The sequence below is a fragment of the Mirounga leonina genome, unplaced genomic scaffold (genome assembly GCF_011800145.1).
Source record: "Mirounga leonina isolate KUSES-001 unplaced genomic scaffold, KU_Mleo_1.0 Mir_125, whole genome shotgun sequence".
Taxonomy (NCBI): domain Eukaryota; kingdom Metazoa; phylum Chordata; class Mammalia; order Carnivora; family Phocidae; genus Mirounga; species Mirounga leonina.
The window spans coordinates 15,890,581-16,034,241 of record NW_023270305.1 but is presented as its reverse complement, the minus strand read 5'-3'; the positions used below and the strand labels follow the sequence as shown (position 1 = coordinate 16,034,241).

Sequence of the window (143,661 nt, the reverse complement as noted above, 5' to 3'; positions counted from 1 at the left end):
GTAAGCCCGGCTGCCTGCCTCAGATCCCTGTCCTCAAATGCATCCTCCTCCACTGCATGGCCGTAGTGACCTTTCTACGCCCTTTAGGCCAGTGCCCTGTTCCCACCATTGGTGGCTTCATGCTGACTGTAGGTTACCATCTAAACAACTTATCAGGTCAGGCAAAACCTTAATTTGTTTCCAGTGTAGGTCGATTTTTTCATATTATCTGCCAGGCACTGGGCCAGGTCCTGTGATAGCAGTGTTCTGCTCTGATGGGGCTTACATTCCAGTGTGGATGACCCAAATGGAGCACAGACTTGAGAATCTGGTGAGTGTTTGAAAGAGTGCGGATTTCAGGAATAGAAACTACAGTTTCAATACTTCAACACTTCTCAAATGTGCGCTATAATCAAGAAAACAGCTCTGGCCTCACTATAAAGGAGAGACTGCATCCTTGGATTTAATCCTGCAACAAGATAAAATGGTCAGTTGTAAACCCACTAACGTTTGTATGGTGTTTTTTTATAACCAAATCCGATCACGTAAATTATCTCATTTGATTCGCACATCAAGAAAAAGCTTATGAATAAAACAGATAAAAATCCATGCCAAGAGTATATACTGTAGTATAAGAGACAATAACCAACTAAACAAGTAAAATATTACTATCGTTTCTGGTTTACCAATTAGGGAAATTCAGTAAGGAAAGGTTAATGACTCCTTCAAAGTCATTTACAGGATTCCTGGCAGAAGGGACATCTGAAGCCATGTCTAGGACCCGCTACATTCAGCCTTTCTCCTACTTAGGGCTATCCTTCCTTCAAACACGGTATCTCTCTTCTTTGTTCCCTAACCAAAAAAACTTAGATGTTACGAGAGAGTTTCCAGACTGTAATCTTCTTTGAATATAATGAATCGAGATTCTTTTGCTGAGAAAATTCTTTTCCTTGTCTTCTCTGCTGATAATGATCTTCAAACGCTCCATTTGGATGAAAGAATGAGGTTTTTAAAACACACTTAGTTTGTGAGTGCGTCACAGTTTTTATTTTAAAATTCACAATTTTATTTTAGAATGGTCCTAAGTAAAAACATGGCAGGGAGACATGTTATCAAATTTCTGGGATAGTGATGGGACTGTTTTAAAGAATTTCAGATTTCAAAGAAAATATACAAAATATAATAAAGGTATGTATAGCACTAATATGTACTCTTGATAAAAAGAGGGGGGATTTTTTTTTTAAACCTTGTACTGGTAAGTTGTAAGCTATATTGACAAGGACTCTTTTTTTTTTTATTTTATTATGTTATGTTAATTACCATCATTAGTTTTTGATGCAGTGTTCCATGATTCATTGTTTGCATATAACACTCAGTGCTCCATTCAATACATACCCTCCTTAATACCCATCACCCGGCTAACCCGACCCCCCACTCCCTCCCCTCTAGAACTCTCAGTTTGTTTCTCAGAGTCCATAGTCAAGGACTCTTTTACTTTAAATTTTTAAGTCCTCACCTTTCTAGAGTAAGTCACACACTTATGTTAATTCCTACAGAATGTGGCAACTAAAACTTCTGTTAAAATAATAATAATAACAGGGGCCCCTGGGTGGCTCAGTCCTTAAGAGTCTGCCTTCCACTCAGGTCACGATCTCAGGGTCCTGGGATCGAGCCCCGCATTGAGCTCTCTGCTCAGCAGGGAGTCTGCTCCTCCCACTGCCCGGTGCTCTCCCTGCTTGTACTCACACTCTCGCTCTCCCTCTCTCTCCCTCTCTGACAAATAAGTAAATAAAATCTTAAAAAAAAATAGTCTCTCCACTGAGGAGGTTTTGTCAACAGTCATACTAGGAAAAGCAAAAACATATCACCTTCACATTCCAGCCAAATTGGGGGATCATCTCCAAGCCCTGGTGAATGCTACTCTCCTCTCTGCCTAAAAGGCTTTTCGCACCTCCTTTGTCTAACTGGTTAGTTCTTAACTATGTTTAAGTGCTCAGTGTCACCTTTGCCCTTGTCTGTGACCCATGGCACTCTGTGCCCACCCCCACATTGTAACCCACTGAATGCCAACACACTACAGCAAAATTACTTGTCCATCCTCCCCTCTAGACTATATTCTCTTTGGCGACAATGACTTTTATTTATTGTTTTCTCCCCGTGCCCAAGAAACAATAGGAAAGGAGGGAGGGGGAGACTGGGGAAGGGAAGAGGGGAGAAGGGTTAATTAACTAATGATGGGGTAAAATAGAAAGAAGAGTGGTAGAAAGAAGCAGGGAGGAGAGGGGAAACTAGAAAACGGGGAGGGGGAGAGGAAAAGGGGAAGGGAAGAGGCTTTTTCAAACACTGCCCTCCCCTGTCCCTTCAAAGGAAGGCCCAGACCCAATTAAGAATCCCTGCCAGAGCAAGTCACTGTTATTCATATTAAGGAAAAGAACAGTGAGAGCCACTCAGTAAAAACAGTAAAATACCAGGAGACTTGAAGATTATGAAATTCAATCCTATGTGTTAACTTTGTAAATTTACTAATTTACATAATTACCACAAAAAAATTCATTTTTCCTTTAATTTTTAAAGGTTTACTGCACTCCTAAACGTACATTTTAAAAAATGGACAGGGAAAGAAACAACAAATGTTGGAGAGGTTGTGGAGAAAGGGGAACACTCTTACACTGTTGGTGGGAATGCAAGTTGGTACAGCACTTTGGAAAACAGTGTGGAGGTGCCTCAAAAATTTAAAAATAGAGCCACTGTGTGACCCAGCAATTGCACTCCTGGGTATTTACCCCAAAGACACAGATGTAGTGGAAAGAAGGGCCATATGCACCCCAATGTGCATAGCAGCCATGTCCGCAATAGCCAAACTGTGGAAAGAGCCCAGATGTCCATTGACAGATGAATGGATAAAGAAGATGTGGTCCATATATACAATGGAATATTACTCAGCCATCAGAAAAGATGAATACCCAACTTTTACATTAACATGGATGGGACTGGAGGAGATTATGCTAAGTGAAATAAGTCAAGCAGAGAAAGTCAATTATCATATGGTTTCACTTATTTGTGGAACATAAGGAATAACATGGAGGACATTAGGAGAAGGAAGGGAAAAATGGGCGGGGGGAATTGGAGGGAGAGATGAACCACGAGAGACTATGGACCTGAGAAACAAACAGGGTTCTAGAGGGGAGGGGGGAGGGGGGATTGGTTAGCCTGGTGATGGGTATTAAGGAGGGCACGTACTGCATGGAGCACTGGGTGTTATATGAAAACAATGGATTGTGGATGACTACACCAAAAACTAATGGTACTGTATGGTGACTAACATAATATAATAAAATTAAAAACTACAAAAAAAAAAAAAAAAGAAGGTAGTAGGAAGGGAAAATGAAGGGGGGGAAATCAGAGGGGGAGATGAACCATGAGAGACTATGGACTCTGAGAAACAAACTGAGGGTTCTAGAGGGGAGGGGGGTGGGGGGATGGGTTAGCCTGGTGATGGGTATTAAAGAGGGCACGTATTGAATGGAGCACTGGGTGTTACACGCAAACAATGAATCATGGAACACTACATCAAAAACTAATGATGTTAATGTATGGTGATTACATAACATAATTTTAAAAAAATGAATGAAAAAAAAATTTTTCTGAAAAAAAAAAAAAGATCCTGTCACCTGCAAAAAAAAAAAAAATTTCTGGAATAAAATTTCTTTCCAAAAGAATTTAAAATATGATTTAATATAGAAATATCACTTTAACATACACATTTTAATTTGATAGTTAACTTTTTATAAATATATCAAAAAACTAAATGAAAGACACTTAAACTCAAAGATGATGACACACTACAGAACATTTTACTTCACTGAATGAAAGGAAATTTTATAGAGATTATCAATATAAGGGGACTGAAATTCACTGCTATGCATTATATTTATTTGCGATAAAGCTGATCACCATTATTCTTTATATGCAGCACAAAAATATAAATTCCTTCCTCATGAGTTCCATAACAACATCCAGATTCAACTCTTTACTGGAAGATAATGTAGACATTTTAACTCTTTTATAATATTTTTCACTTTTAGTAACCTCTTACCCTAAATGCAGGATTTGCTCCATGCTCCAATAAGCATCTCACAGTACTTGCACACAAATTATAAGCAGCAATATGCAGAGCTGTTCCAAAATTAAAGTCACTGCAAGTGGCATCTACATCTGCAATTAAACACCGCAAGTATATCAGCTAAGAATTTAAATTTAGCTATTATAATATAAAAGGAGACAGGTAGGCTTTTTTTTTTTCTGGCTGGGGGTGGGGAGGGAGAACTTTATTAAGCCATTTTGAGACTTAAACCCCAGCCACTAGAAGCACCATTTCACGATGGAACCAAATCTTCATACTACAATCTGGTTAACCAATTATTTTCTCAGTACCATAAAATTTCATTATAACATGGACTGGCATTATCATAGATTTTCCAACTATCACAAACTAAACTATATAAACTATATTTAAAAGAAATTAATGGCAATAATTATCATTTGTAAAAGTAATGATTTTAACACAATCTCTCATTAACCTCTTGCATATATGTCATACAGCTACGATGAGGGATTAGGTTTAGGTCAGGAACCAGCCCACGGGCAAACACAACCCACCATCCATTGTTATAAATGGAGTTTTACCGGAACAAGCCACAAATACTTATTTACATATTCTCTATGGCTAGCTTCCTGCCATAAGTGCAATATCAAGTAGCTGCAGTGGTCCACGAAGCCTACAGTATTTCCTATCTGGTCCTTCACATAAAAAGTAGTAGGTAGAACAATGCAGAATTTTCAAACAGGGAATAAGTTAAAGACTAATTAAACATATAAATGCTTACAAATCATATTCATTCATAATACTTTAGTCAACAAATGAATTTGGACTTCATGGTAGGAAAAAAGAATCTTGTAATTCTAAGGACATTGTAATAACTTTCAATAAATCACCATGATGCTATACTTAGACACACGAAATCTTCCAGATTTGGGAATCCCATTTTGCATGTCTTCTGTAACAAGGGTTTAATACATTTGGTTCTACTAATTCTACCTTAATCTAAACCACACCACCCCACGTCCTACCTACAATTGCAAACAACTATGACATGCTCAGGACAAACTTTCCTGAGTTATTAAAGACACTGTACTATCAAAAGAGGTTTTCTTAACATCAATCAAAAATTAAAAGGTAAAAGTTAAAGATAAAATGGACGACTATACAAAGCGGAGTGAGAAACAGTCGGAAATTTAGCTACTGAATCTCTAAAACAAGTCTTCTATGAATGGGGAAAACACCGTACACCGCTCACCTTTAATTTAGGGTAATACTATTGCATTTGCTCTCATATTTTTCTCAACAGAAAATTGACCCACTGAGAGGACCAGAGAGAAAGTCAAAATACCAGCACTGTAATATAGACAGTCTGATATTCAATTTTAGGATATCACTATCAAAATAGAAAGGGGAAAAAAAAACACCTGAATTTGTATCCTTCTTTAATCAGAGAATTTCAGAACCAAATGCCATCTAAAATACTCTTTATGATTTCAATGCTTAGCACTGAAAGCTTTATTGTTCTATTTCTGGCTACTCAAGACAAAAGAATTATACAGCACATAGATTCAATTACACTTTATAAAATCCATGTTATACTGGGGAATTTGCAGAGATATAAAAACCCAGAGAACACCATTTTACTTTGTATCTCTGTACTAAGCCTTTTGTTTAATGACAGCAGTTAATCTTCAATAAAGAAATATTAAACTATTCCTGAAGAAAAAAATGGGATAAGAGGTCATATGGAACAAGATGGATTACAAGCAGAAATCTCTTTGAATTTTAATTTTTATGCCACTAATAAAGTGTTCAACTAATAACATCTCATGGTGATCTTATAGTACTTGCCTTTTGGTTTAGATGTCTTCAAAATCACTTTTATAAGCTCAGGGACATCAAAATAAGCAGCATAATGCAAAGCATTCATATTTGTCCAGCGACTCCGTAAACTAACATCTGCTCCCAGATCAATAAGCTGAGTTGCAAATTTTACAGCTGTATCAACATCACCTAGAGAAAGTTTTCTAAATTATTTTCCTTCAGTACAACCTGAAGTTCCAATGGATGTCTATCTACTAACTTATTTAAAAAGCCAAAGCAAATAGCATACTGAATCTACATATACACCTCAAAAATTTCACTTACAAGGAATTTGTTCTAAAAAAAACAATCCTACTCAGAGATATGGATAAACACTTAGTTGTAAAGATGTTCATCACAGCACTTTTTATTATGAATAAAATTTTGAAACTAAACTACTTTATAAATAAATAAACATAAACTATTTTATTCTAAAAGAACAATAATATGATATTGGTTAAATAAATCATAAGTCATCCACATACTAGGATACTATAAAGCCATTAAAAGCAATGCCCTAGACCAGTACTACTCAGTGTGTTCTGTGGACCACTACCAGCCCCGAACTCATTTCTCTGTCCTTTTGATAAGCCTTTTCTTTTTCCCAAAGCAATAATTTCTTCAGATATATATTAATTGAAATGTAATTTTATGCCTTTTGAAAAACTGGGCTTGTATTTTATGTCTTTATTTTATTTTTCTATTATAATTTCATTTGTTTGGTTTTTTTTTTACAATCAGTCCATGATGGATTATAAGAAAAAAAAAGTCCTTCACCATCAACAGCTTAAGAGGCATATATCAGACTACTGAAACGGAGAGATGTTCACAGTATACAGTTAAGTAACAGAGGCAGGTTTATACAATGGTAAAGCACAGAACGCCAATCTGGGAAAATATGCGTGTATGTTATGTATACAGGAATACTCCTTAGGTCTAAAGACTAGGGTCTGTGAGGATTGGGATGCTTGGAAAACAGCTTAGATTGTCTAACCTTGCTGTAAACTCTCAGGAATGTTCTAGGGTGCTATCAGTTACTCTCACCTAGTGAGAATGCAGCTATGAAGCCTGCTCTAGAAAAGTTGGGAGGTATCAGGAGACTATAAAGACCCCCACCCCTGAGAAAAGGAGGGGGAAGGGAACAAGGTTTTCGGGAGGACCCAACTGAATGCTTGCCTGTTCAGGGGACATTATCATCATCAGCTAGGTGCCCTCCCAGGGACTCTGGTTGCATAACATAGCTTATACAAACACAAATACAGATGTCTTAAGCCACCAGCAGATTTGCCACACTTACCAATACCATGAGCTCCAGATTTGCAAGTGTAATGTAAAAGAGTCATATCTGTCAATCCATCTCTGTCATTCACATTGCAGCCTCTCTTAAGAATCTGAGGAAACCAAGGAAGATATGACAACATGATGACTGAAAACTGATTTCAAACCCACGCTGAGAACCAAGTTAGTCCATCCTATCAGAATTAGTTCTCAATAAAATGAGTAGCTAGAACTGGCTTCTCTTAAGGATAAATTTTAAATTCTGCATCCAATAGCAATAATGAAAATAATTTGTCACCAGACTGAAGGAAATTCTTAAAGACTATTCCAAGGTAATCTGGCACTCCAAATATGTCTCTTAGCCTCTCAAAGGATAAGCAGAATTTTCTTTCTAATGGTTATAATGGTATTTGAAAAACTATATAAGCTCTCTCTTCTTAACCACATGACGATATGCAGGTCAAAAAACCCAGTTATTCTTTCTTCCCTCCTTCAAAAAATCAAATACTTTTGAAAACTATATTTAAGCCTACATCTTTACCAGACCACCCCAAAGTATGGATAAAACATGTTGGTAATCAAATTTCCTCATGAAATGTATTTTTTAAAGTCTACAAAATTAATGTGTACAAAGAAAGGAAGTATGGAAAATGCCACTGTCACCGAGTCTCTAACATCAGAACTCCAGGCATAAGCAAGTGAGGAGCATGAGGGAACAATGGAAAGAATGTACAATACTAACTCAGCTGCCCCACGCAAAGCCTGGAGATACAAAGAACAAACACCAGAATCTTTAAAAGGTTTTTCATTTATCACCACCTTTCCATTCAGATGGTGGGGTTTGCTGGGGGGGGGGCATCTATACAATTAACAATCCTAACAATGCAAAATGTAAAATGGAAGAATTCCTTACCTCATTTCCAATAATGTCAATGTTTTGCTGGACCTGAGGAACCCACTGTCTTAAAATGGCAAATAATTCTGATACAGAAGTTTTAGGATCAAAGAGAATTTCCTGGCATGATGTATCATTAGGATCAAAGAAAGAAAACTCTGTTTGAAATTAAAAAAAAAAAAAAGTGTAAATTAAACTTATTAAAAGTGCCAAATAAATATATTGAAAATAATAAACAATAAGACCAGGGCTCAAATGATACAGATATTTTTAGATGCTAGGAGAAGTAGGTTTACATTAAACAATTTTCATAGCCCAAGTCAAGAGAGCCAAAAAGTATGCAGCATTCCTGAATTGTTGTGGGAACAAGGTTTCTGTGCATCATACCACATTTTATTACAGACAGAACAAAAAATGTGAGGGCACCCATCTCAAACCTTGAACTTTCCAACAACTACTTCTAAGGCACAGAAAATCTATCAAATTTTATCAATATTTTCAGCTCTCACAGCATAAATATATCATGAACAGCAGATTCACATCTATAATTAAAACACACATAAAAGGGGGAAAATGCCAAAATATCAACTGGTGTGCAATTTTATATATTCTTTTTACTTCTCTGTATTTACCTAATTTTCTGTAAGAGACAGGCATTACTCTCTACCCGCTGAAGAGGCATGAAAACTGCCATGCCAACGATAAGGGACCAATATCTGGCGATGCAGAAGTGAAACCTTGTACCAGAGTGACTGGGTGATTTGGGAATATGTATTAGTAAAAACATGGAATACTAGCAAAATTGAACATGATCTAAATATCTCTTAAAATTTCTCTAAGATTCATGGAAAACTTTGGTCAGCCTATGGCTAGAGAAGAGAATGGAAGAAAATCAGATTCTACTATCTCAAACAATCCCACAAAAGGGGGGGGGGGACAAAGAATAGAAAAAACCAGAAACATCTAAAGGAAAGCATTAGAGAACCAACATTTGCAGAGTACTTACAACTAACCAAACACCTTACAAGTCCTCACAAACACCCTACTTGGGGGTACTATTATTCTCATTTTGCAGGTAAAGAAACCAAAGCTCAGACTAAATAATACTTGTTCCAAGTCACACAGCTAGTAAGTAAGGCACATCTGGGGTAGAAAACCAGATCTGTATCCAAAGTCGATCTTCCTTCCTCTATTGTGCTGCCTCTGTAAAAGAATTCACTATTGAAGTCAGCTTTTAACAGCATACACGAGTAGCAGGATTCATGGTTTTTTTAATGCCCTCTGCATTTTTATATATTTTCCAAAATTATACTATGTACACATAATTCATATTTTTAGAATCAGGATAACTAAAAGGTGAGTGGGAAAGCACAAAACCAAGGATGTGTATAAAAGGAGAGCAGCAGTCCATTAGGAGAGAATCAAAAAAACTAAAACTAGAATGAGATACTATCTAAAATCTTAGACAACAGAATGGCCCTCTAGGTTCAGAAAGGAAGACTCAGAAAAGAACTGGTATCCAACGGAGAGAAGCACCTTGCATGGTTTCCTGAACATAGATTTGGGTAAGTTTCCTATAGGTAGCAGTTGACTAGATAGGGTGGGGGTGTCTAACTGATTACCTATTCAATAAATATTTATGGATCAGTTCTTTTTTTAAGCATTGGGCATTGATAGTGGAGGAATTTCTAAATATATACCTAGAGACTCATCTGCATGGGTCCACAGGAGACATGTTCAAGAATTCTTATTCTAACATTAATTATAATGGCAAAACAGCTGGGCTGAAACATCTCTCCATAAAGAAGTGGACAGAATTGGCATATTCTATTTTTTCCTTTTTAACAACTAAAGAAATGAATTAGATATCTAAATCGTGAGTTGATAAGGCTAGGTCTCAAAAAACATACTGATTGATAAATTAAGCTGCAGAATAATATGCAATTTCTATCATTTACATAAAACTACAAATACACAAAACACTACTACATATTATTTAAGTATGCTCATTTATATAGTAAATATATGATAATATGGTCTGGAATATTCATACTAAATATCAGATAATGGTTGCCTCTGGAGAGCAAGGGGAATAGGACCAAAAGAAAACAGAAGGAATTTCAACTTTAAGGTTTTCTTGTAACCAAAAAACAAGAGCTAAAGGGAAAATGACAAAATGCTAATATTTATTCTTTCTGACAGTAGATATGTGTGATCATATATGTTTGCTACTACTATATTTTGTGCATTTTTATATGATTTCCTATTTTAAAAAAATGAAAAACAATGGGAAAAGCATCCAAAACACAGTATCAATAAAAGTAAGAAACATGCCAATGAATGTGTGAGGCTTATTTATAGAAAACTGGGGGGCACCTGGGTGGCTCAGATGGTTAAGCATCTGCCTTCGGCTCAGGTCATGATCCCAGGGTCCTGGAATCGAGCCCCACATCAGGCTCCCTGCTTGGCGGGGAGCCTGCTTCTCCCTCTCCCTCTACTGTTCCCCCTGCTTGTGCTCTCTCACTCTCTCTATCAAATAAATAAATAAAATCTTAAGGAAAAAAAAGAAAGAAAGAAAACTGGAAGAGGAGAGTGACTTAAATGGAGTGAGATACATCATGTCGCAGAACTAAAAAATATCTAAAGCCGCCAATTTTACCAAAAATAATTATTTAAAATAATTTCAATTCTAATCAAAAATCTCACCAGGATTTTTTTGTGAGAGGAGATACAGATTTACTCTATGGTTCATCAGTAGCAGAGCTTCTCAAACCTTAACGTAGATAGAAATCACCTAGGGATCTTGGTACAATGTTAATTCTGAGCCAGTAAATCTCAGGAGGGGCCTGGAACTGAGCTTCTTCTTCTTCTTCTTCTTCTTCTTTTTTTTTTTAAGATTTTATTTATTTGAGAGAGAGTAAGAGTGAAAGAGATCACAGAGGCAGAGGGAGAAGGAGAAGCAGGCTCCATGCTGAGCAAGGAGTCCAATGTGGGGCTTGATCCCAGGACCCTGAAATCATGACCTGAGCCAAAGTCAGACACTTAACTGACTGAGCCACCCAGGAGCCCTGGAATTGCGTTTCTAACAGGCTCCCAGTGATGCCAATGCTACCAGACTAAGGATCACACTTTGAGTAGCAAAGATCTAGAAAGTAAATATAAGATAAATAAGCAAGAACACTTGAACTAAAAAAAAACAACAATGATCTGTGTAGGGAGAGGGGGCAGTAGCCCAATAAATAATAAAGCATATAACAAGGCTTCCGTAATTATATACTGAGGTGATGGCAAACAGCAAACAGCTCATTTAAATAATAATGACAATATGTTACACTTACTAAGTACTTAATAGATACCAGGGACTGTTCCATGCACTTTATTGCCTAGTTTAATCCTCATAATGACCATATGAGGTAGGTACTATTATTGTTCTCATTTTATCATAGAGGAAATAGAGGGAACAGAGAAGGGACAGAGAAAATAAATAATTTTCTTAAAATCATGCAACTGGTAAGTGGTTGAGTTAGGACTGAAAACCAGACTGATCTGTAATCTTAATCTTGATGCTATACTACATATTAACAAATCTAACTAAATCCAAAGTTTAAGCTTCTATACAGGGGGGGAAAAAAAGCTTTAATCAAAAGAAAGCAGGGGGGGTTGGGGAGGAACTGTCCCACTTCATGTCAGGATGGAGTAATGAGGACCAGATTTGCCCCTCCACCTGAAACAAAAAGAACAAAGAAAATAGATGAAATGCAGTTTTCAAGGACACTGAACATCAAGGCAATGAAAGACAGTGATCATAACAGGATACAAATAAGGTGAGTCTTACAATTGCCTCAGATATCTGCCTTGACAGTTTCCAGGTCTCAGTGCAGAGAGAGGGAAACCAAGAGAAGCACAGACGACTCCCTGAGTTGAGGAGACAACACTGAGAGCCAAGGAAATCCAGGGAGCTAGAGTTCACAGGAAAGAGTATCAGAGAGGAGAGAGATAACCACAGCAAGAGAATCCCAAAGATCTATGAAGGGTCTTCTTATTTTATATATGCTTGTGAGGAAAACTTGAGGTAAGAGAAAGAACCATCGTAAAGGATTAAAAAGATTAGAGCCCAGTGCTCGTAAAGGGCCTAAAATAGTACCTGTTCAGATGAATGGATAAAGAAGATGTGGCATGCATACACATACACACATACACACACACACACATACACACAATATGGACTATTACTCAGCCGTGAAAAAGAATGAAATCTTGCCATTTGCAATGACGTGGATGGAACTAGATGGTATTATGCTAAGTGAATTAAGTCATATCATATGACTTCACTCATATGTACAATTTAATAAACAAAATAGATGAACATAGGGGAAGGGAAGGAAAAACAAGACAAAAAAAGAGAGGGAGGGGCGCCTGGGTGGCTCAGTCATTAAGCATCTGCCTTCAGCTCAGGTCATGATCCTAGTGTCCTGGGATCAAGCCCCGCATGAGGCTCCCTGCGGAGACTGCTTCTCCCTCTCCACTCCCCCTGCCTGTGTTCCCTCTCTCGCTGTGTCTTTCTCTGTCAAATAAGTAAATAAAATCTTTAAAAAAAAAAAAAAAAACAGAGAGGGAGACAAACCGTAAGAGAGACTCTTTACTATAGGAAACAAACTGAGGGTTGCTGGAGGGGAGATGAGTGGGAGGATGGGGTTACTGGGTGATGGGCTTTAAGGAGGGCACCTAATGGAATGAACAATGGGTGTTATATGTAAGTGATGAATCACTAAATTCTACCTCTGAAACTAATAATACACTATATGTTAACTAAATTGAATTTAAATTAAAAATAAATAAATAAAATAAAAAAGAAATAAAATAGTGCCTGTTCCCACCAAAAAGACTAGGAAAAAAATTCACAGGGCACTGGGTAGAATACTGAATAGTAAGGAATAATTAGCCCCAGATTAGCACTGCTCCAGAACCACCTAATAAATAATAAAACAAGACCTGAAAGGGCCAAACTATTTCCAAGGAACTTAACTGCATCCCATAACAAAATTCAAGAATACTTACAGGAATAGAAAAATATCCAGCACCCAACAGGTAAATTCACGATGTCTGGCATCCAATCACAGATTGCCAGGAATGCAAAGAAAGGGGAAAACATGACCCATAATCAGGGATAATCAACTGAAACAGACCTAGAGTTGACATAAAATTATAATTAACAGAAAAGAACATTAAAACAGCCATTATAACTGTATTTCAAATGTTCAAAAGGTTAAGTAGAGACATGGATGATATGAAAAAGACCCAAATTGAACTTGAGAGATGAAAACAATAGCTGCAATGAAAACTACATTGGATGAGATCATCAGCTGATCAGACATCGCAGATGAAAAGATTAATGATCTTGAAGACACAGCTACAGAAACTATCCAAGATAAAACACAAAAGAATTTTTTAAATATGAAGAAAGCATCAGCGAGCTGTGGGACAACTTCTAGGAACTGGAGTGTCTGAAAGGGCCAAGGGGCAGAAAAAAATATTTGAAGATATAATGATCTCCCAAACTCGATGAAAACTGAAACCAACAGGTCCAAGAAGCTTCACAGACCCCACGCAGAAGAATATAAAGAAAATTACACCAAGACACATCATAGGAAAATTGCTCAAAACCAATGATAAAGAGAAAATCTTAAAAGCAGCCGAGGTGGGAGGTGGGGGGAGAGGCATTACATTCAGGGAAACAATCACAGCACTTTTCCTATCAGAAACAATGCAAGTAAAAAGACAATGGAGCAATATCTTTAAGCACTGAAAGAAAAAAACTGTTAACCTAGAATTCTATACTCAGCAAACCTATTTCTCAAAAGAGAAGGCAACATAAAGATGTTCCTAGACATCTAAAAGTTGCAGGCATTCCTCACCAGCAGATCTGTACCACATGAAATGTTCAAGGAAGCCCTTCGGGCAGAAGGAAAATGGTATTGACTGGACATCCAGACCTGCACAACAGAATAAAGAACACTGGAAATGGTAACTACTTGGGCAAATAAGATATGTTACTATTACTTAAATCCCTTTAAGAGGTAACTCATTCTTTAAGGAAAAATAGTAATGCATCGTGGGGTTTATAACATATGTGATATGCATTCTGTGTACACTGGATTCCAAAAATCTTTATATTGCCTTGCAGGGTAACCACCTGGAGAATCAACACTGACCTGCATGTCTAAGCTCTGGTTTGTGCAGTTGGTTTTTCTTTGTTTCTTTTTTTAATCTCATTCTCAGTCTCACATTCAATGGCTCTCATTACACTCTGCATAAAATACAAATTCCTTACCAAGGCCTAAATGATCCCGCGTGATCTGCCCCCTGCCTTTCTCTCCAACATCCTCTCCTGTCATTCTGCCCCTCAACCACTTTGCTTCTCATCCACAATGGCCTTCCTTTAATTCTTAGGATGTACCAAAGTTTTGTCCCCAACTCTGTGTCTTTAACTTCCTATTCTTCTGCCTGGAATACTTCTCTCCAGGCTCTTCTTGTGACCAGCTTCTTCTGACTCCGGATGACCACCCCATCTACAATAAACACTCTGCCCCATTATCCTGTCACAGCACCCTGTTTCTTTTCTCCACAAAATTCATTATAATCTATAATATTTATGTTTTGTTTATTAATTTGTTTATTGTCTTTCCCCATTAGAATGTCTATCTCAGTCACTGTGCTATCCCCAGCAACTAGGACAGTATCTGGCACATAACAGGCCCTCAGTAAATAATAAATACAATTCAGGATGCCACTTTTCAAGGGGACACTGACTACACTGTACAAAGAAAGAAACAACTAGAATGAAAAGGGTCTAGAAATCCTAACACTGAGGGACTGATGAAGAAACCAGAAACATGTAGCCTAAGGAACTAGAGGCTAAATAAAAATATTCAAATTATCTCCAAATATTTGAAGGCTATCATATAAAGAAGTATGTTCCACACATCAAAAACTAGTATCGGTTGGCCAAAGTTTCAAGGAGACATATTTTGAGTCTATATACAAAAATAACTTTATCACAACTAAAACTTTTTAACCATGAAATGGACTGTTCCACTAGTTTCCCACTACTGAAGTTATCCAAATGGCTGAGTGGTTATTCATCAGAGATCCTGAAAATAGAATTTCTATACTAAGAAGAGAGTAGGGAAAGTTGACCTACAGGTCCATTCAGATTCTAAGAATGTATAATTCTAAGCATATAGGAAGTGTTTAATTTCAGTTATACAAAGGGGTCAATGGCCATTATCACCTTACATTCAATGTATTTATTCAACAAACACTGACTGAGCAACTAATCAACAAATCACTAGCCCTACATTAGCCCTGAGAAGATAAACAAAAACAAAGCATGGTTGTTACTCCATCCCAAAGAGCTATAGCCTAGGAAAGGAAATAAGACAATTATGACTCAGGATAGAATGAAGGAAGTGCCATAAGCAAGGCACAAAGTGCTTTAGTTAAGGTTTTTCCCACATAATTGATTTTGTTATATCTGAAAATAAACCCAGCCCACGTTTTATAAAAGCTGCAAATAACTCCCAGGATCCAAGCACAGGTTTTATGGAATATTTCTGATCACTGCAAGGCAAGCTGCTCTAGAATCTGAACTTGGAGCTGAGTAATTATTAGAATGGATATGACTAAAGAGATAAATTCCCCACCTAACAATTTCATATCTACTAATATTTAAAAATTGCATTTCTGAAGAAAAAATAATAAAAAATAATAGAAATTGCATGATCTCTGCCTCCGAAGACAATTTGAAATGATGACCCAATACTTTACTTGAAAAATTCTAACTAAACTAGAAATGTAATAAATCTGTTAAATTCATCTCCTGGTTTTCTTTTATTCTTTTAGCAATGGTCTGATAAAATATAGTTCTGTAGAAATAAGTCTAAATAGGTAAAAACTAGAATATATATAAATTTACATTTTACAAAGGAGATTTAAGTGAACTGATTTAAATATGAACCAGTCCCACTTCACATTCCAGGGAAAGGTCTCACACTCTCTACCTAAGTACATGGCCTTTTTTTTTTTTTTTTTTTTAAGTTTTACTATATTTGTGTATACATAATTACAATGGAAGACAACTGAGAGAGGATCCAAATTAGGCTTGCTTATGTACTGAAACACATAACTTGTTACATTGTCCCCCAAATTTGGATCATTTCAGTAGTGATTATTTGGTGAATTAGATCCTAGCACTTCAGAGACAGCAGGGCCCTTAGAGATGGGTAGCTCATAATATTTTGTTTTGTCTTAATACATGGCTTTTTAAGCAAGTCAGTATATTTAACCAAAATAAATACATCAATAGCAAAAGAATGCTAGATGTCTAAGCACCACTGCATTCTAAAAATAAGATCCTCTAAATCCATCATGGTGCTTAAAATGAACATTTTTACATAATAAAAATGCTGACAGCAAAATAAAGCATTTAGCTTAAGAGGCAGGAAAAAAGCAATAAGCAATTGTATTTTTGAAAAAGGAAAACTAGCGATTTTATGAAAATCATGGCAAAGGGTTTTAGGAAAAATTATGAATGCAAAAAGGGCATAAGACAGAAGTCAAGTCTCCAGGCCTTTATCAGCTACTCGACGTACCGCAGTCCGAAGGCATTGGTGCCGCAGAAATGGAAAAAACAACGGGTGTCTCAGAACCTGGAAATAAAAACGGGTATCTTCCAATCAAACAATTTCCTTCTACTGGAAAATCTGGAAGGTCCTCTATGGTCATCTTCTAGAAAGCCACCTTTAATGAGAGGGAGAAAAAAGCATATCTATTATATTTGTATGCAGCTTAGAATGATCGCCTTCAATCACAATAAAAAAGCCTATTTTCTTTTAATATATAACCTACTGACATTTTTTTTAAGATTTTATGTTTTAAAGTAATTTCTACACCCAACATGGGACTCAAACTTACAACCCCGAGATCAACTGTTTCATGTTCCTCCGACTGAGCCAGCCAGGCACCCCAACCCACTGACATTGTAAACTTCAACCTTCAAGAATCTCTTTTAGAGAGGAAGAGGAAAATAAAACTTCCTTTTAGCAAACTGTTGTTGAAGAATGTATGTTGCTTCATAAGTCTCTTACAGACATGTAATCTTTTTAGACAAAGTCCGGGAGTAATAACAAGCTATGTATTTCCCAATAGGTGAAAATTTTTTAAAATGCTGAGTTAATCTAAATGGGTGATCTTCTCTTTACTCACAGTAACAAAGGGACATAATATCTCTTATGGATATATCTCTATCTATCATAGGATCTGACACAGGTTATATTATCTATCATCCAGTAATAGCTCACGTCATATGCTCATCACATGAAAATCATATACTTTAGAATGTTATTATTTTCTGAAATCCCCGAACACTTTACTGAAAATCAATCACATCATTTATACAAATATGGATCTAAGAGCTTATTGGCGTTCACTTCTTATCAACGTACAAGACCTATTCAGTCTATCCTAGCAGAAGTTGGAAGGCCATGCCTTGTAAACCACGTCACTTATATTACCTCTTTTTCCCAGAAAACATGAGAGCTTAGAATAAATGTGCTATAAACTGGACTGCTAATGCAGCCTAGCTCATTTGGAAATGGCATAGAAGGCAGAGAAAATGTTAGTAAAACTGAACTATAAAGGTAAAAAAGCATCCAGTTTCTTTTGTATCAAATCTTTAAAGTCTGAAATATTATGAATCTCTATATCTGTTTTAAATATAAGCAAAAAACTATATTAAAAACTAAATAAAAATGATTTTTGACCATTTTAATAGAAAGAATAAATCAAGATAGTTAACTGATAGCTTACTCTACCAGGTCATAGTAGAGTAAGGATATTACTCAATGTGTGTTCTATTATACTTCGTTAACCAGTCCTATATCTAACTTACCCATCTTTACTCCACCATCATCATCCTGCTCCAAAGAAACAGTCACCCCTCTGAGCTAACTGGTTCCTCTCCAACTTGATTCATATGTTTTCTGAAGACTAGCAGGAACTGGTAAAGAGTAAGGTGATTTCTTTTTTTTTTTTTTTTTCATAAAGTGCATGCTTATATGGATGTGTGGATATTCTATATTAAAGAACCTAATCCAGTGTTAACTATATTAAAGGTATTCAAGTTTCTTGGATGCTAAAGTTACTTGCCACCCAATACTTTGAATCATTTTGACAGTAACTCTGCCACATAAACAGGAAAATAACAAGGAACGGGTATCACACAGCAAGGTGATCTTCCTCAAATACTTCAATTCCAAAAAGTAACACACACCCTAGAGTTTCTCATCCAAAAATGTTTTTTGAAAGTGATCCTGAGACCACCTGTCATCTCCTTGCAGGTTGTGGAGATCCTTAAAGAACTGTACCTTATACAACTATCACTTACCACAGGAGCTAGATTAGCATCTTACACATATTTTTTATTCAAATCCTAGATTCAGGGTGGAAAGATGATTCACTTAACAAGATGTAATAAACGTTGTCATTTCACATGCTAGATACTTCAAGCCCAGAGAAGCTACAATATTACTTGATCAATGTACTGAACATTCTTTGTATTTTGTGTCTTCATTGCATTGTTCCCTAGTCCCATTTCCTTTCCTTTATGAAAAACTCAACATTCTACCTTTTGCCCCATTTAAGAAAACTGCACACCTCTATAAACTGGTCAAGTTTTAGAATCCTTCCTGAAAGCAATCTCTGGATCTAAAGATCTATGACACCTGGGATCTTGATCAAACTTGGTCAAAGTAGAATCAAATTCTCCAAATTTTGATTTATGCAGGAATCCCATCCTACACCATTACCCCAAATCAGCTCTGAGAAAATGCAACTTGTTTTAAAAGTAGTTGGTTTTTTAAGATTTTATTTATTTATTTGACAGAGAGAAACACAGCAAGAGAGGGAACACAAGCAGGGGGAGTGGGAGAGGGAGAAGCAGGCTTCCTGCGGAGCAGGGAGCCCAATGCGCGGCTCGATCCCAGGACCCTGGGATCATGACCCGAGCTGAAGGCAGACGCTTAACGACTGAGCCACCCAGGCACCCCAGAAAATGCAACTTGTAACATGGCTCTAGTATCTAATGATTTTTCAAGGATTCCTGGCCATGCCCTAAAACAGAATGGTGGTGAGTGGAGATGTCCACTAACTTCTTCAAAGTGGTTCAGGGCTGGTAGGCCTCACTAAGGAACCTCACTGAGGTCAAGAGACTCTCTTGGTTTTATTTGGAATATGGTTCAAGGGCGGCATCTTTGAGCTACTCAACTAACAGGACATCTAAGCTGTATCCACACAAGTTGGAATCATGAGGCCCTTCCATTCAATTTCATACTGTAGCATGCCATGAGTCTTTATATTCATTAGACTCCCAGGAAAGTATTATAACCAAAATAAGCATTTAAACCATATCTCTAAGTATCCTTTAAAAATTAAAAATAGGGGCGCCTGGGTGGCCCAGTCGGTTAAGGGTCTGCCTTCGGCTCAGGTCATGATGGAATCAAGCCCCACATCTAGCTCGCTGCTCGGCGGGAAGCCTGCTTCTCCCACTCCCACTCCCCTTGCTTGTGTTCCTGCTCTCACTATCTCTCTGTCAAATAAATAAAATCTTTAAAAAAAATTAAAAACAGAATTACTATATGATCTGGTGATTCCACTACTAGGTATTTAATCAAAGAAAATGAAAACACTAAACCAAAAAAATATATGCACCCTATGTTTACTGCAGCATTATGTACAACAGCCAAGATATGGAAACAACCCAAGGGTCCATCCATAGATGAACGGATGGAGACAATGTGGGTGTGGGGTTTGTGTGAGTGTGTGTGTGTGCGGAATATTACTTAGTCATAAAAAAGACTATCTTGCCATTTGCAACAATATGGATGCACCTAGAGGGTATAATGCTAAGTGAAATAAGTCAGACAGAGAAAGACAAATACCATATGATTTCAATCATATGTGGAATTTAAGAAACAAAACAAAGGAACAAAAAAGGAAGGAAGGAAGGAAAGCAGGGAGGGAGGGAGGGCAGACTCAAATACAGGGAACAAACCAGTGGTTGCTAGAGGGGAGGTAGGTGGGGGGTGAGTGAAAAGGATAAAGAATATTAAGAATACACTTATCATGATGAGCACTGAGTAATATAGCAATTGTTGAGTCATTTTACTGTATACCTAAAACTAATATAACACTATGTGTTAATTATACTTTAATAAAAGATGGTAACAAAAAATTTTCTAATGTAACATCTCCAGTTACCCACTTATTTGTTACATACATGCATCTGTTCAATCACTAAACAAGTATTTACAGTTTTTAATACTTAGTAGGCTCTGGGCCCTACAAAGATTATAAAAGACACCTGCCCTCAAGAATTTCACTTAGTCACTCAACAAACATTTGCTGAGTGTTTCTAAGTCCTAGGCTAGGTAGCAAAGGGAAAGAAAATAGGTATGCCCTTGTCCTCACATAGATTAGAGTCTCATACAAGATTCCTATAAGAAAGCTGTAGGTACTATATAGTTGTAACAAGTGCTGGATTCAAGAGAGCCAGTGGAAGCTTCCTGAAGGACTAAATTTATAGCTGCAGTGTCCAAACAGGTGGCTACTAGCCACATGTGGCTATTTACATTAAATTAAAAAATCAGTTCCTCCATTGCTCTAGCCCCATACAAGTACTCAAAAGCCACACGTGGCCAGTGGCTAACCTGTTGAAACAGTGCAGAAACACTTCCCGCCTTGCAGAAAGTTCTACTGAATATCACTGAAGCAAAACAATGCTGCTCAAACTCCAGATGAGAAAATAATAAACAGCAAGAAACAAATAAAGGTTAACAAACAAAGCAAGCCAATAGCATCACAGTTAATTATACATAATTAACAAGGGAACTAGGCCTAAAAGTAACCAGATATTTGTAGGGGTTCTTTTAAGATTTTATTTATTCATTTGAGACACACAGAGAGAGAGAGAGAGAGAGAGAGAGAGAGAGAAAGCATGAGCAGGGGGAGAAGTAGAGGGAGAGGGAGAAGCAAGCTCCCCGCTGAGCCAGGAGCCCGATGCAGGGCTCGATCCCAGGACCCCAGGACCATGACCTGAGCCAAAGGCAGACACTCAACCATCTGAGCCACCCAGGCGCCCCTATTTGTAGGTTTAAACAATGAGAGTTGAGGGGCATCTGGGTGGCTCAGTCATTGAGCGTCTGCCTTCAGCTCAGGTCATGATCTCAGGGTCCTGGAATCAAACCCCGCATCAGGCTCCCTGCTCCACAGGAAGCCTGCTTCTCCCTCTCCCACTCCCCCTGCTTGTGTTCCCTCTCTCACTGTGTCTGTCTCTGTCAAATAAATAAATAAAATCTTTAAAAAAAATTTAAAAAATAAACAGAGTTGATTCTGTAACATAAAAATCACTAGTACATGTTTCAAAATTAGGGGCGTTATAAACAATAAAAGACACCATATAAATATCACTTTTTTAAAAGGCCCTGCTGGTGGAAACTGTATCTGGTAAATCTGAAATATCTGTAATAAATACGACAAATAATATACCACTTGCTAAATCGTCTATAAAATCGAAATAAAAATATTCATTCCATTTCGAGATCTAATCTTACAGCCCTGGTAGTCCATTATCAAACGAAAGCATTAAAAATGCATATTAATGTTAGCAAAATAAGATAGAACCGGGATGGTTCTGCATAATAAAAACAGAGAAAGCTAGACTTCTGCCATTTTCAATTCCCTGCTTTTCGTCCATCGTTGCTACATGTCCCGCACCGCCTGATCTTCTGCCATTTAGACGACTTACTTTAAATTTTGCAGAAGATTCATAAATGCCAATGTGAAAATGAAGTACAAGTATTTGGGGGATGTTTCCGAAGAGGGCGTTTCCTGGTTGAAATATTTCAAAGGCGCCGATTTTTACTATGATATTGCTATAATACGAACCACAGTCTAGCTGGGAGCATAGAGTAAGTTCCTATCCCAGGAGAACATCATCCTCTGATACGTATCAAAACATTGTCTCAGAGTTTAAATCCAAACTGCCTCTTTAGTCTCTGGGTGAATGCACAACCTGACATCTCAAAGAAAGCTGACATTACAAGCCCATCAATCTAACCTACAAGGATGAGGTCTAGCCCACGTCTCTGTTTAGGGCAGGTCTCGATGCAAGTGCTGCTCCCCCCAACTTCCCTTCCCAATTCCCACGATTTAGAATTAAGGGATCGCAGGACAGCCAAAGACCGGAAGCAAAGTCATCTGGTTTCGCGTCGCATTCCCACTGGCAAAAGGTTTCTTAAACAATTTAAGAAGCCAAGGGAGGCACGAGAGACGTGAGGAGGCCCGCCGCGGGGAAAAGACGGACGGCGGCGCGGCGCACGCAGCACCTCGGCGCGCGGGCGGCACTCCCAGGGCGCCCGGGCGGCCGCGGCGGCAGGGCGGGGGGGCCGCAACCGCACACCGCGCCGCACCTCCTCCGAAAGTTAAAGCGCCCGCCAGGAGCGCAGAGGAGAAACCCACCTCCCCGAAGGTGGGCCGCGCCGCCCCCGCCCCGGCGCCGCCCCAGGGAGGCCTGCGGGAGCCCGCGACACCAGCGCCGCTGGACGCGGCCGCAGGTCTCCCCGCGCCTCCGCGCCGCCCTCTCCGAGCCGCCAACCGCCCCTCGGGCCCCGGCGCCCCCGCCCTGCCGGCCCGGGCCCCCCGCCCCCCGCCGCGCGCTCCCGCCCCACCTGCTCCTCGGGTCCTGTCGGGGCGGCCGGCTGCGAACGCGGAGGCGCGGAGGCAAGGCCGAGAGGCGCGCTCCTCCGTCCGGCGCCCGTCTCCAGGGGCCCGCCGCGCAGCCCCCCGCCGCTCCGCTGCCCGACCTCGGCCGGCCCCTCCCGCCTGCCGCCTCCGCGCGCGCCGAGCCGGGCCCCACGCGGGGTCGGCGCGCGCGCAGTGCAGGCGTCCGGGCCGCGCGCAGGCCTCGGCCCCAGCCCCGCGCACGCGCCGGGGCCCGGGGGAGGGGGCGGGAGCGCGCCCCTGTGCTCGCGCGCCTCCTGCCTGCGCCCCGGCGGCCCCCCAGCCGAGGCAAGGTTGGGCCTCCAGGTCAGCACTGTCTGGGGTTAAGCTTGCGTGGAGGTGGTGCTGCTGTGACATTTCCACCGCAGCTCGAGGGCGGCTCTCGGAGGAACCCCGCGGGTCCCAGGGCAGTGAGCGGGGGAAGCAGCCCTGCGCGCGCTGTATTCCTCCATTAAAGCCCTTAGCTAGCCCCTGGGGCTAGGAGCGCCCCCCTGACTTCACAAGGGCAGCGAGGGCGTCTTACCTGTTTGGGGGCTCCCCTGTGTCTAACCCTGTGCATGGTCCAGAGTAGGTCCATCAGCCAGTTACCTGTTTGCAGGTCTTACCGTAAAAAGCCTAGTCAACAGTATGCCCAGGTTGAATAATTACACGCAAAGGTGTCCGTGTAGACAGTGTAAACAGTACTCATCCCAGAACTTTATTTCCCCTACTGCTTTGCTCATTTCTTACCTTCTTCTCTCTTGGTCCCAGTCCCCATCCCCCAAGAGCCAGAAGGTGGTGAAACTGTGACAACTAACAGACAGAAATACTGACATCCTGGTTCTCCATCATCCAGTGAAGGAAAGGTGTTACTTGACACTTAATGAGTCCCCTTAATGAAGGCACTTAATGAGTCCATTGTTTCCCCATGACTGAGGTTTATAACACTGAATCACTAGTGTTACACCATAACAACTCTCTCTGAGGCCTTTTTGTTCTGGTTTTGCTATACAGATTACTGCAATGTGCTTCTGTGTTCACCACGCGTAGTGCCCAGGAATAGCAGATGGTGAATGAACGAATGTCTATGTCTCTGCACGAGCAGAGGTAAGTGCTGGGGCATACCAGAGCATCTTTTCCTGTTAGAATCATCCATTCCAGGGATTAGAAAAGGCCCCCTTCCAGTTGCTCGAGTCTCCCTTATGACATCCTTTCACCAAATGGCCATAGTTGAATGCCTTCAGTAACCAGGAACTCATGGAACACTACATCAAAAACTAATGACGTAACGTACGGTGATTAACATAACATAATTAAAAAAATGTAAAAAAAAAAATAACCAGGAACTCACTTCCCTTTGAAAACAGCCATTTTATCATAGGTCAACCTTGTTGACAAGGCCTTCCTGCCTTGAGCCAAATCCAGCTCCCTGCATCTCCTCCTTACTGGGTTTCTACCCTGGGGATTTCCAGATCATGTCTCACTCCAATTCAAGGAATCCAGGACAAGCATTCCCCATCCCTTAGGCTGCTCCTTATAAGACATGGTCAAGATCCCACTCACCAGCATGTTAAAGGACTCTTTACGATGCACCCCAGCTTGTCTAGAGCTCATGAACGAACAGTAGTGTCCTGTTGCATGCAGAGAGGATAGAAACCCTCACCTCTTTCTAGGTCCTATGCTTCTATTAGCATAGCTCATGATATCAAAAGAGTTGTTTGCAGCAGTCACATTACATTGTTAAATCGGGTGGAACATACTGTCAACTGAAATCCGTAGAACTTATGTAATATTTAAACACCATGACCATCCCACAGTCCCCGGTTAGCTGCCAGTTTCTTTGTCCCTGCAAGTTCAGCATCTTCATGCACTCTTAGGGATGATAATGTGACACAGAGGCTTCCTCCCTTTGGGGCTTCCACCTCCCTCACCCTGATCTCATCTTACCCTGTTTTCGTCTCACCCCGCCCACCTCTTTAACTGGTTAAAAGAAGAAAGGCAATCTGCCTTCGGTTGGCTTTCAGCAACTGTAAATGAGTCCTATGGTCAGTAAGCCACAAAAACTCAGAAAGATTTGTGTGTAACAGAAGTTTCCAGAGGTATACAATTCACTTTTATTGCTGATTTAAATTATCCCTCTGAGATACCACTATTAGTAGGTGACAGGGTGTGGCTAGCTGAGTTGTTTTTAACTGTAATGAAACTTTCTGTTCAAACCAGCCAGGTTACTGACTTTTTCTGCTACACCCAAATACAAAATGGTTGAGAGGCAATTTCCCAGGATACCAAGCCATTAGGGAGAGACTCTCCTACTCACTTGGTTGCCTTTGTCCAAAAAATTGAGTTTACACCATAAACCATCATCAAGGTAGTTTATGGGGTCATACTTCCTAGAACACCCCATGGGTCATACAAGTATGACCAGGTATTGCCTGTTTAACAAGAGTTGGACTGGGCAGTGATATGGGACCAGAACTTGGAACTTGAACCATCTACTGCGATGAGAAGGTACATGGGGATATGGTCCAGCTGCACCTGCTAAGATGCAATTATGTCTAAGGCACAGCAAGGTTCCTGGACAACGAAGCATAAACCACAGTCCCAGGAGGTGATCAGCACCAGGGTGGAGAAGGGGCATTACTGACTGACTACTATATGGCCCTTACCAATGGGATTTCACTTGCCTTCACTTTACAAATGAAGAAACAGACTCCAGGAGGTTGTGGGACTTGCTCAGTATACCTTGGGGCAGAAAAAGATTCAAACCTAAGTCTATCTGATATAAAGTCCTGTGTTGATCCGCTATTTTGTATTACCTACACAGGGTGCCCTTTTGTGCATTCAGGACTCAGAAATGCTGTGTCAAACAGCATGGATCATTCAGAAATTCAGACAGACAGAAAATCAGCATCAACTACTAGAGATTTACCCCAAAGATACAAATGTAGTGATCTGAAGGGGCACCTGCACCCCAGTGTTTATAGCAGGAACGTCCACAATAGCCAAACTATGGAAAGAGCCCAGATGTCCATCAGCAGATGAATGGATAAAGATGTGGTATATGTATATATACCATTGTGTGTGTGTGTATATACATATATATATATATATATACATAATTGCATCTTAGCAGGTGCACACAATGGAATATTAGCCATCAAAAAAATGAAATCTTGGGCGCCTGGGTGGCTCAGTTGGTTGGGCGACTGCCTTCAGCTCAGGTCATGATCCTGGAGTCCCAGGATCAAGTCCTGCATCAGGCTCCCTGCTCAGCAGGGAGTCTGCTTCTCCCTCTGACTCTCCCCCCTCTCATGTGCTCTCTTTCTCTCATTCTCTCTCTCAAATAAATAAATAAAATCTTAAAAAAAATGAAATCTTGCCATTTGCTACGACATGGATGAAACTAGAGGGTATTATGCTAAGTGAAATAAGTCAATCAGAGAAAGAATTACATGATATCACTCATATGTGGAATTTAAGAAACAAAACAGAGAAGCATAGAGGAAGGGAGGGAAAAATAAAAGAAGACGAAATCCAAGAGGGAGACAAACCAAAAGAGACTCTATTTTTTTAAATTTTTATTTATTTGAGAGAGAAAGAGAGCATGAGCAGGGAGAGGGGCAGAGGGAGAGGGAGGAAGAGAAGCAGACTCCCTGCTGAGCAGGGAGCCCCATGCAGAGCTCAATCCCAGAACCCTGGGATCATGATCTGAGCCGAAGGCAGACACTTAACTGACTGAGCCTCGCAGGTGCCCCCCCAAAAGAGACTCTTAGCCATTGGAAACAAACTGAGGGTTGCTGGAGGGGAGCGGGGTAGGGGGATGGGCATTAAGGAGGGCACATGATGTAATGAACACTGGGTGTTATATACAACTGATGAATCACTGAACTCTACCTCTGAAAGTAATAGTACACTGTATGTTAATTAACTGAATGTAAATTAAGTTTCATTTAACTTAAAAAAATAAAGTCAGCATGAAAAAGGTCTCTCAGCAGCTAACAGGACCCAAACCATGAGAAAAGGATGAAAGACATCGGCAGAAGAAGACCAAGTCACTGCTCTTATGGGGACTGAGATATTGGGCAGGATATCATATCGTTCACAGGGGAAGAACACAAGGACTCAGTTTCCAGAATCTGGTTGTACAGAGCATTAGGACCACAAGAGACATTCAGCTCTCAGAACTGGGATGTCAGATTGTCACTAGCACCAACTATGGGAAGTGGTTAAATGCAAAATATCAGAGCACTGGATAGAGCCCCTAAAATCCTTATATTTGCAGATGATATGATCATCAGCGTAGAAAAGCTAACAAAATCAACAATTAGAAGTAATAAGTAAGTCCAATAAGTTTGCCAAGTACAAGATCAAATGCTAAAAGTAGTTTCTTCTACATCGGCAGTAAGCAACCAGGAAATATAATAGACAATAAGATTCACAATAGCAATAAAACTCTAAAGCGTAATATCCAGGAATTAACCTAACAACTTGCAAGAGCTTTATGGAGAAAATGTCAAAATTCTATTTAAGGACATAAGGGAAGATTGAATAAGTGAAGATATGCCACGGATAGGACGTCTGGACATTGTAAAAATCCATTTAATTTCTAAATTCAATGTTATACCAACCAAAATTCCAGCAGGAACTCAAATCTTAAGAAATTATATAAATTTATAAAATATGTAAGGAAAAATAAAATGTTTAATGGTTAAGTCAGTTTTGAAAAGCAAGAACAAAGAGATGAAAACTGCCTTGCCAAATATTGTTATTACCACAGTGATAAAAAATAGTGTGGTCCTAGTATGGGAACAGATAGAACAGTAAAACAGAATAGAAGACTCAGAAACAGACTGATGAGGCCTCAATATATATAAAGGTGATACCACAAATCAATGAGAAAAATATACATTATTTAGAAGATGTTGTTGGGGAAACTGGCTTAGTTATATGTCTACCATATACAAAGGTGAACTCCAGGTGAATTAAGGACCTACAATTTGAAAGGTAGAAAAGAAAATGTAGGAAAATATCTTTATGAATGTGGGGTAGGGATTTACTTCATAAAACAAGACTGCAAAGACACAAACCTTAAAACAAAAGGCTGGGAGATTTGACTACATCACAATTAAGGCTTTTCTCCAATGGAGAAACCATAGAAAAAGTTGACAGCAGGACGCCTGCCTAGCTCAGTTGGTTAAGTGTCTGCCTTCGCTTGGGTCATGATCCAAGGGTCCTGGGATCAAGTCCCACGTTGGGCTCCCTGGTCCCCCTCTACCTGCCGCTCCCCCTGCTTGTACTCTCTCCCTCTCCCTCTCTCTGACAAATAAATAAATAAAATCTTTAAAAAAAAAAAAGAAAGAAAGAAAAAGATAACAGCAGCTGACAAATTGGGAGAAGATATATGATATGTTCAAAAGCAGCTAGGGATTAATACCTAAAATATGTAAGGAACTTCTGCAAGTCAACAAAAAGAAGTTAGGAAATCCAATATAAAAATGAGAAAAGGACAGAAATAGGCAGTTCACTGAAGGAAGAGCCAGAATGGCAAGCATAGGAGAGATGCTCAAACCCATTAGTGAAAGAATAGAAATGCAAACAATAAGGTACTACGTACACGTATAGTCACCGGTATGCTGGCGTATTAAAAAAACAGCTCTCGGGGGGGGGGGGGGGGGGGGGGGGCGTCCTACTTTTTCAGGTTTGCCAACTTCCATGGTGCAAATACTCTCACCCCTGCTGATTTCATGCTACCAGCATGAGGTCACTGAACAAGGAGTTCAGAAGAAATGTGTTCAATCTGCTCTCATGAGCCAGTTCCAACACACCATTGCTTCATCCATCCACTTAGCAAAAATTAGTCAAATGGTCCGAAATATTGGCAAAGATATGGGGAAATGGAATCCTCATGCACTGTTGATGGCAATTTAAACTGGTAAATACATTCCATAGAGCAATCTGGTGGTATTTAGTGAAAAAAGAATCAGCATGCTTTATGACTCAGCAGTCACCCTCCTAGACATGCCTCTGAGAAACTGTAACCCTTTTTTTTCCCCCAAGATTTATTTATTTTAGAGAGAGAGAGAAAGCTCAAGCAGGGGGAGGGGCAGAGGGAGAGGGAGAAGCAGACTTTCCACTGAGCAATGAGCCCGACACAATGCAGGGCTCAGTCTCAGAACCCTGAGATCATGACCTGAGCTGAAACCAAGAGTGAGACACTTAACCAGCTGAGCCACCCAGGCTCCCCTGTTTGTAACCTTCTTCATGTGGCTTCCAGGAAGCCATTCTCTCATTTACTAGATGATCTCATCCAATCTGTGGCTTTAAATGCCATCTCTATTTTCATGATTCTGAAGTTTCTATCTCTAGCCCTGAACTTCAGACATACATCCAACTGCCTACTCCACATCTAATCTGTAGTGTATTGTAAGCATCTCAAATATAGCATGTTCAGAATAGAACCCTTCCCCGCGACCTTCCCATGTTGGTAAATGACAGCTGGATTCTTCTGTCTGCTAACTGGAATCATCCTTCCTTTCCTTCATAGTTCTGGATTTCCCAAACCAAAGTCCCATTCCCCATTTTTTAAAAAAGCTCATGACATCAATTTTTAAAGATATTTGTTTATTATTTATTTGAGAGAGCATGAGAGAGCACAAGCAGGGGGAGCTGCAGAGGGAGAGGGAGAGGCAGGCTCCCCACAGGACCCCGGGATCATGACCTGAGCCGAAGGCAGACGCTTAACTGACTGAGCCACCCAGACGCCCCTACCCATGACATCATTTTTTGATGAAGAAATTTATCAATATCACTGAAATCCTTACAAATCAATAGTCACCAGAGACCCAGAAACTTCCTAGTGCTGTCACCCCAGGTTGCTTTCCTCTAACCCATCTCCTTTTCTTTCTCAAGGCTTCAGGTGGGGACCTGTCGACTGAAGTGGACCACAAACTGAAGACCCCCACAAGCCTCATTATCTGAATCCATGATTCTCATTCTTGGTTGCCTGCTGGAATCTCCTGAATATCATTCACAAAATATACGCTAGAGACTCCCTCAAATATTCTAACTCAACTGGCCTAATTTAAAGTCATGCTATTCTAAAAGTTTATCATCTCTTTTGTTAGTCTAAGTCCCCAAAAGACACTAACAAATGAAGTTTTCAAACCCAACTCGTTCCTGTGTGGGGAACTGCTTCCCAGGTCCTCCGGTAGGTGCCACTCCCAAACACCATATGACACAACCATTTTTAAAAGTCTTCTTTATGGGCCAACACAAAGGAAGAAGGAACAAAGGGAATGTTTCACAGCATCAGGATTAAAACTGACAGTCCAAGAACTAAATTTTTCACACTGGCTGCTCAAAGTTTTGGCCACCCAGATACTTCCAGAAACATCTCTGGCACACAGTAATGGCATCAAGACAGTTTCCACTAGGATGTTCATTCCAATGTCCCCACCCCCCTTTGAAACATACCTTAACCAAGCCTCTAGATATATCATGCATAGAAAATGTGAAGCATAAAGGAATACCATAAACACCATCGTGAGGATGCAATAAGCCAAATCCAAAATGTGGGAACTTCTAGAGGGCAGATAACCTAATTCCTACAATCAGAAAGTAACTAAAGGAAACTGGTATAGATCAAAAGAGACATAAGAGCTCTATCCACAACCTATAATTGGCAGAGCATTTGAATCTGGATGCAAAGAAATGTAAAAAAATTATTGAGAGTTGAGGGAAATTTAACCTGAATTAGACATTAAATTACACCAAGAAATTTTTGTTGAGATGCCTGGGTGGCTCAGTCGTTGAGTGTCTGCCTTCAGTGCAGGTCATGATCCCAGGGTCCTGGGATCAAGCCCCACATCAGGCTCCCTGCTCTGCAGGAAGCCTGCTTCTCCCTCTCCCACCCTACCCCCCGCTTGTGTTCCCTCTTTCTCTGTGTCTCTCTCTGTCAAATAAATAAGTAAATAATCCTCTTTAAAAAAGGAATTTTTGTTAATTTCCTTTTTTAATTTTTTAAGACTTTATTTATTTATTTATTTGATAGAGACAGACAGAGAGAGAGAGCAAGCCTGGGGAGCAACAGAGGGAGAAGGAGAAGCTGGCTCTCTGGTGGGCAGGGAGCCTGACGCGGGGCTCAATCCCAGGACCCTGGGATCATGACCTGAGCTGAAGGCAGATGTTTAACCGACTGAGTCACCCAGGTGTCCCTTTTTGTTAATTTCTTTAGGTATGAGAATAACATTGTGATTATGTTTTTATTAAAAAGTCCTTATCTGTTAGAGATTCATTCTGAAGTATTTATAATAAAATGTTTAATGTCCAGGATTTGCTTTAAAGTGGTCCATTAAAAATAAGTGTGTGATGGGAATGTAAATTAGTCCAACCACTATGGAAAACAATATGGAGTTTCCTCAAAAAATTTAAAATAGGTTTACTGTACAATCCAGCAATTCCACTTCTGGGTTTATACCCAAACATAATGAAAACAGGAGTTCATCAAGATATCTGCACTTCCATGTTTATTGTAGCATTATTCACAATAGCCATGATATGGAGACAACCCAAATGCCCATCAATGGATGAATGGATAAAAAAGATGTGATACATATATACAATGGAATATTATACAGCCACGAGGAAGGATATCCTCCCATTTGCAACAACATGGATGGACTTTGAGCAATTACACAAAGTCAGTCAAACAGAGAAAGACAAGTACCGTATGATATCACTTTTATGTAGAAGCTAAAAAAATTAAAACTGTAAAAATTAGAGATTACCAGGGGATGGAGTTAGGGAGGTTAAGAGTGATGGTGTTTAAAGACACAAACTTATAATGAATAATAAATAAGTCTTAGAGATGTAATGAATCTAGACAATAATGTACTGTAATTAGGCAATGTAATAAATATCACTACATTGGTAATCATATTACAATATATAAATGTATCAAAATAACACACTATACACCTTAAACCAACACAATGTTACATGTCAAATTTATTCAATTAAAAAAATGTGTATATGATGGGAGGGATAGATGAAACAAGAATGACAAAATATGGATCATTATTAAAACTGAATGATGGGCATATTATTCTTTCTTTTTTGCATAAATTTGAAATTTTTTCCATAATAAAATCTTCAAAGAGAAAGCTCCAGAGGGCAGGGATTTTAGTCTATTTCTGTCCGTGCTGTATCCTCTGTACCTAGGACAGTACTTGGCACATAATACGAATTCAATAAATAGTTGTTGATAGAAGGGCCCAGTTCTTTAAGATTTCAGTCTCAGTAAAGATATAACTATTATGTCCAAGGAGTTTAGAAATCACAGAAGTTGCCTTGTATCACATGCATGCACACACTCTAAAATGGGAAGCATTCATACCTCACTAAGGCTCTATCAAGTTGTCTTTCCAGCAGCTGCTTGCAAAACCAATACAGTTTCATCCCTGTTCGCTGTAAGCCATCAGCTGCTTAATAGCATCTTGATTAGGGGTTGAAAGAATTCCAGACCCATTGGAGCTTCCCCCGTGGGTAGAGAGCAGTTTGCATCTTGTCAACAATGTATCAAATGACTCACCTAACAAAGAAAGCCATTGACAGACCAATTAGCTGGTACTGAGTCATGAGGAAGTCTCCGTTGTGACAAAACCTGCATTGATAATGCGATGGGTTCTGACATTTCTCATCTAACCATATTTGTAACAGCAGGGAATAGTTAAGGCAAAAATAAATGTGAATTGCGTTTTTAGATTCACATGGGGTTCAACCAAAAAGAATAAGTTACAGGTTATCTTGTTAAGGCCCATCAAAAAATCCCATGCAATCTCTTTATCACCATCAAAATAATCACAAGCATAAGCACTGAATGACACTTAGAAAAGCAACCAAATTGCATACTGGTCCATCAAATCACCAGAAATAAACTGAATGCCTCCCAGCTGAAGGGAAGTATGGACTCTAACGCAGTATAAGATTCACCCCGAGTTTTTTAGGATAAAAGGAAGAGGGTTGGGGCTACAATTATGTGCGACCTGAGCTGGAACCCCAGAACCATCTTTCCCTAGCTCTGTAAACCGAGCAAATCACTTAACTTCACTGAGCTTTAGTTTGCTTTGTTGTAAAATGAGATCATGAATACCTGACTCTAGGGCACCTGGGTGGCTCAGTCGGTTAAGCATCCCACTCTTGATTTCAGCTCAGGTCATAGTCTCAGGGTCGTCTGCTTGAGATGCTCTCCCTCTCCCCCTCCCTCTCTCTCTGCCCCTCCCCCGACTCACGCACTCTCTCGCGCATGTGCTCTCTCTCTCTCTAAAATAAATAAGGGGCACCTGGGTGGCTCAGTCGTTAAGCATCTGCCTTCAGCTCAGGTCATGATTTCAGGGTCCTGGGATCGAGCCCTGCATCAGGCTCCCTGCTCCACAGGAGGTCTGCTTCTCCCTCTCCCACTCCCCCTGCTTGTATTCCCTCTCTCACTGTGTGTCTCTCTGTGTCAAATTAAATAAATAAATAAATAAAATAAAATAAAATAAAATCTTTTTAAAAAAATACCTGACTCCAAGTGGGTGCTCAGTAAATACCTGGATGACAACTATAGCATGTGGTCATGAAACATGAGCATGAGAAAAGAATACCAACAACCTGCCGAAGAAACAGTGTTAGTCCTAGGGATTTCCCAAGAGGGAGAGCACATTGCAGGATGGGGTGATCAGGAAGGCCTTCAAGGAAGAGATATACTTAGAGTTAAGTGGGGAGGATAATGAGTTACATAAATGAGGAGCTAGCATTTACTGAGGGTTTAGTATGTGCTATGCATTGTTCTAAGCATTTTCATGGATTATTTTACTCCTGAAGGAGAAATATCATTTAGTTTCATCTTTCAGCTGGAGAAATAAAGGCACAGAGTAGTTAGGCAACTTGCTCTAGATCATACAGTGGGGGCACCTGGGTGGCACAGTGGGTTAAGCGTCCTACTCTTGGTTTCCATTCAGGTCATGATCTCAGGGACCTGATCTCAGGGTTTCGAGACTGAGCCCCACATGGGACTCTGCGCTGAGCATGGAGTCTGCTTAAGTTTCTCTCTCCTCCCCCTCTGCCCCTCCCCCTCAAATAAACAAATGAATCTTAAAAAAAACACACACACACAGTAAATAGCAGAATCAGGATTTGAATCCAGGCAGTCTAGTTCAAGAGATTAAACTCTTAACCACGATGCTTTGCAAGAGAGAGGATTGGAAGCAGAAAAGCTGACCATATGTTTGAAGGATGTAAAGAGTCTAGCTAGCACAGAGCCTGTGGTATAGACTGGTAGAAGATGAGCTGGAAAGGGAGTTTGAGGCTAGATCAAGAATGGCCTCGAACGTCACACAAGGAGGCTAAGAGACTCTTGCGGGGATGAAGAAAATCCACCATAGAATCTGTCAGCAATGTTCAAAATAGAAACTCCTACCTCATCTTTATGCCCCATATCTGTTATGCTCTCTTAATAAAAAACCTGAAACAAAAGCATACTTAAAAATTCAGGCATTTTGAAGTGAAATTTAGCAACTAAAAATAAAGTTGCCTTAAGAGTGTTAGCCTTTATCAATTCAATTTAACTAGTTCTTTTAAATAGCAAATTATTTTCACAAACGATTCCTCCACAGACAGCTTAATTTAACTTAGTGTAACATGCACAGTAATGACCTGCATTCAAAATGAAGCTGAGACAAGTTATACAGATGTCCGTGGGGGATGGAAATCTATTGTTTCTGCCTTTCCCATTGCCCCCTATTAACCACTTTGAAGCATAACAATGACACCTACATATCACCATTTTCACCACTCAGTTATTATATAATAATGTAATAACGTAATAACATAATAATCTTTCGGATATGTGTGCATTGCACAAAAGCACAAGCCCAGGGAAAAAACACCAGCCACTTTGCTTCCTTGGGTGCTGTCCATCCAGCAAGGTGCAACGGACTTGCTTCCCACCTTATTGCACTCCACTTTTCTTGGCACCATGATTTCTGTTTCTCCAGCCTCACCCAAGCCCTAACTCAGACTTCAAAGCAGGGAGTCTCTCAAAGTTCAACTTGTCAAGTGAGGCACCACACACCTACCAAGGAGCTGCATTTTCACTAATTTAGAGGCATTGTTGCTAGTAACAATAGCCAGGCATCTTTGTAAGCAATGGCCAGTGACATCAGGGTCCCTTTTGTGACTCAATTGCAAAGGCCACTGGCCATGCTCAGGTCTCAGCTGCGTCTAAGATTAGCCACCGTCAAGCATGGTCCACACATTGCTCAGCTCCTACAATCTAGAGGCTCAAGAAAAGAGGTGCGGCCTTGGAGGGGAGCGTCTGGTCTTCATTTGTCAAGCACTTACTAAATAATTCTTAGTATCAGTAAATACCATTAGATATCACCCTGTCTTTGGGGACTTTCTAACCTGAGAGGGAAAAAAATAAAATTAAAAAAAAAATGGGAAGCAGGATAGAATCCCAGACTTTGAAGTCAGACATATGGGTTTACCTGGAACTGAAAGGATTTCTGGGATGTGGCACTTTCAGTTTTAAAAACCAGGACATTGCCAGAGATACCAGAACAAGCTGACCACCCTACAGACAGATCAAAGTTCAAATTTAATTAGCTTTGGGACCTTGAACAAATAAAATAACCTCTCAAAGACTCAGCTTCCTCATTTATAAAATTGGTATCATAGTGATGTGGGAAACAAAGGTAGAAGAAAAATTATTAAATTTCCTTACTACCTACAGCATATGGACAAGTCCTTGAAACAGGCAGAGTGACATTCCTCTAGGGACTCAACTGACTGGATATTGACATTTTGCTACGGGCAAAAGGCAATCCTAGCCTGATGCTCACCTCCCTCCCATCCCCCCCACTCCCGCAGGATCCTGTAAACCAACTTTAACATAAAAAATTCTTTTGGAAATTTCCTTTATCTCTAACCGTCCCCCCCCCACCAAGATACGTGTTGGCAATCATCCCCCAAGCATATGACCCACCAATATACACCTGAAGGGTCTCATGATTAAGGTTTTATTAGACAGTAATAAATGACCTTTTCCCAACAATAGCTAGTCCCCTCAAGGTCCTGGAAACCTTGCTTCCAAATTCCTTACAGACTTATGCTATCCCTAATCCCCTCCCAAGTTGAAAGTCTATAACGGGCCACTCCTCATGACCCCAGTACAGCTCCTTCTGCCCACAGGCCCTGTCCCAGTGCTTTAATAAAACCAACTTTTTCCTGGGATCGAGCTCTGCATCAGGCTCCCTGTTCAGCGGTGAGTCTGCTTCTCCTTCTTCCTTTGTGATCTCTCTCACTCTCACTCTCTCAAATAAATAAATAAAAATAATTAAAATTAAATTTTAAATTTTAATTTAAAAAATTAATTTTTTAAAAAAATTAAAATTTTAAATTTTAAATAAAATTAACCTTTTTGCACCAAAGACATCTCAAGAATTCTTTCTTGGCCATCGGCTTCGAACCCTAATGTCTTTCCTACATCGATAGTAGGAACTACTTTATCATGTATTTCTTGTAAGAATTCAATAAGCTATTGTATAAAAAGAACTAAGCACAGTGACTGATGCTGAATAGTTGCTCCGTAAATGTTAATACTGCATATGTAATCAATAATTATAAGATAACATACAATGAAAGTCTCAATTAGGTATTTTAGCAACTAAAAAAAATCACATCTGGAAGAATTGGATCATAAGAAAAGTTTCTGGAGTGGTAGGGTTGACACATAAAATATAGACTGCCTGATTAAATTTGAATTTCAGATACAAGTAATTTTTTAGTATAAGTATGTACCAAATTATGTTTTTAAATTATTGTCTTTCTGAAATTCAAATTTAGCTGGACATGTCTGGATATTTTATTTGCTTAAAATGGCAAGAGAGAAGAGAAAAATGCCAGGCAGAGGGATGAACGTGAGTGGCAGTGGACCCAAGACAGGAGCAACTCATGGGATAGTCTTGTAAGTTTTTAGAGGAAACACCTTATGATCCAGGCCAAAGAGCCTGGATTTGATGCAGAATACCTGGGAGAGTTGGAGGTAAAGTGCTGGAGTCCTGGGATAAGGTGGGGATCAAAAGGAAGGGATGCTTCAGAGAAAGAATGAATGAGCCTTTGTGAAGGAAAAGAATAGATCTGAGATTTTGACCCCAAGGCACTATGAGAGGGACTCTATCGTCAAAGAGATCTGGTATGTGGCTGTCCTTATAGTCAGGTGGGTGGCCTGAACTCAGGATGGGGGTGGAAAAAGAATTGGATGCCAAGAGGTGTTGTGAAGGAAGGTAAGGTCTGTGAAGAAGGCATGACTGGAGTCCTGAATATGAATGTGTCCTTTCACTATGAAAACTTCCTTGAATCCCTACAGTCTCATTACTGGTAAACTGAATAAGCAATTACATGTAACTCTAGAGAGGCCTCATGAGGTAAGTTAACTCAGACAAAGAAAAAAAAAAAAATAGGGCATTTAATGCCCTCTTTGCCCTTCCCTTAGTTGTAAGAAGAGATTAAAGCTTGGAATTCATACAGTCCCCTCATTGCTTTCCTTCCTCCTGAGAGACCCCACAGGGTTCTCCTGCCCCCCAGTAATGACTGAGTTCTTCAAAGAGAATGAGTTTAATGCAGCCAGCCAGCCAGGGGCCTGGGGAACTCAGGGAAACTCCCTTGGTACCTGCATCACTATTTCTGACCTCCCAAGTAGGTTGCTTTTTTCCTGATGTGCGTATGCGAAATTCTACTCTTCGGGCAAATGAAAAATCAACAGCCCCATTTGGTTGTTTTTCCCCAGAAGGGCAGTGTTTCTCTTTAGAAACACTTCCTGGTGTGAACCTGTAATTCTGATTCAAAGAAGCAAAGGGTTCAGAATATATGCCTTGAGGTATATGTGAAACCAAAAACCAATGGTCCTAAAAGAACCAGACCCAAAGGATCTGCTTAGAAACTCAACCTGAAACACTTTACCAGTTCTGATGACTCACACTGACATTCTTCAAGGTCATACCCCACCTCTTGCCCAATGTGATAAAGCTGCCCCTTCAACATTTCCACCTCTGCGTCCTTGTATGGGCCATTCCTCTGCTTAGACTTTGCCTGCAATCTACCTCCACCTATCCAAATCCTCCTACCCTTCCAGACTCTTCCTACATCTCACCTCATCTATGGAGAGCTAGGTCTCTAATTTCTCCCTTTCACTAAAGAAGGACACCTTTTAAAACCCAATTATACGCTATTTTGGATACTAGTCACTCATACGGACCAAAGAAGATGGCAGGCAAACCATGTGAAAAGATGCTCAACATCATATGCTATCAGGGAACTGCAAATTAAAACAATGAGCTACACTACACATCTATTAGAATGGCTAAAATCCTAAACACTGACAACACCAAATTTGGGCAAGAATGTGGAGCAAAAGGAACTCTCATTCATTGCTGGTGGGAATGAAAAATGGTACAGCCACTTTGAAAGACAGTTTGGTAGTGTCTTATAAAGCTCTAAGTACTGTAGAATCTTATCTTATGATGCAGCCGTCTCACTCCTAGATATTTACCTAAGTGATTTGAAAATTTGTCTCCAAAAGCCTGCACATGAATGTTTATAGCAGAGTTCTTCATAATTAACCCCAAATTGCAAATAACCAACCCATCCTTCAGTAAGGGAATGGATAAACAAATAGTGGTACATCTATACAATGGAATATTGAAAGTGATAAAAAGAAATGAGTTATCAAGCAATGAAAAGATTTGGAGGATACCTAAACACATATTGGCAAATGAAAGAAGGCAGTCTGAAAAGGCTACATACTATGTGATTCTAACTGTATGACATTCTAGAAAAGGCAAAAGAAGAGAGACAGTAAAAAGATCAGTGGTTGCCAGGGGCTGGGGAGGGAGGAAGAAAAGGATGAACAGGTAGAGCACAAGGGATTTTTAAGGGCAGTGAAACCATTGTGTATGGTGCAGTCATGGTGGGTACCTGATGTTACGCATTTGTCAAAAGCCATAGAATATACGCCACAAAGAGTGAACTGTCATGTAAATTATGAACTCCAGTTAACGGTAACGTATCAATATTGGCTCATCGATTGTAAAAAATTAAAAAAAAAAAAGGAGTGGACTGTGAAGCATTTTTAATACTTCATTCAGGTTCTCAGCACTGAAATGCCTTTTTGACTTTTTGGTGTTATTACGTAGGAAAGGATTACACGTCTGTAAAATGTGTCTAAATGGCCTCGCAGCAAATGTCCAACTACCGAAACCCATGTTAATTTATCTAAAACAATAGCATGCTTTGTTCAGGCTGCTCACCTGGCCTGAGCACAAATGAGGTTTCATCAGAGGCCTGGGTGGGCATGAGATTCATGTGATAATGAAACTTACCCAATCATGACACTGTCCTCTCAATGTCACCCAGGAAAAAAAAAAAAAAGTCAATTTCTCATGGGTCTTCCTCAGCAAGAGTACCAATTGTTTAGAGTGTTGGTTGGGAGTCTATGAAAATAGGCGTTTAAAAAAAAAGAAAAAAAAAGAAAAAAAAAAAAAAAGAAAATAGGCGTTTTCCTAATGGGCCCCCTCAGGCCCATATGCAGATTTCAATTACAGAAAGCCAGGATGGTGGTGGCTTTGACTTGACTCCCTGTGGTGGAGGCCTCCCCTGAGTGCACCAGCCCGCTTTTCTACGGGCAGCAGATACATAATAATGACATTGCTTGTGATGCTATGGATACCAGATTTAAAGGGCCGGAGAGCAGAGTTATGACCTTGAACCTAGCTCTGAGGTTGCTGGAAGCAGTGGTGAAGGAAGAAGCATGGCTAACAGGGTCCGGCCCGGAAGAAGCCTGGGCGCTGAGAAGACTCTCCCGAAGGGGAGACTGGGGAATCAATACCCAGACTCACTTGTCCCTCCTCCAAGTCCTGGGCGGCGCCTCTCTAGGGCTGGAGCGCCAGGGACCCGCCTCCCAGGGTGCTGGCAAGGGCGCAGGGGCGCAGAGAGTGCATCTGGAAGGGGCAGACAGAAAATCCCAGCACCACCTGCGTCAGCTGGCTACAACCTGGACTTGGGCCTCCTCAGAACTCCAAAAACTGTTCTTTTTTCCACCAAGTGTTAGCTCAGTTCTCTGCTATAAAGAGAACAATTTGAACAGGACTTTGAATGGATTTTGTCAGGATTTCTAATGAGAAGACATCATGTTGACCTTTTGAGCTATGGCAACAGATGAGGTAATAACTTGGACAAGCAGCCTATAGATTCCGTGGTCTATTCTTGAGATTTTGCTGACACCTGGCTGCCTGTAATTATCGGAGCCAGCACAGATTTCACAGTCACTGACTCGAGCGTGCAAAAAGGTCATTTTCTCTATTCTTCTATAATTGAGGGTAATTTCTGCCTTGAGCCTCCATTCTGCCTCAAAGCAGAGAAAATTCAACCTAGTCACTCTCAGATAAACTCATTCAAATTCAGTCATTTCTTAGACAATTCAAGTTTATAATTCAGTCACAATTAGGTTTAAAACTCTCTCTCTCTCTTTCTCCCTCTGCTTCTCCTCCCTGGAACTAATCTCAACTCTCAAGGGCTTATCCGAGGAGCCCCCCCTACGTGGTCTTAATCTGTCCTGTCCAGCAGATAAATGTGTTCCCTTGGGAGGTGACCTGGCTGGTCTATGGGACATAAGGGGGTTCCTGTTAGTTCTCTCCATTGAAAGGGCAGGTCCATCCTCACCGGGTTCCCAGCCTCATCCTGGGCTGGCTGACCCCCTGGCTTTCTCTCTTTCTCTGATAGATTTGTTCCACATGGAAGCCTTCAGGACATTGTAGGTTTCCTCTTATGCCAGTCTGACCCGTGGGAGACTGGGGTGGGCAAATCTCCCATTCTTTCGTACCTAGACATGCCACACCAACCTTCCTATTCTGCCACTTCAGGGTGATATGAGGCACTTCTCCTCAAGGCTTGCTGGCTTGCTATCTCCCAGCGTCAGGCTATGGCCCAGGAAGGGGGCACGAGAACCTGTTCTCTCAGGACCCTCCAGATGAGGCCTTGCGATCAGAAGCGGGCACAGAAGTCCCACACTCACACATAACCCTGTGGCTTCTCTCCCAACTCTTTCCCATTCCTAGCTCAGGAGGTATTCTTTAACTATTGGAAAGGGAGGGGGGGCATTTTCTGTCTCCTCCAATCCCTTTGTAGATCTTTTCTGTCCTATCCCTGAGTGGAGCCTTTGAACTTCGATGTCAGTGATTCATTGACTTGCTCTCTGGTGCTTCACTGAAGGGCTCCCCCCACCCCACATTGCCCTGAGGAAAGGGGTCTGAGATACACTGAAAAGATCTGATGAGTATAAGGAGAGACAAAAGCACATCAATTGACATTCCGCATCTCAGTTTGCCACAGCATGGTCTGCTTTGTTTCCATGTTCTGTTTTACCTTGTGAGGCACAACTAACCTTAATTAGACTAATTTTATTTCATGACTGATGTTGGCTCAGAAGAAAATTCTAAACGAGACTATTCTAAAAATTTGGGGGCTTTGGAAATAGCTACTTGTGGAAATACATGTTTCTGGCCACCCCTACCACCCCACCACCCCCAAGACCCCAAATCCCCATTTCTGACTACCTTTTTGGATATGCAAATTACTGAAGGATGGTGATCGAATTCGCCTCTTAAGAATCACATTTCTTCTCATCGTATTCTTTAAAGCTCATCTCTCACCTAAGTGCTCACTTAACACATTTTCAAGTCACCCCATTAGTTTGCCATTTTGTGGCCCCAAAGAACTTAGTATCACGTCAGCCAGTTCACTACCATTTTAAGAATTCTTTAATACATTAAAACCAGTCCCAGAAATTCTCAAGAGGCCATGATTTACTGTTATCCATCTTGACATATGTCCAGTTCAAATGTGTCCTTGAAATGTTTTAACTGTTCCAAAGTTCAATCTAGCTGGGCCATGTTCCCCCCCCGCCCATTTCATGGGAACCCAACATTTAAAAATAATAACTTCTTAAAATAATAATACTAATAACTTCCCAAATGTAAATTTGTTCAGGTATCTTACAAAGTATAAATTTAACCTTTCTAAACATGACAACAAAGTTAAAAATTATAAAGAAAAAGACCGAAGAGTTGATCATGTGAAATGAAAACGTCCATGCTCCAAAAAATATCATAAATAAAATTAAAAAGAAAAAGGAAAACTTAAAAAAAAAATACTGGCGGGGCGCCTGGGTGGCTCAGATGGTTGGGCGTCTGCCTTCGGCTCAGGTCATGATCCCAGGGTTCTGGGATCAAGCCCCGCAATGGGCTCCCTGCCCAGCGGGGGGCCTGCTTCTCCTCCTCCCTCTACTTCTCCCCCTGCTCATATTCTCTCCCTCTCTCTGTATCTCTGTGTCTCGAATGAATAAACAAAAAAAACTTAAAAAAAAAAAAAATACTGGCAACATGGCAACATATATGACCAAATGAAATACCAATATACTAAAGATTAACAAAACAAAGTTAAATACCCCAATATCTAAAAATGAGCAAAGGATGTACAAGTAATCCCTGAAAGAACATATGCAAGCGGCCAACAGAGCATATAGTTTTTAAAATACACAAACTCTCCAATAAATTCATGAATGCAAATAGAAATGAGATGCCATTTTCCCTCTTTAAAATCCACAGATTTTTTTTAAGGACAATATCCAATGCCGGCAAGTTTGCAATAAAGTAGATACATATGCACATTTCTGCTGGGAATGTAGACTGGTATAATCTTTCTTCCTGGAGAGTAAGTAATTCCACAACTTGTACCAAAAGCCTTAGAAATATTTATATTCAGGGGGAGCATAACTCACCACTCCCTAAGTGTGGCTTCCCGTCATACTTCCAAAGAGTATAGTAGAGAAAGAGGATGGGGAAATAACTTCACAGCTGAGCAGTCTCACACACACCACATCAGCCTGGTGATCAAGGTCAACATCAGCAGTTGTAAATCATGTTGATAGTATGTACTCTTGATATGATGTAATAAAAATGGCACATTACCTCTATGATCTTCCTCTCAAAAACCCATAACTCCTATCTAATCATGAGAAAAACATCAGACAAATCCCCATTGAGAGACAGCCAACAATTTGACTGGTACTTCCCAAAACTGTCAAGGTCATCAAAAACAAGGCAAGTTTGAGACTGTCATAGTCAAGAGGAGCCTAAGAAGACATGAGGACTAAATGTAATGTGTTCTGGATGGGATTCTGAAACAGAAAGAAGACATTGGGTAAAAACTAAGGAATTCTGAATAAAGTATGGGCTTTAGCTAATAATTATGAATTGGTTTAATAATTGTAATAAATACACCATACTAATGTAAGATGTTATTATGGGGAAACTGTGTTGAGAGGGAGTATATGGGAACTCTCTGCTCAATTTTTCTGTAAGCTTAAAACTATTCTAGAAAAATTAAGTCAATTAAATTATTTTAATATTATATTCTTTGGCTAAGCAATTCATATCCAGAAACTATTCTTAGGAAATAATCACAAATGTGGTCAAAGATTTACCTACAAGGATATTTCGTATTATTTAAAATAGAGATAACCTAAATACAGAAAGAACAGGAGCCTGAGAGTCAGCCAGATGTGAGGTTTAAGTCCCCACCTCACTATTATCAAGATGTTCATCTTTGCTAGGCATGGGCTTCTCAGACACATCTGGTACATCTGGTCACCTTCTCTCTTCTCCAATCCACCTACGCCACAGAAGAGGTATGCGCGGTTATGTCTATATGCATTTCTGTGAAGGTCTTCTCCCTGAGAAACATCTGCATAGGGGAAGAAGAGTTAACAAATTCACAAATCGTACTTTGATTTATACGTACGGACTCTGCTATTTATCTTTTTATTAAAGTGAAAGATTGTTGACTGGATTGTATACAACAGGGGTTTTCCCTTAAGTATTTTGAAACTGTATCATGGAAAATGTTTATAATGTGTTTTTAGTGAACAAGGATAATATAATGGCATGTACAATATGATTAACAGCTATGCAGAATATATATACAAGTAGAAGAAAAGAGTGGAAGGTAATAAGCAAAAATAAAATTACAATGCTTGTGAAATGCAAGCATGTTTATGAAATGCAAACATTTTTGCTGAAATCAACATCTCTTACTTTAAAATACCTCTCTGAATAGAAGTCCAATCTTCGTCTTCCTCTGTTAGTGACTTTATTCAGTAGTTAATATGAAGCTATTTTACATATTTAATTCCCTGGCCCCAACCACCACTCTGGCTAGCTAGCATCCTAGGAGGTGAACCAGTTGAGGGCCAGAGACCTGGAATCTGGGCTGAGAAGTCAGAGGTACCAGAGCATGGGACTACCTTTGGGATCTAGAATTTAGAGCTAGAGGTTATCTGAAAGTCCCCATCCAGGGACAAAATAAAAATCAATGACCATCCAGCCAAGTCATCATTAGTCAGACACAGAGAAGGTTTAAAAGGGCAACCTGGAGGTCTTCTTTGGGTTGCAGAGCAAATCTGAAGTTACTTCTCATGGACTCCTGCAAGCTTCCTCCTGGTGGGGCCAGAATCCGAGTTCGTGGCTGAAAAGTCCAACAGGAGATGAACCATCAATCCTAAGTGAAGCTTGAAATGCAGATATCTTATCCAAAAAATGTCATAGGAATAACACCAGCTTTGGAATCTGAGAGTCCGGGCTCCAAATCCCACATCAGCTATATGCTAGTTATATGACCTGAGCAAATTATCTGAAACTGTTCAGACTCTGTCCTCATCTGGATATATGGGTGTGGCAGAGGAGACTCCTTGGCCACCAAAATTTGGGGCTCCCCTTCCATGGTATAGAGATGTTGCTGGAAAGTGGTTGTCCTGCCAGGGACTGATGACATTTCCCAGCCCATCTGCATCTAAGTGAGGCCATGGAATAAGTCCTAGACATTAAAATGTGAGCAGCAATGATGGGTGTCAACTCTGAGCAAAGATAGTTGAGTATATGGCATGCCTTCCCCACACTCTTCCCCTTCTGCCTTGGAGGTCATGTATTGAAACTGTTGACATGGGGCACCTGGGTGGCTCAGTTGGTTAAGTATCCACCTGTGGCTCAGGTCATGATCCCAGGGTCCTGGGATGGAGTCCTGTGTAGGGCTCCCTGCTCAGCAGGGAGTCTGCCTCTCCCCCTCCATCTGCCGCTCCCCTCTGCTCATGCTCTCTCTCTCTCTTTCTCTCTCAAATAAATAAATAAATTCTTTTAAAAAAAGAAAGAAAGAAACTGCTGATGTTTCCCCGTGGAAGGGCCCGGATTTCCACCTGAAGGAGAGTTATTTAAGACAGCAACTCAACTAAGAACTTCTACGTTAGCATTCTGTGGGCAGCAATAACTCTCCATGTGCTGTCACTGAGATTTGGGCATTGTTTGTTATAGATAAGAATTAAGTCTTTGCAGTAAAACAGCTTCTCTTATCATGTAAAAAAAAAATTGGATGAATTTTTGCCAAATTTGGAAGGTACATTTAGGATACTTTGATTTCAAATATAGGCTACATAGTATAGATGAAATTTATTTTGGTGGATCCTCAGAGACATCTCAGAGTTAAGCAATCCACCTCCAGAGATACCATAAAATGTCTGTGGCTACTGACTAAGACAATAAGCCATACATATGAAGATGGGGTAAAAATAGGGTTTCTAATGTGATCACTAAAAGAGAAGCCACTTAGGACAGACACTTGAAGGTCACATAGTGATTTCTGATAGAATTGCTTATCACATGGGGGGCACGTGGGGGGCACAGTCCATTAAGCGTCTGACTCTTGGTTTCAGCTCAGGTCATGATCTCAGAGTTGTGAGATTGAGCCCCATGTTGGACTTTCTCTCCCTCTGCCCCTGCCCCTCTAAGTAAATAAATAAATCTTAAAAAAAATTGCTTATCACATAAGCAACTCTGGGTGGGTTGCACTGACATATATAACAATAACCAGGTTAATTTTTTAATGATGGGTAATGATTCTCCTCAGCAAAGCAGGAGAGGTGAGCTAGTGAAATGATATATGTAAAGTTCCTAACACCACACCTGGAACACAAACATTAGCTCCTTTTTCCTGATAGCTCACTACAACAGTTACGTGTTGTCTGTTTATCCCACATCTGGATCAGGGAATTGTGTGCAAAGATCATCCCTTCAGATCTGAAGGACCAGATACACCCAAGGCCTTGGGTAGTAGGAAATGTTTCTTAGCTTTTAAGGTTCAGGAATGCTCACTAGTGACACTGACAGAACTTGAGAAATAAGACATCTTATCAGATTGTTGAAATGCCCTACAGTAGTGGCTCAAAACTGATGCCACAATAGAACCTTCTTTGACTGATCAATTAGTTTAAAGCCATATAATTTTAAAAATGGGGTAGAATTTATTTAACATGCTGAAGGGCAAAGATGAGCCTTTAGTAAGTTAATATTTACTATATATAGTTATCTTTTGGATGTCACAGTTTGACATATGAATGATATGTCCAGATTTTTAAATTTTTGGTGACCTTTTGAATGTGAAGCCTAATTTCTCTGTTGAGCCTGAAATGTACTTAGAGACTGTCTTCCAAAGAATAATATGTGGAGAAAGTGAAAGCATATGCCTTCTGAGATGAGAATAGAGTGACCTCCTTCTTGCTCTCTCTTGGACAGCTCACTCTAGGGAAAGCCAGCTGCCATGTTGTGAGGACATTTAAGCAGGACTGTGGAGAGGTCCACACGATGAGGAACTGATGACTCCTAAAGACATCAAGCAAAGAATTGAGACTTTCTGTCAATAGTCATGTGAATGATCTATTACCTTGGCAGCAAGTCAACCAGCCCCAGTCAAGCCCTCAGATGACTGCAACCCTGGTTAATGTCTTGACTGCAACCTCATAAAAGACCCTTAGCCAGAACCACCCTGTGAGTTGCTCCCAGATTCCCAACCCACAGAAACATAGTGTTTCATAATGAGACAATGTTTGCTGTATTAAGCTGCTAAATTTTGAGGTAATTTGTTATGCAACAATAAGCAACTAATACAGGGACCCTTTTCCAAGATCAAGAGCATTTTAGCTGGGACTCTTTTAGGTACAAAGTAGAGCATACAGTACTGCATTTTAGTTGTGTGTGTGTGTGTGTGTGTGTGTGTGTTAACATACCTAAAGTACACAACTTAAGTGTACAACTCAAGGAATTTGTACATATATATGTAACCACTACCCAGGTCAAGATATAGAACATTTCCATCACTCTAAGAAATTCCCTCATGCCCATATCCAGTTAATAATTCTTCCCAGCAGTAGCCACTTTTCTGAGTTCTATAACTATAGATTGTTGTGCATGTTACTGAAATTTATATAAATGGAATTATTCCATATGTTCTCCTTTATGCCTGGCTTCTTTCACTCAGCATAATAATTTTAAAATTTATATTGTTACATGTTTCGGTAGATTCTTCCTTTTATTTGTGGGAAGTATTCCATTGTACAATTATGCCAAATTTATTTATTTCCCTGTTGTCAGACATTTGGATTATTTCCAATTTGAGGGTATTATGAATAAAGCTAGTAGGAATTTTCTTGTACTAGTCCCTTTGAGGACCTATGTATTCAATACTCTTGGGTAAATTCTTAGTAGTGGAATTGATGGGTCATAAGATGGGTGCTTGCTTAACTGTCAACAAGTTTCTCAAGTAGTTGGGTCATCTTACATTTCCACTCAAAGTAATTCTTTTTTTCATTTGAGGCAAACTCAGTTTGAAAAGAAAGAAAAACAAAAGTTAGTCTTGATGAAAAATGAGTGGCAATGAATAAAGAGCTTCTTAAATTATTTGGAGTAGTCAAGAAAACCATTCTACAAGGCACAGAGCTACCTGACAGCTGATCCTCCAGGCAAATACTTTTATTTTGATCATTGGTTTGTGCATAATTTTAGCCACTTAAATCAAAGTTTTTCATAAAGATGATTTGACCAGGGCCCCAAATCCCGAGAGGAGAAGAATTTACATAAAGAACCCTTCAGATGAGCTTTCCGCTCTGTTAAATGGAAGAAAGAAGCATCTTCCCACATGGCACACTTGTTTACTGAGCCAGCCTAGCACCATGACAAATGAAACAACTTCTTGATGCCTAACACAGCTTGCCCCCAGGCACTGAGTCAGCTTTGTGTTTCCCATGAGTTCGGCCTCAAATAAACAGATCAGATAACTTTATTAATTATGCACTCTGGGGCATAGGGCTGTAATAGGCTCAGGCTCTGCACACAGCCCCAGTAGCCCGTCTCCAGCTTGCTCACGGCGCAGGAGGTGTCCCTCCGTCCTTTCTGGTTCTGAAACCATCCAGACACCCACAGGATTATTTTCCTCAGTTGTACAGGGCTCTGGAAGAGAAAATGAAAGCTGTAAAGCCCAAATATCAAGTCCAATCTCAGCACCTTCAGGAGATGCTCAATACGATCTTTTTTTTCTATTAGGAAAATTAGAAATTAGCAACCAGCAAAAATGAGAAATGGTTCAGTAAAAGTCCCTCTTCCTGGTGCAGATGACAGGGATTGTGTGTTTAAGAGCAGAGGAATGACACGGTGAGGAAATCCTGAGGCAACAGTGTGCTGAGCAAAGGTCATTCTGCACGCACAAAAGGGCCAAAACCCAGATCCAGGGCTGCATTATTTCCAGATAATTCAGGAAAGGATGGGGGCTTGGTCCTGGGCTAATTCATGAATTTTCTTATGACTTGTATTATTATAAGTGGCTTAGATGCCAGGGGGAAAGGAATAAGGAATTCCTTTTCTTCCTTTTCTTTTTCTTTCTTTCTTTCCTTTCTTCCTTTCTCTCTTTCTTTTTTAATTTATCATTGGCCAGGCACTGCACCAAGCACTTACCAAGCATGAATCAACTTAATTCCCACAACGGCTCCGTGAAGTAGGTACCATTATCCCCATTCCAAAGATGGGCTTACCTCAAGGTAGGTAGATGACTTTGGAAGCTCCTCCAACTAAAAGGAGAAGGAGCAGGATTTGAACCCAAGTCTCTCTACTCCTTGCTCTAGACTTGTGGCACTTTTTACAAGTTTAAAAGGAGTTTTAAAATGGGCAGCCTCTACCCTTCACTATGGACAAGAGCTCCACGCTCAGATTGTGTAGAAGCTGTGCTTGAAAAGGAAAATACATTTTTCCCCAATGTTCTACTCCTAATGACCAAACAGCTCCCCACTTCCTAAGGTTGGCTTATTTTCCTATGAGAAAGATTTAATTAAAAGCCTCTTTCTTTAAGAGCATTGCCTCCCTGAGCCCCTCTGCTCCGCAGGGACCAGCCTTGAGCTTTATATGGCAGTGAGTTTACTCTGCTTTCCCCTCCAAACCAGGGAAGACGTCCTCCCTGCTGTCAACTCACTTTTCTAGTGTAAAGGAAAGCCACCTTGCCTTCTTTATTCCCTGTCTTATTTAGAGAAGTTCTCTAGCACTAGAGCCGTAGAGTTTGTATAAGCCACACAAACAACAACGTATTGCTTCAATTACTGTTTACTGTGTGTTTTGGGGTCTCCTTGATAATTGCAGGTTGGAGTACACTTGGCTGGGTTGCCCTTATTAAACTGTGAAGGTCGCTTCTCTGCCGGGATCTGTAGCCTGCGAGCCCTCCCTTCTCTTCCACAAATGTGTCTCTTCCAGAGCTTTTTGCAATTATGGCTCATTTCTCTAGGTTTCATGCGGCAGGCGTCTGAACAGAATTAAAAGCATAAGCACGTGCAAAAATAATCCGTTTCCCAAGATAGTAAATGCTGAGAAGCTCTATATTAGAACACACTGTGAGTGCTGACTGGCTAGTGCATGATTAACCTAATAGGCTTAAAGTTCCACTTGCCATCCACATCTGTCAGGACTCGAGCAGAACGCAGGCGCGTAGTGCACGAGACTGAGGTCCTTTAGAATTGCCCCATTGCTCTCTCACAGCGGAGGGTTCGAGACATAGAGCAACAAGACCACAAGCACCACTGTCTCTACACCGTGGGGCCAAGGAAGTAAAGAAAGCTGGTTCCGAGGACCCGGCGCCATGGACTTCAGAGCATTCTGGCCTGGAAATTGCCTGGACCGACTGGTAAGGCTGCCTTTGGTTCCTATTTCAAGGATGATTCTCTGAAAATTGTGAAGACTATGGGTGGGAGATAACTACAAGCTGGCATCATGGGGTGTACACCTTCCCACAATGACGTTGTTAATAGCGTTGCTAAGAGTGGCATCCAGTTTTTTAAAAAGCCCAAAGCAATTTTGCCGGGACGTCAAGGGGGCGGTGGAAGATGCTCTATCCCTTTGCTACTTCCAAACTCCACCTGCTATGACTCTGGGGGAGACCCGACCCAGGGACAGAGGCTGACAGAGGAGCAGCCGAGGGCCAGGTGGACCCAAAGCCCAGCTGAAGGTCTCTATCAGCTCACAAGAGATCCCACTGCAGGCAAAGGGAAAGATATGGAAGGACTGCCCCCAGAAACCAGAATCTCCGCATCCCAGCGGGACAAATCACAAAGCCACATGGCTCGGGACCTTCCATCCAAGACACAGAGCTCCCACGGGTCACAGGGGACAGTCTCTTCTGGGGAAGAGAGTGAAGAAAGGAATACCCAGCAAAGGAAGCTGAGATGCCACACGTGTGGCCAACAGGGCCACTGCTGCCAGACCATCCTTCCTGCTCATGAGCCTGAAGGCAAAGTGGATTTCCCTGAGCCCCTGGTGAAGGCCCACCAGCACGCCTACACCTACCTCCACACCTGCATCTCCAAATATGAAGCAATCCTGTCCATCACCCATCAGGCCACCCAGACCCAAGAGCTGCTGCAGCCCATGGTCAGCTTCCTGCTGCTGTGCTTTGATGAGGTCAACCGGCTCTTGGGGGAGATCTCCAAGGAGGGAGAAATGCTCCTCCAGGAAGTTCGGGACGATCTGGCTTGGCCGTTGAGGAAAGGAGAGCCTCAGGACCAGCCAGATCTCCTGCAACAGCTTCTGCAGTACACAGTCAGCAAGCTGCTGGTGCTCAGTGGCACGGTGGCCTCGATCACTGGCCGCTTCCTGGAGGGCTCCAGCAGTTACCACCATGACACCGCGAGCCACTTGGGAAAGAAGCTGAGCACAAAGAGGGGTGTGGATGAATGCCTCCTGCGGGCTCTGGGGCAACTGGAGAACTTGGCGAGCGGCCACGGGGACCCTGGGATGCAGGGTGCGCCCTTGTGCTCTGAGGACAGTGGCATTGGTGGGGACAACGACTCTGTGCAGCTGGTGGACAAGCTGGGCAAGCAAGCCAGCTGGGACTCGGTGTCGGAGCCCGCAGAACGGAAGCTGGTGCTTTCATCCACGGTGGAAGCCAGGCTGTCAGGACAGGCCTGGCAGCAAAGTCCTTTCCAGATGGGTTCAGACACACCCCAGGACTGCCCCCTCTGGAGGCCTCCGTCGGCGAAGGTTCGGCCCGCGGCACAGGGTGGTGCAGGGGGCCCTTGCCCCTCGAGCACAGGCCCAGAAACTACGACCGCCAGGCCTTTGGGGATGGGCAAAAGCACTCGGTGTGATTCCCTTGGGATTGGGATCCCCACAGAAGCACATTTTCCTAAAGGCTCCCGCTTGGTGGACACTCCTTCCGTCACTGAAGGGGAGGACAGTAGCCCAGAGGAGGAGGAGGACCAGGTGAGTGGCATGAGTCTGGGTCCACAGCAGGAAAGCTCTTTCCCTCCAAGGCCGCGCTCTTCGCCTGGTGGCCCGGAAGGCCTATTTCAGCCACACCCCAGGAAGCTCAGGAAGCCCCAAGCCCAGGAAATGATTCTGAAGATGAAGGAAGCAATCAGCGAAAGGATCAAGTTTGTCCCTGTGCCTTCTGGGCCCCAGGACTGGGCCGAGGAGGACGAGAGGAGGACAGCGGTGCCCCCGAGACCCAGCACAGCCAGCGGCAGCAGCAGGGCCCCTCTGAGGCAGAGGAGGTCCCAGTCAGAGGGGTGTCTGAAGAGCCAAGTGGAGGACTCCACCCTCCAGGAGCTGCAGAGGGTCCAGAGAGACCTGAGCCGGAGGCTGGAGGCATTTTACGCCCTGGGTGCGCGACAGCAGGGGCAGAGCCCGGAGCAGGTTGCGCAGCCCCGCGCCGTGGCTCGGAGGTCCGACACCTGCGGGAGCGTGCCGAGCATCACCAGCAGCAAGCTGAAGGCATCCCTCACCAAGAACTTCGTCATTTTACCGAGTCAGGACAAGAGCATCGTGCAGAAATGCAGTCCCCGCCCTGAGAGGGAACAGCCCCGGCAGGGGGAGCCTAAGGGGCTGCCAGTCGTCATCCCATCGGGTGAGAAGACCAGTGAGGCTCGGGGGGCCGAGGACTGGAATGTCAGGGGCTGTCCCACCAGAACATCGGTCAGGAAACTCATTGAAACTTTTAGTCCCACTGAGAGTCTGAGGACGCTGGGAGATTCCAAGGACGCCAGGCCAAGCCCCTGCCTCAGGAAGTGGGGGGTCCCCCTCATGCCCCCCAGATTTCCCATTTATAGGGGGCTTGCCCCTTTGTATCCAAAGCCCCGAATTTCTCCAGCAGCGAGTGGAGAATCTCTCAAGCTGGGCCCAGCCTGGAGGCCCTTAGCTCCTATTTCCCCCCCTCTGCTGACAGCAGGAGCGTCCAAGAGGGAGGACCTCAATTTCAACTATGAAACAGAAGAGGACCCAGAGCATCTGCCTCCACCGCCTCTGGAAATCCTGATGGACAAATCGTTCACCTCTCTGGAGCCCCCAGAGAGCAGCAAGCCAGCAGGAAGCTCCTCCAACGGGACCCATGCACCAGGGCCGGGAGGGGCTGACCCTGCCCTGAGAACGTGGGCTTCCCCAAAGCTCAGAGCCTCCATGAGCCCCACTGACCTGCTACCCAGCAAGAGCACGACTGCCCCCACCAGGCCCCACAGCACAGGGCCAGGGGGCAGCAAGAGTGGCTGCAGTACCAGAAAGCTCACCTTGGACCTGAGCCACCCACCAGCAACCAGCAGAAACCCAGAGGTGGAGGGCAGAGGGGCTCAGAGTCAGGCACCCGCAGACAGGGCCACCAGCCTGTCCAAGCATCCCCAGAAGGCCATCCCCTGGCACCCGTCCAGCCACACATCTGGGCCGAACAGCACCTTGGAACCCAGCCTGGCCAGGCCAACACGAGGGCCACATTCTCCCGAGGCCCCCAGGCAGAGCCAGGAGAGAAGCCCCTCGCTGGTCAGGAAGGCCTCTGCCGCAAGGGGACACTGGACAGCCCGAGCGGACAGGAGGCAGCTCCCCTCTCACAGATCTGCCCAGCCAAGCGTCCCCTCCGTGCACGGCTCCCCCAGCCCACCCATCAGCCCTCCGGTAAGCCCCACGGTGCTCAGCCCCCCAGGGACGAAGGAAGGAGCCTCCCCCCCACCCTGGCACAAGCCACCCAGCACTCCCCCCGCGAGCCCACCCGCACAGCACAAGGCCTCCAGCCCCCCTACCCGGCACACAGAAGCGAGTTCCCCTTCCTCTGGCCCCTCCCCGTCCCCCCCAGTGTCCCCTGCTCAGGGGCCCCAGCAAACAGGAGACCCTGAGGACAGTCGGGCAGCCACAGCTAAGGCATGCGGGAACACGTGCTCCATATTCTGCCCGGCCACCTCCTCTCTGTTTGAAGCTGCCCCGCCCCCCTCAGCAGCCCACCCACGCACCCCAGCCTCGCTGGCCCCTGAAGCCGGCGGCCCTCGGGGGACCCCCGCAGGAGGCTGGAGGAGCTCGGGGCCACGGCTGAGGGCGGGCTCCCAGCGGGGCCCGGCTCTGTGTGCCCTCAACCCTCAGCCTTTCATCAGAAGGACGGCTTCTGACCGCCGGCCGAGTATCCGCCTCGGGCTGCCTGTCCCCGGTGCCACCTGCGACGCTTGGGAATCTGCACTCAGCAGGAGCAGGTAAGGAGGATCCTCGGGCCACCGCCTTGCGCTAATCCAATAGAGCCCAGAGGCCCTTGGGGTCCAAGGGAAGAGGCAGAGGAAAAGGGGGCTGAGGGATATCCAGCCTCCCGCCATGGGACCCATCCTCGAGCAGCTGTGCTTTCATCTGTCACTCATTTCAGGTTCCCGAGAAAGATTTTAATTGAAAGAAGCTCTGCTGTGTTAAAAAACGGAGTTTAAAACAATCACATTAATCCAAGCACAGCCTCCCCTTTATTTTACACCTGAGGAAAAAGAGATGACGTGACTACCCACCCCCTCCACCCCATGCTGAGTCACTGTCACACGGTCTGGAACCAGCAGCCGGATTTCTGTTCTCTCTGGTTTACTGAGGTTCTCAAACTTTCTGGCCCCAGGACCCCTTTAAAACTCTTCAGAATTATGGAGAACCCAAAAGAACCTTTGTGCAGGTGGGTTCTATCTATCACTTTTTACTGTATTATACATTAAAATTGAGAAATATTTAAAATACTTATTAGTTTTTCTCAATGACCCCATTATACATTATCATTAAAAGTAGGTATATTTTCCACAACAAAAACATTTAGTGGAAAGAGTGGCATTGTCTTATATTTTTGCAAATTCCTTTCATGTCTGGCTTCCAGGAAAGATGGTGGCCTTCTCAGACCTGCTTCGGTAGTGCATCTGGTGGGACATCACACAAGACGTAGACTGGGAAAGTCCACTCTACATTCATGAAAGAATGAGTGGAAAAGGCAAATAACATCTTGACAGTATTTTGGAAATAGTTTTGACTTCATAGATCCCCCTCAAAAGTGTCTCGGGGACACCCAGGGGACATACCTTGAGACGACTGGTCCTAGAGGTATGGACTATAAATGTTTAGCTTTCCCACACCCCCAAAGACCTGCCTCCACTTCTCTTCCATTCTAGCCTCACCTCCATCTACCCGATTGGAGGTGTGTAGAGCAAGAACAAGACCCTTCATGGGCACCGAGTACCAGAATCAGGTGGAAGGATGGCCATCAATACCCTTGGCAGACCGAGTTCCAAGTGCGCCTTTCTCGAGAGGGCAGCTGACTTACAGGTCATTGGCCCAGCCATGTAGGCAGGCTTGGGCATGAGATGGCAACAGGTCAGGAGGCATGGTAGAGCCATTGCCTGAACATGGAAAGAAAGACACATATGCCCAAGTGGGTAGAACACATGGGGAAATGCATCTTCTCCAGGATGCAGCATGGGCAGAAAACTGTCTATCTGAGACCCTGTTGGAGAAGAGCTCTTATCAATGTGTCTTGATACCAGATGGGACAAAGCTAACCAGCACAGTCCTTGCTGTCTTCGAAATGCCCACTGTTGAGTCAATCAGCAGTTTATTTCGGCCAGAGTGATACATGTTACAGACTTCACAATCTGTGGAGGCATAAATGGTAATTTTTTACAAAGTACTCGGCAGTCGATTTTAAATAAAATTATCTAGGGAAAGTTGTGCATTATTATAGTTATATAAACTTCCCCAGCCACTTGAAAGAAATGAAGTATTGATTATTTTTGCAAGAATCTTAATGTAATGTTGCTCTTTTCTTAAATCTAAAATGAGTTGCCTACAGCACAGTGCTTTTCATCTAAGAACCTCGATAAATGTTAATGCATTACCCCTCACGCTAGCCACTTATTCTCTTATTACATTTCTAAAACTGTGCCCTTCAGGAGAAGAGCTTGGGAGAACAGGGACAATAAAATGGCATTAATTAAAAACACTAACATTTTAAAACAGCAGGAGCAATAATAAAGTAACATAAAATTGTTCAAGAGGAAAATAATGCCCTTCTCTCAGGCTTCTCCACGGAATAGGGCAGCCTAAAAGGTTGTTTTATGTCCTGAATCTCAATACTTAGGGAGATGGGCTGGGGGGGTGGGGAAAAGTGCTTGTAGCTTGAAAGAAAGGAGGATTCATAAACGGGAGACTTCCCAAGGTTGCGTGGAAGGTCGCAATAATGGCTCACACTCCTTTCCCTGCCTCCTGGTAAGACCACACCTCCGAGCCACTCGGAACTGAAACTGTGAGCATGTGCTGGATGTGATGGGAAAATGCTCATCCCCCATTCCCTCCACCCCTCCACCCCTGTAAAGCTGACATCTAAGAGCAGAAGCATGCCAGCTAGAAAAGCACTGTTTCCCCACCCTGTTCCCTGCCCTCCTGCATACGGGAAACCAGACCAAGGAAGTAGGCAGGATTTGCCTGAGATCATGCAACTAGCCAACAAGCCAGTGCCAGAGAGCCGGAAAGACTCAGAACGGGCTGTTTCCCCAAGCAGGGACTTGCAGGGATGCAACCCACCGCATGGTATGTAGCGGCAGAGACAGGATGACCTGGCCTAACCTGGCATTGACCTACTTCTCGTCATCCCATGCCAGGCACAAGCCCCTTTTATAGAAAAAATGATGATGTTTATATCCTCCCGATCTTGGGGCCCAGGGGATTGGGGACGGTCCTTGGAGGCTCACCTAGGAAGCTCAGTTACAACAATCTCAATTACAGCTTCACCTGTTATTTATGTTTTGAATCCCCTGGCAGAGGTGCCGTCTCTAGGTCTTAGCACGCTGGGGCGCTGTGAACATTCAAGAAGGGCCCAGATTTTCTCCCCTAAATACAGTGCTTTTAGTCTTTGCTTAGACTGGACCACCCAGGCAGGGGCTCTCTGCCGCCCAATCCCCCAACCCTATTTCCCAGATCAGGGTCCCAACCGACCAGCGGGGCAGCGCCTGGCCAGCCTGCCTCCCCAGCCATTCTGGGATCAGGCGGAACCACGGCCACATCGTGGCAACCAGGAAAATCTCCCTCCTAGCCTGAGCCTCACACAGGTGTGGAACCTGGTTGGGGTCGGGGAAGACACGGTTCTAGGACAAAATCGTTTTCACCTCCACTGACACCGCACGCCAGGCATGCCCCTCCCTTTCCTGCTAGCTACTCCAGTCGGGGAGCAGCAAAGGGTCCCAGGGGAGGTGCATCCTGCACATGCCTTTCCCTGCTCTAAAAGGGGCACAGGGAGAAGAAGCAAGGAAGGTGGGAGCTGGTCCTGCGCACAAAATCACACTTGATCACTCAGGGCCTGGGAACTGGGCCCGAGGCCCGAGGCCAGCATGGGTGAGGCTGGCTCAAAGGAACACAGTACGATTCTCACAGCCTAAAAATCACGTGTATGCCCATCTTAGTTCCTCACTTAGTTCCGCACCTCACCCCACATTCCGGCCACCTTCATCTGAGTGGGATCCAGACTCAAACTTGCCCTCCACCGGTTCAACATCTCACGGAAGCCTAACCACTGAGCCGAGCACGCTGCGGAATAAAGCTCAGGGCATGGTTAAGAACCTGCTGTCAGAGGCAGAGAGAAGGACCTTCTGGGTCTCTGCACATGGGAGCTGGGTCCAGTCCTGGACCTGAGGTGACTGATGGCGAGGCTTGACCCTCAGGTGCCTACCTGTCATGTGACAGGGTGGTCCCTAGTTTCCTTTCCAGGCATGACTTCCTGTTCATGCTACGAAGCAGGACCAGCATGACAGCTGGTCGTTTACTGAGTGCTTATCATGTGCTGGTTCGTATGCGAAGAGTTTACTTTGCACGCCTCACCCAGTATTGATACCTTCGAGCGCCCTGTGAGATGCGTGCTATCATCATCTCCGTTCTACAAAGAAGGGAACTGGGAATCAGAGAGATTAATGAATGTGCTACAGGACACACAGCTAGTTAGCGCAGGACTCGAACCCAGACAGCCGGATTCCCACGTCCAGGCAGTAAGGATGAGGCCAGCCCGCCAGCACACAGCCCGTGTGGCTTCCGGAGCTGGTCCCCCTTCTGGCCTGAGCTTCCTCCACGCTTGTGATCCTCCTCCATTCTGCACCCCCAATGCACACTGGGTGTCCCTCTCCCCTCAAAGGCCCTCTCGCTGGGTCACTCAGCAGCTGGGAGGCTCTGTTCTAGCCAAATGCCAGGCTTGGGCCAAGCACTTGGCATTTTACTCTGTTCAGGAAAAGGGTGGCTGCTGAGCAAAGCAGGGTGTGGTGGGGTTTTGTTTTTTGGGGTTTTTTTAGGCTAGCTAAGCCTAGCCCTTTATTAAACAAGAAGTGCTTTAAAAACAAAAATAAAATAAAGGCCCAGCTCCCAGAGTTCCTGAGGGAGCTGCTTTGTTCAGAGCAGCGGGATCCTGGGCATGAGGAGGAGAACAGGACTCAACCTGTCGGCACAAACACCGGGGGCTCGGCTCCCACAGTGCCTGACCAGAGCAGGCAAGCATGAGCACGGCACCAGCCCGGCAATCCTGGTGAGGAAGGGCAGAGGCCTGGCACGGGGGTCCACGGGCCTGTGGGTGAGACAGACCGTGGGGACTGAGAGAGGTAGGATGGATGGGGGCGGAGGGGAGCGGGGACGGGGGGGGCAGAAGGAACAACTGAGGAGTGTTTGATCTGCATCTGTCCTTTTTCTCTGCAGCAGCAGTGAGGAGAGCCCCAAGAAGAACACAGAGCCATGGAACAGCCCCTGTGCCCCAGAACTGAGGGGCGGTGGCAGGGCTGCCTCTCCCCCAGAACTCTGCGTGTTGGGCCACAGGCTGCAACGGGAGGCCAGAACCAGCCGTGCCCAGGACAAGCCTCAACAGAAGGAAGTAGCCTGACAGGCCAACCAACAGGGTCACACGGATGCCAGTCACCCCAGAAGGCGATGGGTGACAGCCAAGCACCAGACTGTCCCATAGAGGGTGGGTCAACCAAACTCCTACTCCTAGAAAGATCCGGAAGGTGCACTGCCCCGAGAGTCTGCTAAATTCTAAACCTTTGCCATTTTCAGCCCCAGAGTCTGGTTTGCCTTGGGGTACAAAGGCTAACTATAACTTTGGACCCCACAGTGACACTCTTTAATCCTTCGAGTACTGGCCTTAATTTAGGGGAAAATGCATTTGTCGAATGCTTGATGAGCTGGGGGGTTTTACCTGGGTTAGTTTCCTGGACTCAATTAATCCGCACAACGAAGAATGAAGCAGATAGCATTCTCTGGGTTTTGCCGATAAGAAAACCAAAGTGCCCCTTCCCCCAAGCCCGAAAGAGTCTTGCCTGAGGTCACACAGCTAGGAAGAGAACAGAGCAAAAATTCCAACAGGTGTGGCTGGCCCCAGAATCCCTTGTTTCTCGTTCCAGTCTCGCTCCATCTGCCTAAAGCAAACCTAGTCTACAAATGGTTGGAAAGCCTTGTGGTTTTTTTTAAGGTTAAATAGTGTCACTGCATTCAAGTCACCATTGAGAGCTTTGTTTAGAAGCTGACTGCTCCAGAGATGGGAAGACTGAGGTGGAATTAAGACACACACCCTCCTTCCTCTCCTCCCTCCCAAGCACAGACCCAAAGCCCTCAACACCAAGCTTCCAGCCCACTCCTGCGGCTGAGCGGCCTCGGACTGTGTCTCAGAGGCAGGCGTGTCTCGGATGCTCTGCCCCACGCATCCACATGCCTCTCAAACTGGGTGGGTGCAACCAAGCCTTGCAAACAAGCAGCCTATTATCCACGCCCCGCGGGGGCTGGAGCTCAGGAGGATGTGCACACACGCACGTACACCCAGGCACACAAACACTGGTGCGCCTGCCAGTCTCCCCCAGGGGCTTCTCGGCCAACTTTATTCCCAAGTCATCCGCACAACTTCTGCCGAGGTTAAAATGGAAGTGAAGAACTACCGTGCATGCCAATGCGCTAGATATTAGCTGCAGATCTTGGAATGTTTCCATGGGTGGCTGCGGAGTGCTTTCTATTTAGAAATGAATTTGCAATAATTGGGTGATTCAGTGCCGGCTCAGTGGGTTGTCAAAAGACAAGAATTCTCACCCACGGGGTACAGCTAGGGGGGTCATTCTGCAGATCTGCTGCAAAGCTGATTTTTTTTTAAGTTTGGGAAAATTATGACTTCAAGTCCTTTCTTGTTGAAATAGACCATGGCTCAAGGACGTGTTATGCTGGGTCCTGGGGATTACAGCTACCTGTAAATGAATTCACCTTGACTTGTCCAGTTATTAAAATAGGGGTGACCAGGCTGATCTCTTCAAAGGCACCCAAGGAATAGTTGGTTAAACTACCAGGAGGGGCCACATGGCACCCCTCGGTTGGGAAATGTCTGTCCACACCCACACGGTTGCTGTGGGGTTGCGCTGTCAGAGCAGAGCTCGGGCACAGCAGGGTGGGTTCTGGGCCGAGCCCCATGCAGGGGTGAGTGGGTGGACCTGGGAGAACCGCCTGGGCCCCAGGAAGTGGGAGGAAGTCCAGCTCCCGGGGTAGGGCAGGGCTGAGGTAAGTGCGTGAGAACAGCCAGGTTTAGGAAACTTGCTCGCTACAGAACTGGCCAGTCTGCCTACCTGGGCAGGCCAGCTGCCGAAGGGTGACGAGGGTGTGGGCAGGCTGGGCACCGAGCCGAGGGGAAGCAAGCAGGCCAGGAGAGGCGGCTCATGGCTGAGCAGCTTCAGGGAAGGCTGTCGGAAAGCAGACAGGGTTTAGGGGCAGACTTCCTGAGGTCTGAAGCTGAGACCCGGGCTAGGGTGTAGGGGCCCTGGGCTAGGGTTTAGGGGCAGACTTCCAGAGGTTGGAAGAAACACAGCAGAAACAGAGAAACAATGGGAGGCTGGACAGGGCCACCATTCATGAAATAGTGAGACAACATGGGGATGTAACCACAGAGACAATAAAAGGTCTAGTTCTGGGAACCAGGATAGGAAGTGGGAGCCAGATCTGTAGGAGGCAGAAGTGAGGCCAAGCTCCCCGTTAAAGGGCCCCCTCTTAGAGGTTTGGGGCTAGTGTGAGTCTGTAGGTGGGGGCCAAGTGCACCCCGTTGCAGCAACGAAAGCTCGGTGTGGGTGGCTGGGAGCCAGGCAGCCTATTACCTCCCAGAAGGGTCAGCATCAGAGAGAATGCCCTGGAAGAGTCTGGAACGAGCCTCCCTGAGGGTGCCTGGCAGGAAGCTCTCTTGAGAGCAGAAGTCACCCCCTCCCCCGAGCTAGGCCTCTAAGCAGCAGTGGGCACCCACCGTCCCCACGCTGCAGACAGCAGTGGATGAACACAGGGCTTCCAGGGTCCCTGCGTCAGCCCCGGGGCAGCTCAGGGCTCCTCCTCATCCCTCTGCATTTACTGAGCACCTGCTTGTGCCAGGAGAGTGCTGGGCTCTGCCACAGAGCCCTGTACATGATGCAGTAAGAGACCTCTAGGCCCAAGCAGCCAGGACAATGAGCTGATAGAGACTATCATGTTGGCCAAGGACCCCACTGCTCCAAGAGCCCCAAGTCGGCTTCCCCTGGGGAAGGGGTCGCCAGAGCCAAGGGGCTGGGAGGCAGTAAAGGTCACAGGTGAAGCAGGGCCCAGCCAGCCCTGGAGCAGATGGTGCACAGACGTGGTTTCCTGGCTACCATCCCAACCACGAGACTTAGCCCAAATCACGGGTGGTTGGACATTGGACAAAAGAAATTAAATGTACTACAACAGGCAACTTGTGTGGCTTCCACTCGGTTTCACCCCTCCTTGAGACCAGGCCTTTACTGGAACCCACGTCTCTGGTTCTGCCTCGGAAAGCACACTGCTGGTGGTCACGAGGGACAAGCCCAGTCCCACAACTTCTCAGATGGGTCACTCTCACCCACCCACCTTCCCTCCACCCAAGAACTTGTCCTTGCTGAGCCCAATCCACTTCCTGGGCTCCAAGGAGAGGGGAGAGCAGGGCTTCAGTTTTGTCTTGTCTTTTTAAAATAATGACACCAATAGATGCAACCCACTAAGGACTCAGGAGTCTGCACTTTTCCTCCCCAAAGTTAGAAACCAAGAAGGAATGTTGGGTATAAAGGCACAAGAGAGCTCACCCCAGAAAAGGAGACCAATTTCAGAGGTGCGTATTCTACCCATATTCCTGTTTGGGCCAACTCTTTTCCAGGGGTGTCCAGCCATTGTCAACACCCACGGAGACCCCCAGAGCTGAGGAGAGGGAGGTGCTCCAGCTCTTTATCTAACACATTAGTGACGTAGCATATAGCTGTGCCCCAAGGGAAAAACACAATTTTGCGGTTCCATCAAAAGGATTCATGGAGGAAGAACGCAGATGTAATATTCTGGTGGAACAGTGATAGCTTTTTGCAAGGATAAATACAATCTTCAAGACGAAATATAACTTCTGTCCACAGCCTGGATCTGTGTGGCTGTTCACTCTGAGCAGCATCTAATTCTTTCCTTACATCATGTACCCAGTTCAGAACCTGAAATAATCCATGTTGATAGAAAATGCAGGGCAGACGAAGAGACTTTTCTTTCACTGTGAAAAGCTTTTGTTTGATAAGACTTGTCTCATCAACACTGCAACATAAATGAAAGGGGTTTTGAGAAATACATTCTTTTTTCTGAAATAAACCAGTGTTTTGCATGTATCAGGGGAGTTGATGCAGTAAATTTTAAGTGTCAACATGTTTGTCAATTGATCATTTGGTTGACTGCTTACAGGCTGCCCACACCCACTGCATGTTCCCAAGGAAAGCTTTGCAAAGGTAATATATTTTTAAGTAGCCTCACGTCAGAGATTCTGTTGAACTGCCATAAAGTAAATGTGTTCTGGGCCTATATTAACAGAACATGTTATACTGCACTGTGGTTTACTCCCTGTGCCTACCTGAAGTTTAAATAAACTTCCATCAATCCATCCTGACATTTTTATGAAATGTAATTAAAGATGAGTTGCACACACAGAGGAGCAAGCGGTTAATTCACTCCACAGTCTAATTCACTCTTATGGAGGACCCTGAAAACTGCTGGCTTGATTACTCTCATGGGCTTCAGAAAGTAACTTGACCGATAGCCTGTGGGCCCTGTGACTACAGAATTCCACCCATGTCATAGCCCGGGTCCTGAATGCTGTAATTCCAGACACCCTTGACGTCTCGCACACAAGTCAACAACCTGTTTTGGCTGGAATGGCAGCCCCAGCAGGAATCAGGTAATGCCCCGAGACAAGACTGGTGGGCCTGAGTCCGAGGAAGATGATGAATGGAGAAACAAGGAGAAGGAAGAGAAAGAAGGAGGGTGTGGTGAATGTGTCGGTCACCCTGGGGAGCTGGAGTCTATCCCACTCCCGATGGTTGGGACCCAGAAGCCTAAGCCCCACACCTCCATCACCCCCGCCCTGCGACCTGGCTTCTAGGGGCCTGTTCCTTCATCTGGAAAGCTGCAATGGCAATGCCAACCTCCATACCCTGCCATCTACAAGACACAGGCAAACTCGCTTCTTCCAAACCATCTTTTTTGAGCTCTCTGGAAGAACTGAACTGATGATCCCTCTCCCACTTTTGTTTGTAACGTTCATCTCTGCCATCTCTGCACTTCAACATTCTGATTAAGAAAAGAAAGTAGGATATCCCCCTCCTTCCAGATCTGTGCTTTGATTCTTGGAGAAAATTAAGAATAGCTGTCAAACTCAGCGAGAATTGACTTCCTTCTCCATAGGATTCCATATCTTTCAAAGTGAAAAGACTTTAAAACATTTTGCTTGCCATCATGACTACAAATGTCAACTATTCCAAACGGGGGGGAAAAAATTAAGCTTCAGAATCTCCCACTTATTCCCATGCTGAGTCGTGGGTGATCTGTCAGTCAGATGCCAGGAATGACTTCAGTGCCTCCTGAACGGCAGGTCTTATTGGGTTGAGGCTGGAGTTTATAATAATTATACCTTTTCTTTGTGTGTAACACTCTACATTTTCAAAATATGATTATCTACAGTGTTTTATTAGGTTTTTTTTTTTTTAATTGCATGAGATGAAAAGTAAGTCTTTTTTTCAACACCTTTGACAAATGAAAAAAAGGAGGCTGGGGTATGTCAAAGACACTTGACCAGCAAGTGGGGCTCCCCAGCTCCTGCCCAGCCTTGGTTCTAACACTGACTGCCAGCAGGAGTGAGGTTATTCCAAAGGACACCACAACCTTCCATGGAAGAAATGCTCAGTTTTCTCCAACATTGACAAATAGAAAATTGTTTTTCAGATCCAGCCAAAGGCCAGCTGTAATTTTAGCCATTTTTCTGCAACTAGCTTGGATGGAAATTCAAAACAAAATTTCCAAGAGAATAATTTTCTATAATCACCTCTACGCACCTCTGCCACTCCCCGTCCCTCCCCTGCACACACATATAAAACTGCCCCTGGCATTAAGAAAAAAAAGAAATCTTTTCCAAAAAAAAGTCTTTGTTCCTTGTTGCCATGAACCCCAAAGTGGGCTTCCAGGTGAACCCACCCCCCCACCGCAGGCTGGAACAGACAGCACTCCAGGAGACAGCTCTCTCACTTTATTGCCAGTGCCCCAAAGTAGTAAAAACCAGCAGATGAGACAGAAAGGAAATATAGACCCTGGGAAACAAATTGCCTTCATGAAAATTATTTATTTATTTATTTTTTTTTTTTCTCCTTTGGAAGGGGACAGGATTGGCTGTGTTTACAAAATCCCACCCCAGGGCCTTGGGAGGGTGGGGGCCTGACTGGCTGCACCGGGAGACATAGGCAAGATGAAAAAGTGGCTTTCTCAGCCAGGGGTACCCATGAACTTGGAAATAAGTGAGTTGATTTGGGGCTCCCCAGCCTGCTCTGGGCCATCCTCCTCAGGAGAGGCTCACAACAGTGATGTGGAACTGATATTATACCTAGGAGTGGGCGACAGTGGAGGGGGTCCACTGGTGGGGTCTGCCAGAAAACTTGCTGGCAGGGTGCTGGGGTCTGAGGGCCTGAGCCATGTGGATCTGCCCCAGAGCGTTGCTATGGGTCTGGCTGTGTTCCTTGGCTGGGACCAGGCCGCTGCCCCTCAGCCTTCACCTTCCCCGTGTGTTTGAGGTCATGATCCGAGCTCTAATTCTTCCTGGTCACACCGTTGTCAACTTAACTGGCCCCAGACAAGGCAAAGCCACTCCTACTGTGTCCAGAGCCGCAGCCCCAGACCTCCCTCTCTTCCCGCAGGACCCCATTTCTCCTGCTGCTGCATCCGTGGGCAACACCTTCTCTCAGCTTGCTCGTGTTCTGGCACATGCTGCATCCAGTGCACCCCTCCAGCTTCGCGACCCAGCCTAAGTGTGTGGGGGGGGCAGCTGTGCAATTTCAGAGTTCCCACATGACCCCTGCACGTCCACCACGTGCTTTCATGGATGGTATTTCAAGTGTGAAGCATCATCTAGTCCTCTGTAGAACTAGCCAGAATGTCGGCTTCCAGGGAAGGCTTTCAGGATTGCAAATGTCAAACTCTCCCTCGGAAGATTTTGTTAAGGCAGAAGCAGGATAACCCCAGAGAGAGTTGTTCTACTCACCTCGAATCAGCCTTTTAACAACTGAACTGGATTTGAATGGCCAACTCAGGGTCTCTGGGTTGCGGAGGGCTGCCTAGCCTCTCACAGATGGGGGGCTGTGCCCAGACACGGTCTACACCATGTGGGTTTGTGCTACACTCTTCCTCCCTGACTCTTCATCCCTGTACCATCTGCAGCTGGTCTTGTGTTGTCTTGTGTCCTTTGTGACAACCCTAGTTATTAAAAAATTCTCAGGTTAAAAAAGTACAAGACCTTAGAAAAATAAGTACTTCTTTTATTTCTACTTCAAAATATACTATGTACATCTGGAACTCTAAGAGAAAGTAGACCTGGAGATGACTCCATCATAAAAATAAAATAAAGTAAGAAATAACGACTGCCCGCTTCAGGTCTGTCTCTCAGCCGGTTGAAAGGGGTGTGAGCTGCCCGTTGTCTTGCTGTCCGATGCCATCCCTCTGTCGGTGACGTTGGTTGGGGCTGCCTCACGGGGACGCTGCGTCTAGGAGGTCCTGGAGCATTCTGAGGACCTGCCGTGGCTGGCCAGCAGCCAGGTCCTGCAGCCGGGAGCCCATGTGCTCCTGGAGGCTTCTGGACAGCCGACGCGCCACTGTGCGGACGTTCCCGCCGTGCCCGGGCAGGACACTGTTCCCAGTCATGTTGCCCAGGAAACACCAGAGGACTGGAAGGACATGGCGCTCCACAGCCTGGGGCCTCTGGGGGTACACGGAGGCCACCAGCGCTGTTGGACAGAAAACGGGGAGACTGACTTTAGGCAGGCACTCTCTCCCTCTCTTGCTGCCCTCTCTTGGGACAACAACTCTATCCCCCGCAAAGGGCAGGCCGCCCAGAAGGGCCAACTAGTCCATTAGATGCACCAGCTAAGGCTCAGGACACATTTAGGGGCCCATGAAAATGGCTTGATTCCTTTTAAAATCAAAAGAAAAAAATATGAAGATATCCAACCTCATTTATATTCATGTTTATACCAGCCAGTTATAAAATACAATTTTTAACTTTTTTTTTAATGGAGGAATGAGTATGCAAAGGCAAAAGTACTCAGAGCCTATGATGGTCGTAATTGGTCCCTGCAGCCCCGGGGAGAGGAAAGACGCAGATACACCTGGACTGCAATCTAGTATTACTTTAATCCACATTCCCACCTCTCTGAGTTCATACAACAGAGAAAAACCATACCAGGGAGAAAAGTCAACACTCTCTCAAATGAAGTATTCTGAAAAATAAAGCAGCCAGCAGGAGATAAGACCAGTGTGGCCTCCCCAGTGTCTGGATGCCAAACCCCACAACAAGACCAGCAGTGATCCAGGAGGCGTCAATGTGCTTTGTCAACCATCAAGCTCTGCACAGACCCTTGATTCAGTGATGAACCCCCCACATCTGGTTCTCCAAGGCCCTCTACTTTCTTTTGTCCCCAAAAAACACATAAGCAGGCTACCCCTGCCAGCAAACCTTCCATTCCAGAGTAAATGCCGGGGTCAAAGCCACCTCAAGAGCACCCTAAGTCACTTCACAGGGGCCCCTCCAGCCTTCAGCCGAGGCCACATTACCCTGAGGGCATCCATGTTAACAATGCTTTTTCTATACAATCAGTGAAGTCTGCCTGTCCTCCTGCCAAAGGAAAAGTGCTGGTGAGAGCAAAGGACTTCACTTGTTGATGGAGCAAAGAAACTGGAACGTTCCCTGGGCTGAGACACACCTGGGAAACTAACACTGTCCGAGTCCAGAGTCTGGGGCTCAGAGTTCTGCAGCGTGACTCCATTGTCCTCATAGTGCTTTGAGAAGCAGGATACCGGCCCATCTCGCAGAGGGGGAAGCCAGCACTCGGGCCAAGGAGCTTGCCCCAGCCCACACAGCTAACGAGGGCAAGAGCCTGCCTCGACTCCAAAGCTCACGCTGTGCACCCCTCGATGACCCCAAGTCTCTAGGGGTTCCACATGTCAGGGGCTGGTGTGGAGTTTTATTTTTAATCTCCAATTTGTCCTTCCTTCACCAGCGTAACATCATCCAACCCCTCAGGTGTTTCCCACAGGGCCCCTCGGACTCCAGGGCCAGAGCCTGGGACAATAGGGGGTCAGAGATGAGCTGGACCCCCCTCAGCAAAGCCTGCCACTGGAGCAGTGTCATTTCCCATGGAGCGTGTATGCTGGCTTTCAAGCCACACCCTCAGGGTTCCTGCACCCCACCCTGTGGGGCCTCCCTGGGGGCTCCCCAGTGTCACCGAAGCCTCAGAAGTAAAGGTGGCCCTTGTTCCCGGGGAAGGCAGGACTGCACCTAGTGAGTCAGCCCAGCCATGTTGGCTGGTGAGCAGCTTCATAAAGTGGGAAAGAGGCGGGATCTGCTAGAAACGCTGAAGCTGGAGACAGGCTCAGAGGAGGGCATAGGTACCAGGAAAGCCACCAGGGCAGCCCCAAGGTGGGAAGCTAGGAGGAGCAAGGGAGAGGTCAGGGGGTGGGGGGTAGCCAGAGGGAACAAAAGAAAACCAGTGATCCCGATTAGCCACCTATGCTGAACAATTATAACTCAAAGGCTTCCTAAGGCTCCATGGGATCCACCTGCAAACCAATGTGAGAACTATCCCAAGTACCAGGCCCAGGCAGGGCTCCTCCGTGCCCACCAAAGGGTGAGGGGTCACCTGCCCCTCACCCGCCCCACCTCACCGGCCCCCATCCCCGGCACGCCGCACTCCCACCTGAACTCTCCCTCCCAGCAGTCGGGCGATCACACGTGGGCCCGGGAAGCTCACTTCTACAGTGAGGCCCACATTCCCCGGGTCCGGGAGGCGGAGGTCACCTGGCTGACGGCGGTGGGCCTCTCAAGTTAGCAAAGGCAGGCGGTGGCCCTTCTGGGAGTCATCATGAGGAAGAAAACCCCATTCAATTGGAGCTTACAAGGCAGCTGAAGTAATTAGCAAAAGATCTACTCCTGTTAAGCTGTGCTATTATTAGTCCACACCTTGTGTCAACTGAAATGTTCTTCTCTGCTCCTGGCTGACACCGACCTACCAGGACAGCTATGCAGAAACTCTTGGCTTTGAGGTCTCTTGGAAACAGGTAGAAAATATTTACATTTAAATGGATAATCTAAAGTGAGGTACCCATCCACCTCTGGGGCCCATATATCACCTGTACAAGGACAGGTAAGGGTTTCAACCAGAGAACACAGATTTTGAGCAACAGAAAAGGGTTCCTTGTATGGTGGCCAGGTGGTCTCCATTACATGGCCCCTGGGCACCAAGAGCGTGACACTGTGGCCCCCAACCCTACTTTGCTTGCCCCGAAGTTTGGAGAAGGCCTGGCACCTGGATGGGAGGTGAGGGTCCACTCCAGGGACACTGGGAGGACTGAACCAGGGCACAGAGGCACGGGCAAGGGCAAGAGATAGGGTGGTGTAGGCACAGAATGACACCCTCAGTCAGGCAACATGTGCTGAGCACCCCAATGCGGACCAGGGCTGGCACAGGGTGGGACCTGCTCTTGGGAGGCTCGGGAAACTCAGGCAGGAGGGCTAGAGAGAAAGGAGACCCAGAGGCCGGCACCAGAACCGGGCGGGCACCACCCAGGTGGAGGAAGAAGGGCAGAAAGGGGCTCCACAAGCCACCAGCCGCATGTGGGCAGGCACAGGGAATGAGAGATCTGTCTCTGCAGGGTGGCTGGCATGCTGGTGCCCAGGGGACAGAGGCATGGGCCACTCAGGGAGGCTCTGTGGCCAGGCTCCCAGGGACAAATCCTGGATTTCTCGGCAAAGGACCTTGGGCACCTAACCTTTCTAAGCTCCAGTTTCCTTATTTCTATAAAAGGGATAATCACTGGGGCGCCTGGGTGGCTCTGTCAGCTAAGCATCTGCCTTCGGCTCAGGTCATGATCTCAGGGTCCTGGGATCGAGCCCCGCATCGGGCTCCCTGCTCAGCAGGGAGTCTGCTTCTCCCTCTGCCCCTCCCCCGGCTCATGCTCTCACTCTTTCTCTCTCTCGCAAATAAATATATAAAATCTTTTTTTTTTTTTTAAAGGGGATAATCATGGAACCCACGCCCTCCTTATGATGTTATGAGGATTAAATGATCCAGTGCATACAACTGAGGCGGGGGAAAGGGCAGAGCCTGGAAGGCCAGGCAGCGACAGGCCTCGTGGGCCACTCCAGGGAGCCAGACACTAGCCTGAGGACAACCCATGCGAGGATTTACGCATGGGGGTAGCACCTGCACGCTGTCTGCATGTTAGGGGGAAGGGTGCTCAGAGGTCTAGAGAACAGAGTCCTTCTGCCTCCTTCCTGCATGGGACGTTCCTAAGAAGGGAGAGGAGGCTTCTGGCAAGCACAAAAGATGAGAAAACCAAGTAACCTGCCCAAGACCAGAATTGGCGTGTGGCAAATGGGTCTGTCTGCCACAAAGCCTGTGTCCTTTCCATGCTGCCAGCTCAAGGGCCACAGGAGGTTTCAGCCCTGGAATGAAATCACTCGAGGCTGCAGACTCAGAGCAGACATCGGCTTGGAGCAAGCTCTCCTCAGCCAAAGCCTGAACAAAGCAGAGCAGACTCAGGCCAAACTCTGCGTAACATGGGCCCGGATGCCCAGCGAAGGGGTTGAGTAGGGTTGGCATCCAGGCTGTGCTCTGCTTTGCAGGCTGTGCATGCCCAAGAAGGGACAGTTCTCATGCTCACCACAGGGCTGCTGCTGACCGAGCCCCACGCCCGTGAGCGAGGGTCTACCCAGAAGAGCTGGGGGGTTTTCTGATTCACACAAAGGTACCCTATGGGCTAGGGGAAGTCCTGTTTGCAAAGAAGAAATGCATCATCATTTCTTAAAAACTACTTTGTGTATGTACCAACCTGCCTCATTTTGGTCAAAACCAAAGATTATCTTTTGGTAATGTGGGAATTATTTTTAAAAAGCAGATTATCAAACATTTTCTAAAAGCCCTGTGAGGATTATTGGATTATTTGGGGGTTCTAAGATAGTGGGTGGTTCATGCCAGGAAGCTGACTGGAAGGCTGGAGCGAGAGGCTCCGAGGATGCTCACCGGACAGACGTTCCGTGACCTCAAGCACCGCGCGGCCCCTCAGGAAACGCACCCGCCCAGCAAACGCCTGTAGGAGGCAGAGGTTGTCTGGAAGAGAAGGAGGGTGTCAGCAGCCAGGATGTCGTGGCCCAAGCGATGGCACTCGCTGTTCAGTGCCAAGTACCTGCAACACCCACACAGGGAAGGAGGCCCGTCGGGGAGCTGAATTAAATTCTCTGAGTCACAACGGGGTGTTTGGGGAAGAGTGAGTGGCCTGATACAGTTACACTGGCTCCCAAACAGGTTTCACTTACTCCCATAGGTCTGGTTCCTATTGTCTGTCCTTCTTCAAAATTGCTGAGTTTGGGGGCAAAAGAGGGTTTGCTCACGGTCCTGGGCAAACCAGGAGGGCTGGTCACCCTACCAGCAGCAGAAGCTTCTGGATGGCTCTATTTGGGTCGGGGGAGGGAATTCGCAGGGGGCGTGTATTAGCTCTCAATAGTTTATATATAACCTCCCTGTGTGAGACTTGGGCCCAGACGGCATACTTGTGAAGACCAGAGAGTTTGTCCTCCACATGCCCCAACCCACTCTTCAGGAGGGTTAGGGGAAAGAGGGATTTTTAATCTTTTTTTTCCGATTGTCCCAGCACCCTGACACCCACTGGGCTCTCAGCCACACCCGGCCTCAGGAGACAGCTCTCCCTGCTGTCTAGCCAGGCTGGTGGTGGGGCCCGAGGCCTGGGAGCTCCCCCATTTGGATGCTGATGGAGTGTTTATTAGAATGAACCATGGATGGTGAAATCACAGGCAACTAGGGTGGGGAATGTTTGGGGATAAAGAAGCCCTCTGGGATTCTTCGGTTGTATTTCTAAAGCCAACCCCAGCAGGATCCCATAGGTGCTGAATCTAGAAACGGCTCATTCTTCCGCATTCTGGCTGACGTCTCCTGGTTTCTCAAACTATTACACTTGAAGTCCTGCGTTCCTCACAGAGACACACAAGGTGAGCAAAGTAGCTCTTTACCTGAGAAAGGCGTGCTCACGTAGACGATACACACCCAGCCCCCAATGCTGCCCCAGCCATCCCCGCAAAACTCCATGGGACGGAACGCAAATAACAAAACCACTTTTCGGGGGATGTGGTCACGGTGCCTGCCTGCACCTGTCATGGAGGTCTGTCATGGGTGTTACCACAGGTGCCCCCAGAAAGTGTGTCCTGGGGTCCCAGGGGCTGACCCGCTCAAGACCAGATGTCTCTCAGCAGGGACAGAGATTAGAGAACCACCTAAGGAAGTCTTTCCAGGCAAGTTCCACCTTCTCTGGATCCCTCAAATACCTCAGCATCCCCCTGGATATGCAATCAAAACTTCGCTTTTCCCACCAGGCAACTATTCTAGCTAAGAGCTCATCCCTGCTTCCCTTGCTCCCCTCCTGGGAGCTGTAAGGGATACAGAGGAGAAAATGTACACATGTACATCACATACATCCCTGCCGCTTGCAAAAGCGCCATCCATAAGTTAGGCAAGAGTCTTTAAAATAATTTGTTCTGGGAAATAAAAGAGAGGCCCGCCTCTAGAATATTGCAGTTAGCAAGAAGTGGTCTCAGGGTGTCTTGGTAAATCTGTAATTGTGTAAGACTAGGTCTTTATATCAATGTCACCTGCATTATTGTTTCCAGGTGCTTCTATTTGTCCCACCCCCATCATTAGCCATGAGCTCACCTCCAAAGACAAGGACTTCTGCCTCCTTGCTCTCCCCAACAACACTCAGTCCAGGACATTTTCTGGACACAGCTGGATCTCCCCGCTCCTGGTGGCTGACGTGGCCTCCCAGAGCCAGAGAGAGGTGAAGAACTTGGGGGATACTTGGAAATGCACATCCAGCGACATCTGTGCCAGATCATGCTCCCATGTCCCTGGCACACGACAGGTGCTCAATAAATGCTCCAGGACTACAGGGAGTGTTAAAGCAGAGACATTAAGCATTCCCGAGCTGGTTCATAAACCCCAGAGCTCCGAGCTCCAAGTAGCTGGCCTCTCTCCCGCTGTCCGCTCTCGTAGCGATGACTCGCCTTCCAGGTCACACCCAGGCTGACTGAGCGGCGGGAAGGACACGGTGAGGGGTGTGGGCTCTGAGTCCAGGTCACCTGGGCTGAAACCTTGGCTCTTCCACGTTTCTCTGTGTTGACATTGGACAGACCCTCCTACACCTCAGCTTCCCCATCTATAAAAAGTCGATAATACTCATGTCTTCCTCTTAGAGCTGCTCTCATGTTATGATGCTTTTAGGATAGTGCCCTGAGTGTATAATTACTATGTGTCAGTTATCATTGCTACTGTTTACTATCATTGCCCCAAAATGCTCCAAAAGCCCAGCAACCTGACTAGTGGAAAGACCATTAAGAGGCTGGAATCTAACTTCTGAAACCTTAAAGATCCATGCTCCGTTAGCCCGAGTTTTTCATGGGCCCCTCTGCTATGTTACAAGGAAACCATCGTGGCAAGAGTGGTTTGTGAAAACTCAGCGTTCCTCTGGTCTGGGCCTCGGTGCTGCCCACACAGGGCGAGCAAACAGCCATGGCTGGCAGGCCACACACCTGTCCTCCCTGGGCCTTGCCTTCCCTCTCTGCTAGGGGGCAGAGGCCTATGGGGCCTCGCACCTGCCCCATGCAGCCAAGCCCTACAGCCACCAGGCCACGTCATCCTCAGGCTCCTGGAAAGCCAGAGAAGAACTGTTATAAAAGCATAAAAATTATGGTAGCATGGATAGTGACAGCAAAGAAACTGGGGTCCAAGTGGACCCCTGACGATAAGCACAGAACTCTGTGAATCATATGTCACAGCCTCCAAAACTAGGTCCACTCATCGCAGGAAAAGTGGGAACGATCCATTTAAACAGAAAAATGCAAGCTATGGTCTGGCATGGGACAGAGCTGTTAAAAGTGACTCAAGTGTGTAATCATATGTAAATGCTTGCGCTCTGCTTTTTTTTAAAAGCAGGAGGCAAATTTAAATGCGTAATATCATCATGACTCGACACAAATAGGCACAGAAAAAAATATCTGAAATGAAAAGTGCCAAATGTTAATAATGGTCTCTTCCAGAAGTTGAGACTGAAAATGAGGGGCTTTCAAATTTTTCCTTCCCAATGCTTTGTATTTTCCATTTTCTCAATAATGAACAAGTATGACTTCTACGTGGTGGAAAGTAAACTTTATATTTTTAAGCTAAGTAGGAAGGCTGCATGGTACCATGAAAAACTGGTTAGTTAAACGAAAGAAGCAAAGTCTAAATTGTATTTACATTACAATCTTTAACCAGGGAAATGTGTACACATGTAGACAAGAAAGAGAAGAGAGATTTTTAAGCAGCTGGTACACTAGAGGGGCACCATGGATGAATTTCTAAATTCCCTGAACAATACCATGTTGGCCATATGATTTGTATAAGGTAATGAATTTAGAGTCAACAGAGCAAAATAGCAAAAGTAGATCTGAAGCTGCCCATTTCGGAGCTTATCTGCTCTCTCCAGCACTGGCTGGGGGCTGCGCTAAATTAAGAGAACTCCTTTTGCCGCTCAGTCTGACCAGGAGGGAGTGGGCTGTCAGCAGCCTGATGTTTTAATTAGTGAAGTTTCTTCTATAGCTAACCTGGTAATAGGGCCCAAAGATAGAACCAGCCAGTCTGCTCAGGACCTGCCTTGATCCCCAGAATAACTCCCCTGAAATCAGAAGGTCCTGGTGCTAAGTAGAAAGGATGCTTCTCCAGGCTCCTTTCTGGAGAGGTCCCCAGGCAGGCAGTGACGAAGGGCAGAGGTCAGGGAGCAAGGTGCCCACGTGCCTCCTTCCTCACCACCTCCAAAAAAGGGGACAAGGGCATAAATCCCTACCTGCTCTGTCGACCACCATACCACCCACCCCATACACCCTCAGGAAGACCAAGGAACTGGAAGAGATTGGGTGGCTGATGAGTCAACTTATCACTGAATTTCAAGAGGGACCCTAAGAGGTTGCCTAAGAAAGCCAACCTCCTAATTTGGCTGTGCCATCTGGACTTTGTGCCAGAAGATGGACTTCCCCGGCTGTGTTCTTGGTCCCCATGGCCCCCATTGAGTGGGGAACAAATCATAATATGCTGAGCCATTCCTTTGTGACTCTCCACATTTAAGTATTTCACAGCATTTCATGGTTCCTCTCCAGCCTGCGGGCTGGATCCCTTGAGGGGGATGACACTAGGCTTGGGAGAAAGCTCCCTCTGCTCAAAGGGCTCCAAGCCACTTCCAAGAGGGGCCTCAGGATGCTGAGGGTGGACTGGAGCCACGAGGATGAAATGGGAAGGAAGATTTACACCCCTTCCCTTCTGCCACTCCTGCTCCAGTCTCTGCTTCTACCACCCAATCCCCTGGGACAGTGGGAAATTTAGTGACTTGCATCCATTTTTCCTTCCACAGGTCAGACTCAGACCATTCTAGGCAGATGAGAACCATTCCCACAGAGAGCTTGATTCTACCCTAGGTACTCACTCCCTGGCAGTGATGAATTCTTACTGGCGATCTACACCCCTCCACTTCTGCCCTTCATAGATATAGAAATCAGCTAGTCACTTCATCATTTAAAACACTTTCAGGGGCACCTGGGTGGCTCAGTCGGCTAAGTGTCTGCCTTCGGCTTAGGTCATGATCCCAGGGTCCTCAGAGCTCCCTGGTGCTCAGTGGGGAGTCTGCTTCTCCCTCTCCCTCTGTCATCTGCCCCCCCCCCCCCGCAACATACACACTCATGCTCTCTCTCTCAAATAAATAAAGAAAATCTTAAAAAAACAAAAACAAAAAAAACTCACTTCCAAAACCAAGGTCACTCATTGGGCAGAATGGGCATGGCTCACAGCACAGCCACGTGGCCTCGAGAGCCCACTGCTGCACCTGCTCAAAATGATCCAGAGCCAAGACCCTGGGCTTCACCCTCTGGGCCCCACAGGAGCTTTTTGCCAGGGGTTTGCTAGGCTCCATCCAACTCTTCGAGGCCAACAACATTCCATTCCAGCCTAACACTGACCTAAGGATTAGAGACCCCTCACGCCTGCCTCCATTCTCCCCACATCAGATCCTCTGGCTGATAGGCCAGAGGGGGCATTGTCAGCCATTTCCAAGGAGACCCTGTCCCAGGAGGAAAGGACAACTCTAGACATCTTCCTGGAAGCTGCAACCTGACTCAAGGTGTGGTCAGATCACAAAAGCAGGCCAGCCCCAAGCCCCCTTTCCAGGATGGCCAGCCCAGGTGGGTACAGGAGGGCCCCAGGTAGAGAAGGCCTGAGTCCTGGGATAATGCGAGACACCAGATTCTGCAGCCCAAAGCTCCAGAGCTCCCGCATGCTCTAGGAGGATGGCCCAGTGGCAGAAAGTGGAAACTCTAACACTCAGAGAGAAGGGTTAAAAGCGCCTCTCCCCTGACAAGGGTGCTTAGCCTCTTCAAATAGCTAAAGCCTATTTTGCTTGGTGCAGGTTTTCCCAATAAATCCAGGGCCTGCAGTGATTTACCAAGAGCCTTGGTTATTGGCAACAGCAATCTCACTTACCCAGAGCAGCACTGAGAACAAGTCGTAATTTAAAGCTGGATTTATATTGTTTGTTCTACAGCAACAAACTCAGCAAATCATAAATTCCCTTTGAGATGAAGAGAGGAAATTGACAGTATTTATGAACTCGAAAGGCAGAGAAGGGCCTGACCAGGCCTTTGATTTGTAACTGAAACTGCTTCTGGAAGCTTCAGCCAAGGACACAGCTGCCGTCCAGCCCCAGGGAGCTGGGCTCCCGCAGGGTGTGGGCACTGGGAGGGGAGGGGTGCCTGGCGGTGTTTGCAGCCTCACCACAGGGATGCTCTATAGGTCTTAAAGGCAGGACGTGGCTCTGTGCTCATCGGGACATACAGCAACAAGACCAACACAGGTGGTTCTCAGGTCACGAGCTTCCTTACATCATGGCAAGAGTGGTTTGTGAAAACTCAGCGTTCCTCTGGTCTGGACATGACTACTCATGTGCTATGTCCCACACACATCTGCACTTCGGTCTGTGTCCTAGACATGCCAAATATCACCTTCTAAGTATCTAAGAAAGGAATGAAGAGCAGAAGTGGATGCACCCAAAATCCCACCTAGGAATGTTGGAGAACTAAGATGTGTTAGTGCAAAGCACACAGGAACTGAGAAGCTCTTGCTGTTCTTGATGTGTCTCCCATAGCTCACTCCTTTTTCCCTTTTCATTCCACCCCCAACCCTCACTCCCTACTCCTCACCCAGATTCCTCCCACCCTGAGCCCTGGCCCCAAACAGTCTTCCTCAAAGGCAACTCTCATCTGTTCCACGCTCAAAAGCCAATGGGATCCCAGCCCCACTCCTATACCAGACAATCAAGGTGGCCCACCTGCCCGTCCACTTTGTCCTCTCCAGCAGACTTGCTCTGCTCTCTCACCACCATCCCCATACAAGCCACCCCCACTGTGATCATCGCTACATCTAAAAACATTGCTGGCGACGCTTCCAGCTTCTTCCTGGTAATCCGGACCTATTTTTCCTTCAGTGCCCTGTTGGCTCAATCACTGCGGTACTGTGTGACCCTGGATGAGTCATTTCTGTCACATGTACTCTGAGGAGGCAAGACTAGATCATCTACACATCTATCCTCCACGCCTCCCATTTAGGACACTCGGGTGGATGTGACATGGGAAAGCCTGCCAACCAGGTTCTGGGCTGCCCATCCCTGTCCTACGCAGCCTTCGGGGAAACATCTGGCCTGAGAGCCCCCCAGTGCCCATCAGCACTCTGCTGCTTCCCAGCAGGAAGGGTGAGCCCACCCTGGGGTGGGCTCAGGGATCAAGTCGGCTCCCTACCAGAGCCAAGCAGGGCTGAGGCAGGAGGCTCACCCAGATTCTCAATCATGGCATCCAGTGCAGTCACCGCGGCGGTGTAAATCCCCGAGTTCTTGGAGTTGAGGTTGTCTGCAACAGCAATGATGATGGAGAGCAGCACGGGGTGTAAGCTTTCTTTGAGGAGGGGGATCATCTTGGCAAGGGCCTCCAGTGCCCACTGGTTCACCTTCTTGTTGGAATCCTGAAGCCTTGGGGTGAAAGCATCAAAGACCTATTGAGGGAACAGAAACCAAGAGCCCATGGGAACCCAGGCTGGTCAGGAAGCCCACAACCCAACCAACCACCCTTGGCAGGGATTCCTCCTGCCTCCCCGACAGGGTCATCCAACCTATGCCAGAACATTCTCAGTGGTGAGGCGCTTACCTCCTCAGAAGGGGAGGAGGGCAAGAGGGGAAGAGCAACCACCTGTTGAGCACTCATTGCATCAAAGCATCTAGAGCATCTCATTAGGGGTACCCTGCCCTCTCATGGAATGATCTTAATCCATGAGGCACGCGTTCCCATCCTTAGTTTACCATTCAAAACAAAGCCAAAACTGAGGCAGAAAGAGTTGAAGTGATTTGCCCAGATCACACAGCTAGTAAGGAACTTGGATGGATACCCAGGTCTGCTGACTCCGAGCCTGTGTCTTAAGTACTGTGCCACACGGCTTGACCATCGGCAGCCTGGATCCTGGAAGAAGCAAGCATCTGCCCTGGTTTCCAGTCTATGAAGGGCCTGTGCTGGCTCCTAACCCACCCATCTAACCATCCTGGCCCAGTCGCTTGGCCAACCACATACTCTGCCCCCAACACATCATGTGCCTGGCTAGACCAGGAGCAGCCCTCAGCCGTGGGACCCCCTACTCTACCCTCCTCGTCATAAATCCACTAAAGGGATGAGAGATGCCCAGGACATCTCTGCGTGGTCCCAAGGCGCCTGGCAGGAGCCGGGGCCTTTGTCCCCCTCGGCTACTTCCAGGCAGTCTCACAGTGTTAACAAGGCAACCGGGTAGCAGGTGCTTTTCCGGCTCCCTTTACCCTGAGGCATCTGGCACCCTGTCCAACTCTGTCCTGAGGTTTCCAAATTGAAGTTGCACCCACAGGAGAGAGACGGGTGGGGGGGGGCAGGGCTGGGGCAGCGCTCACCTGGACCAGGTTGGCGGTGATAAGCTCTGGCTTGGCCTTGCAGTGCTCCAGGAGCCGCCCCACGCCTTCCATCCGGGACTGGTAGTCTTTGGCCTCCAGCAGCCGCGTCAGCTCCCGAAGATGCTCCGCCACCCCGAGGCCGCCGCGCACGGAGGAGCGAAGCCCCGCCAGCCGAGGGCCGTTGGAGCTGAGCCTGTGTGGAAGGAACTTCTGACCTGGGCAGCCCCAGAGGACGGCTGCGCCTCTTGTCCCATGCCCCGCCCGCAGACAGGTGAGACTGAGACAAGAGTGCTACCTGCATCTTAGTCCACCCCCAGCGGCTCCACCTGCGGCTTGAGGACACTGGCCCTGGAACTCTGGAAATCCTGTTTCCTCAGGGGACAGCAGTCAGGTGGCCTAGAGCCCCATCCTTTTGTCAGGGGACAGGTCTCTCTCTTCCTGCCTTTTTTTCTCTTTTCAGAAAACACGTGAAGGGCGGGGGGGTTGCGGTATGGGAGTGAGAGGCAGGAGTCCACTGAAGGATGACTGCACATTTAAGCTAAGAGTGAGGGACGATCTTGCCAGGTGCCTTTATCCTGATCCCCGGTTGCCTCGGCCCTGCTCCTACTTTTCCAGTGACCAGGGAACTGTTAAGCCCTGTTCTCTTCCGCTGAGAGCACATGTCTATCGTAGCCTCTGGCCCAGTCCGGCCAGCGTGAGAGCAGTTCCATACAGGACTCCTACCCCCCACGCCCAGCTCAGAACCTGGCTCTTTGAGCTCATGCCCTACACGCAAGTCCCCTCTGACAGAGCCCAACATCATCCATGCTGTCATTCATTCCTACAGTCCACGCGGTTTGCCCACTGAGTGCCTAGAGCTGTCGTGGGCACCAAGGACAGTGAGATGAGAGGCACATTCTCTGCCTGAAGGAGCTCTCAGACCAGTGGAGGCAGGTAAGCCAAGGGGCTGACAGAAGACCGAAGAACAGAGAGCAGTCAGAGAGAGCCTCGGGGGGGAGGTGACAGTAATGTGGGTCTTGAGGGACCCTGCAGAAGAGACAGGCAAGTTCTAGGAGGTGTGCAGGCATACAGCATAAGCAAAGGCACAGCAGGAGACAGGGCATGGCGGAGGGTGTCGGTCAGGGAGGACGAGCTGCTCTGGGCTGGCTGAGAGACCACGTGTGGGGGAGAGCAGGAAGCTAATCTCAAGCAGGTGATGGGGGCTTCCCTGGGCGCCTGCTAAGGAGTTCAGATGGGGTCCTCCCTGAGCACCAGAGAAGAATTTTGAGTTTCAGGCGCATCAGTGACCATAGAGTTTCTGCTTGGTTTCTGCTCCTCTCAGCACCCACCCTCCAGCCTCCCCACCCATTCCCTCGCATCTGCCTTCTCCCCAGCTCTGCCTCTAAACTCACCCCAGGCCGCCCTGATGGCGACAGGGTGAGCGGCTCGAAGTGGGTGGAGAAGCGCTGAGCTCGGGCAGACAGCCCGGCCAGCAACACGCCCCACGCGGACTAGTGGCATTGTACCCACCCCGCGGGACTGCAGAAACCAACCTCTCCTGGCCAGTGCTTCCGATCCCAGGATTTGGTCTCCCTGAGATTTGGGTGGGGGGACACCTGTTCTAAATTCACCCATGAGTGCTGCAGACCCAACTAGGTCTCCACCGTAGCCCAGATCCACACAGCCTCCCAGAGCCACCCCCGCCCAGGGCCAGTGGGCCATCTCCGTCGGCAGCCTTGGACGTGGAGCCCCAGAGAGACAAGAGCAGCCATACCCATCCTCGCTGGGCAGCCCGTTCTCACCCAGCACCAGACTCCTCGACACCTTGTGGCCCTTGGCAGATGGAAGTCCGTCGCTTTCTTCTATTCCCTTGAAAAAGGCACACAGAACATGAGCTGAAGGAGTGGCTCTCTGGGAAACTGCCAACCACTCCAGCCTAGACCATAGTGACAGGAATAACCCTTTCCACCTGGCAGAGCTTCTGAGGGCACAACTGAGCATTCCAGGCCACTGGTAGTCGGGGCAGGGGTCAAGATCCCCATTTAACAGGAGACAGTGCGGACGTGCCCAGGGTGGCTCAAGGCACGCTGGCAGAGAGGGGCAGAGCCAGGTCCAAGCACAGGGGAAGGAAATCACACTTATCCCACCTGGCAGGGGTTGTGGGTGAAATGGAATCTCTGGAATGCACACCTCACCCCCCTTCCCGGCTCAGCTCTGACCTCCCCCGCACCCCCCCACCCCCACCTGCTCAGGCCACCAACTCACCCTCTGCTTAATAGCCGCCATGACCTTCCGTAGGTCATGAGATGGGAGGCTCTGCTTCAGAAATGCATCAAACTTCGTATTTGACATCAAGATATTCACCATCTTGCGGCCATAAAACCTGCCGCAGGAGAAAGAGAGGGATGAAGAAACAGCCATAGAAATGCATCATAAATCTGCTTTACAGATTTACAGAAGTTTTGTAATTGTAGTAAAAGAGTTCTTGATACTTTTTCTAATTAAGACAGTAATTGCTAATTAAGACAGTTAAAAACTAGATTCATAAAGGAATAAACATCATCCGTAGCCCCATTACCAAGAGAAAGCCACTATTAAATTTTGTCATATTTTCTTGTAGCCTTTTTGACGCATATACATTTTTGTTGATACCAGAATGTATATACAACTTGCCTCTGGCTTTTTTCACTTCATCATTAATCATCTTCCCATGTCATCCTTTTTAGTGGATTCATAATATTCCATTGGATGACTATACCAAAATGTACTTAACTTCTTCTAGTATGAGGCATCTAGAAGTCTGAGGAAGGGTGCGGGGGAGGGGGCCAGTCTGGAAGGAAGTGGTCAGCTCTACCTAGCGAACAGCAGTGGGTGGGGGAGGAAATCAAAGAGGGCTTCAGAGAAGAGGTGACGCTTAGATTGGGACTCAAAAGAGGAGTAGGAGTTCATAAGTGGGATGGGATCGGGGGAAAGGGGGTGGAGGTGGGGGTCATTCCAGGGTCTATAATACAATTTGACACGTTAACAGGTGTGTGGTTGGTAAACAGCAGGTAGGGCCTGGAGCGGGTATGGCCCAATTTCTGGAAATGTGAAGGAGCTGGGCTTTAAAGTGCAGACAACGGGAAGCTGTGGAATGACCAGATTTGCACTTTAGTGGAAAAGTCTCTGGCAGCAGTGTAGAGGATGCATCTCTGGTGGCAAGGCGGGGGGCCAGGAGACCTGTTAAGAGGCCACCATGGTAGTCCAGGCAAGAGGCGATGAAGTCCTAAAATAAGGCTATAGAGTGGGAGGAGGAAGGGGCGGTCAACCTCGGGACCTGTTAAGAAAGTGGAGACTGCAGGGCTTGGGAGCTGATCGGAGGTGGAGCAGGGAGCATCTGCAGTCATTATTTCCCTCAACCCAAGACTCCATTGATTATAAAATGCACCATTGATTTATTTTCCACCGAGGAAAAACAAAAATAGAAAGCACTGGCAATTTCCACTACCTTCAATGACACTGCCCCATGTGGGAAGGCAACACCTTCGTGTATTATCTCAGAAACAGAGGTAACATTACTCGCGGGCAGTGCCCTTCCTTCCTTAGGCTGGGTAAACTACTTGGTGGTTGCCTGGTAAGGAAATGTGGAATTCGGGTTGTTCCTTCTATGACTGTTTGCATTCATATCTAATTTATGTCCCATCGCTCTAGTTCCATGCTTCTTCTCATACACTATAACTTTTCATTTCAGTGCCAAATAATAGTGTAATATTTCTGAGACATTTTAGGGAGCAATTAAACTCAACAAGTCCCCACAGAGCATCCATGGTGACTTCTTAAAATAAATATAAAAGGCAACGAGCAAGGCTCCTAGTTTAATTCCTACAATGCACACTGTAATTCAAAGGTTTACACTATGAGCGATAATGCCCAAGTTTGAGAATGTGCAGGGAGTAAAACCCAAATCAAAATTGCTGCCTGGCCAGCAGCAACTGTGAGACGCCTCTGAGTGTAAGATATTAAAAGGTGGGGGAAATTGTGTGTCTTAGAATCAATGAAGTATGAAGGTGCCTATTCTGCATCTTAGATGACTCAGTAAATAATAGTGACTTTTTAGAGTAGAAGGAACACAGCCAGAGAAACAGGCTTGGGGAGAAGGCGATGGGTTCATTCAGGGAAACTCTGCACCGAAGATGACAGTGGGACATCTGGCAGTGGTGATGGGTCCTCCGGAGGCTTTAGAGGTAAAGCACTGATGCGCAGAGAAGGGGTAGCCTGGAGGGAGACCCTACGAAGCATCAGAGTTGCTGTGGCTGGAGCCATGGAAATGGTAACAGTACTCAGGGAAAGTCGTAAGAGGACAAGAATGAAGACCACTCCTGCGGCCATCTACATCCGGAGGGCAGGCAGGTGGAGAGGCGGCCATAGAGGAAGAAGGGAACTAGGGAGTGTAGGGCCATGGACACCGGAAGCATAGGTGCCGAGAAGGAAAGTGGAGAGTCGTCAATGCCGGCAATGTGAAAGAGGTCAGAATGGAGGGCAACATTCCAGCTGGAGAGACATTAGATCTGGATGTCCATTCCCCTCCCAACAACTAAAAACAAATCAAGCAGAACCTTCTAGTTCCCCACCAACTTTCCTCATTTCAGTAAATGACACTATCATTTACCCAATTGTTCAGCTTAAAAACCCAAGCATCATCTTTGATTTCTCTTTGAAAGCCTCACCACCCACATCCTGTTGGCTCTGCCTTCAAAAGACACCCCAATCCAGCTCTCCCCTCCCCTCTGCTAGCCTCCAGCACCTCTGGCAGGGACTGGGGAGTAGCCATATGTCTGGTGTCCCTCCTCCATCCCGGCCCCCTCTCCTACTATCATTCCTCTAATGAGCAGCCAGAAAGATTTAAAAAAAAAAAAATCAAGAAGACAGCGAGCATTTAAAGACACACAAACTCTAGTAACCAGGGGCGAAAAGCACTCAGAAATAATGATGAGCTGGCACTTTTACCCATTAGATCAATAAAAATTAGAACTCCAGATACTGCAAGGTCGTGAGGATGTAGGCACTGTCCCCGCAGGAGGGAAACGGAGGGGCGCAGCGTGTTCAAGAGCTCCCCACGATGCTCGGGTGGCTTAGATGGACACATGCCCCTGACCACTGTCCTGCCCCCAGGGAATACTCCCAGACATTCTCCCTGGGCTCCACCAGGGAGCACATGTGAGGCTGTTCCCTGGAGCACCGCTGCAGTGGGGAGGGCGCGCCCTCGTCCGCAGGAAAGCACAGAAGGCAGGGGGACATGCCCTGTGGAGGCGTACCAGATGTGGTGTGGGCTCCAGATCTGGCCACAATGTCCCGGGGACTGAGGAACGTGGCTAACTGGACCCTAACCGTAGCTTTCCAAGACCGCTAATCAGGTTCTATCACTCTCCTGCTTTACACCGTCGAATATCTCCTCACACTCCTACTAAAGCTCCTCCGGTGGCTTCCGGTCACACCCCAGCCGGAATCCTGCCTCCTGACCGCTGCCTGAGGGGCCCTCATCCGCCTCATTGCCCATCCGCCCTGCCCCACACCCCGGGGTGCCATGCAGCCCAGCCTTCCTCTTCCCAGAGTACTGAGCATACTCCCATCCCGGGGGGCCTTTGTAATTTCCGTTGCTGGCACACTCACACCCCGGACCCCCAATGAGTTGGCTCCTGCTGGACCATCAGTTCTCAACTCCAATGTCACTCTCCCAAAAGATCTCCCCCGACTCTCCATCAAAGGAGCCACCACCCCATTCTCTACCATGGTGCTTTTCTCTCTGTACCCCTTATCTCTATCTGAAGTGACCATAATAATTTATTTGTTGATTATAACAAGTAAACAAACAAATAACCAACTAGGGGTGAGCTCCAGGATAGCAGAGGCCTAATTCTTCTTATTCACTGCCCTGTCCATAATAACGAAGAGTGATCTGCTCACTAGCCTTGAAAAGAATGAATGGCCTTTCAGAGGGTGGAGCTGGGGTGGGTCAGGAACAGGGGGAGAGCAGTGGCGAGAGAGGGAGAACTAGAGGCGGGCAGTGCTGGCCATTCCTCCAGGCCTGGCTATGCCGGCAGAGAGAGATGGACGGAGGCCATAAGGCAAGGACACAGCTGGTGTGTCTGTCTGACCATCCCTCCCATGGCCCCAGGAAAGCTGAGCTATGCAGGCCAGGGCCCTTAGGGCTGGCTGGTTGCCTTATCTGCCCTGGGCTGGCCGGCTAGGCAGCCCCCAGCCCCTGGCCCTGCATCACCTGGTGTCCTGGTTGGAGTCCTGGGCCAGTCTCACCAGGTTGTGCACCAGCATCTCCGTGCTGTCCCTGGTGCCCGAGAGAAGTTTCTCGGCGCCTATCTGCTCCAGGACGGCTGAGAGGTGCTCGGCAGTGCATTTCCGGACTGAGGGGTTTCGGTGGCTGAAAAAAAATACAATCCCAGTCAAGGGTGCAGACAAGGAATGGGGTGTGGGGTCCCCAGACTGCCGCACATGGACCTACAGTTGTGCCTCCATGTTTCATGCCATGATGGGCTCCGCAATCTCTCATATGGGCTACAGGGAATCTTCAAGAAAAGAGGAGTCACGTTGTGATCATAGAACCCAGGATGACAATGGTAACGACGGGAGAAGGAAGAAGGAGCGCCTATAGCCGCCACGCGGTGCTCCACACACACACATGGGTGCTCACCACCTCTGCGCTTTCCTGAGCCCGTGTTTGCCTTCCCCACCTTTTCTCCACCTAGAAAGACCCTGCCCAATCCCTGTCTCCTTCTCTGCCCTCCCCATCCCCCTTGGCAGAATGTTCCCTGGGGCTAGCGCTGCCCTGGTCCCCTGTGGCTCCCCAGCCAGGCAAGGAGCTCCCGAGGAGCTGGCACCCAGCTTCCTTCCCCCCAGTGGAATCCTGTGCCCCACTGGTGCCTGGCACATGCCCACACTTAGTGGGAGCTAACTGCACGTTTGTCCAAGTGAGCTGAGACAGGAGGGAGGGACAGGGGATCCATGGGTAATTTGGTAACCCTAACAGGGGAAACCCATCAGAATGTCACTTGTTTCTTTTTCACTTTTTCAAACAGGGTCTGTGTGCCCACAGTTCATTACACACCTGACCCTGCTTCTTGCAACAATGATCAATTGCCTCAGCTTGTACTTAGCACAGCCTCAGAGCCAGGCACCCTGCTAAACACCCCTCATCTATTATCTGTTCGACTCCATAAGCCACTATTAGCATCATTTTGCAGATGAGGAAGCTGAGAAAAGGGAGGAATCCAGAAAAAAAGGACAAATAACATCTCCCAAGTTAGTGGCAGCCACAGTGAGCTCTCAGTGAATGTTACAGTAAAGGCAGGCATGGTTCTGAGCGCTCTTTCATGAATCCATTAATTTACTCCTCACACTTTGAAGAGGTATGCACCATTATTATTCCCATTTTACAGATGAGGAAACTGAGCACAGAGAAGTGAAGTAACAATCCAGGATGTGAACCCAGGCAATGTGACTCCGGAGCCCCTCACCCTTCCTACCCGGCTGTGGTGTGGCTAGCAAAGGCCTGCCCGCGGCTACCACACACCCTGGGGGCTTCCCAGAAGCCCCTGCATCTGTGTTACAAGTGGTTCTGGGGCCGAGAGTCGTTTGGCCTGTGGGAGAGAGGGTTTGGGAAATGGTTTTGGTTTTGCTTTAGTTTGGGTTTTTGAATAAGGTGAAAGCAAATCTGGCTGCAGAAAGGCTCCCTTGGGAGGCAAGCACCTTCCTCCTCCCCAGGAAAAGGCCAAGAGGTGTGAGCTAGAATGAGATTGTGTGCCTTGCTCTGCTCACAGCCTTGATTTCATCAGAAAGAACGCCCATCCCCTGGGAGAGGCACACAGGCCGCAGGCTGGCTCTCAGCCCGGTCTCCGGATGTTACCACGGACACTCTGAACTCCCCAGCCTTGAACAGAACACAGTAGCTCTCCCCTTGCAGCTGAGGCTCGGGGCTGCCCCGAGCTCGCCTCATTATCCCCAACCTGACCCAAGAAAGGTGGGAGAGAAGCGCACCAGGAAGCACGGGTCTTCCTCCTCCCCCGGCTACATGTGTGGGGCATCTGCTGTATTTGGCTGCTCCTCTCCCATCCCCAGACCTCTCCCCTAGCCTTACCTTCCCAACCCACCCCTCCGACAACGAGCCACCACGTACTAGATGCCCGCCGAGGTGAGGGCCACCAGGGAGCGGGCGGGGGTCACATTCTCCACCATGGCCCCCAGGGAGCGGTGGGCAGCTCTCTGAATGAACTCGCTGGTGTTCCCCATCTTCTGGAGCAGGCTGCGGGTAATCTCCTCAGCCTCCTGGTCCATGTTCTTCTTCAAGGCCCGGAAGAGGGCTCCCAGGGTGCTGATGGCCAGGCGGGACACTTTGGAGCGGAGGTTGGTGACCTAGGAGAGAGATGGGACAGGGAGCCTCCAGGACTGCTGGACCCTGCCAAGGGTTCCAGAACATACGAAGTATGGGGCACAGCCCCACCCTCTCCTGCCACCACCACCCTTCCTGCAGGCCTAGGCCTTGCCAGGCTGGAAACGAAAACCACACAATAGCTCTGGACAAAATAGCCCCATTTAAAAAAAAAATGCTATTATTGTTATCATCATAGTTACTAATTCCACCTGAAATTTAAAATTTGAACATCTGAAATTTGTGCAACACTTAGTCTTCTAAGTACTTTTACAAAGAATGTTCAATTTAGTCTTCACAAGCCCGGCCCCCCCCAACATCACCCCACCACTGGAATAGTCTATTCCCAAGAAGGGACCTGGCCTCCACATGTGATAAGATGCATCTCTTTGCCTCTCTGGGCCCGGCCTAGGCCCCCACCCCAGCCCCAGCCCCAGGGGAGAAAATCCTTGGGAAATGTTACAACTTCCCTGAAGCTGGAGATCTAGCCCAGAACACTCCAGCCCCTCGTTGGGCATCTGAGTACAGAGGACAGCACAGGGCTGGGACAAACAGGCATACAGGACTCTGGTTGTTTCAGTGCCCAGAGATTAGAAACAAAGAAAACCCAGGCCCCAGTTTTCCAATCTGAAACATGGGCGGCTACCTCCCACCTCTGTGGCTGAGGGCTAAGAAATAAGCAGGGGATGCCACGTTCCAGGGAGCCATGGCCTCTCCGTGGCTGCCATGTGACCCACACTGAGCAGTGGCACCAGGGAAGGGGGACTGCCTGCTCTGCAGGGTGGGGACAATGCACAGGACACAGGCTGTCTAGGTGGCCTCACCTCCCCCGTCACAGCCAAGGACACGTCGTGTAGCCTCCCAGCAAGGACATCTGAATGACAGACTGCCAGGCGCTGGACACTCAGCAGGCCCTTCTCCTTCATCTGCCTGAGAAGTGAGTTCCAGGTCTGTCACAGGCAGGTGGGGAGGGAGGAGCCCTGCTCCCCGTGCAGATCAGGGGCACCGGGGCACCCCCCACCCACCCCCACCACCACCCCTCTCCTGCCGCAGGGGAGGCGGGCAGCTGGGGTCAGGAGAAGGGGTCCCCTCACCAGTCGCTGCTCTCCAGGCACTGGAGGGCATCCATCAGCCCCAGCTCAGGGTTCGAGAAAGGCCTCAACTCCTTAAAGGTTCTAGGATCAAATTCTTCCTCCTCTTCTTCCCATTCGGGAGACCCCAAGATAAGCACCGCGGGTAATGAATTGGCTGCCCTCACAGAAAAGGAAAGGAACATGGCACATTTCAGCAGGAAGACCCAGACCTGGCCTAACATGAGATGTGCTCAGAGGAGGAACTGGCCGGGGCTGGGAGGGCAGGATTTGTGAGTCCTCCCCGCCGCCCCGGGAGACGCAGACACCTCCAAAAGTGGTGTCTAGCTTTTGTTGGCCTTTTCCACCCCAGCCCTGCCATCCTGATGGTTCTAAACAAGCCAGCCTGTGATACTCTGCTTGATGTCGTGTGACAAAGCCCACCATGCCGGTGACTCACCCCCAACCCTGCCCTATCTGTGGTTGGGTGAGGCTCATAAGTCTGCAAGGAGGGAGCCCCTACTCACACTGGTGGTGTTCTAACCTCATCCCCACCCAGGAGGCTATGTTATCAGCTTCTCCTCTTCCCCCCACTCTCCACCCTTTGTGAAGTTGCCCAGGGGCAAGGAAGGGAAGTGGCCCAAAGGACAAAACAGGGGACAGTGAAAGCTCAAAGGAGACAATGCAGCTAACGGGGGCCCATGTGGTCAAGATGTGGCAGGGACTGCCAATAAGCAGGGATGTTGTTTAAAACTCAGGTCATGTTTTCTAGGATCCCCTTCCTTAGGGACGGATGCTAGAATCAAAATCCTTTCCTTTTCTGTGAGGGCAGCCAATTCATTACCCGCGGTGCTTATCTTGGGGTCTCCCGAATGGGAAGAAGGCAGTTTAGCCATCTACCTGCTCCAATCCCCAAAACACATCACTGGGGCCTCAGAGGCACGGAAGGGCAAGGGTCCCCACCACAGTCCCTCAGCATCTCCATCAGCGGAGCCATGACAAGAGGGTCTCCTCTGAACCCAGAGCTCACAGTGCCACACCTTGCTTCCTGGCTACTTCTCTTTAGAGGCTCATCTCCACCAGCGTGATTGTCAAGATGGCGCACCCAGGAGGTCCTAGGCAAATCTGAGTTGGCAGGGCAATCCTTTACTTAAAGCCAAGACCAAAAGACCTCATTCCCAGATTCTCTTCTCACCTTTGCCGTTGGATAAGAGTCATTAGCCAAAATCTTAGTCCCCACGGACCACTATCACCTTAAGTAAACTCAGGTGACTTTGGGTCTCTAGGTCTCAGTTCTGTTGACTATAAAATGAGTGGGATGGATTATATAGATCAGTATCTCCCAAGTATCAACCATTCAATCACCACTTTCATGATTTCTTGCCATGTCTCTTAATTACCTGTAATTTTATTTATACGGCATTTTTCTTCAAGCCAACCCACTTTTCAAAGTTTATCTTAAAGGGAAATTTATGTCACTACCATAATATGTAAACAAATATTATTTGCCATAGGATAGGATATTTGCAATAAAAGTAAAAGGACGTTAAAAACTCCAGCTATCAAATTGTAGGCAGCTTCTGATGACTCAAGCTGGAAGGAAGATCTCTTTGTTTAAAAAGGAGATTTCCAAGCCTGAGAGGGGTGCTCAAGACCAGCACTGAATTAAGACTTTCTACTTGACGGAATCAAAGGGATAGAAAGAGAATGGAAAAGAAGGATGAGTCAATATTATTTCTGGCACCAAAAATGGTGTTCTATTCTATCACCATGGTCCCACTACAGCCCACACTTAAAGAAACTCTGAGCCAGGCTGGTTGTTTTCAAATGTTCTTTAGTAGCAAAATCTTTCAAAATTGAAATGTCAGGTGGATGCCCAATATATAAAAAAGTGAGGCAAAATAGATGTTGCTCTGGTGGAATGGGGTCAGAGCCTCCTTGTGCCTTGGCACCTTCCTGAGCATCCCAAAGGACCTTTGGATCCTGGGATCCCAGGCTGTAATCAGCCCTAGCCAACCCTGACATTTTATGAGGCAAACTGTAGGAACCCAAGATCTTCACGGATCCCTCTCTTCCCCTTCCCAATGTTTCCAGCTACTTTCACGGATGTTTCTCCCCAGCATCTGTGGTCCCGGTGCACTGGTGAGTCCTCTAGGACATGTCATGCAGGCTGGGCACACCTGCCTTTCTATCAGTAATTCTAGTTGCAATTCCCTGGATCCCCAGTCTGGCCCATAGATGCTTTTGACTCCCACACTATCCCTCATTCTCTGGCAAGGCGATCACACCTCAGACTGCCCTCTACTCTAACACAGGTAATGGGAAGAAGCAGAACAGCCCAGGTCACCTTTGCTGTACCCCAAAGCATCCCGAGGCAACACAGCGAGAGGGACATGAGTCCCCCAGGCAGTCGGTCTGGGCCCTACCTGAAGCATGGCGGGCAAAGCTGGGCTCCTGCTTGCTGACAGGGATGCTGGGCAGTGAGGCCCGGTTGGCCCGCTTCCTCAGGATGCCACCGATGTTTCTGCATGGGCTGCTCAGCCCCGTGGGCACAGACATGGTCCCACTACCCCAGAGGGGAAGGAGGCCTGTGGAGGCAGAGAAAGTCCTAGGGTGGCGCTGGTCCTGCCTGTCCTCAGCCCCAGTGTCCTCCTTTGGACATGGGCCCATCAGTAGCTCCCTGTCCAGCGTCTGGATGGGGAGCATGGGGGGCTGTAGGTAAACCTTCTCTTGCCCAGTGGTTGGCCAAGAAGTCTCCCCAGCCTGAGGGAATCGGGCCCCAGGCACCCAGTACCTTCCTTCATCAGGGCTCTCCTGGAGGCCAGGCTCTGGGAAGCAAGCTCCCTTTCCCTCTCCAGCTCCTTTGCCCTCTGGAGCAACTCCATCTCCTTCATCTGCCTCAGCCGCATCTTCTCCTGGGCAGACTTGGAGATGGTGACCTGGATCTGGCAGAAGGTCAAGGCAAACTCTGTTACTATGAGGACCCAACGGTGCTTTCTGTACCTGCATTTATTCAATCAGGAATGTGAGTGGCTCCTACCTGCCATCACTCTTCTGGGAGTGAACAAAACAACCAAGACCTTGCTCCTGGAGGGCTGCCAAACAGACCAATCTCTAACGTCAGGCAGTATGTACCAGAAGGAGAGTGAGGGACAGAGGGTGACAGGGCTTCCATTTTAGGTAGGAAGGCCCAGAGGAACTCCCAGAGGAGGGGAAATTTAAGCAGAGACATGAATGAACTAAGAGAGCAGAGGCCATACAAATTTCTAGGGGAGAAGGGTGCTAAGTAGAGGAAAGCAGATGCAAAGGCCCTGAGCCTGGAGTGTGCTGGGCATGGTTGGGGGGCAGTGAGGACACTGGCCAGAGCACCCCAAGGTAGAGGATGGTGGGACACAGGGTCAGAGGTGGCAGGGGTGGGCAGAGCCATAGTGCACCGGGCCCCATGGCCCATGGTGAGGGGTCAGACGTGCCCTCTAAAGGACACAGCAAACCACCGAGGTTCTGAGCACAGGAGTGACATTATCGGACTTCCACTGGGGGATGAGGGGTTCCTCTAAGTGTTGTTGTTTTTTATAACTTTATATTTGGGAAGAATTTAAGACTCACGAAAAGTTGCAAAATAGAACCAAGAGTTTCCGTGTGGTAGGGCTTGCACTAGCGTAGTGAGAATGAAGATGACAGAATGGCCTAATTCTGGACAGGTCCCCAAAGTAGAGCCCCCCGCTTTTGCTGATATACGAGATGTGGGGCAACAGAGAAAGAGAGGAGGCAAAGGTGGACCCAAGATTTTTGGTCAGAGGATCTGGAAGGTTGGAGTTGCCTTCTCCTGCCATTGACTGGGGAAAGAGATTTTGGGGGGTAAAGATTCAACAGTTGAGTTTTGGATGAGGTAAGTTTGAAATATAATTAGATACCTAAATGGAAATGCAGAATATCAGTTAATACATACTTAGCTATATAATTTAACTGCTCCTGGAGGTCAGGGGAAGGTCTGGGCCAGAGAGGAAGATTTGGGGGTCCTCAGCATATAGATGGCACTTAATGTCATGGACCAGAACAGGTCACACGGAGTCAAGAGAAATAGACTAGAGGCCAGAGATCCGGGCTCTGGGGCCTCCTGCGTGTAAAGGGCAGGATGATGAGGAGGAGCCAGCCAAGAAGGACTGGGAAGCAACAAAATCTGATGGAGGCAGAGAACCAAGAAGGAAGCCACGCCCTCACCTCCTTCTCTCCCAGGTGGGGACTACAAGAAGAATGAGCCACCAAAGCTGCTGATGGGTCGAGTTAGAAGAGACCTGAGCTGTGCTGCATGTGGGAAGGTGGAGGTCATCAGTGGCCTTGACGTGGGCCATTTCCTCGGGGGCAATGGGACCCAAACCAGACTGTAGCAGACTCAGGACAGAACGGGTGGAGACAAGACAGTAGTTTTGTTTTCTTAAGACAAAAGAAATAACAGAGAGCTAGGATGCTGATAGGAATGGTCTGATTCTGGGGAGGATATTGCTGATGCAAGAACAGGAAGAAATGCTGGGGCTGGGGTGTGGCTGGACGAAGCTATAAGAACAGGACATGGTGATGAGCGAAGGGGATGCTTGAAAGCGAGCCAGTGGGGGTGAAGTTATCACAAGGTCCACGGGCTGACCATGGGGTGAGTGGCCAAGGTGGGGTGGGCAGTGGGGTCACCTCACAGCCCTGAATTACTCTTCCTTCGGTCGTCGTGCTCTGGTGCCCTGGCTGGAGCGGGAGGGCTGCGATGCCCGACCTCATCATCGTCATCACTGGACTCTAACATAGCATATGCGTGCAGCGGACCTTCCAGGCATGTTTCTTGTACTCTCATATCTCTGCTTCAAAGACTGAGCACAGAGCTCCCTAATAGTGACTCTTCAAGTTTTAGTAAATTCATCCAGACCAGGGAAGAGAATCATCTGGACCAAGGTCACCTGAGAAGCGCAAGGTATTTGTCAGCCTGTCAAGCACAGTCTTTGGCTGATCTGCCCGAGTCAGCTGCCTCTCAGTTGCTATCTTGGGTGTTGGTTCAAATTACTCGGTTTGGTTCACCTAAGCCCCTCTGTACTCTCCACATCCTGCTTCCTTCCGAACCCCGTGTGACCTCCTTCTGCCCTCCCTTCCTCCCTCATCCCGCCCCTCAGCTCCCTGCTGTACTCTTCCCTTCACCTAACCCCCAACTCGCATCCTTCTCTTCCTCTCTCTTGTTTCTCTTCCTTTCTTTGGTCCTCACCCCCAAACCATCGACAGGTTCCAGCCTTAAGCACCAGGGAAGCTGACTCAGGGCTCTTTCTTGCCTTCCTCAAGCTGGCCCCACATTTATGTATTTCAGAAAACATGCTTGTGTTCAGCCAGCGGTCCACTCTGACCCCCACTTTCTCCTCCCTTCGCTTTCCAGATACCTTGGTACTGCTCTCCTTCTGGTCCTCTTCTTTGAGCGAGGGGCGGGCTCCTTTGGCCTGGCCGAAGGAGAAAGCGGTCAGTGTAGGAGCAGACTGAGATGAAAGCAGGGCGGGCTTCTCAGGGGTGGCAGACCTGTCTCTGACAGGCAGGGCCGAAGGTCTTGGCTCTGATGGGTCAAGAACAAGAATGGAGCTGAGGACACCCAGAACTCTGAAGCAGCACTCACTCTTCTGGGCTGCCCCTGGGGCTCTATGACCCTGTGGCTGGTGTAGCATTTTACTGCCTAAGCCTGCCATTCTCCACTGTTCTGCCCAATGCTTCCTTGGTGGCGAAACTCTACCGAACAGCGCCGGCGGGCATAGAGCAGGCTGCCCAAGGACCAACACTCTCCTGCTCTCATCTGTGCCTCCATCCATCCATCCATTCATCCATCCATCCATCCATCCATTCATTCAATAATTACTACACACCTTATCATAAGACAGGGAAGGGAGGAGGCAGGGCAGGAAACGGGGTGGGTCTTTTATCTAGGAAGTTTAAGGTAGTTCCTGAGCATGTCAGTCTATCTCTCCCCAGGAGGCGTGCACCTCAGGAAGAGAGAAAAGAAACTGAGTCCCATCATCACACAGCGTGAAGGGACGAGAGAACTAACCAGTGCTAGTCCCATCCCCTCGTTGTACGGACAAGGAAGCTGAGACCCAGCAACCTTCACAGGCTCTTGTGATTGATACAGTACAAATTCACTTCCAAATGATAGCAAATCAACAGTATTTCCTGGTCATTCTAGATTTTCCTAGTCAATAGATTTCAAAAGTAACATGCCTTATCATGGAGGCAGGGCAGGGGTAGATCGTTTTCTTTCAATGAAAGAGATGTTAACTGGGGTCTCCCGTCATCAATGTTTGGAGTACACGGCCCTTGGGTAAACCTGCAAGTAAGGGGTCCACTGGAATGGGGGCCACCCTCTGGGGCTGCCTGAGGCTGGAAGGGGTGCCTTGAATCGGGGGCCTCCAGGAGGGCTCCCAGGTTACCCTGGACCTCTGCCCAGCCCATGCCTTCTGCCAAGGATCCCCCTGCTTGGATCCCAGGAGAAGGATCGAGGGCCAAGATAGAGGAAGGGCAAAGGCTTCATTTGCCCAAAAGTAAGGGGGCAGGGCAGAGGACACAGATGTTCAGGTGCCAGCTAATGAGGGCAAGGACTGCAGGAATGCCACAAGATTTGGGGAAGCCCTCAGCTTCAGACAATACCACGTGGGTTCCTTCTATGCGGTAGGCACATTACACGTATTGGGCAATGTTATCCCCAGCTAACGGCTGGAGGGTCAGAGGGCCCTTTAAGGACTTTACTATTTTGTATCTCCTTCCTCACCTCCACCTCCAAGAGACATCCTAGAAAGTCTTGTCTGAGCAGCCTGGCCCCCAAGCCCCCGGGGACCTGGTTCTCAAGCAGCAAGCTGGGGATGCAAACAGGGGAATAGTCGCAAACTGGGGTCTCCTGGCCCAAACCCTCATGCCGGCACACTCAGGGGTAGCTGTTAAGGGACACCGTGGGTGCCAGCGTGGGCCACAGCCGACCACCCGAGGTCACCCCACTGCACCAGGAGAAGCAGCCCCCACCGAGGTTTCTATGCCAGGCCTGCCTCTTGGGCTCAGCTCGAGTCCAGAGCCTGGGGCTTCCTGGGCAACAGCCCCCTGCTTGCCAACCGACCCACTTGCTAAGCTGTCCAGAGTGACCTGCCGGAAAGCTGGACTAGCAGTCTGCCCCCTCCTGCCGAGGGCACAGCAGCTACTTCCAAACCTCCTCCCCAGGCTCGGGGTGCTCCGTCCAGATCCCTCACCCAACCTGCCTGTGGCTCAGCCTCCCTCCTCCCCACAGACTTAGGTCATCAGGCTGGAGAGCTTCCAGCTCCCTCTTCTGAAGCCTCTCTGTACCCCGGCTTCCTGCAGGCCACCCGCCTCCCTAACAACCCAGATGGCCCTATTCCCAACACTAAGCCTTCCGGGACCCGCTAACTGAGGGGTTCATGGGATGTGGTTCAATTTCTCACTCGGCCTGGTGTGGAATATTCACTTCTACTTGCTTAAAACAGTGCAGTAGCAGCCGCCCAAGGTGTCAGAAGCAAGGTCTCTGGAGCCCCGCAGACCCGCACGCACATGTTGCAGGCTGCATTCCAGGCTCTGGGACCAGGGACAAGACCCCGGCCTGCAGTCCCAGTGCAGCCGGTCACGGGTCACACAGGCTCCCCTCGCAGCTGGGCTACTGGGAAGCTCCATGTGCTGGTACTACCCTCCAAGGTGGCAAGGCCCGAGGCCTCAGTTCCCCTGTCCGTAAAATGAGGGGCTCGGGTCCGAGGGTGCTCATGCCTACTCCAACCCTACTTCTGATCCCCTACCCGGCCCAGGAGGCAGGGAGTTGAATTAACAGCAAGTGGGGGTGCATGTGGGGAGTACATACCCAGAGATTTAGGGGTCTTCTCCCGAGGCCCACTCTCCCGAACCAATCTTGAAAGAATCGGGGAGAAAAAAGCACCATGAGAGATGGCAAGTAGGAGCCACTTCAGTGAGGAGCCTGGGGGGCTCCGGGATGGGGCAATGGGCGAGACGGGGGGACCTACGAAGGGGGTGGGGCCGGCTCTGTAAAGAGGCTCTTGGCTAGGAGCTCAAAGCTGCAGGAGATGCAGCTCTATCCGCAAAGTCAAGGGCAGGCCGACCGGAGACCAGACCAGGCCAGGCTGGGTCCAGACACAGACGCCGCAGACCACCGCCGCTGCCCCGCTCAGGGGCCCACGGCTTCTCCCCACCGATCCTGCAGGAGTCTCCGCCTCAGCGTGCTCAGCCCTCTCTGGTCACCAAAGCGGCCTTTCTAACGCAGATCTGACGGCACTTCCACACCTAACGGCCTTCAGTGGCACCTTGCTGCTTCAGAGTAAAGCTCACGGCCCTCGGTTTAGCACACGGCGCCGTGCAGTCCTGCCAACCTCACCCGCCTGTCTCACACCAACACCAGAGCTGCTGTGCATGCCCCTTGCGGCTCCGGGAATGCCTCACGTCTCTCCCTCCTCACCTCCCAAATTCTCCCTCAGGCTTCAAAACTCAGCTCCGGCCTCACCTCCTCCAAGAAGGCCTCCCAGCCTGATTGAGATCATTTCCCGGGGGGCTCCCCAGAAGGATGGGCAGAGATTTCAAGTTATGGCCTCTGCCCGGCAGAGCTCCCCACTGAAGAATAGAGAGGTGGTTTAAATAAAAGTGTGGTCAGGGGGTCTGTGGGCTAGATGCTGTGTGGACAGTGCAGAGGAGGCTCTTCCCCTGATTGCCTCCCCAGGGAGGGCAGGGAAGACCTGGGCGCAAGGACTGGTGTGCGACTGGGGCTTGAAGAACAGTAGGAGCTGAACGGGGGCCCCCGGGTGAAGGCTGGTGTTGGGGCTGCAGGGATGGGGCGGGGAGGCTCTGGAGGTGGGCCGGCTCCTGAGGGCAGCACAGGAGGCCTGGGAGTGGTGGGCTGGGACAGGTCCTGAAGGTCAGACCGAGGAGACTCTCTTTAAGCTGCTGACACAGGATGTCAAAAAATGTGAATCACGTGGAGGAAAGGTACACAGGGTGGTACACAAGAAGGGAAGATTAGAATGCAGAGCCCAGGCGGCAAGGTGCTGGGCTGGGAGCTGTCGGGGCGCTCAAGAGGGAGCCCGTGAGTGGAAACGGAGAAGAGAGGCAGGGGCAAGAGAGGGTGGCAGCCTTCGTATTTTCTCTTGTTTACGGAAGACCTGATGGGATGTGGCAATCTGCTAGGACAGGGGGCCACGGGAGCAAGAGCCAAAGATGATGCCGAAATTGGAAGATGGAAGAGAATGCCTGCACTCTGGTGGGAGTCGGGAGGTCATGGGAGGGAGGTGGTTTGGGGGAACGTGAGGTGGCCCATCAGCGTGGTCCTGATGGTGGCACAGCCTCCCTCTCTCTCCCCCTGACGCCGGATCGGCATCGGCCATGAGGACACCAGGGATGCCCACCAGGAGGATGGAAACGTGGAGCCCGACTCTAGGGAGACCTGGGGCAGAGCAGGGGATGAGGGAATGAGGAAGCCACCCATCCCTGGAAGCTGCCAGTGCAGACAGGACTCCCCCAGGGGAGAACAAGGAGCTGGGCACAAAGGGCCGGGACCAAATTGCAGGAACGGCCACATCTAAGAGATGGACTAAGGAGGGCACAGGGGACACTGCCTAGAAGGTCCTGCCACAAGAGGTCAAGAAGCAGGTTTCAAGTCAGGAGGGCAAGGAAGGAGAAAGACGTGGACATCAATACCTCCCAGGATGTGAAGTCGAGAGCAATGAGGGCGGAGTAAAGGCTACTGGTCTGGGGCCAGAGAGTCCCTCCAGCCACCAGGACCACCGCTGAGGGGAGGGGCCCGGCGTGAGGAAGCAGAGGTCGACGGAGCGGGCACTCAGATCCAGGAGCAGGCCCACACTCCGCCGGGGCTGGGGAGGAGGTGGACGTGTGTACAGACGGGAGGGGAGGCAGCATGGGAGATGGAGAGGTGAGGAACATGAGAGAAATGGCAGAAGTCAGTACAGCAGGCCCCAAAGGGATGCGAGAAGTGAGGCCTCTCTCATTCTCCCTCTGTCTGTCTGTCTCTGTCTCTCTGTCTCTCTCACACACACACACCTGCTCCGACATCAGTTTGGACTGACCATGGGGATGTTCTGGGACATCTGAAGAGTTCCGTCTGTCCCACTTGCGAGCCATAAATCCAGATTCATTACAACACAGCAACCCTCTACCCCCCTGATTCCCAAACATTTTTGTGTATAAAGACCCCTTTTTATGTCCAAAACTTTTGTGGACCACTCCCTCCCACTTCCATATAGATACCAGATAATGCTTTTTAGTATCCATTAATTAAAATACATAATAACAAAGAGCTACCGTGAATAGAGCTCCTATTTTATTCATCACTGCGACAACCATAGACATCAGCAAGCTGGTGGACTATGGAGGCTGAGACACTGTCTACTAAGCCCAGACGCCCATCCCGCTGGGCTCAAGGATCAGCACTGTGTGGTCCCCAGGTCTGTGGCTCATGGGTGAGCCAGGCCCTTCACGTGCCCAGGCCCCCAGAGCTCCACCCTGGCACTGGGTGGGCTAGATGGAAAGAGGGCTGCTTACCGTGTGCGGGGGACCCTCAGGCCCATGAGGACACCCTGGCCTGGAGGTAAGCGGCTGGGAAGGGAGCCAGGCGTACAGGAGGAGGCCCCAGCAGACACCGCAGCCTTCGGGATGGGCGGGATCACAACGCCCCCCAGCGACTTGTGCATCTTCTCGTCATTGCAGTGCAGGTATTGTCTGGAGATCTGCACCTGGGAGCGGAGGTTGAAGGAAGGTTCTGGAGGCTCACCTCCCAGGCCCCTCACACAGGGTGGTCCCTTTTATCAGGAGCCACCTGGGCTGGTAGGCAGTGCTGGGAAGTGTCCTGGGTTTTTCTTCCCAGCCACACCACCCTGGGACCCCCCCAGAAAGCTCATTGTTTCCTTACCACTCCAAGACAGAAGACCTACCGCTGGGTCCCCCCTCATCCCTACTCTCTTTCTGTTATTATTATATGTTTTGCTATTCTCATTTCAGAAACTCCTACAACATCAGAGCTGAAAGGGATCTTCAAAAACATCTGGTCTAATACCTTCTTTTTATAGATGTGCAAACTAGGCCCAGAGAGGAGGGTGACTGGCCCAAGGTCACACAACCAGTGAGGGGCAGAGTGGAAACCAGAGCCCAAATCTCCTGAGTTTCAGCCCAGCCACCTTTCCCCTCTGCCGCACGCCCTTGCCTGTAATGGGGACGGTCAGAAGCATGAGGAACTCTGGAACGTTTAGACCAGAGAAGGCCTAGGGATCCCCAAGTGTAGGGCTGGTGGTCACACAGCCTGTGCTCAGCACCTCTGGGGCAGCCAGCTGGATCCCAGGCCAGCTGCAAAGGTTTTGGATGCTGCGGAGAAGATGCCCCTCCCAGTGCCACCCCTATCCTTGAGGGCGGCCCTTCACACACCTCCGGAGAAGCTCAGGGCTCAGGAACGGGGCGGGGTGGGGGGGCGGTGGCGGTGGTGGTGGTAAAGAATGGAAACAAAGAGGGACACCTGGGTGGCTCAGTTGGTTAAGCGTCTGCCTTCGGCTCAGGTCATGATCCCAGGGTCCTGGGATCCAGTCCTGCATTGGGCTCCTTGCTCAGTGGGGAGTCTGCTTCTCCCTCTCCCTCTGCCTCTCCCCCAGCTCATGCACTCTCTCTCTCAAATAAATAAATAAAATCTTAAAAAAAAAAAAAAAAAAAAAGAGTGGAAACAAAGACAGAGGGGGGGCAAAACTCAGAGCAGTCAAGCCACCTTACCTCCTGGGCTCCGGGTCTCAATTCCTGGGGACCCTGACTGCTCCCAGGTGGGTCTAGGCCCTTCTCCTTGGCTCCGCCAGCCTCAGGGGTAGTGGGGATGCTCTGGATGGGAGGCATTGGCCTGGGCGCCCTCAGCAGCCTCTGAGAAGTGGCCCGGGGGATGGTGCTCCTCAGAGGAACTCCTCTGGGGCCTCCCACAGGATCCAGGGAGACTGTGCAGGAGGTGGAGGTGAGGAATAAGTTAGTCCCTGGAGCACGGGGAGGGGGGCAATTCAGATACTGGCAACAGGGCCATCGGTTCCAGGGGAGGCTGAGACTGTGAGAGCAAAAGGAGATCCACCCCGGCCCACCCCCACCACTAGGCTGAGCAAGCGGACCATGCCCATTCCTATAAACTTTGGTAAAAAGGGCCAAAGTCACCCGTTTAAAATTGGGAGGCAGGCTGGGCAGGAAGGGAAACACACCAGTACTAGACTAGGAGTCAGGACAGCGGGCTCCAGTCCTGGCTAGAAGCTGTGGGACCTTGGGCAAGTCTCTGAATCCCCATTCGCTCATCTGTAAACTGAACGTAGGTACATCATGGGGTTATCCAAAGATTCAGTGACTTATGTAAAATGCCGAGAAAGTCCCAGGCACGTGGCAGGTGCCCATAAATTACTTCTGTGCCCCCTTCCTCTTCAGCTAATGATGTGGGGGTACTGCTGTTTCGACACAGGGGACACCCTGACCTCGTCTGAAAGCAGACCACTCCCACTTTCAGCTCTTCTGAGTAAATTCTGTGCCCAATGGGCATCCTCCTGCCCCCCGCCCCACCCCACTGGGAACAGCAACATGCCCCCTGCCATCCCCACAGTAAAGAGCTCAGGATTCTCTTTGCAACTACTGGCGGTGGTGAAAAAAACCTAGCATTTAACTCTCAAAGGCCATTTTGTTCCAGCTACATCAAAGTGGTCGCATCAAAATAGCCAAGTCAAAACAGCTTCTCTGCTCCTCTGCCCAGCCTGGCTCTGCTTTGCCCGGTCGTGAATCCTGTCGGTGTGCTGAGGGGAGGGAGGCAAGAAGGGGTCACAAGCCAGGTGGAGACGGTACCCACCTTGGGCTCCATTTGGGAGGTGGTACAGAGAGGCCAACACAGCCTCCATCCAGGGTGCAGAGGGCAGGCCCAGCCCTGCTCAGGGGACCAGAGATCCCCATCCCGCCACACTTGCTGAGGGACCTGATAAGTTAAGATCACGTCCCATTCGTACCTTGTGTAGAACAACTCCCTGTTCTTTTTCTCCTGTACTAGAACTTTGTACAAAGAGAGGACATGTCTAGAAAAAGAGTTCAGACCTCTCAGGGAGGGAGTCACTGGTCTGGCAACTCCAGAAGTTGCACCACTTGGAAATTCTAAGCAAGCTTCTCCAGCACTCCAACCCCCCACCTGCTGTGTCCATACTGTCCAGCCACAGGGGGACTCCTTACAGGGGCTCCCCTGCATCATCCTGGGCACCGTCAGCCCCAGGGAGACCTCAGCAGGGGGAGCATCTTGCTCAGTGAAGAGGATGTCCCCTTCCTTCCTAAGACTTCGAGGCTTCTTATTCCTTGTGTCACTCAAGCATTCACTGAGCTAAAAAAAGGACCCAGTGATTGGTCCAGGAGAAGAGGAGAGAGAAAAGGAAATGAAAATTTATTAAGTTCTACCCACAATGCCGGGTGCTGAGAATTCTGTGTACGATATTTTCATCAAACTCTCAGGCACACAGAAGTATTAGCATCCCCATTACACTGAGGGGAAACTGAGGTTGAAGGGGTGACTGACTTGCTCAAAGTCCCAGAGCCAGCCAGTATCAGGGCTAAGATTGGAACCTGGCCTGTTTTTCTGGTTTGCCCACCGTGCAGATGAGAGAGAAATATAAAGTGCTCGCTGTCAATTCTTTGCTCATCTATTCAACAAACATTTCTGGAAAATCTCCCTTGCCAGGCAACTCTGCCTCGCACTGAGGACTCCACGCCTGCCCTCGTCGAGAATACCGCCAAGTGCAAAATTCACATGTGAAACAAATAATCACACAAGTAAGTACACAGATGTGTAAGTACACAGCTCTATGAAGAGAGGTAAGAGAGAAAACTGGAGGGCATTATTAGAGAGTGTCACTGGGATGGATGCCGACTGGGGAGTGGAGGAGGCCTCTCTGAGGAAGGCTTCTGAGCCAAGCAGGAAGGATGAGTGGTAGCCCCGTGAGGAAAGGAGGGAGGTAGGGGGAGCAGCCCGTCAGAGTCTGAGGCCAGAGAGAGCCCACCTGCTCCAGGACTGGAGGGTCAGTGTATCTGACAGCAGAGGAGAGCAGGGGAGAGTGTGGTGCAGGCACGGGGTGAGGGCAGTCGGCCTCATGCACAGGGACTGTTCGGGAGCTTACTCTAAGCACATCCGAAAACTACGGGGTGGTTCTAAGCATCGTTGGTGGGAGCGGGAGGGAGAATATGATCAGATTGGCAATTTGGAAGGATCTCCCTGGAGAGAAGACTAGAAGGAGGAGAAGGAGGCAGGAGTGGGAATGGGGAGGTTAGCTGGGAGGCCACTACAGACCCCAGGCAGGAAGTGCATTCCCAGGGAGGGCGTTGACAGTGCCCTGGGTGGATGCGTCCTGACCAGCTTGCAGAGAACCCGGCTGCCAGCCGGACACCTACTGATCCTCACAGCCAGGTAGCCTGAGTCCCTGGCCTCAGGGTGGGTGGGAGGCAGGTGGGCAGGGCCCAGCGCTCACCTTGGGAGGATGCTGCCAAGCCCTCCGAGAGCCTCCTTTTCTTGAGCTTGTCCTTGATCTGGGTGGTGTCCCGGGCCACACTGTTGGCCTCAGACTCCAGAGAGGAGAAGGGTGCCAGGGGTTTGGACCCCAGAGACACGGCCGCAAGGCTCCCGGGGTGGCCATTCCTGGCCTGCCAGCCCTTCAGGGGGGCATCCAACTTGAGGCCGCTGGGGTGCCCATGTCCACTCAAGAGCTGCAGCGGCTTCTCCAGCAGGACACTCGGAGTTGGCTGGAGGGAGGCTGAGGGAGACAGAGGCAAGAGTGGCTAGGCACACAGAACCCATGGTGGCACCAGGCACCAGTGAACTCTTCGGGGCTGCTTCCTTAGAACAGTCCGGCTTTGCCCCATGAATCCCGATCATTCGATGTTACCATCGCTCCTTGGGTCAATTCATTCATTCAACAGTATCTGGGAAGCCTAACCTTAAGATGTGTCATGAGCTACTCAAGGGAAGAAAAGGGGAGTCGATATGCAGCCCAGTGACAGCACAGACATGAGGCCATAAATACTTAGGGAAGGTCTTCTGTCCAGGGACCACCATCCAGCAGTCTCCAGGATCCCAAGCAATCCATTCAATACACCTGACAACACCAAATGCAGATTGAAGAGTTCAGGTGACTCAGAACCAATCATGCTTCCATGCAGACACCAGCTTGTCCAACCACTCATTCAGTAAACAGTCAGAGAGCATCTCCTATGTGCCAAGCAGTCCAGGCAGTGGAGAGACAACAACAGAATGCTTTGTGCACATAGAGGAGGAAGAGAAGGATCTGGAAAGCCTTCATAAAGTGGTGATGCTTGAACTGGGCCTTGAAGGAGCCTAGACCATGGAAGGGCCAGGGAAAACAAATACAGAGACCAGCTTTTAGAATATCTGCCACACACATAGCCTTTTTGGAGGGCCTTGACCTAAGCCACAAGACCCACAGAAGAGGTCACAGATCTTGGGCAGCACCAGGCCCAGCGAAAGCTGACCTGGGTGCTGGCCACAGGCCTGTAAGGGGAGTAGCTTGAAAGAGGCCAAGTCCCACCAACCTCACCTTCTCTGTAAGTCTGGAGCCTGGAGTCACTTCTTCTGCCCGGGAGTGCGCGGGGCCCAGCACTGGTCCGAGGGACACTCCCACAGTACACGGCCATGGGAGCCAGAACCTTGGCTGGGGACAGAGACACGGGAAGTCCACTGAGACCAGGACGGGGGAACAGGCTGTCCCAGCACTCTCACCCTTCGGGTCTCTGTAGCCCACCCCCAAACCAGAGCCTGGCCCACAGATGGGGGGCCCGCCACCCCACACCCAGCAGGCCAGGGTACCATGATCCCCACCAAATCCCCCCCCCCCTTCCCAGTCCTCTCGGCCTGGCTCCCCCACTTCTCCTCACACTCGCATGCCTTCTCCATCCGGCTTTGCTCCAGCCCCTCCACCCACACCCAGCTACTCCACACCTTCTTAGCCTCCTTCATGGGCTCCCCTCCTCCACACACACCCCCACCCTGCCTCTGTCCTCTGCATATCTCATGGGCTACTCCTCACTGCCATGCCTGTAATTATCACCCTCATGCGGTAACCCCTTGACCTGTGGCTTTGGCCCTGACCTCTCCCCATGGTGGCAGAGCGGAGCATCCAATTACCTGCCCAACAACCCTCTCCTGGGAGTCCTCCAGCCCCTCATCAGCATGTCCCACACTGACCCTTCATCTTCTCCTAAACCTCCCCAGCTCAGCAAATTGATTTGATTGATCCCTACCGTGGATATTTAACAAATGCTGCCTGTCAGGGACTCTGTCCCCCAGTCCCTGGTGAGACCTGAAGGCTGCTGGGAGAGACCATGAGTAACCAGCAGTGACAGTGTGGGGCCCAGGAGCCCAGCAGGCGGGGAGCCCAGGGGGAGGGGCCCTGAGCTGAGAGTCAGGACTCCCTGGGAGGGGAGAGAGGGAGCCTTGGCTAAGCACCCACTACTTTGAGAAGCCTTGCCTCTCCTCTGTGCCCCTGCAGCAGCCCAGGCATACCCTATCTTACCCTCCCCAATCCTTGCCTCTCCCCACCCGCCCTGTCACATCCTGGCAGAGGGACCTTATCCTATTTGTCTTTGCAGGACCCATGCTCAGGAGGCACTTGAATGTTAGCAAGCTGAATCGTTGGTCCGACACCCCCATGGCTCCCCATCTGAGGCCACCTCAGGACTATCCATGGGGTCCTAACCCACCACCTGGAGAAGGCTCCACCAAGGGGCAACCCAGCATACCCACTCCCAGGGTGGAAGGCCTCCAGACCAGGAATCAGGAGTCTATTCTCCTCCTTTTTCTGTCAGCTGTATGACCTTGGGGAAATAAGTTAGCCTCTCTGAGTCTCGGTCCCCAGATCAGTAAAACAAAGGAGTTGGACAGGATTAGGGGTTCATATGGTCACACCTTCATTCTATTTCTAGATTTCTAGGTTTTTCTTAAGCTTTCAGTACTTCTCACTTCCCTATTAGAATCTAATGTCCAGCAGGATCTGATGTGGCATTAAATTATGCAGTTGTCCTCACATTAATATATCAAAGCCCCAGGGTGCTCTGCCCCTAGGTAATGACATGTGTCCTGAGCTACTCTGTCATCCCAGGGCCTCGGCTCCAACCTCACCAGGGAAAAGCAGCTCTCCACCATTCAGCACCCCTTCCATCTGTGGCAGGACCTGTGGATCCCCTCACTCTCCAGAGGAAACGGAGGTTCACACAGCTGTCTCCCAGAGGAAGAGCATCAGGCCTGGAAGCCCATCTCCTGACCCTGAGCTGGCCACACTGTTCCCCCCTTCTCCTGGTCTGCCCACTGAAGAGACGGAGATACCCAGTTGTCCCTGAGGGCCAAGCCCCATGTCCTCTGACCACAAAACAGGCCAGCTCCTCAGCCGGCCCACCGGCACAGAGAATGGAGGTAAAGCTCAGCCGACTGTCTTGAACACTCTGAGCCTTTCCCTGGGCCCGGGAGCTGCCAGAGAGCAAGCTGAGCATGGAGGGCCAGCGTCAGCCAGCAGGGAACTGGGCCAGGGCGGAAAGGCATGGCCACCTGCCTGTCCATCTCCCAGGCTGAGTGCAGCCCCTTACCTGGGGGGATAGCATCACGGGTGCTCATGCCTGGGTGGAGAAGGTGCCTGGGAGGTTGTCCAGAGGCAGCAGCTACTTCCGGGCTGTGAGCACAGTCCTTGGGGATCCAGAAGGCGGCAGCCTATAACATCCAGGGTCCTACGGTAGGGAGCGGCAGAGCGACGTCAGTATAACTAACAAACACTTTTTAAATGACTTTGCAGGAAGCCTTCAGGAGCCCAAGTATTCTTGGAGTGAAGAAATCTGCTGCTGGATCAAAGGACACCTCTTTTCTGACACCCTGCCTCTCCGAGTCGCTCGAAGTTTTGCAGGTGTCAAGGCTGTACCCCTGTGAGCAGAGCTATAGATGAAGAGTGTCACCAAGCCCACTAAGCTGGCTTCACCTGTGGCTTTGACAAGGACACCTTAGGGTCTCCAGGGAAGGTGGAACTGATCAAGGCAGAGTCTGACACCTTCTTTCTCCTTTAGTTTCTATTTTCGTCAAAATCCCATTTCCTCTGCCCGCTGCCCCGGAAGCTCCTGACGAATGTCGAGCTTTGTGACTCTGCTTATCACTCGGGTATGTGGCAGGGTCTCTCCCCAGAAACCAGCTCTCTAGTTTTCTCTCGGATGTGCCAGGCTCTATCTGCATGAAGTTCTTGGCCCACATGCCGACCAAGCCATACACTTCTGACCCTGTCAGAGAGTCATTTCATCATCCTGTGGCCAACTGCTTGATCACGTCAAGCCTCTTCTTGATCCCCCTTAAACCTCTGGGATCAGTCATCTGCTCTTGCTCGGGACCTAACTTCATTCTCTTTCCATGTGACAAGGGTCTCACCACAGACTCTACAACTTCACACAGTTTTATAGTCTTTGTTGAGACAAAGGTGACCCATTTTCACCCTGACAGATGGGAAGTGGATGGCCAGAGCCAATCAGTGACAAAATCAGGGGTAAAGGCCACATCTCCCAATCTCTACTCTGGAGTAGCTCCCTTGAGGTATCATCTGGGGACAGGGCAAGATGCAGTGCCAACTTCCTTTTGCTGAGCAGCAAATCCCAACTCAGAAACTGAGAAAACCTGCCTTCCGTCTGGAAGCCAGCCTGCCACCATCCCCACCCCAGCCCCAGAAGGCAGAGCAGCTCCTAGCAACACCTCTAGCCCCAACAGAGGTTCCAGCCCAGCCTTTGCCCGGTCTCTCTGCTTATGTCCTCAAGCACTCAGGTTCTCTGTCCGAGGAGAATTTTCCTCACAACTCCCTATGTGCTGACTACTAGGATAAGTATTTGGCCACAAGGGAATGTCGGTGAAACACAGTACTTCTCCCGATCAAGGTGGTGGAAGACTACTCCCCAGGTCTCAACACCCCGCCCCTCACCCCAGTGAGCTGGCAAAGAGACTCAAGAGATTGGCAAGGCAGCTGCCAGCAAAGCCCAGCAGGAATGTTCCAGGCAGGGACACACCATCCACAGCTGAATTAAAGCAAACAAGCTAGAGTCCAGGCTTTGTAGATAGTGAGAGCTGCAGGCCCCATAGACTCCTGCTACCATATCTAACCAGAGCATCGGCTTTCTATGCGAATTATATGCAGAGAAATGATACTTAGCTACAGCCCTTGTTCTCAACTGTGGCTGCTGATCAGAATCACTTGAGAACTGATAAAAATGACAGATTCCAAGGCCCCACCTCTGGCCCCTACTGAATTAGAGTCTTCTAGGGAGCAAGGCACAGGGATCTGTTTGGTTTCTTTTTCTTAGCTTGCCAGGGCAACCCAGCAGGCAGACCCCCTCTTGGGCCTGCTCCTGACTGTGTCAACACGTTTGACCCCTCAGGCAGGCCCTCAGGGTCTGTGTGCAGGACCTCCTAGGCACTTGCCCAAGGGGAGGTGGCCACAGCTGCAAATGGACAAACAACCACTTCTTATGTCCTATGTGAGAACAACGGGCGGCACCTCCCCAGGGAAATCATGGAGGCCCACGACCTGGTAGGAACTTAAAAATCCACGTACAAACTCTAAAAACCAAGATCAGAAATTCCAGCCCCAATGTGGATAGAACTTTGGGGTTTAGAATCAACCGGACTTAGCACCTGACCCCCAGGACACAATCCACTGAGCCCCCATTTGCACCTGGCACTGTTCTGTTCTGGGCACTGAGGAGTGACTGTTCCCTATTGGAACAGCCGACCCCTGACCTAAAGGGCTCATAGCCAGTGGGTTCTGGAGACCAGGATTCTGTCCTCAGTTCCTGAGGCTCTGCCCAAGGTAGCTGGCTCCTCCATCCTTGGCCCCAGTTTTCCAGCTTCAGGAGTGGAGTGGCCCAAGGTAACTGACCGCTGTCCAGTCCTTCCACTAAAGCTGACTACAGAGGCTCCATGGCGACTGGCACCACGGGAATGAAAAAGGTTGACGGAAGGGACTCAGGTTTCAAGTGGAAAGGAAACAAAGCTAGAACTGGCCCAGTAAAGAACGTCAGCCCCAGGGACAAGATCCCAGTCACCCCTGTGGCCACAGAGAGGTCCCGGAGGGGATGGGCCCCTGATCCCGAGATGCAGCCCCACCTGCCCCCCCTCCCAGGGGCTGCCACACATGTAGCGTCCCTCATGGGGCCACGACACTACCCACTCCTCCTTTTAGAGGCCTCCAAGGACATGGGTTCCAAGAAGTCAGAGTTTGCGCCTCCTCAGACGTGCTGGGTGGGAACAGTGGTGCCATGTCAAGATGGGTAGAGAAGGGGAATGGGGCAAAGATGGCAGAGTGAACAAACCTAGGTTTTGAGCCCAAAAATGTCCCCCACCAAAACATTGTCTCTCTGAAGAGAGGCCTCAGATGGGCACCCTTCCCACTTGCCCCAGTCATATTAACTCTAATTCCTCTGACCTTTGGTCTCTTCATCTGAAAAAAATGTCCTATCCAAGGGTTTGGTCGGAATTAAGTGAAGTGCAAAAAGAATTCAGCACCTTTGCTGGTAGATAGTAAGACCAGGTGCAGACTCTTCCTCTCCCTGTGCCCGCCCACACGCCATCTTTAAAGTTATGATGGGCCAGCCCTCCGTCCCTGTAAGACAGACCGGGTGACATGGGTGCCCCTTATGTGGAGGAGACAGACATGTCCATAGTGTCAGAGGCTCAAACCGGCCAGGCCGGGCCCTCCTGCAGTTCTCACCTGGGATGCTGTGCTGTGAAGTGAATGCCCACCGCGACACCAGGCAGGCCGCAGGGGGTCCTGGGCGGAGACGGGCACAGGGGAGACCCACAGAGCTGTCTGACTAGGCAGCTGGAGACCCGCCACAGGAGAGCATCATCCTCGCTGGGCCTGGAAGGAAGCAGAGTCTAGATGGCGAGGGAAACAGGAAAGCCCTCACAGGCTGAGAAAACAGTCTTGAGGCATGGAGGAACAAACAGGCTGTGAGGTTGGGGTTTGGCAGAAGGACCGGAGGCTGAGAAGGCGGAGAGCCGGTGTGGGGAGGGAACAGAACTCTAAAGAGCTTTTGAAGAGAGGAAATGACATTATCTGACTCCTGAGGCTGGTAGTCCCAGGAGCCATCTCCACCAAAACCAGGAGACTGATCCCCACACCCACCAGGCCCCCCAGGAGAGGCACCCAAGGCCCCCTACTCAGGCTCCTGGCTCCAGCAGTGACTGGCACGTGGGCCGGCAGGAAGACAGTTCACAGATGACATGCCCCCCCCAACCGTAAGTGTCCCCTTCCGGAGCCCCTTCACCAGCTCTGGAGCTACACCCACTGACTGCAGATGCCACCTCCCTGCCACATTAGGATCAGGTGGGGTCAATGCTCCTGGAACCTTCTGTGCTCCAGATAGCAGGATGTGCTTCAGCTAGCAGGCCTATGGGACTGTAAAGAAATACGAAGTGCCAAACACAGCACCTGGCACATAGTAAGAGCTCCATGACTGCTTGCAGCATGCATGAATGAAGAAATCAAAATTATAACCCCAAATGTCGAAATTATAGACAGTCTTGTTGAGAAGAAACAAGGGATGGGAACTAACATTTCTTAGTTCCATGCTGCTTTGCACCAGGCATGGTGCTAGGTGCTGCCACACATCATGCCATTTAGCTTTTGAAATAGAGCAACAAGGCAGATGTTATTGTCCTCATTTTATGCCTAAGAAGACTGGGGCTCAGGGAGGTTAAGTAGCTGGATGGAGGCCACCGAGCTGGCCAGTGGAGGCATCGGGGCTGACGTTCTCTGCTGCTAGAAGCAGAAGAACACAGTACTGCACAGTGGACAACCGCCCTGCATTAAATTCCACCGCCTACCGGCTGCGAGACTTCACGCGCAACGCATTACTAGACCTGAGCTTCCGTTTAACTGCAAAAGGGAAATAATAATGCCTTTCTCACAAGGTTACTGAGCATATTCAATAAAATACTAAAAGCATCTCAAATCATCTGGCCCCTAAGCAAGAACTCAACAAATGAGGGCTATTAATATTATTCTTTAATAACGATCTTAGTGTATGTGTTAAGATGTGCGAGAAGAGGGAAAATATTCTTTTTGAAAGCTTTTGGGGCAAGAAGCTCCAGAGGCCTGGTTGAGGCTGGGTGGCAGAATGAGGTGCCACCTGGCAGATGACCTTCATTGCGGAAGTTTTCCAGGGCGGGCAGGAGGCAGCGGACAGGCTGGGGCAGGACCCTTAGAAGAGCAGCTCAAGTATCACCTTGCTGGGAAATGTTCCAAGAGAGCCCTTCTTACCAGAACAGAGTCTGTTAAGGAGGCAGTTAGCACCTGCATCTTAATGACTTTCTGGGACAGGGTGGATCTCATGGTCAAGAGCCCAAAGCAAAACTTCTCGACCATTTTTATTCCCATCACAGCTGAGGAAGGTGGCCTTCCATTTGCAATAGTTCAGTGTGTGTCTGTTGAGGGAGGAAGGAGAGAGCTGCCTCTATGTCTAGGGCTGTGACATTCAGAACAGCCCCCCACCTCCCAGGAATTCTGATACGAGAATCATTGGTCTAGAAGACATGGGAAGGCCTCTGGTTGAGAAAAAGTTTTATTTAAGCTCTGTTTGGAAAACAATGACAGTAAGTGACCAGCACAGCCGCCTTGTGTGATTGTTCAGGTTGGGCACTGCACAAGGCATCATAATTAAAGAGACATCATTTACACTGCAGACACTATAGATTTTCACATTTATTGCCCTTCTCTGATGAATAGAAGTAAAGTGCCTTGATAAAGAGGTGTCTTTTTCTAACTCACAGCAAGGCACTGGATGAGCAGTGATGGCCCTACTGAAAAGGGTATGTGACATATCCATAAATTTCCAAAATTCAAAATCTTCTGAGCCTGCCCCGCTTTTGTGTATCATCTTGATGCAAATATAAATTAGAAATCAGAACATGTGCTAGTAATTCAACAAAGCTTCACATGGTGGGGACAAGAGGAGCCTTCAACTGCTTCCTCTGTCTCTGACTTTTCAGCTGTAAGAGACCCTGAAAGTTAGCTAGTCTTCTGGCTGGTAACTGAGGGGTTAATGTGGGGCCTGGAGAGGCTACAGGACATACCCAGGGCCTTCAAGAGCCAAAGCGTACCATGGGGGCCATACCCTTGGCCACCGGCTGGCAGGGTCCTCAGCTCCCTCCTCCCCCCCTCCCACCCAGGCCTCCCCCAAATGGGCACCTCAGCAGTGGGCATGGCAGTGCCTCAGACTGCAGGGCCTGGTCAAAGCCATGACAGTGCGTTCCCGGGAACCACGTTTCCTGGTGTGCCATTGTGTCAATCCTGCCTGAAATCACACAGCCACTGGCCGGCCCTTGGAAGTCTTCTGCTGCATCCACCCTGACATTTACACCATCAAGGGCTAAGTTGTCCAAGAGCTTGATCCTAGTTCTGGAGTCTGACACACAGAGAGGCCCGGTCACTGCCCCAGGAAGGCTTTCTGCATGGTTTCCCTGCTTGGGGACCCCTGCCCAGGAGCTGGAGCTCTGGTCATCAAACTGTATTCTGTGAGCACTTTACAGGTGTGAGAGGACCAGAGGGGCTGAGAAGAAAGAAACACCTCTTCCAATCAGCATCTCAGCAAACTTGTGCTGGCCATGCCTAGCATCTACATGCCTGTCCCGTTCCAGGAAATGGCTCTTGACAAAGGTCTCCCTGTAAGAAGCTCAGCAGGCTTCAGACCACCAGCTCTGTCCTTTCCCAATGGCCCCAGGAGAAAGCTGACTCTGCCTGACCAAAAGCTAGAATCTTCCATGTGCCTCTCCAGGACATATGCCAGGTTTTGCCTGGAAAACAGAAGGACTTCTGTGGAGGGCCATTTCTTCTGTCCTTATTTTATTGAAGGGAAAGCCAAGGCCCAGGAAGGGATGCAAGGAGGGCCCAAATCCAGAGGTTCTGAAGCATAGACCCAGTGGAAATCTCAGACCTCCAGATGGGAGCCCGGGACTACTGCTCCAAGATGGATGGAAAAGGAATAACATAGATGAGTGACTGTCCCCTAAGAAAGAGAATGGGGCCTAGGGACAGAGAGGCCTGGAGGGCAGAGAGGAAAATGGAGGTCGGAAAACAGCATGATGAGGGGGCTGAGCAGGGAGACCAGGGGGAAAGGGGGCCTCCCCAAGAAGGAGGAAAGCCAGGAGGAAGAAAGGCAAGACAGACCCTGACCCCCTGCTGATCAGGGAAATGCAAAGTAGTCAGACTGCTGTCGCTGTTGCCAGTCTGCAAAGATTGCCAAAAATGAGGACTCTGGACGACACCAAGTGTTGGTGAGACGCAGAGCAGCCAGGCCTCCGACGCAGGGCTGGCGAGGGGGACGTGGGCACGGCCACAGGGGAAAGTGGTCTGGCTCATCTACTAAAGTTAAAGACATGCAAGCCCTATGCCCAGCAAGACTGCTCCTAGGCGTCTACCCTCGAGAAAACCTTGCATGCTGTGAACCAAGACAGAAGTACAAGAATGTTCACAGCAGCTCTGTTGGCAATGGCCCAAATCCGGAAATAATCCCAATGCCCAACAGGAAGCTGGAGAAAAAGTTATGGGTATTCATGCCATGGAATATTCCACAGCAATGAAAATGAACAAAACCACTCAACACCACTGCACCCAGGACCATGGGTGACTCGGCAGTGCAATGTTTACTGAGAGAAGCTAGGCACAGAAGATTAAAGGCCGCCATTCTGTTTGTATGAATTTCAAAGACAAAATTCAACAGCTTAGACATGCACACAAAGATGGTAAGACTTTACGGAAAAGCCAGGGGAAATGAGGAGTGTGGTCAGCCTTGGGGGGCAGGGAGGCGGCTGTGACAGGAAGGGTCCGGTGAGGGAGGCACCTGGGGGCTTCCCTAGAGGGCATCTCTTTCCTGCCCTGGGCAGTGGGGGCTACACATTGACTTTAAAATTCTACTATGAACAGGTGGTAAGTTTTATACATCTTTCTGTCGGCAAGAGGTTGAGTATAAAACAAGTAATAAACTTCTAATCATGCCGGTGAGCTGAGTCAGGTTCCTTTGAGGTGGCGCTGGGGGCAATGGGTGACCTTGAAGTAGGTCCCTCCTGAGCTCAGCCTGACACCTCCCCATCACTTGCTCCCACAACCTTCCCTTTCCTTCAAGCCCGCTAGGCCAAGGCTGCAGGGGCTGTGCTGGCCAGCCTGGGGTTAGAAAGGACCTGCCCGGCTACACCCCTGCACGGCCCGCCTGGGTGGGGCTGGGCACCACTGTGCTCCAGGACCCTCTGCAGCGATGCCTCCACCCAGCACAGGCCCTAGAGTCCCTTCCAGGACTCTGGAGGAACCATCAGCCCTTCGAGGTCCCCAACCAGTGTGAGCCCTTGTCCTGGAGAGGTGGGTCACAAAACCCTTGTCTCAGGAGGTCAAAATCTGCTCTGGAAAGGAACACGATCATCTCCGCTATAGTAATAATGGCACCACCAAAAGTAACTTTCGTTGAGCTCAGGGACCAGCACACTCCTCTCTCTCCTTACCATCTCCACCCTTCACGAGCAGCCCCAAGGGAAACGTCACTTAACCCCCACTTCACAGGCAAGGAAACTGAGGCTCAGAATGAAAAGAGACTAAGTCCACACAGCCAGTAAGAGGTGGAGCCTGAATTCAAACCCAGACGCAGGAGTGCAGGGGGTGGGAGCACCCAGGCCTCGCAGCAGGCAGAGCGGCCTTTGAATCCTGCTTCTTCCAGCCTGTCCAAGGCCTGCGCCCCAGTGCCCCTAACACAGAGCCTTCCTCATCCCTCGGCACCCCCAGGGAGTGGAGCTTAGCCCCAGACAGGGAGCTTTGCCGGAGGCCATGGCCAGGAGGAGAGGGCAGCCCCCCCCTCCTCAGCTCGCAGGCTCAGAGAGCAGCAGGCTCCAGAGAGAGGAAGGGACCACCCCACAGTCCCCCTGCCTCCATCCCTCAGAGCCCTTTGTCCTTGCTTCAGATCAGCTCCTCCATACCCCTCCGAGGACTCCAGGCAGGCTGGCCCTCCTCCCATTCCCTTCCCCCTGCACATCCCCCTCACCTCTCTGTCCAGAGGCCAACCCCTGTCACTGGAGGAATCCAGGCTCTGGTGTCTCTCTGCGGACCATGCGGCCCATGGGCCCGGATGGGCAAGGACAAGGCGGCCCCGGGCCTGACCAGCCCTAGGCTGTTGAACAGGCCCCTGGTCCTGCTGCGAGTGCTGCTGGCCTCTGCCAGGCTCTCCTTGCATAAACAAGGCTGCATAGCAACCACTGCTCGGAAGGAGCCCATCGCTCCTGCAGGAGGGACAGAGGGAGCCAGGAGACATTTCCCCTTGGCCTCACTTCCTCTGGGGCCCCGCCAGGCGCGGGGCACTCCCAAGTGGCCAACCAGTCCTGTGGGGCTGCCGGTGAGAGCCAGCTGGGCCCCACTGCGTGGTGCCCACAGCAAGGGAGTGCGTGGTGGGCTTGGGGCAGGGATGCCGTTGGCTGTGAACCCCTGGCTTTGCTGCAGGGGCCTGTGAGCCCAATTCTGCTTCAGCTCTCCAGCTGTTTCTAGATGCAGAGGGGCAGGGAGTGTGAGCACCCAGGCCTTGGCACTAGGCAGAGCTGGCTTTGAATCCTGATTGAGCTTCTTCCAGCTGTGACCTCTGGCCAGTCCTTAACCTTTCCCAACTTCTGTTTCCTCATCTATAAAATGGGGATAACAACACTGACTTGATAGGGTAGCCGTAAGGATTAAATAGGGCAGGTAACGGGCTTGTGATTACATCCAGCCTGTCATTAGGCCCCGCATCTCTGGTAGTACACATCCCCAACAGAAACACATGCATAGCGAGAAGCCTGGGGCCTCCTCCCCAGCCCAATTTCACCATCCCAGCTTTTGGAAAATGTGAACACTAATAGCCCATATGTGCTTCCTCGCTGAGCCCAGGCCCTTGGCAGAAACACCAGGCTGACATTGTGATAACTGCTCCCAATCCTCACGCCACCCCCTTCTAACCCTCACCATCCAAGGGGCACAAGGTGGGGGCAGTGGGAGCCCGGGGCCTCACTGATTTTACACAGCCTTGCAAAGAGCCATTCACCCAAAGACATTACGAAGTTTTCTAGGCAGATGCCCCAAGCTGGTTACAGGGAAACAGGCAGGCATACATAATACAGAGCAGGGAAAGCTGGTGGGAGGCTAGCCACACATCCAGGAGGCCTGGCTGACTGAATCACACGTGCCCAGGACTTACTGACTGAACCCTCTCTGGGCCTTTCTAGCCCCTTCCTGGGTTCTCTCCTCTTCTCTGAGACACCACTGAGAGCAGGCCCATGGAGCCTCTCCTGTGGAAGGAGCAGCAACCACGCTCCACGACGGGACCAGGAGAGCTAGCCCATAAGCACTGAGAAGATCCCCTCCATGGCAGGCACCGGCCCCAGGGCCAGAACCCCACAAGCCCACTGGGCTCCACAGGGAGGCTGCCACCCTCCATCGCTCCTCAGGTGGCAAGCCGGCAAGGTGAACTGAGCTCCTGAGCTCCCTTTAACAGAGGCCCCAGGAAGGAGGCACTTCCTCCAAACCAGGACCAGTGGCAGCTAGGAGCAGGAAGAGGCTTCCATGCGTTTTGCACTGGCCTACCCCTGCGAGGTCGGTACGAAGAAACCTGAGGTTACAAATGGGGAAACTGAGGCCCAGCAAGGTGAGCCCTTGCCAAGTCTCATAGCTTATCAGTGAGAGTGAATCATCAGTGGCAACGCCAAACAGCGCGGGGACAGGATGAGGCCAGCCTTCGTGTCCCTGAGCTCTGCTGGGAGAGGGCATGCGTGCACCGCCCACCAACCCCATCCTTCCATCACAGCCCGAGTCAGAGCTTCGAAAATACAGACCCGATGATCGCTCCCCAGCCGGACACCCCTCGTGGCTCCCAGTGTCTTCGGGTAAAGGCCACACTTGGCACCACATCCGACAAGTCCCTCCAGCCCGGCCCCCCGCCTGTCCTCCTTCAGCCCCATCTCTCCCTGTGCCCCCCTGTTCACGCCCTGACCCTGCTGGACGGTGGAGCGTAATGCATCTCCAGAGGGCCTCCTGCGCCACAGTCTCTGCCAGATGCTAGAAACACAGGAAAGACGACTGTTTGCCCTTAGGAGCCGAGTAATGGAGAGAGAACCCCCCAAACTCCCTGTGCATTCCTGCATTACCTACAATAAGGCAGGGACATTTCGTGCAGCTCTTGAGAGGCGGGGCTCTGGGGGCAGACTGGATCTGATCCCAGCCACTGCACGACCTCAGGCGAGACACAAGCTGTTGGAGGCCCGGTTCCCCGACGTGCCAAGCAGGGAGAAGCTCAGCTCTCCCCACCTCCCCAGGTGTTTGACCCTCGGAAAGCACTCGGAGCTCTGCTGGGCGGGGTAGGGCAGGCATTCGGTGAGTCACATGCTCCCTGCTGGGGACCACATGACCAGAGTGAGCTTGGGGCCATGAGGTGTGGTATCAGCCTGAAGCCTGAAGGCTAAAGAGCCGGCCAGGTGCCAGCAGGGGTGGAAGCCCCGGAAGCTGAAGCTGCTGAACTCCAGCCCGGGGCCCCAAGAGCCGGGAGAGTTGCCCGGATAGGAGAGCGGGGAGCCTAGGGGCAGGCTGCCATCTGGAAGCTTTCTGGCCACTCATCTGAAGAGATCCCAGAAGGGGGGGACTTGAATCTCCTGCCTCACCAATTTGTTGTGATTTCTTTTGTCATCCTAAATATTTTCAGATCGAATTTTGTCTTCTTTCTTAAAGAAGCCCCCACGTTGTTTAAGCTTCAAGCCCTGCAAAGCCTGGATCAGCCCCTGACAGAAGGGTGCCCAGGGCACAGGCAGAAGAATTCCTGGGGATGGCAGCCTGCAGGGCACAGGCGAAGGCAGTGAGGGAGAAGAGACCAGGTTCAACGTCATCCAAGCCACCTGACAGACCCCAAACATGTGGCTCTCAGGCCCCTGGGTGTCTGCCTAATAGCTCCCCCTGCATAGCACCACACACATGCATGAGCCCACATGCCCACACATGCATGCACCCACACATACACACTTGCATATACACACACGCACTCATACACACGTGCATATACACATGCATAGACCTACGCATGCAGACACACGTGCATACACACACGCACTCATACACACGTGCATATACACATGTGCACGCAATGCCCCCACACACATACATGTACACACACACGTGCATGTACACACTCATACACACATACACATGCACATATACACACGTGCACATGCACACACACACACACATTCACACACCCATGCTTGCGTGCCTGGTGAATCCCTACACATCTTTCAAGACACAGTTTGTTAGGGGCTGAATTGTGTTTCCTAAAAATTCATATGTTGAAATTTCAGGTCCCAATAACCCAGAATGGGACCTTATTTGGAAATAAGTTCTTGCAGATGTAACTGGCTCCATTAAGAGGAGGTCCTGCTGGAGTTGGGTAGGCCCCTAATCCAATATGACTGGTGCCCTTATCAAAAGGGGAAATTTTTTAAATTTAAATTTAATTAACATATAGTGTATTATTAGTTTCAGAGGTAGGGTTCAGTGATTCATCACTCTTATATAACACCCAGTGCTCATTACATCACATACCCTCCTCAATGCCCATCATCCAGTTAGCCCATCCCCCTACCCCTCTCCCATCCAGCAACCCTCAGTTTGTTTCCTATGATTAAGAGTCTCTTATGGTGGGGCGCCTGGGTGGCTCAGTCGGTTAAGCGACTGCCTTCGGCTCAGGTCATGATCCTGGAGTCCCTGGATCGAGTCCCGCATCGGGCTCCCTGCTCGGCAGGGAGCCTGCTTCTCTCTCGACCCTCCCCCCTCTCATGAGCTCTCTCTCTCTCTCTCATTCTGTCTCAAATAAATAAATAAAATCTTTAAAAAAAAAAAAAGAGTCTCTTATGGTTTGTTTCCCTCTCTGGTTTCATCTAAACAGGGGAAATTTGAACATGTGAGTGCACACGCACACACATGGAGAATGCTGTGGGAAGATTGGAGTTAGGCTGCCACAGCCAAGCTACCAAAGCTGGGAGCAAGGCCTGGATCATCCTTCCCTAGCACATTCAGAGGGAGCGTGGCCCTGCCAACAGGGTTGACTTTGGACTTGTGGGCTTCAGCACTATAAGCCAATAAATTTCTGTGGCCCTAAGCCACCCAGTGTGTGGTACATTTTACAGCAGGCCTAGGAAACTGATACAGAACTCAAGCATCCTCTCCTGGAGAAGCTCCCTGCTCCTTCCAGTAGGAGTCTGAGTGCAGGCTATTTCCCACTCCCCCCACAACCCAGCCTCTCTCCCTCCCCTTCACTCTGCTCTGTGCCCACCTCTCCAGGCTACATTAACAGGTCCCCTGCCTTCTGGCTCCCTTGGGTTTGGCCAGTGGAAGACAGAGGAGAGAGGTCAGGATTCTATTCCCCTGTGCAGTCCTGCTGGGCTGGCTGCACCCCTCACCTGAAGGTCACGGCTTGTCACACAAAGGTCAAGGTTACGGCTCCTGACCGGCAGCCCTCTGTGTTTCCGAGGTCCTATAACTACTCCCCTTCAAGCCTAGGAGGGATGGTGGGGGTGCCCAGCATGACCAGCCGGCCTCAGCGCTTCCCCCATGATTTCTCCGCATCCTGCCCACACCTGGATAAACCCCTCCCATGAAACTGGCCTCCAATCACCCAATTTGAGTATGAGGCTGTCTCCGCCAGTCCCTAAGTTCCCTGTCATCTCACTAATTCTCAGGTGAGCTTGATGACTCCGTGTCTGTGTCCCCCACCGTTCTGTGAATCCCTGAACACAAGGACCATGAGTGATTATTTCTATACACCTGACACAGGGCACGAGGCTCAGCCTGCCCCAGAAGGCACTGAGTAAATACTTGAAATGATGAATTAAATGGACTGACCGTGCAGAATCACAAGCTGGGAGAAGGACTCTTGTACACACCAGGTAAGTAGTCCCCATCACATCCACAGAGGACAGCCCTTGAGCAAGCAGCTCAAGATCTCAAAAACTGGTATCCTGAAAATTGAAACACGTGATCCAGTGAATGGATGATGATTACATTTTGACCCTATTCCCTCAATGAAAATGTCCCTGAGGGTCCTCTTGGCCCTTACTGATTTGTAAAATGAATTAAACTGCTCTATTTCTAGCAATGGAAAAGACTGGATATCCTGACCACACTTCCCATTGCAAAATATCCAGATGTCTAGTTAAAATATGCAAATAAACCTCTAAATACATAACTGAGAAAAAGCCTTTCTCGAACCTCTTTCTCCCCCTATACATATACATATTGCCCCTGGCCAAGTCCCGCTCTCCTCTGGGGAGTCCTTCTTGACTCCACAGGATCTCCTCGGCTTCCCTAACCCCACATGTCCCCATCAAAACTCCATTCAGCACACTGAGCTGTGATCATCCACCTGGGCCACCCCTGCCCCAGCCAGCTGCATACACACACTAGGCAGGCCATGAGCTCCCTAGATCCTAGCACCAGCCAGAGCACATAGTAGACACTCAGTTCATGTGACGGGAGTACCACAAACCCTGATGACATAGAGGACAGGGGACCGTTCCCTGCAACATTCACTGCTTTTCCCAGGAGCGGACATTGGAAATGTTATCTTCAGGCCACAGACCAGAGTCTGAGCACCACACATTGTATGGAAGATGGGAAGGGGCGTCTGGGGTGACCTCTTGGCCGGCATTGCCCCATTAAAAACCAGCACTGTCTTAGTCACAAAGAGAGGTTAGCTCACATGTAGCAGGTGTGGCAAGGCCCTCCTGGGGGAGGCCCCAGGGAGGCGAATGCTCAGGCTGGGCCTTGGGTTCCCCCCTCTCAGGATAAAGCAAGTCCAGCCTACTGATGATTAGCATATGAACAAACCAAGGGTTTAAGACAAGGAGACAAGGGGGTTGGTCCCAGACCTGACACTGTCATCAACTTTACTGTGTGGCTTCTGGCAAGTCCCCATCCTCCCTGGGCTTCCAAACTGTCATTTGTGAAACAAGGGGATCAGGCACTGGATGACCTCCAGGTCCCTTCACACTGGATTCTGTGTATCCTGGGTCCTCCCCCAGGTAGAGGAGAAGAGCTGGAAGTCTCCCCACCTTGCACACGACACACACACCCACACAAGGAAGTAGAACAATGGAGGCAAGCTGGTACTGTTTCTGGACTAACATTTGGACTGACTCATCCTCCCAAAATATCACTCATGTTCCTTCTCACCCCAGCTCACCCCTCAGAGCCCAGATCGTGAGAGCCTGGGAGAGGCTGACTGCAGTGCAGGCTGGGTGCAGGTTCTCAGACACTGCCAAGGGCACAGAATGGGCCCCACTCAATCCGTATCTCCCTGTGGGCTGGCTCATCCAGGGAACCTCCAAAATCATATAGGCAACCTGAGTCACAGGGTCAAAGAGAGGACCAAGCCAAACCCTTCGTATTACTGATGAGGGAAACTGAGGCCCAGAGGGTCTCAAAGGAAATCAGTGGTAGTGACAGGGCATGGACTGAAGCTTTCTGATTATGCTGCTTCTGGCCCAGCTGCCCCTCAGGGACTTCTCCAAGAAAAGCCAGCCCCTTACCCCACATGGGGTGTGCCTCTCATTCCTTACCCCCACAGAAGTGTTAGAGAAGAGAAGTTCGCTGCCCCACAGCCATGGAAGGAACATGAAGGAGGATACATGTTCCTTCAATAATGGATGGATGGGTGGGTGGATGGATGGGAAGGAGGAGGGAAGGGAGGGAGAAAAACTAGTATGTGAATAAATAAATGAAATGGAAGAATGAATATAAAGAAAGCAAGATGAGGGGTAGAAGGAAAGAAGGAATCAGTAAGTGAATGAATAATTCTGGAGCTAATAGAGGAAATGATTTGATACATTTTTATAAGAACATACAAACAAATCAGAAAATTTTAAAAATGGCCCCATGTTTCCAGTTTGTGAAAATTCATCACACGATATGTGTACATTTCTGTATGTTTGTTTTTCTTTTTAAGGCTCCACCCAGCAGGGTCCAGCGGGGAATGGAATTCCACACCCCCCGCCTCCCCACATTGCCAATGATGCAAGGCATGGCAGTGTGAGGCAGGGCTCTGCTTTTGCTAGGATGGTGCCGTGGGGCTCAGTAGGAAAAATTCATCCCCACCTAGATCTGTGGGCTACACCTAGACAGCTGAAAAGAAGGAGACTAAGTAGGATCTAGAGTCTCACCACCTAACACCCAAATGTCCAAGATACAACGGAAAATTACTCATCATACCAAGAACAAGGAAAATATCAACTTAAATGAGAAAAGCCAATCAGGGATGCAACACCAAAATGATACAGATGTTAGGATTATCTAACAAGGATTTGAGAGAAGCTATCATAAAATGCTTTGATGAACATGCTTGAAACACATGAAAAAGTAGAAGGTCTCAGCAAGGAAACAGAAGATATAAAGAAGAACCAACTGGAAATTTTAGAACTGAAAAATACAACTGAAATAAACAACTCAATGTGACTATGACTATGACAGAGGACAGAATCAGTAAACTTGAAGAGAGAACAATAGAAACTACCCAATACATATAGCAGAGAGAAAACAGACTGAAAAGAAAGGAACAGAACCTCAGGGACTTGTGAGACTATAACCAAATCTCTAACACTTGTACTGTTGGAGTGGAGAGGAGAAAGAGTGTGGGGCTAAAAAAGTATTCAAAGAAATAATGCCTGAAAGCTTTCCAAATATAGTGAAAGACTTTAATCTACAGATTCAAGAATTGAGCAAATTCCAAATGGAATAAACCTAAAGAAATCCACTCCAGGACATATCACTATCAAAGTTCAAAAAACTAAAAACAAAGAAAAAAAAAAATCTTGAAAGAAAAAAGCTGTCAGCCCAAAATTCTATACCCAGCATAAGTATCCTTCAGGAATGACACTGAAATCAAGACATCCTCAGACAAAAGAAGCTAAGAGAATTTGTCACCATCAAGCCTACCCTAAAAGAATGGCTAAGGGAAGTTCTTCAAAAAGAATGGAAATAACAAAAGAAAGAAACTGGAGACATCAGGAATTAGGAAAGAACAAGGGAAAATATGGGTAAATGGCTATTCTCCCTGGAGCAGGGCAAACACGTAGGGTTCAACAGAGGGTCCCAAAGCCTTGAAAATCCTCACACACAGCTCACACAATTGGACACCATCAAGGGACAAAGTGAAAGGGTATGTTTGAGGCACCTTAAGCCACTGGATCAAGAAAACCACAAGCCTTACTACCAAATGCCAACTAATGTGTGTGTAAAGTTCTTTCGTTAAGACATTTTGAGGAGGGTTTTCTATTACTTGAAACTGACAGATTCCTAAATAACAAGGCAACTTGGTTGCTGAGACTTTATATCCAAAGACTCTTGTGCTGAGAACAGAATGACTAAAATGGAAAGTCTTGACAAATCCTCCTCACCTAGGGTGACACCTAATTCAACCCATGTGAATACAAATCACATCTCTGGTGTGGACCTGTGTGGCATGGACAGTCTAATCAAAGAACCTACACCTAAAAGTTGCTGCCCTAGGAGAAAGGCAAGCAGGTGAGAGCTTGATCCCTTCTAGGGGCAGGCGCTGCTCCAGATTCTGAAGGGAAATGTTCAGTCTGCTTTCAGATCTGCTTCTCCTTATACGCTGTGGGAAGGATATCAGCAAAACACACTCCATCCACAGGAATGAGAACATGACAGTGAGGCCATGACATCATATAAGGAACTGTGAAGACATAGAAAAAATGAACTCAGTGGGGGAATGTGAGGGCTCCATTGAGCCACTGAGGGGATAACAAGCTACAATAAATTGGGCTCGGCTGCACAGCTCCAGAGGTCAGGGTGCTACTTAACCGGATGTGCAGGAGGTTGCTCTTCCTGATACTCTAACAAATGGCTTCCCAGGAAGCAGTGAACTCTCTATTCTTAGGTATGTGTGAGGAGAAGTGAGACAGCATCCTTCCAGGATGCTTAATAGGGATCCAGCTTCCCCCTATCCGGCCTCCCATTCCCCAACCCCACTAAGAACATTTATAGCTCTGTGACTCCAAATGCAGGGGAAATGGGAGATGCAGCCCCCTGGATTTTGGATGAATTCTGTGTTTCGTTCCAGCTACGTTCTGGAATGTAGAATGAATTTGAAATGTATAAGGAATTCCAGCCCAGCCATCCCCCAGTTGTGTTTTGTGGAACAAAGGTGAATACAAAAAAAAGAAAAAAAATTCCAGTAAAGGAAGTTTGGGAAACATGAACTCAAATAATGTTGAACTAGTTTCTTAACTAGACCATGTCTCAGGACCTTTCATATGTTCTATGTATTGTAATGCTCCAATAAGGGTTAGAGTATGAAGTGATTTCCAAATATATATGACCATAGACCCGTATGAAGCAATTTCTATATCTATGTGAACTTATACCTATTTGTTCATGAAATATTTCTTAGGACCAGAGTTTTGAAGAACACATGTTATAAAACAATGTTCTGATCGGTCTCAAAGTTTCCAGGGCAACTAGCCCAGAACTTGAGCCCAACTGAATAACAAATTTATAATTCAATACAAATCATATTTTACCTCTTGGGACCATCAAGACAAATAAGATCTCAAGAAAGTTGTTCAGATCAGTCAAGGTGTGTATCTCCCTTGCCAGCTGGTACCAGAACACCAATACATCCCTCCAGAAAACTCATCAGAAGCAGAAGAGGAGGAAAAACCCTTCAGAGAAAAAATACCTCAGAGCAGATATAAAAGAGAGACAGGACGTGTCTTCCTACCATCATAAAGTCGATCGAGGACCTCCCCCACAAACATCACCACCAATCTTTTCCCTAAAAACTCTAAACTACCACAAATGCAAGCTTTTTTGAGTAATCTCGGCCCCCTCCAGACCACGACTGACAAACACTTCCCCAAGCCTCCCACCCATTACCTGAGGTGCCAGGCTTCGGGGGCGTTTTCAAAGGCGAGAAGCCCCAGGCCCCGTTCTGCAGTGTCCAGGCCTTGAGCAGTCAGCCAGGGCGCCCTGGGAGGGACAGAGGAGGAGGAGACACCCACATCCTCTCCGAAGAGACGAGCTCAGCGCCAGCCAGAGGGGGAGTCAGGCCTGCTGGTCTCTGGGCACCGGCTCTGTTTGATGAGGTTGGAAAGAAAAGACTCCTGTTTCTCACTGTTCCCCTGGGTGACAGTTACCATGGATATGAATCAATTTAGGGTGTCTGTCAGTTGCCAGTTGAATATAAAGAGCAAGCTCGCCCTGAACCACAGTCACGCAGGGACATATCCAGTGGACAGCCTGATGCAAGCTCAGGTCCGCTGATGGAGTGGAGGTCAGTGGGCAACTGCTCAGGGACAGCACCCCAGGTCCTGACAGGGTGCCCACACGTGCACACGGGCCCTCACAGAGAAGCACTGTGACATAGATGGGTACTGACTCCTTTTACCTCTCCTTAATAGGCAGGACACCCAGAATTCTAAAGGACACCCTCCCAGAATGCCAAAAGAAAATATCTAAAAACAAGCCCCTGGGAGTAGGCCCTGTAATGAGGCATTTAATAATCAGAGCCACCCTTTAGTTGCCAGTCCAAGCACTTTATAGACACTAGCTCATTTATCCCCACAATAAACTTTGGGGGGTAAATACTCTAACCACCTCCACTTTACAGACAAGGAAACTGAGGCACAGAGGCATCATCCAGTGAGCAGCAGTAGGGCCAGGATCAAAAACCAGCTTACCCAGTTCCCTCGCAGTTCTCCTGTACTGTCGAGGACTTCGGTGACCCAGACCCAGCTTGTCCCTGTGGCCTCGTGCAGATCAGTACATCAGTCTCCGTACCCCATTTTCTCATCTCTAAAATGGGAATAAAGATATTTTCCCTACTTATGTCAAAGCTAATCCAAATTTAGGGAAGAGAAAAAGGAAGGAAATTAGCATTCACTAATCACCTACTATGTGTCAGAGCAGTTACATTGGTTTTCACATAATGGCTTCTCTCTAATTCTGCAAGAAAGATAAGGAACCTAAGCAGAAAGCCATGTGTCAAAGACCTGGTTGCCAGGAAGCCCAAGAGTCTGGATTCAAAAGAGGTCTATCTGGTTCCAAAACTTTTGGTTTTTTTGTTTTCTGTTCATTTGTTTTTATATACCAAAATGTTATGGGTACAAAAAGAACCCACTAGCATTAATAATCCAAGTCCCCTTGGGACTCTAGTCTTCTAGAATCCTCATCTGCCCCACCAGTGTGAATATGTCCTGCCTCACTGGCCACAGAAAGGCTGCAGCTTCCAAATTCTGCAGTTGGGAAAGGTGCCCACCCTTGCCCAAGACCCTCCGCCTCTGAGTCATCTGTAGCACCCACTGCTCTGTCCCACATCCTGCCAGGCAATCAGACCCAATCTTCTCACCTTTCAATGGGGCTAAGACCAGAACTGAAGGGTACATGGCAAATCTCAACCCCCGGAGGTAGCATGCCGTGCATTGCAAACCTCCTCAAGCCCGGCTAGAATCCTCCTGAGGCCTCTCTGTGCAAAGAGTATCCCGATGCTTCATAAAACCCAGATGGACACTTGTCATTCTTGCTGCATGCAGGAATGGCACATTCCTCTGCTGAGATCAAAGAGCAAGGAGCCTGCGTTTCTCTCATGCTGGTCTCCTCGGAGCTCACATGACCACTGGGAGATGGCCCCATCCACCCCAGGGGGAGGGTGAGCCTCTGAAATGCTGCCTATGACCACTGCTGAAGCAATAACTCTCCGAGGACCCTGCGGGCCACGGAGCGGGGCGGCTCCCTGGAAACATATCCAGCGTGCACGCTTTCCTTGGTACGTGTGCCAGTTAGAGGAAGGGGCAAAGGTATAAAGGACAAAAATGGCCTCGTCTTCACCAAATAGACACACTGAGAAAAAGGGAAGACTCCCAGAGGGTGGGAGTGGGGGACACAGAGTCAGAGAGTGACAGAGCCAGAGAGAACGTATGGGAGCACAGTGCACCTCGGAGTATAGACGCCAAGGTGACCGCATAGAGCATTTGCAGCGTTATGGGCAAAAATAACAATTGAACTGATTAAAAAGAGAGGCCCTAACTGGAAAATAGATGAAGGCGGGGGAACGAATGTACTCCGGGTCGGAAGAAGGGATTTGGTATTTGATGCCCTGCCAGCACTATGATCTGAAGCTGGTTTTTTCAACTCTCTGAGGGTTTTTACTGAACACGTGGCCACGGGACACATTAGAAACTTTATTTTACTGCATCTTCACTGCCACCTTCAGAGCTTCCCTTCCCTTTGTGGATGAGGACACTCATACTCAGGGAAGGTAAGGGCTTGCCAGAGGCCTGGGTCCTCCACACTACTCCAAAGCTTTTGCCGTACTTGATTTCTTTATAGGAAAAGGCACGTCAGGCCAGCCAATGGCCACCTCGGAGAGGGCCAGCGTTGGCCGTGTCACGAGAAGAGCTGCAGAGGTTTAATGTGTACAATTCTTAAGCAGCGTGGCCTTTTTGCTTTTTTCTTTTTAACTTTAAAAGATTCACATTGAGAAAGGAGCAGAGATGCCCCTCAACAGGCGAATGGATAAAGAAGATGTGGTCCATATATAAAATGGAACATTACTCAGCCATCAGAAAGGATGAATACCCACCATTTGCATCGACATGGATGGAACTGGAGGGGATTATGCTAAGTGAAATAAGTCAAGCAGTGAAAGACAATTATCATATGGTTTCACCCATGTGAAACATAAGGAATAGCACAGAGGACCACAGGGGAAGGGAGGGAAAACCAAATGGGAAGAAATCAGAGAGGGAGACAAACCATGAGAGACTCTAGACTCCGGGAAACAAACTGAGGGTTACAGAAGGGAGGGGGGTGGGGGGATGGGGTAACCAGGTGATGGGTATTAAGAAGGGCACATGTGGTAATGAGCACTGGGTATTATACACAACTAATGAATCGGTGAACACTACATCAAAAACTAATGATGTACTATAATAAATAAATAAATATAATAATAGATCCACATTGATAAACAGTCCAGACTTGGACAAATTTCTTGAAATCTGACAGTCCCTAAAAAAATGTTCTCTGTCTTTGCCCACTCAAATAATAAATTTGAGGACAAGCCCCTTGGGGGCCTAACAATGTAACGTCAAACCTACTGCTTCTCTCCCCCCACCCATTAAATACAATCTTCCTCTTGTAAAATTTTACATTTGCAAACTTGCAGACTTTAAAAAACAAAAAACAAAGATGGTTTTCTTTTACACATGAAATTTCTCAAGTCCAGAGTCTTGCAAATGCCTCTGAAAAGCATTAGGGCTCTCCTGTGAAACTCATGAGCTGACATAACACGGACGAAAAATGGACACCATTTCTCCTGCATTCTTGGGGAGTAGGCAGCTGTTATAAACCATCATTGTGGTGGGGAGAGTATGGTCTTATTTTTATATTTATAAATACATATGCACATAGAAAAGTCTGGAAGGATATATGCTAAAACATTATTTCTGCTTACTCCATGATGGAGGGGATTATGGATGATTTTTACTTCATTGGTATTTCAAGGTTTTCTACTACGAACATAGATTATTTATATGCATTTTTAAATTACTATAATAAAGACTATGTAGCCACATAAAAAAGATCAATAATCAAAAGTTAAATGAGACTTCTCCTCCTGACATGATGGAATAACATAGACCAGGTTTACCCTTCCACAATGAACAATTAGAAAAACAGACAAATATATGAAACAATTATTTTCAGACACTGGACAACAGGCAGCACTGTGATTTCTTAGGGAAAGGAAACAGAAACCCAATCCGGCTATGTCGCAGTTATGGAGATGAGGGTTCAGAGAAGCTGAGGCAGCTGGAAGTTGCAAGACAGAGTTCTGGTGGAGAGAGAGGTAGGTAGAAAAGCAGCTCCCAAACCCTCTGCCCAGGCATGCCCTTGAGTCTTTCCTGAATACCAAGAGGCTCATGTGTAGAGTGCAATCCCAGGAGGTCAGACAAAGAGCTACCAACAATGAGCAGAGCTGGTCCCAGAACTTACATAGCATTTAAGCTCCACCTCGCCAGAAAGGAGAGTCCTTGCTGATAAGTCGGGGCATTCACTTATAAGATAGTGCATATTGTGATGCATATGGAAACCTAGAGCCATCAGTAAAGAAAACAAACAAAGAAGTAGAGCAGAGAAAATGGAATTTTTAAAACTATTCAACCAAAAGTCACAAAAAGGGGAGGAAAGAGGGAACAAAGAGCAAAGGAAACAAATAGAAAACTAATAGCAAAATGGTACACTTAATCCCAGTCATACTGGTTACTATAGTAAATGGGCATAGTCTAAACTATTCAAATCAAAAGGAAGAGAGAGACTGGGCAAAAACAAGACCCAACTACATGCTACTTACAAGATGTACACTTTCAAATTTAAAACACAGATAGGTGCGGGGCACCTGGTTGACTCAGTCAGTTAAGTGGCCAGCTCTCGGTTTCAGCTCAGGTCATGATCGCAGTGTCCTGACATGGAGCACCACGTTGGGCTCCGTACTCAGCAGGGAGTCTGCTTCAGGTGTCTCTCTCTCCCTCTCCCTTTGCCCCTCCCCCTCCTTGCTCTAAAATAAATAAATAAATCTTTTAGAAAAATACTTTAAAACATAGGTGAAGAGTAAAAGGATGAAAATAGATTTATATCATGCAAATAACAAGCATAAGGAAACTGGAGTGGCTATGTTAATATCAGACAAAGTAGACATTAGGACAAGAAATGTCACCAGGTGCAAAGAGAGACATTTCACAATGACAAAGCGGTCCATTCATCCAGAAGATACAGCAATCTTAAATGTGTATGTACCCAATAACAAAGCTTAATATACCTGAAGCAAAAACTGGGAGAACAAACTCACATTTATAGTTAAATACTTAGTTGAATAGACTTCTTTCAATAATTGATAGGATAAGTAGACACAAAAAGTAGAAAACCTGAATACCATCAAACAACTTGACCTAATTGATATATTTTTTAAAGATTTATTTATTTGAGAGAGAGAGAGCATGAGTGGGAGGGGCAGAGGGAGAGGGAGAGAGAGAATCTCAAGCAGACTCTGTGCTGAGTGGGGAGCTTGATGCAGGGTTCAATCTCATAACCTTGAGATCATGACCTGAGCTGAAACCAAGAGTTGGGCGCTTAACCAACTGCACCACCGAGGTGCCCCAGCCTAATTGATATTTATAGAACACTCTACCCAACAATAGCAAACACCCATTCTTTTCAAATGCATAAGAAACATTCACTGAGATAGATAGATTATGTACGGGCCATAAAACAAGCCTCAATAAGTGTTCTCTTACCACAACAAGTTAGAAAGTAAGAGTAGAAAGATCCAGGGCACCTGGGTGGCTCAGTTGGTTAAGCGACTGCCTTCGGCTCAGGTCATGATCCTGGAGTCCCTGGATCGAGTCCTGCATTGGGCTCCCTGCTTGGCAGGAGTCTGCTTCTCCCTCTGACCCTCCCGACCCTCCCCCCTCTCATGCTCTCTCTCTCTCAGTCTCTCTCTCAAATAAATAAATAAAATCTTTAATAAAAAAAAAAAAGAGTAGAAAGATCCTCAGGAAATCCCAATATATATGGAAATTAAAAATCACACTTCTAAATAATCCATGAGTCAAAGGAGAATTTACAAGAGAAAAGAAAAATTAGAGAATGTTTTGTGCTGAATAAAAATGAAAACACAGCCTATCAAAATTTGTGGGTTGTGGCAAAGGGAAAGTTTGGCTTTTAATGCTAAACCAGAAACAACTCAAATCTCTATTAACAGAAGGGATAAACAAATTGTGGCATATCCATGCAATGGAACACCACTCAGCAATAAAGGAAACAAACTATAGATTCATGCAACATCAATGAATCTCAAAAACACTATTTTTATCCTTCATTGGAAACTCAGAACCAAAAGAGTACATTTATATGATTTTATTTACATGAAGCTCTTGGAAAGGTATCTATTCCATAGTGACAGAGAGCCTATCAGTGGTGGCCTCAGACTTACGGGGAGGGAGACATTTGGGATTAACTAGGAAGATGCACCAGGGAAACTTTTGGGTTGATGGAAATTTCCTGTATCTGGATCGTGCCATGGTTACAGAGTTGTAAACATTTGTTGAAATCCATTGACCTATATACTTAAAATGTATGCTTTTATTGATTGTAAATTACACCTCAATAAAAGTTTGGTTTTTCTTTTTTTAGCTAGCATAACTACGAGTGAGACAATGTGTCATTCATTCTCTCACCTCCTGATGTGTTACAATATGAAGTATGGTGTCATCTTTGATGTCTTATCAAAACTATTAAATCCAAATCTGATTAAGTCTTAAGATCTGTGCTATTCCATACCATAGCCACTAGCCACATGTAGCTATTTTAATGTAAATTAATTAATGAAAATTAAATAAAATTTAAAATTCAGTTACTCAGCCATGCTGGCTACATTCTAAGTGTTCGATGACCACATCTGCCTAGTGACTACCATACTGGACATCGCAGAGAACATTTCCATCATCACAGAAAATTCTATTGGATAGTACTGAGATGTAACGTCCAGATTATAAAAAACACATGGGTTAGAAGAATGAGTTATACCCACAACAGAGAAACGATCAAATCCAGCATGTGGCTCATTCTACAAGACAACTGGCCTGGTCTCTTCAATGTGTTGATGTCACAGAAAAGACTAAAGAGGGAAAGGGGAAGAGACTGTTTTAGAGCAAGAGTAACCAAAGAAGACTTAACCAGATCCAATGAGCTAAACTTGACTAGATCCTGGCTTGAGAAAAGAACTATAAAAAAATAAAAGAAAAATAAATAAATAAAAGACACTGGTGGGGCAGCTGGAACAAATTGAATATGAACCAGACATCAGACAACATTAGGGAATTACTGTTTGATTTTTTGGGTATAATATTGGTATTGTGATTATGTTGGAGGTCACAATTTTTAGGAACTTCACAATGAAGTATTTAGAAGTGTTGTGACATCTCCAATTTACTTTCTAAAAGATCAGCAAAAATAAACATGCCCAAAATATAGATGACACAAAATACTAACAATGGTTTAACATAACCGGTGTGCATATAGATAATTACACTATCCTTTTAGCTTTTCTGTATATTTGAAATTTTTATAAGTTGGGAGAAGAAGTGGAAAAAAATTCTACCCCCCTCCCATTACTGCCATAGTGTAAAATCATGGCTTCCATGGACAAGGTTCTACAGGAGAGACTAATGCCATTGGTGTATGGTATGTGTGATTTTTCTGATTGTGGCTTTATCATTATTACTTCACTTTTGAGGGAAATGCAGAAAGGGAAACATCCGTTCAAACTCCCTATGCTGAGCAATTCCTACAGACTGCTCCTTCTCCTGTCAGCTGGGCATTTTGTTAGGCAGGTGCTTGTGGTCCAGTGGGGGATGGGAGGGCAGGCAGGTCTGAGAAGAATTGTAGACAGACCAGCTGCCTACTCCATGGCCACTGTCCGAACGGACCAACCACCTGGAGACTCAACCTCCTCTAAATAGGGGTTCACTTCTGGGTCCCTCTCGCAATGCGTGTTGCTGGGCTTGAGACACCTAGGCTCTGTTTCAGGACCTGGACTCCAGAAGAGAGTTGGGAAATTTGCACAAAGCAAGGATGGCACCTAGTGGTTGTTTTTATATTGATGTTGTCCCTCTAAGCTAGAAAGTAACCAGGGCACTAATGATGTAATGTATGGGGATTAACATAAGAATTAAAAAAAAAAAAAAAAAGTAACCAGGGCTACTGGACTAGGCCTGGTGAGGATGGGAGAAAATGCAATGCCCTGGTTGTAAGATGCACCCACTAGATTCAGCAAACTCGAGCAAGGGCAATAAACAACACACATGTGCACTCTAAACTGGACCCTGAATGTTGGGTGAGGGAGAAAGGACCATGTGGGACTACCTGAGAAAATTTTGCCATAGGCTCTCTGTTCATCAAAACTCATTTTGGTTTCTTAAAAGTAGATAGTCTCCCACACTTCACTGATTAAGGATCTCAGTTCTAAGGTGTTCATGTTGGAAGTTTCTAGAATGCACCTATTAAGCATCAATTTCTGCTCACTTTCGTTGTTGCTGCTTCCTAAAAGATGCTTCCTCAGGCCTGGGTCAGTGTAGTAAAGTCATTCTGATCCCTGGTTGGGAGAAGTTTGTCTCCCCTTTCTCATGACTTCCACGGTACCTCTCTTGTAAAAGTAAATGACATTTACTTCATTCCACTTGTTTTCTTTTTTTTTTTTTTAAAGATTTTATTTATTTATTTGACAGAGAAAGACACAGCGAGAGAGGGAACACAAACGGGGAGTGGGAGAGGGAGAAGCAGACTCCCTGCCAAGCAGGGAGCCCGATGCGGGACTCGATCCAGGGACTCCAGGATCATGACCTGAGCCGAAGGCAGTCGCTTAACCAACTGAGCCACCCAGGCGCCCTCCACTTGTTTTCTAATTAGTTGTTCCACTGTATCTCCCCACTCATCCCCACCCCTAAATTATAAGTGCAGGAAGTAGCAATCGCAGGGGCCTTCAATGCTGCGTGTCAAATGTAATCAACTGTGTGCAAAACACTAAGCACCCAGCTGTGAAAGAAGAAAGGCAAAAAAACCCTTCCTGTTAAAGATTCTCACCTATGCAGAACCCCAGTCCTCCCCTAGCCTCCTGGAGTCCTAAACAAACACACAAAGTCATTCAATCCTGAGGTAACGGCCTGGTAAATATTTTGTGCAAGACTCTATTTACTTTGCCCAAATTGGGATGTTCAGCCACACATACTCCTTAATTAAGGAGCAATTGGATCATTTCTTCCAATGCAATGACCCCAGCCTGAGGAGGGAGAAACAAGAGTGACCACTTCCCAATTTTTAAAAAATAACAATCATCATATGATGTTCCTATCAAATGGAAAAAATAAATTTTAATGTTAGAATATTTCATGATGAAATCAATTCCCTTAACCTATTGGTCCATCCCAAGCCCCACCAGCTGGTCCTGAGGCAGTTTGAAGGAATGAGGTAGTCCTATCTTACTAACTTGGAAAGTCCTCCAAGATATGCTGGGTAATAAAAGTGAGTTCAAGTTGCAGAATACAGTATGATACCATTTATGTGAGAAAAGAAGAAACTACTTATTTTCTAAGGGCACATCTGTATATACCCAAACGCATAGGAAAAGACTTGAGGTGGGGGGCGCCTGGGTGGCTCAGTGGGTTAAACGATGGACTCTTGGTTTCGGCTCAGGTCATGATCACAGGGTCATGGGATCAAGCCCCGTGTGGGGCTCTGTGCTCACTGGGGAGCCTGTTTGAGATTCTCTCCCTCTGCCCCTCCCCCCACTTGTGTGCCCCTCCCCCCCACTTGTGCAAGCTCAGGCTCTCACTTTCTCACTCTAAAATAAATTGTTAAAAAGAAAAAAAAGACTTGGAGGAACCCAGACTCTAAAATAACCATGCTCACCTCTGCACGTAACCACTGCAAGTGGCGAGAAAGGGGATCCAAGGTGGTGGGCAAATTTAGTTTAGCCTTAAACATAATGTTTTCCTCTTTCTTACAAGAATGTATTTGTGTTTTCTAATTAAGATTTCTTTTTTAATGAGGTACCTAGAGTAATCAAATTCAAAGGCAGAAGGGAGAACAGTGGTTGCCAGGGGCTATGGGGAAGGAGAGATGAGGAGTTCGTGTTTAATGAGTAAAGAGTGTCAATTTGAGAAGATGAAAAGTTCTGGAGGCGGATGGTGGTGATGGTTGCACAGTGTGAATGTACTTAACGCCACAGTACTGTGTACTTAAATGGTTAAAGGGGTAAATTTTATACTATGTATATTTTACCACAACTTTTTAAAAACTTGTTAAATGTATTTTTTAAATGTTTAAACTCTCGTGAGCGAGCCAACAGCTCAGTTCACAACGAGCCTGGCTTTGGGCAGAAGACTGCCCCCTTGACCGAGGTGGGCTCCTGGGAGTCACCACTGCGGTGCTGGGTGGTTGGACGTGGTGGACACCTGAACAAAACGAAGCCAGTCTCTCCCAGGAATTGGCAGTTTGGACCGGCTCAGGCTCCCAGCGGAAAACAGGGGACACACTCTGAGGGTGTCAGATGAGTTTCATCAAGGGGCTACTTACAAAGGTGTGGCCCGAGTTAGGGGAAATTGGCCGGGGAGGGTGAGGCATTCTAAGACAAAGGCAAAGAAGGCAAAGCCAACCAACACTGCAGCCACGGGAGGAGCAAAGAGGGGACTGTGACCAGCCTCCAGCTAGAGCTAAGCCCCTGCCTCCGCAGCCCCAGGCAAATCATCACCTCCCTCCCAGCCTCCCAGCCTCCCAGCCTCCAGGCCCCGCCAGGGCCGCCCACTGGCTGATCCCAACCCGTGGCCAGCCCAGGAGCCAGTCTGAGGCAGTACAGAAAATTCAGCCTCCTAGCATGCGCAGAGCAGATGGAGAAAGCCGGAGAGTGGATGTGGGGAGGCAGAGAACACGCAGCTCTCCCGAGAGGCAGCACTAGCTGGATTATAACCTCATAAACGTGGGCACTGTGGAGCAACCAAGTGACGGGGAGACTTTGGGGCAGCAGAGAGCAGCAGAAAAGGGACCTCTTCCTCCTGCCACCTGCAAACCCTTCCCGAGGCCCAGCTGAACTGTGTGCGGAGATGCTTGGGAATTAAAATACGTCTGTTTTGCTTAAGCTGCCTCCGGTTAAGTTTTTGTTTCTTACAACCAAAGAATCTTTCCTTAATAATATGGAAGAATGAAAAGGCAAACAGAGATTTAGGAAAATATAGGTATAAAGATACAAAAAATAAAATGGAATTAATTACAAAGCTACAAGAGTTCAAACTAATGTAGTACCGGCCGAAGAGAGAGGAGTGGGACAGAATGGACCGCACTGAGACAGACAGACCCTGGGAGCACGGGTCTGCAGGACAGAGAAAGGGTGTTAGTGCGTTCGGGCTGCTGAATCAAACTACCAGACAAACAGTACTCACAGTTCTGAAGGCTGAGAAGTCCATGATGAAGGTGCTGGCAGACCTGGTGCCTGCCGAGAACCTGTTTCCTGGCCTGCAGATGGCCGTCCTCAGTGTACCCTCACATGGCGAGAGCAGAGAAAGGAAGCAAGCTCTCTCAGGTCTTCTCTATAAAGGCACTAATCCCACCACGAAGGCTCCACTCTCCTGACTTGATTACCTCCCAAAAGCCCCATCTCCAAATACCATCACATCGGGGATCAGGGTTTCGACATAGGAATTTCGGGAGGACACAAATTCGGTCCATAGGCGACAGTATTAAACAGTGTACAGAAAACTGATGTGTGCAAGGAGAAAACTAAGAGTCTCATCTCACAGGTACCCAGAAAAGAATTCCAAATGGATTACCCACAGAAACACATTTTACATTACAACCTAACATATATATGCCCCTCAACAATTACTCTCAACTACATGCAACATACTGATAGGTTTTACAGTAATTATTTTTTCTACTTTGAAAAATGGTGGTTACAACCAACTTTATTTCCATATGCATTGATAAACCACATCCAGTGACTAGAGAGGTAAATGTGGAAGAAAAAAAAAAAAAGATAAAGATATAAAAGGACTACGGGCGCCTGGGTGGCTCAGTTGGTTAAGCGACTGCCTTCGGCTCAGGTCATGATCCTGGAGTCCCGGGATCGAGTCCCGCATCGGGCTCCCTGCTCGGCAGGGAGTCTGCTTCTCCCTCTGACCCTCCTCCCTCTCATGTTCTCTGTCTCTCATTCTCTCTGTCTCAAATAAATAAATAAAATCTTTAAAAAAAAAAAAAAGATATAAAAGGACTAAAACAAAATACAGGGAATATCTTCCTGGGGAAAGGTTTTATTAAACTTAAAAATAAGAAAACTATAAAGGAAAATAGTATTGCACAAAAAATGAAAAAGCAAACTGGGGAAAATATTTGTGGCATATGTTTGGCAAGGGTTGAGTATCTTTGATATATAAAAAGGCTTTACGGGTAAATAAGACAAATCTTTTGAGGCAAAGACAAGGACCTGAACTCACAATACTCTACAGAAATATAAGCAGCAATGAACAAAGCAAGTGAACATAGGTTCATAATGAAACAGAAACATGAGCATTGCGTGTGGGGCTAAAAAAATCAATACAGGGCGCCTGGGTGGCTCAGTTGGTTAAGCGACTGCCTTCGGCTCAGGTCATGATCCTGGAGTCCCGGGATCGAGTCCCGCATCGGGCTCCCTGCTCAGCAGGGAGTCTGCTTCTCTCTCTGACCCTTCCCACTCTCATGTGCTCTCTCTCATTCTCTCTCTCTCAAATAAATAAATAAATAATCTTTAAAAAAAAAAATCAATACAACCTTTCTGGAAAATGATTTAGCAAATTTCTTAAGTCTGAAGAGAATATTCATGTAGTAAGTAACACTACTCCTAAGAATCTCATAAGGATACATTTAAAAAGAAATATAAAATGTGAATAAAAATGTTCACTATAGCATTACTTAAAACAGATTTAGTTCAAGTATAACGGAATATGAAGAACCACAGACAGCATTATTTCAAAGGATAAGTAATGATATTATGTAACAAAGGGTAAAATGAACAGATATTAGGATTCCAATTTCAGAAGAAAACTGTGTGTGCACTCAGGCAAAGAGAAAAAGATTAAAAGGAGATAACCAAAACAATATAAAATGATTATCTGTTAATATAACTTTATTTTCCTTCTTCATGCTTTTTGGTATTTTCCAAATCTTACTGAATGGATGTCATTAGTTTTAAAACAATAGATTTTAAAAATATATTAAAGGAAAGGAAAACGATTTGATTCATTTCACTTTTCACCTGTGGAAGTGGGGGAGGAGTGTCTGTGCTTACCGTAAGGCTGTGTGGATTTCTTAAAAATGCCCGAGCCAAAAAGGAGTTTGCCTGAGAACTTGCACCCCATCCTCCCTTCTCATGTTGGAAAAATGTCTGACCATTGTTCTGAAAACAAGCTCCTCACCAAGTACTGTGCCTTGGTGTTTGGTGTTCAGTGTCCCAGACACTGTTCCATTTGGTTCTCACGGCATTCTTGTAACAGACAGCACTGTTGTTACTCTCCTGCACAGACCAAAAAAAGAAGAAATTAAGTAGATTTATCATTGCCATGCTGCAGTGTGAGCCCAGAACTGAAGCTTCTGGCCCTAAATTGGGTCCCTCCACAGCACACCAACTGTATTTGTGTTTGCCCTCTTTCATTTCCTGGACCTGATCCTATGATGAATTTCACCAATTGACTTTGCCAGTTGCACAACAATGTAATGTAATGAATGCCACAGAACCGTACGCTTAAAAATCAGTCAAAATGGGGCGCCTGGGTGGCTCAGTTGGTTAAGCGACTGCCTTCAGCTCAGGTCATGATCCCAAGGTCCTGGGATTGAGTCCCGCATCGGGCTCCCTGCTCTGCGGGGAGCCTGCTTCTCCCTCTCCCACTCCCCCTGCTTGTGTTCCCTCTCTCGCTGTGTCTCTCTCTGTCAAATAAATAAATAAAATCTTTAAAAAACAAAACAAAACAAAAAATTGGTCAAAATGGTGCATTTTATGTGTATTTTACCACAATCAAAGAAAAGGGGAGGAGCCAGATTTTGCTAGCTTAAATATAATAAACAAGGTCAAAGTTGGGCTGAAAATAGCAAGTTTATTTCTTAGGTGTAACCGTATGGTAACAGTACCCATGGTCAGGAGAAAGCTGTCCCCTCAAATGATTGGAATACCCTAATCCAGCTGCCCTAAGTGGGTGTCTGAGGAGACCCCAAACACCAGCATTCCAACTACAATGACTGTGCTGTTAAAAGGAGAAGGATCAGTATGAAGCGAGAGGACCCAGAGCAACATACAGGGAAGCCAAGATCCCAACCCCTTCGATACTAGACTACTCACGGCCCATAACACCAGCTAGTAAGACCATCCAATTCATCTCTCTTATTCCAATTCCACACTCTGGTTCAAAGACAGTCTTCCAGCTATAAAGCCAGTTTACTCTGTCGCCTCCCTGTGCAGAAAGAAGACATGTCACCACCCAACATGAACACTCTGCTCCACTTGAGAGGTAGAATTCTCACTGTAAATACCATCCAAATACCAATTTTTCTTAGAAGCCTGGTTAATGATTTCACTCTGTGAAAATGCAGCGACTGTAAGGACAAAGATAGAACTAGGTTTCTGAACCTGCGAAGCTTTGGCCCAGTTTCGGAGCATTGTGACCACACCAGGCCAGCTAAGGCAGTAGCCAAATGGCCTCAGACTTCAGGGATTGCACTGCCAAGCCATCATGCCCCTTCCCCTCTAACTAGAAAACACACCGTGGTGGGGCCGAGGGTAGAACCAAATGCTTTCATACCTATTTACTTCTTCAGGAAATCCTTTATTTAACTTCAGCAGCCAGTAAGTAGAGTTCTTTCCTCCCCCTTTGAGCTATTATTACCTGCAAACAATATGCCAGGCAATTTTTAAAGTGGTGATTTTCAACTTTTGGGTTTCTTTTGTTTTCTTAAGATTTTGTCAGAGAGAGAGCACAAGCAGGGAGAGGTGCGGGCCGAGGGAGGAGCAGGCTCCCTGCTAAGCAAGGAGCCCGATGTGGGACTCGATCCCAGGACCCTGGGATCATGACCTGTGCCGAAGGCAGATGCTTAACCAGTCGACTGAGCCACCCGGGTACCTCAACTTTTGGGTTTTTCATTTGACGTTCCTCACCTCCTCAAGTGCATTTATAATTGCCCTGTTCCTCTCAGAATGACCTTCCTATTAAAAGTCATCCACATATTTATGACAATCCATCAGAGTACTGCCAAGTACAGCCCATCTGGTTTTCTCACGGCAAGTCAGCCAGCACTGTGCATCAGAGTGAACCCTACCTATCCGGTGCCTCTGCCAGACTGCATTTCCTGTCTGAATGATGCCTGCTCATCTGTCCACATTCCTGTGACCTCTCGTTCTGCATCTTCCAATCCATATACAATTTGGACACATAATGGATCAGCACAAGGGACAGTGCTGAGGGGCCATAAAGGTGAAGACCACAACATTGGATTAAAAAAACAAACCGTATGCATGAGTTGCCTTCAAAGAAGGGATCAACAAACGGTCATACAGAGGGCGGACATCATAACCACTGTGGCCTGGGAGGACTCACCAGGAACATCACTTAAGAGTTGAAAGAAATCAGGGCTAAAGGTTGTCATGAATTCAGATTTGAAGAGAACGAAGAGTTAAATAGACGTTAATCCTTCCTACGTTACGGACACTCTCTCTTGGATGGGTCCCTTGGGGTTTCTCTTCTCTCACTCTGATGCTAGAGCATCAGGCCTGGGTGCTCTTCCTATGTACCTTCACTCCATGGGAAGCTCATCCAGTCTTGTGGCTTTACTGTCACATACATGTCAATACCAAATCTCCGCCTCCCTTTTGACCTTTCCCCAAGTCAGCTGGGTATGTATTCACATTCCTAATTAGGTATCTGTAACTCAACATGTCTAAAACTCAATTCCTGATCTACTTTTCTAAAACCTGCTCCACCCAGAGCATCATCCAGGTGCTCTAGGGAAAAAACACCTGGGAGTCTTCCCTGACTCCTCTGCCTCCCCCATAAGAAATCCCATTAGCTCTAACTTTAAAACAATCCAGAAACCAACCAAACTCTGTGACCACCACCCTAGCCTAAGTCACCATCATCTCTCATTTGGATTCCTGCAAAAGTATCCTACTGGCTTCTGACTGTTAGGATGCAGTCCTTCAATTTCTCAACATAGCACCAGGGTGATACAAAATCCTCAACACAGAAGCCAGAGCAGAGCACCCCTCTGCTCAAACACTGCAACAGTGTTTCATTGAGAGCATGACCAGTCCCTACGGTGGCCTGAAAGGCCTTTGCAACCTGACTGCTCATTATCTCTCCACTAACCTCTTGATGCACTCTCCCTTTCTCCCTCCATTCCAGTCTCACTGACATCTCTCTGTAACACAATCACAGGCATGTGCTAGCCACAGGGCCTTTGCTGTTTCTTCACTCAGAACACTCTTCCCCAGATACCCACTTGCTAACTCCCTCACCCCTCCTAGTCTGTTAAGTCTCCCCTTCTCAATAAACCCTAACCTGATCGTGTATTTAATTCTGCAACCTACACCCCCGTCCCCGCACCCAGACTCCCCATTTCCTTACTCCACTTTTTCTCCCCAGAAGTTACCACCCTCTAACATACTACATTGAATTTACTTACGGGGCGCCTGGGTGGCTCAGTCGTTAAGCGTCTGCCTTTGGCTCAGGTCATGATCCCAGGGTCCTGGGATCGAGTCCCACATCCGGCTCCCTGCTCGGCAGGAAGCCTGCTTCTCCCTCTCCCATTCCCCCTGCTTGTGTTCCTGCTCTCGCTATTTCTCTCTCTGTCAAATAAATAAATTAAAAAAAAAAATCTAAAAAAAAAAAGAATTTACTTACTCTTGATAGTGTTTTTTGCCTAGATCTCTTTAGTAGAACGTCAGCTCCTCAGGACAGAATCAGTGATGTATACCAAGCAACCACATAATCCCTGGCACAGAGTTGGCAATCAATAAATATTTGTTAAATGAACGAAGGTGCAATGCTAAGAGTTAACTTCCACAGGAAACAGCCTTATATAGCATCAATATACCCAGTGTTCTCACTACCAAGATCCTGTTTCTGACCCTCAAACATCCCTCTGCACTAAAACTTCAGAAGTCCCAAACCTAAAAGCTGGACATCTACTTATGTCAAAACATACTCTATATTCATCTATACCCAAAGAACTACTTTTTACAAATTAATCTCAAATATCAGTTACCTATTTAGTATTCTTGCCAAAAAACATTTAAGCCAGAATCTAATCATAAGGAAACAGACAAATCCAGGTTATAAAACATTCTCTAACACAGCTTAATTTATGTGGAATCATTTAAACATCAAAATCATGAAACACAAACACACAAGGGAGAATTCTGGATTAATAGAGCAATAACACACACACACACACAAATAGAGCAATAACAACTAAATACAATGTGTAATCCTTGGTGATGATGGAAGGTTAACTTTTCAAAATCAAAGGTTGGGAAGAAAATTATCTCAGAAAAGATGACCCTACCCACAGAAAATGTTGCCTGGATTAGGAATGGAACAACATAGTGAAAAATACCCTGAAACCAGAAATGTCTTTGGGACAAGCCTAATTAAGCCCTGGATTTGTCTAACCCCCAAAATAATGAGTAAGCAATCACTACACACCGTACTCGACTCCTTCAGGGAGAGTCACGTGCAGGGAAAGGAGACTCACAGACCACAAAGCAGGACCCAGTGGATGAGCACCTCCATCCTGGTGATGCCGCTGCAGCCTCAGGCTATGAAAGCATCACCCAGCCAAGCGGGGCTGCATCTAAATTCAAAGTTCTTGGTTCTTCCACTTCATTACAAATTCTAGGTTTTCCAACAAACCCAGAGAGCGTGCTTACCTTTTAATGCTAGTGGAGTAAGATCACTTCCTCGAAACCTGCACACAAGCCCAAACGTGGCTGTGTTCCTCTACATATACCACAAGACAAGCACCGGGTAAAGATGAATATTTATTCACTTTACAAAGAGAATGGTATTAAATTGCCATAAACAGTTCCATTTATAGACAAATATAACTGTACATTACGCCAGTAGCGGCTCAAACTTGTTTTCCCAAGATGCTTGTGTGGCTCCAGCTCTATGAGTTGAGCACAGAAATCTCTGTTCTGCCACTGAAGTTAAAAAGTCCCTCAGAGATAATGGTTTTGTGTTCTACATATTCACAGGTGGTAAAAATAAACCCATCTCCCCAGCCCTCCCTTAGAGTTGAGCTTCCATCTGCATTGTTCCCTAGAGAGCACTACACAAATACTGGCTCATTCTTTTAATTTAAAAAAAAAAATTACTGATAATTTGAAAAGGCTTTTGTAGCACACCAAAATACTTATTTATACATACATAAAAAATCTTGAGTCAGATTTATTATTTTAAAGGTAAACAGATACCCTAACACTGCCAAGAGTGGGTAATGAAAAGGAAGGAAAACATTAAATTACTGAATTATAAAAATATTTTCTTTGGAAAAAAATTCCAACAAGGTTATCATTAATATCTAAAACCAAAGAGAAAAAATAAACAGTTGTTCTTTGATCCATTAGTAATTTAAATAAAAATGAAAACCTCTTCAAAAGCAGCTATAACTGAATTTTTTAAAAAGTTGCAGATAATGAGTACTTCTAAATCTATACACTGATGATTCTTTACAGGCAACTTGCAGTCAAGAAAAATCCTTAATATGGCTAATTCTTTAGTTTTTTAATTACCATAATTTTTTGTGTTTTAAAAAAATATTCCACATGACAGCTTAAAAAATAAGTGGCTGTTTGGGGGAAGCACTCCAAATACTCAACCTGACTCAAATCAGATCACCACCATTAATAGCAAGCTAGGTATACTGATACTTAAAAGTTTTTAAATCCCAACTGTTTTTGCTCCGAATCTTTAGTTATCCCTTCATATTTTATGAAAATGTACCAAATTAAAAATTTTTTGTTTTCACTAGTGCCGCTTTGTATCTGGATCTGATGAAAGATACCAACCTGAGATAAGAGCTGACTCCTTCACAAAAGTCCAGTTTTTGAAACCCTACATGGGAGATGTCTGTGTCTTCACTTATGTCAATTCTTGCTATAACCAACCATACTGGGATATTATATTATAAAAATATACCATATATTGGACACTCATGTCAGTACATTGCAGAAAAGGTGTCTATTTGCTGTGTAAAGTTTATTAACATTTGAAGGAAACACTCTTATATACACAGTGAAGTCTGGGGTGCTCAGGACAGCGAGACGGCACGGGAACCACCACGAGGAATCTGGAAATGTGCAACGGTCCTTGGCGCCTGTCCCAGAGACAACCCTTCCCAGGAGAACTCGGCAGCATTGGGGAGGGTGTACTGGAGATGACAGCTCCATCGGCTTGTTCTCCGTCCTCATTCTTCTTCACTTTCATTTTCAGGATCTAAGTCAGAATCTCCATTTAATTCTTTCTCACTGGCTACATCCCTGTCCTCCTCCCCATTCTCTTCATCTTTTTCTTCAGCATCTTCCTCCTCCTCATCGTTCTCATCAACATCCTCATCTTTTTCACTTTCTTTCTCTTCCTCATCTTCATCCCAGTTATCCTGGTGGAAAGAGATGAAGCACTTTAGAAAGCATTCATGAAGTCCTTGTTCGTACAGAACGCAAGGGTGTAAAGGCAGATTTATGCACCAGGAAACAAGGTACTCACATCAGAGTCCTTCTCTGCAATTTCGTCATCTGACTCCTCTTCAGAAGATTCTGCAAGGGGAAAAACGCAGCCCTAAGTTGGTGATCAACAAGCAGAGGGCAGAGCCCTAACAACTAAACAGAGTCCGATTCCTGAATTTACTTTTAGAAATACTACATTCAGCTACCATCCATCTAAGCAGTAACATTAATATTCTTATCTGCATAAAAGTCCATTTATCAAGATCTCACTGAGTAGGACAAAGTACCAAAACCCTAACAAAATCCATCTTAAAAAACTAAGCCGTGGATGTGGAAAAAAGGAAACCCTCATGGTACTGTTGGTAGAAATGTAAATTGGTGCCGTCATTATTCAAAACAGTATGGAGGCTCCCTAAGAAAGTAAAAACTAAAAATAAAGCTACCAGATGATCCAC

The 143,661-nt window shown here is 47.3% G+C and overlaps 4 protein-coding genes and 1 long non-coding RNA gene across 8 annotated transcripts in view; 2 read left to right on the top strand and 3 right to left on the bottom strand.

Moving 5' to 3' along the window:
- CLIP4 (CAP-Gly domain containing linker protein family member 4) overlaps nucleotides 1–23,059 on the bottom strand; it is a 78,825-nt gene extending 55,766 nt beyond the window's left edge. For both annotated transcript variants that reach the window (XM_035000836.1, XM_035000835.1), the window contains exons 1-6: nucleotides 22,901–23,059; nucleotides 16,769–16,916; nucleotides 8,136–8,275; nucleotides 7,242–7,335; nucleotides 5,933–6,094; nucleotides 4,076–4,194 (exon numbers count right to left, since the gene is read on the bottom strand). In XM_035000836.1, the coding sequence (XP_034856727.1) occupies nucleotides 4,076–4,194; nucleotides 5,933–6,094; nucleotides 7,242–7,335; nucleotides 8,136–8,275; nucleotides 16,769–16,901 (648 nt within the window). In that variant the 5' untranslated portion in view covers nucleotides 16,902–16,916; nucleotides 22,901–23,059. The remainder of the gene's footprint in view (nucleotides 1–4,075; nucleotides 4,195–5,932; nucleotides 6,095–7,241; nucleotides 7,336–8,135; nucleotides 8,276–16,768; nucleotides 16,917–22,900) is intronic.
- Nucleotides 22,614–30,055, top strand: LOC118007730. 2 transcript variants are annotated; one of them, XR_004678470.1, is made up of 3 exons: nucleotides 22,614–22,701; nucleotides 23,946–24,038; nucleotides 29,841–30,055. It is a non-coding gene; the product is annotated as an uncharacterized LOC118007730 (long non-coding RNA). The 2 variants fall into 2 exon arrangements; XR_004678469.1 differs by lacking the exon at nucleotides 22,614–22,701 and adding an exon at nucleotides 23,142–23,258.
- A 20,100-nt stretch (nucleotides 30,056–50,155) lies between these two features.
- PCARE (photoreceptor cilium actin regulator) lies at nucleotides 50,156–58,559 on the top strand. Its single transcript, XM_035000831.1, has 2 exons — nucleotides 50,156–53,886; nucleotides 58,379–58,559. Exons 1-2 carry the CDS (start codon nucleotides 50,156–50,158, stop codon nucleotides 58,557–58,559), a joined length of 3,912 nt encoding a protein of 1,303 aa, XP_034856722.1.
- Nucleotides 58,560–65,490: 6,931 nt separating this feature from the next.
- Nucleotides 65,491–108,933, bottom strand: TOGARAM2 (TOG array regulator of axonemal microtubules 2). The gene is made up of 20 exons (XM_035000833.1): nucleotides 108,562–108,933; nucleotides 105,416–105,553; nucleotides 103,375–103,488; nucleotides 102,292–102,573; nucleotides 99,545–99,756; nucleotides 98,333–98,523; nucleotides 95,631–95,677; nucleotides 93,175–93,341; nucleotides 90,558–90,708; nucleotides 90,190–90,351; nucleotides 87,788–87,941; nucleotides 87,518–87,623; nucleotides 86,442–86,677; nucleotides 84,531–84,689; nucleotides 80,540–80,657; nucleotides 80,049–80,143; nucleotides 78,296–78,488; nucleotides 77,163–77,379; nucleotides 70,270–70,356; nucleotides 65,491–65,976 (listed from the first exon to the last, which is right to left on the bottom strand). The coding sequence occupies exons 2-20, from the start codon at nucleotides 105,441–105,443 to the stop codon at nucleotides 65,720–65,722; spliced, it is 2,976 nt and encodes a 991-aa protein (XP_034856724.1). The 5' UTR covers nucleotides 105,444–105,553; nucleotides 108,562–108,933; the 3' UTR covers nucleotides 65,491–65,719.
- A 32,568-nt stretch (nucleotides 108,934–141,501) lies between these two features.
- Nucleotides 141,502–143,661, bottom strand: part of WDR43 (WD repeat domain 43) — a 48,545-nt gene continuing 46,385 nt past the window's right edge. For both annotated transcript variants that reach the window (XM_035000829.1, XM_035000830.1), the window contains 2 exons: nucleotides 143,247–143,296; nucleotides 141,502–143,139 (listed from right to left, as the gene is read on the bottom strand). In XM_035000829.1, the coding sequence (XP_034856720.1) occupies nucleotides 142,948–143,139; nucleotides 143,247–143,296 (242 nt within the window). In that variant the 3' untranslated portion in view covers nucleotides 141,502–142,947. The remainder of the gene's footprint in view (nucleotides 143,140–143,246; nucleotides 143,297–143,661) is intronic.

Coding starts and splice junctions, on each gene's coding strand:
- PCARE (XM_035000831.1), top strand. CDS start 50,156: ATGGGGTGTACACCTTCCCACAATGACGTTGTTAATAGCGTTGCTAAG. Junction 53,887..58,378: donor TCTGCACTCAGCAGGAGCAG/GTAAGGAGGATC, acceptor TTTTCTCTGCAG/CAGCAGTGAGGAGAGCCCCA.
- TOGARAM2 (XM_035000833.1), bottom strand. CDS start 105,443: ATGAGCACCCGTGATGCTATCCCCCCAG. Junction 90,352..90,557: donor GAGAGCCCTGATGAAGGAAG/GTACTGGGTGCC, acceptor CTGCCTCCACAG/GCCTCCTTCCCCTCTGGGGT. Junction 78,489..80,048: donor GGGCTGCCCAGCGAGGATGG/GTATGGCTGCTC, acceptor CCTTCCACACAG/GCTCAGCTCCAACGGCCCTC.